The sequence below is a fragment of the Schistocerca nitens genome, chromosome 1, assembly GCF_023898315.1.
Source record: "Schistocerca nitens isolate TAMUIC-IGC-003100 chromosome 1, iqSchNite1.1, whole genome shotgun sequence".
Taxonomy (NCBI): domain Eukaryota; kingdom Metazoa; phylum Arthropoda; class Insecta; order Orthoptera; family Acrididae; genus Schistocerca; species Schistocerca nitens.
The window spans coordinates 486,462,133-486,584,028 of NC_064614.1; the positions used below are offsets into that span (position 1 = coordinate 486,462,133).

General features: G+C 38.8%; 1 protein-coding gene and 1 pseudogene across 1 annotated transcript; one reads left to right on the forward strand and one right to left on the reverse strand.

Annotated features, from left to right (window-relative positions):
* Nucleotides 1-15,406: 15,406 nt before the first annotated feature.
* Nucleotides 15,407-86,672, reverse strand: LOC126252398 (RAB6-interacting golgin). Its single transcript, XM_049953292.1, has 6 exons — nt 86,411-86,672; nt 86,071-86,243; nt 73,218-73,525; nt 39,976-40,116; nt 21,035-21,257; nt 15,407-17,519 (listed from the first exon to the last, which is right to left on the reverse strand). Exons 1-6 carry the CDS (start codon nt 86,481-86,483, stop codon nt 17,238-17,240), a joined length of 1,200 nt encoding a protein of 399 aa, XP_049809249.1. The 5' UTR covers nt 86,484-86,672; the 3' UTR covers nt 15,407-17,237.
* A 21,690-nt stretch (nt 86,673-108,362) lies between these two features.
* Nucleotides 108,363-109,826, forward strand: LOC126255967 (uncharacterized; annotated as a pseudogene).
* Nucleotides 109,827-121,896: the final 12,070 nt, after the last annotated feature.

Here is a 121,896-nt window from a genome sequence, read left to right on the forward strand (position 1 = left end):
AAGAGTTCATTAAATACTCTCAACATTTCTCAAGCTAAAAGCTTCACACCACTAGCCAAAAAGGTTTTAAGTATGTTTCTCAAGTCAATATCTTCAAAACACTAGCCAGAAAGGTTTTAAGTATGTTTCTGTTTCTGTAAGCAACTTATGAATCAAAGATGCTTCTCTTTAAATACATTGTATGAACTCACTGGAAAGTTCTGCAGATGAAATTAAATGAAGGTCTGCTTTCATTGCAGATTTTTATAAAGCATTCACAATGACCCTGTAGGATTTGAACTCAACGCTCGACAACATGTGTTAGCGCATTGTCAATGCATGTGCGAACAGTATGGAAGGCGAACTACTCGCTGTTGAGAGGAACGTCGTTACACGTATTGCCAAATGCATTGAGCTTGACGAACATCATTTTGAGCATTTATTGCATTAATGTGGTATTTACAGGTAATCACGCTGTAACAGCATGTTGCACGTCGTGGTTGACGTTTCACATGTAGCTGAAGACTTCCTGTTTCCTTAAATAACGTATCTATCCGGCGAACAGTCTGGACACTTGGATGATTTCATCCAGGATACCGAGCAGCACACATAGCACACGCCAGTTGGGCATTTTGATCACAATAGCCATACATCAACTTGGTATCGACCTTTTCCGCATTTGGTAAGCACTCCATTTTAACACCGGTAATGTATCATGAAGCAAATACCGTCCGCACTGGCGGAATGTTACGTGATACCACGTACTTACATGTTTGTGACTATTACAGTGCCATCTATCACAAAGTGAAAAAAGTGGTCCAACTAAAACATTCATAATTCTTTACGTATTACATGAATATGTAATAAAAAATGGTGGTTCCTATTTTAAAAAAACGCAGTTGCTATCCATTTGACCTATGGCAGCGTCATCTAGCGGCCAACCATAGCGCCATCTGGTTTCCCCTTCAAGCTAGATGAGTTTCGTTCTTTGTAGTTTTTTCGTTTGACGCTTATTTCATGAGATATTTGGCCCGGCCACTATCAATGGACCACCCTGTATACATTCACATTACATTCTGTATAACTACATGTCCAAATGGATTCCACTAATTCCAAAATAGTATGACCACTACTTCAGGATTATAATAGCCTATGTATCTGTTTATGACAACTAATTATCCTAAAAAATAGCCTATATATCTGTTTATGACAACTAATTATCCTAACTCCACCACAATATGCTGTTTTTTTTTTTTTTTTTTTTTTTTTTGTCCCCTCATGCATCTTCTTCAAGTTAGACTTATACAGTCTAATACTATACCTTTACACTTTTTAATATAAAATAAGGAAAAACAGAGAGAAAAGAAAACTGTAATATTAGCCTCTGTTTTATTTCAAAACTGTTGCCACTTATCTAGGCTTATCTAAATGGTTCCATTGTATGTTCAACTACTGTAATACGATTACCATTGGGCATACGCTGGTAGCATTTTAGTTTGAGATGGTTGTAAACTGATAATAGCTGGACTTTTATTATGATCTAATATTGTACCATTAACTTGTGTTTTTTTTTTGTTTTTTGTTTTTTTTGTTTGTTTTTTTTTTTTTAACATCCCTTTAATTGTAGTATCTTCCTTTTTATTTAAAGTTGTTGCCACCAGTAGAGGCTCACCTAAATGATTCTGTTGTATCTTACTATTTTATGTTTCACTGTTGTAATAGGACTACATTTGGTGATATTTATGTATCATTTTACTTTGTGATCATTGTAAACTTATTCTTCCACAGCTTATGTTTTATTTCTGATCTACATGGGTTTTATGTTTACACTGTGCTACATGAGTTAACAATTGTAAACATGTCTTCTGTTTTGATTATTGACTAATGACTATCTCCGTAACACTGTTCACGACGCTACCTAATGACGCACATTTCATGCCATGTAGATTTTACCTACTGTCAATAAATCAGTTTCTCCTCACTAAAATTAGCATAAGTGTATCTTTGTCAAGTTGTTCACAATGTTCTGACATGTAGTTCATCACAATGTATAATTCTTTGTAAAGCTACTCTTTGATTCCACATCTATGGTCAATGATAGCACCACCTACTGGCCTCTGTTTACTTCTTAGACAACTTAATCGCCACAGCCAGCTTGGCACTGGTTCTCTTCGAATAGACAATGGCATTGTGAAATACATCTATATGAGATAGGATCTGTATTACCGGTCTATTCAGTCTATGTGTTCACTTTCATCAGCTTTTTACTAAACTTTGATTTAAATGTAAGTAGAGTATGAATTGAAAATTCTGTATTTGGGTTACTAACATGCATACTTATGTTACTATATACATACATGTTATTGTTATGATTCTTGTGCATTTTATTCCACAGCTTAGTCTGTTGATGAAATTTTGAAGCGTGTAACACTTAATAAAGAATTGTGTGATCAAGACCTTTCTATACTTCAAAGTTGTGCCAAATCTGAATGGTTGCCTGCTCTACCATGGATGTATTTCTTCATTAAGTAATTCAGAATGTAACAGTTGTTTGTAATTCTTTTATACTTTACATTTGTAGTTTCATGAAAACTTGTAATATGGCGAATGTGCTTCTTCTAACGTAGATGAATCCACAGAGTAATCAGAAATCACAGATTTCATTGTCCAAACCAAATGAGTAGTAGCAGAATTATCTTTGGTACTTAACATCCATATAGTTGGCACATGCATTGAATTTGAAGCTTGTGTCTGATCTGGGAACTCTTATTTTAACTGTTGTGATCCAAATAAAATTTCAGAGTTATGTTTCGTTGAAAGTGGGTGGTCAGAAACTGCCTGTAAACCTTTTATCTCAAAATTAACAAAGCAAGGACACACACTGCAAAACACACACTAAGGAAGGAAAGGACAGACCAATAAGAAATTATCTGAACGGGACAGAAATCAGTACATGTGATATAAATGAAAAGAGAAACAAATAAGTGCAGTTGCAAAAAAATTGGATAATATTCCAGGGAATGAGCTTGACAAATCGAGCAAGTCAATAACATGTTAGTCCACTTCTGCCTTTGTGCAAGTAGTTATTTGGTTTGGCGTTGACTGATTGAGTTCCTGGATGTCCTCCTGAGGGATATCATGCCAAATATTGTCCAACTTGTGCATTAGAACATCAAACTCCCATAATGCTCTAAATGTTCTCAATTGGGAAGAGATCTGGTGACATTGCTGGCCAAGGCAGAGTTTGGCAAGAACAAAGACAAGCAGTAGAAACTCTCGCTGTGTGCAGGTGGGTATTATCTTGTTGAGTTGTCTGCCCAGTGCGGCTTGCCGTGAAGGGCAACAAAACAGGGTGTAGAAAATCGCAACGTATCTCTGTGCTGTAAGTGTGCCATAGATGACAACTGAAGGGGTCCTGCTAGGAAATGAAATGGCACTCCACACCTTCACTCCTGGGTGGCCGTATAAGCAGGTAACCGTCAGGTTGGTATCCCACCACCCTCCGGGCAATCTCCAGACATGTCTTCACTGGTTGTCGGGGCTCAATTTGCAGCGAGACTCATCACTGAAGACAATGCTATTCCAGTTAATGAGATTCATGCCCAGATATGCCCGACACCACTGCAAATGGGCTTGTTGGTGTACAAAGGCCAATGATGAGCGGTGCAAGGGGGAGCGTGACTGCAGCTCCTTTCCTGTGAGCCACCTATTAATTGTCCTTGTGATCTCTGAAACATCAGTTGCATGTTGGATCGATGACAAAGATGAATTTGGGGCTCTCGAGTGCCTCTGAAAATTGCTTGTTCCTCACACTGGCGTCTCACTAGGTTGACCACTTGCTTCTCGATGCTGTGTTCAGCCACGGTTCACTCATTCTTGCCAACATCGTTGAACAATGGCATTGCTCCTATTCAAATGCTGAGCAATTTGCCGACTACTCCAATCTGCTTCTTTGAAACCAACCACATTGCTCCTCTCAAATGCTGATATCTGTGTATATTGCTCATGTGCCTGTCTGTGAAGCATAGTTCTGTCCAATTGAGTACACAGAATGAAATACGCAAAGGCATTACGTACTGGTATCAATTTGTCCCCTGTTTGCCTTCCTTGCCAGCTGCACAGTGAAACTGTGCTTCAGACTCACAAATGCAACCATTTACTGCCAAAGTTCACAATTTTGTATTTTCCATCAATACCTGTATGAATATCAAGTTGTGAGCAATTTTCATAATTCCTCCATGCTGCATTTCCTCCCTCCCCCCCCCCCTCGCCCCTCCCTCTTATAGTTCACTTTTCCACCCATGCAGAGACTTTACATTTCGAATTATCTGTTTTTTCAAGTCAATCACTAAAGAATTTCAATTTTCCCATCTCAAAAAAAATGTTTTTTCAAAGTTAAACAGAGTATCACAGCAGCAGTTTTTTTACTGCAATAAAATTAGTATCTGGCACAAAAATAGAAGCCATTGTAATAGAGAAATATTTCCACTAATACCAGTTGCACAAAATATAAAAAACACTAAAATATCATAAAGGGATAATCACTTTAAATATCAGAAGTCTTCGGGTTAGATTTTATCTACTTTCAACACTGGAGCATTCCAAAATGTTGAACATAAATACTGAAACTTGAAACCAAAAGTAAATGACTTATTTAGTTGGTGAATGATGCAGCCAGCCACAAATGTGAAAAGGTTGAAAAATGTGACAAAAATTTGAAAAGAGACGACATTAAAAGAAGAGAACTAAATGTGGGAAAGGTGACTGACTCCTCACACTCTATTGGTGTCACCAATTATTATTATTTTCGATTATTCTCATTTAAAGAGAGTGTTTGAATTTGAATTCCTTTATGATGATTGTTTATGTTTTTTCTGAGCCCAAATTTTCTTCATGTGTTCACTGTGTTGTTTCTTTCGCTCCGCTGTCCATTTGCATCCTGGTCTCTTCTGTGTTGTGGTGTCAAATTTATGTTTTTTGATGATGTTCCTGAATTCAGTTCTATTTTCTGCATCGTTTACTGTTATGTGTGCTTGTCTGAGGTCCTCTTCAACTTCTTTTATCCATTTTGTTTTTCCCCTGCCTGAGTTGATGACTTTAAGAATGCGGTTTGAAATTCTGTTTTCATTCATTCTGTGGATATGTCCGTAGAACTGCATTCTTCTTTTCCTTATTGTATCCGTAATCATGTCTGTGTATTTATATAATTCTGATGTTGGTCTCTTCTTCCAGATTCCTTGCTCGTGTATCGGGCCAAAAATTTTCCTGAGAATTTTCCTTTCTTGTTTCTCTATTTCTTTGTTTTTAGTTTGCCCATCTATTTGTGTTGTTTCAGATGCATACAGTGCCTCTGGAAGTACGACAGTGTTGTAGTGCCTCAATTTTGCGTTAATGGATATGGACTTTTTGTTATAATAGTTCCACGTGAGTTTATATGCCTTCTGTAGTTTTTTTATTCTTTCCTCATTGGCCTTTAGGTTGATCCCTGATGGCTGGATGATTTCTCCCAGGTACTTAAAATGTGGTACTTGTACGATTTTCCCATGGGTTGTCACAATAGGCAATTTTGTCTTGTGGCACTCTTTCTATGTACTGGGTTTTCTCATACAAAATTTGCAGGCCAGTTCTTTGTGCAATTTCGCGTAATTTTCTATGGCATTAGTGGGTTCTTTTCTATTATTTGTGAGGATTGCAAGGTCATCTGCAAAAGCTAAACACTTCACATTGAATCTATTATCTTTTCTAATGCCAATTTGGATTCCTTTGACTTCTTTTTCCCATGTCCTGATAATTTTTTGAAGAATGATATTAAAGAGTAATGGTGAATGTCCGTCACCCTGTCGCACTCCAGTTTGGATTTCAAATGGCTCAGATATATCCCCCATAAATTTGACCTTGGAGACTGTGTCAGTTAATGTCTGCCGAATGACTGCTCTTGTCTTTCTGTCAATGCTGAATTCTTCCAGCGTATTGTAGAGCGCTACTCTGTCTATTGAGTCGTAGGCCTTTTTAAAATGTACAAAAGTGACCACTGTGTTTCGGGTGTTTCTCATCTGGAGAATCATTTTCAGATTCCAGATCTGTTCTATGCATGATCGTCCCTTGCGAAAACCAGCCTGGTATTCTCCTATTTGTGGGTAGGCTTGTTCTAATCTATTCATGAGAACTTTTGATAGGATTTTATATGTGACCGGCACAAGTGAGATACTCCTGTAATTATTTGGTTCAGTTTTGTCCCCTTTTTTGTGGAGTGGATGGATGAGTGCGCATTTCCATTCAGAAGGGATCTGTTCTGTTTCCCAAATGTTTAATATGATTTTGTGGATTTTTCCTATTAATCTTTCATCATTTAAATTCCATAGTTCTGCAATAATTCCATCTTCTCCTGGGGCTCTATTGTTTTTCAGTGTCTTGATAATTTCCGCTATTTCGTTGATGGTTGGTGGTTTAGCATCGGGATTTGGTGTAGACGTCTGGTAGTGAATATCCTCTTTAGGTCTTTCGCAGTTGAGAAGTTTGTTGAAATAATCTGTGAGGATTTGGCAGTTATTCTTCGTGTTAGTTTCTAGTGAACCATCCGGTTTCTTGAAGCAAAGATTGGGTGGCTGGTATCCTGCAATATGTTCTTTAAACGTCTTATAAAAATTCCTGGTGTTGTTCTTCTTAAAGTCTTGTTCTATCTCATCCAGTCGCTGTTTGTCATAATTTCTTTTTTCCCTCCGAATTGTTTTCAATGTTTGTTTTCGGATTACTAGAAATTGTTGCCATTTTTCTGATGTTTTGTGACTATTGAAGTTTTTCCAGGCATTGGTCATTTCTTCTGTTGCTTGGTCACATATTATATTCCACCACCTGTGTTTTCTCCTTCTTGGGGGTTGACCCAATTTCATCGCAGATTTGAGGACATCCACGAGTTCTGTCCAGTTTGTGGTGTTTGACTAATTTCCTGTAAGATGTTTTCCTTGTTGAGTTTTATGTATTCGGGGTCTGGTCTCAGCACTTTGTTTAGTTTTGGCTTTTTTCTATTGGGTTGTAATCTGGTCTTTATCTGTAGAAGATGGTGGTCTGATTCAAAAAATCCTCTTCTCGTTTTCACATTCAGAATTTCTGCTGTGTTACTCTTGGAGATGGCCACATGGTCTATCTGGAATTCACCCAACATTGTGTTGGGCGACTTCCAAGTATACAGTTTCTTATTGGGTTTTAATAATAATAATAATTATTATTATTATTACTATTATTATTATTATTATTATTTGATTACTTTCTCAGACTTTTTAGAAGTCTGGTTAAGAATGGAGTGACGCGGACCTTTATCAAGCGTCACTTCCTTTTTGCTGTACGGTACATGTTATATTGCATTTAGGAACTTTCGGGTAATTGAACATGTATCAATAATTACGGATTTCTGTAATTGTATATATATGTTTGGATGTAGCTGTATTGCATTGATGTATTGGTGGATATTGTGTGGTATGACTCCTGTAGTTGATAGTATAATTGGTATGATGTCAACTTTATCCTGATGCCACATGTCTTTGACTTCCTCAGCCAGTTGGATGTATTTTTCAATTTTTTCTCCTGTTTTCTTTTGTATATTTGTTGTATTGGGTATGGATATTTCGATTAATTGTGTTAATTTCTTCTTTTTATTGGTGAGTATGATGTCAGGTTTGTTATGTGGCGTTGTTTTATCTGTTATAATGGTTCTGTTCCAGTATAATTTGTATTCATCATTCTCCAGTACATTTTGTGGTGCATACTTGTATGTAGGAACGTGTTGTTTTATAAGTTTATGTTGTAAGGCAAGCTGTTGATGTATTATTTTTGCGACATTGTCATGTCTTCTGGGGTATTCTGTATTTGCTAGTATTGTACATCCGCTTGTGATGTGATCTACTGTTTCTATTTGTTGTTTACAAAGTCTGCATTTATCTGTTGTGGTATTAGGATCTTTAATAATATGCTTGCTGTAATACCTGGTGTTTATTGTTTGATCCTGTATTGCAATCATGAATCCTTCTGTCTCACTGTATATATTGCCTTTTCTTAGCCATGTGTTGGATGCGTCTTGATCGATGTGTGGCTGTGTTAGATGATACGGGTGCTTGCCATGAAGTGTTTTCTTTTTCCAATTTACTTTCTTCGTATCTGTTGATGTTATGTGGTCTAAAGGGTTGTAGAGGTGGTTATGAAATTGTAGTGGTGTAGCCGATGTATTTATATGAGTGATTGCTTTGTGTATTTTGCTAGTTTCTGCTCGTTCTATAAAGAATTTTCTTAAATTGTCTACCTGTCCATAATGTAGGTTTTTTATATCGATAAATCCCCTTCCTCCTTCCTTTCTGCTTAATGTGAATCTTTCTGTTGCTGAATGTATGTGATGTATTCTATATTTGTGGCATTGTGAGCGTGTAAGTGTATTGAGTGCTTCTAGGTCTGTGTTACTCCATTTCACTACTCCAAATGAGTAGGTCAATATTGGTATGGCATAAGTATTTATAGCTTTTGTCTTGTTTCTTGCTGTCAATTCTGTTTTCAGTATTTTTGTTAGTCTTTGTCTATATTTTTCTTTTAGTTCTTCTTTAATATTTGTATTATCTATTCCTATTTTTTGTCTGTATCCTAGATATTTATAGGCATCTGTTTTTTCCATCGCTTCTATGCAGTCGCTGTGGTTATCCAACATGTAATCTTCTTGTTTAGTGTGTTTTCCCTTGACTATGCTATTTTTCTTACATTTGTCTGTTCCAAAAGCCATACTTATATCATTGCTGAATACTTCTGTTATCTTTAGTAATTGGTTGAGTTGTTGATTTGTTGCTGCCAGTAGTTTTAGATCATCCATGTATAGCAAATGTGTGATTTTGTGTGGGTATGTTCCAGTAATATTGTATCCATAATTTGTATTATTTAGCATGTTGGATAGTGGGTTCAGAGCAAGGCAGAACCAGAAAGGACTTAATGAGTCTCCTTGGTATATTCCACGCTTAATCTGTATTGGCTGTGATGTGATATTATTTGAATTTATTTGGATATTAAGTGTGGTTTTCCAATTTTTCATTACTATGTTTAGGAACTGTATCAATTTAGGATCTATTTTGTATATTTCCAATATTTGTAGTAACCATGAGTGGGGTACACTATCAAAAGCTTTTTGGTAATCAATGTATGCGTAGTGTAGCGACCTTTGTTTAGTTTTAGCTTGATATGTCACCTCTGCATCTATTATCAGTTGCTCTTTACATCCTCGTGCTCCTTTGCAACAGCCTTTTTGTTCTTCATTTATAATTTTGTTCTGTGTTGTATGCGTCATTAATTTCTGTTTAATGATTGAAGTTAATATTTTGTATATTGTTGGTAGGCATGTTATGGGGCGATATTTAGCTGGGTTCGCTGTGTCTGCTTGATCTTTAGGTTTCAGATAAGTTATTCCATGTGTAAGTGTATCAGGGAATGTGTATGGGTCTGCAATGTAACTGTTAAATAATTTAGTTAGATGTGAATGTGTTGAGGTGAACTTCTTTAACCAGAAATTTGCTATTTTATCATTTCCAGGGGCTTTCCAATTGTGAGTAGAATTAATTGCTTGGGTGACTTCATGTTGCAAAATTTTCACTTCAGGCATTTGTGGTATCATCTTGTATGTGTCTGTTTCTGTTTGTATCCACCGTGCATGCCTGTTATGTTGTACCGGGTTTGACCATATGTTGCTCCAGAAGTGTTCCATGTCTGTTATGTTTGGTGGATTGTTTATTTTAATGTGTGTGTTATCTATTGTCTGGTAAAATTTCTTTTGGTTTGTGTTGAATGTTTGGTTTTGTTTCCTTCTATTTTCACTTTTTTTGTATCTTCTGAGTCGTTTGGCTAATGCTTGTAATTTCTGCTTCTTTTCGTCTAATTGCTCTGTCGCTTCTTGTTGTGAGATTTTACCTAACCTTTTTCGTTTTTTTTCCGAGATTTCATTTCTTATAAATTGTGTTAGCTGTCCGATGTCTTTTCTCAGTTTTTCTATTCTGATCTGTAGCCTGTGTTGCCATGCTGGTTTTGTGGGTTTCTTCTGTGTGTTGGTTGGTTCTGATCTCTGTCTAGTGTGTATATTTAATGTAGTGAGTGCTCCTATATAAACCAGTAGTTGTAACTCTTCCATAGTTGTGTTTTCATTTATTTTGTTGTGTATGATTGTGTTGATAGTTTTTATTGTTGTTTCGACTTGTGGGTTATTTGGTGGTCTATGCAAGAATGGTCTAATGTCTGTATTTGTGTCTTTGTATTCTATATATGTTAGCTGAAATTTTTCTTCTATATCTAGCATCTGTGTCACTTCGTGTTCTATTTGTGCTTGTTCTGGTGGCTGTCTTAAGATTTCGTTTTCCTCTGATTGTTTAATTGGTGCGTGTTGTTCTTTGTTTGTTTGCTCTGGGATGTTTGAGTCCATTACTGTATTTTCTTCTTCTTCTGATTGCACATTATTTTGTTCCAGTATTTGTTGTACTTCTTGTTTGATGTTTTCTAATTCTGACTGGGGTATCCTGTTATTTTTGATTATTACACGGATCTGATCAGCTAGTCGTTGTTCTGTTAAAAATTTTAATTCTGGGTATCTGGTAATAAATGTTGTGTATACTTGTGATCTGTATCCAGTTGTGTTGGTTCCTAGGTTTGTTGCTTGGTAATAACAGAACATGAGGTGTCGATTAACTTCATCTGACCATCTCATCCTCTGTCTTTGTTTTCCTTCTAGGGTGGTTGCAGGAAGCATATCCTGCAAAACACCTCTATTTGGATTTAAATCATTTTCCAGTTGGCTAGCAGTGTCGTTACCATTGTGGGCGGGCATAGGGTTCAAGCGTCGTCCCCGACCATGACGGCGCTTGTCCGAGGCTTCTTTAGTTCTGTCCTGAACCAACTAATCACACTAAAAGGGGGGTTAGCCCTATTAGTGGTTTGTTCTTTTCGTCGCCTTTTACGACTGGCAGAACATACCGGAGGCCTATTCTTTTCCCGGGCCTCCACGGGGAGTATTATTATTATTATTATTATTATTATTATTATTAAAATTATTATTATTATACTGGATGGCGTAACGGCCTGGTAGCCTTGGATGCTACTTTGGCAACTTGCAATTCACTGAGCCAATATTGATACTTTAAAAAAAGAATCATTGTCAGCCCTCGAAATATCAAAAAATCATATTGATATATCGATGGAAAAAATATTGGCATGCTGGCCTAAAAAATATTGGCTGCAGGTTGTAAATATATTACTGATTTGAGAGCTTTATATTAAGTTTTGACTTATTATTAGATATTCTGTATATCAACAAGATAACAGCCTGCCTATCCCACTCAGAGCAAGAATTGAAAGGAAAACAATGGGCTACCTAGCAGTTGCAGTGACAAAACTACATGGTGAAGCTTAACATTTCATTTTCCAGTAGTGCAAATTATGTCCGCATTTCGCCTCACTCATCTCTGTAATCTGCAAAGACCAATCTTGTGATTTAGATCTTGGTTAATCATTTTCAGCAGCTGTTTTTGAAGAGTACCGATGTGAAGATACAGCACACTAGTTGCGTGAAAATTTGTTTTTTTAACACAAGTGGTATGCTATATCTTCACATTCGAAATCTTGTTATTCCATCTCACCCCCCCTCCCCCCTCACCTATGCAATTGGACTTCTTTTGTGTCACCTAAACTCGCTTCAAACAGTCAAAGAGAAAGACTGGATGTGATGAAAGCTCAAAAAATAGTAAGACTCTTTCACACAGTGAAAGTAAAATTATGTTCTACTACAATTTCGAAAGAACAAATTCAAATATTTAACAATACAAAAAAATACAAAACAAAAATATCGGCATTTAATATTGCCATTTTTGGAAAAAATATTGATATTTAATCAAGAGCCTTACCAGATAGTCATCCACCCAAGTACCAATCAGGATCAGAATTGCTTAACTTAAATGACCAGGTAGGAACTGGCAAAACTGATATAGCAAGGCCTTTGGCATATCAGAAAATGCAACTTACAGAATCACAATTTCTTTTTATGATACCCTAGCATCCACACATACCTGAATGTGCATGACCAAGGACAGCATCTTTGCCATGCCACAGACCGCAATTCAGGCGATGGTGCCATATCTTCACAATGTTTAATTTTTACCGTATTGAAACCATATCCAAATTGAGATGTCCACACCACCCACAGCCCAAAGGTTCTATGTGGCCCAAAGCAAGTATCAAAGTGGCTCAAGAAATGAGCATCTCATATGTCATCAGGGGTGGGGGGTGGGGGGGAATCCATAAAATTTCTTTTACGTAAAGTTATGATAAACTGAATATTTTCAATACGAAATTCCACCACACAATTATCTCATTGGTTCATCGTTTTATTAAGTATATTATGTGTAGCCCAAAAGTAAACATCTTCCATTGTGGCCTAAGTAAGCTAAAAGGTTGAACATCCCTGACCTACATGATCATGTAATCATTGTTTCATTTTCCTAGCTTGTGAATTTGTACTATTTATTTCCAGTGCATCATCAAATCAAGCTTCCATCCAGGGCAATTCCCTGTAACAAAAATCATTTGGTTTCCTTTTTTTAACAATTACCCCTGAAGGTGACAGGCAAGTAATAGCGAGCAAACACAGAAATCTTTACTGGTTGGTGCTCAATGTTATTAAACAACAACTGGGAATTGCTATTGATATTTGTTAGTCTTTGTCAGCTTGGTTGCATCAAGACATTATAAAGGATGCTCATACCAATTTTTAAAAGTTTAACCTTCCCAGAAGGAAAGAAAGAAGCCAGCTGAAAGACTACAGTGAATGTCAGCTGTTTGATCTGAACTTAGATTTTTACAATTATGAATGTCCGAAGTATTTAACCCACCTATTTCCCCACTGTTTACAAGAGTACTTGAAATGTTCTCTTTCTATCTGTGTTATGGTTGGTTTTGCACCATTCAACTATATATATATAAAGATGATGTGACTTACCAAACGAAAGCGCTGGCAGGTCGATAGGCACACAAACACACACACAAAATTCTAGCTTTCGCAACCGACGGTTGCTTCGTCAGGAAAGAGGGAAGGAGAGGGAAAGACGAAAGGATGTGGGTTTTAAGGGAGAGGGTAAGGAGTCATTTCAATCCCGGGAGCAGAAAGACTTACCTTAGGGGGAAAAAAGGACGGGTATACACTCGCACACACGCACATATCCATCCACACATATACAGACACAAGCAGACATATTCAAAGACTTTTACGTAGGCAGAGATACGTTCTGTGGGGGCTTGGTAACCAGCTACAATGGGGCGGCCAGGATGATTGGGTTTGGTCTTTGAATGTGTCTGCTTGTGTCTGTATATGTGTGGATGGATATGTGCGTGTGTGCGAGTGTATACCCGTCCTTTTTTCCCCCTAAGGTAAGTCTTTCTGTTCCCGGGATTGGAATGACTCCTTACCCTCTCCCTTAAAACCCACATCCTTTTGTCTTTCCCTCTCCTTCCCTCTCTCCTGATGAAGCAACCATCGGTTGCGAAAGCTAGAATTTTGTGTGTGTGTTTGTGTTTGTTTGTGTGTCTATCGACCTGCCAGCGCTTTCGTTTGGTAAGTCACATCATCTTTGTTTTTAGATATATTTTTCCCATGTGGAATGTTTCCATCTATTATATATATACATATGTCTGCTTGTGTCTGTATATGTGTGTGTGTGCGAGTGTATACCTGTCCTTTTTTCCCCCTAAGGTAAGTCTTTCCGCTCCCGGGATTGGAATGACTCCTTACCCTCTCCCTTAAAACCAACATCCTTTCGTCTTTCCCTCTCCTTCCCTCTTTCCTGACGAAGCAACTGCTGGTTGCGAAAGCTAGAATTTTGTGTGTATGTTTGTGTGTCTATCGACCTGCCAGCGCTTTCGTTTGGCAAGTCACATCATCTTTGTTTTTAGATATATTTTTCCCACGAGTAATGATAGATGTTTTAAAGTATTTGCATCAAATGTCTATCGGTGGACAGATAACATCATGGGACACAAGTTTTGTTAGAGAAAAAAGTCCACTGACACTTTCCAGTGACCCTAGGCATCTTTTATGATTGCTTACGCCACTGAGAAGTGAAAGGGTGTAGGCAGTTTATGTTGTACACATGCTAGGTATGTTGCCTGTAACCAGTCATCTGCTCCGTGAGAAAGCATAAAAACTAAACATATATAGTGATGCACGAAACAGCAAAACAGCTTCAGTCAGTTCAAAAACATTTATTTTACAAATCAGATCTTCATTTCTCACATATCAATTGCACACTGTCAAACATAAATTACTGAGACATTCATCTGAATGAATACCAGTCATTCATTTCAATACTGTAAAAGCACATGTTCATATCTCAAGGTAGAAGTCAAGCTGACAATATACAGTTGCAAAGCAATTAAGTGTGGAAGTGCTAAGAGATATGTTAATAATGCTGATACTGTGATAGTACATGTAGTCCACAAAATTCAACACAGACATTATTATGCACTTTTTCTCTTAAAAAGTGCAAAACATAATGATTGTCAAACAAACTGACAACAAATGTTTTGTGCTGAATGTAATAAACACTACTCTAAATAAAAAGTGTGCACAAGAAAGTAGCTTGGAATGAAAAACCATCTGGGGAAAATGCAATGCATGATTAAAATGCTGCATAAAATGGCATTCAAATTGAAAAACAATGCTTATGAGTGTCAAAACAATAATAAGCTAACTAACAGGCTGATCTTGGTACAAATATGTACAAAAATATTATCATTGCCAATGTTTTTACATTTCAAATCATTGTATCCAAAAACCAAAGCTAAAATCTATACATCTAACAATACTCTTTTTCAAGTTCACTGCTTCAAAAATCACAGTATATTCAATTAATATTATAAACTGTATTAATTATTTGTGGTTCTACGTTTGTAGCAATGCTGCAAAGAACAGTTTCAGAAACAGTGTTATGTTTACACTAGGGTTTCTTCTTCTCCACACTATAATCTGTGCCTTACATTCAGAAATTTCATATTTTATGGAATTATATTATGCAGCTGTATATATAATTACCAGAGGGCATATAGGTCACAATATAATAGAACATTTTATTAGATATTTTTCCATACAAAAAAAAAATTAACTTCCACGTGTATAATTTGTATAAACCATAACAACTTCAGTTATAAAAATATCTGGAAATACAAACAAAGAATTAAATATTATGTATAGAAAACAGTACAAGAAAATGTAGAAGGTCTCATGTTGCACTAGCTATGTACATTATTTAACCAGAAATTCCAAGTTTTATACGTAGAAATACATTTCCAAAGATGCAGTAGCAAATTGCTTCACAAAATTAACTGTTTTTACCTCACTGCACAATGTGTGTGTGTGTGTGTGTGTGTGTGTGTGTGTGTGTGTGTGTGTGTGTGTGTGTGTGTATTATATAAATCTCAAGTATCATCAGCAAGGAAAGATTATTACTGCCAACCTTTAACTCTGTGGTGCATGTTGTTATTGCAGTAGATGGCTGTTAATGGACACATCTCTGGAGTTTTTAATCAGTCATGAGCCTGCAAATGCATGCAAGGCACAAAATCAGTAGGGAGAGCCCACTGCAGTGGACTGTGTGCATTTGCAGCCTGAAGAATGATTAAAAACATCAAAGAAGTGACCTTTAACAGCTGTTCACTACAGTGGATGCTCTATGCCACAGGGTTAACAAATTATGAGATTGCTAGAATTCGTGTCACCTATTGTAAATGATGCAGCGCATTAAACACTACTGAAAAATTGAAATATTCTAATTGCAAGGTCCACATTTTAAATGATGCTTTATGTGTGGCCAGATGTTACATACATCTTGTCAAAAATGTTAAATATCTGGAGCTATTAACCACACTCCTTTCGTGATGAAGGTTTGCACTAAAATTATAAGCATTCCACAAGAATCGGAAATGACTATATATATTTTAAAAGATTGATGTATCACAGAAGCACCAACACTATTCAAACAGAGTAAGCATTATATGCACAATTTAAATGTATGTTAACTGCAGTCAAACTTGTTTTTCGTAAACAGGTACAGTAACCTAATAACATTGTTCCAATTTCTGAATTTGAGAGCAAATAACTGAATTTAATAATCAGAAATAATACAGCCCTATTTTGCACACACAATTTGTCTGGAGGCATATAATATTGCTTCTAGACATTTTTTTATAGTTGTGTGAAACATTAAGAAAAGTGGAACGTATTACATATGAACGCCCAGAAAAGTCATCATTAGAGAAGAAATGTGCAGGGAGTTTAGACACAAACATGTGTAGCAAAGCCACTCCTACTCATCTGGAACCATGCCAACAAAAATACTCTTACTGGTTATCTAATGTAACAAGAGATTATTTTGTTTCATTATTAAATATTTCTGACATTACTAATGACAAGTATAAAAAGTACAAAAGTATCACAGCATGACCTGGCTACAAAATTTTTAATCATGAAACAACAGATATTGAGGCTCATAATAACTATTTTTAAAATGTCACAGCTACATGCCATAAAGTACAACACTATGAGTACATAAACTGCATAAATGTGAATTGCACTACATTCAACCATCTAGATAAAAACATTTCTACTTGAAAGGGTGACTCAAAGTTTCACAAGTGGGAGTTTTGTTTTACTATATGGCACTATTTCTTTATGAGCCCCAATATTCATCCACCATCAAGCACAGACAGGCTATAAAATGTACAACCATACAAGATATGTAAAAGCACTCACTAAAGAATTCACTCCAATCAGCACCATACCAGAATAAAGCACCACAAGTTAATCTACTAAACATGCTACTAACAGAGTACTAATTTTGAGAGGCACGTATTTTTACAAAATAAGTACATAACTGGAATAAAATATATACTTATAAAATATTATTGTCAAATTATTGTTAGTTCTTTCTGTTTAAATCCTGAGTTCTTCAGAAAATCATTAAAAAATCCTTTCATATATATTTATAAAATATTAATTAGCGAGGCCATAAAATACATCACTCCTTTGGTGCCACTAGCTGCACATCGGCTGTAATATTTATCAAATTTTCAACTGTAATAAAGCAGTAATGGCTCAATACAAAGATATTTCTAATATATGGGGTAACTATAAGGAACGGTAACCGAATTACAGCTGCTGCATATGGAATATTAGTCAGCATATGCTGTTTCGGTACTCTCACCTATGTATCATCCTGAAGGTTCACTAAATGATCATCACTATTAACTATTCGAGACTCCCTATCATTAGTCTCTGTTCCATCCTTACATACCAAAATATCATTTTGATCTGAACATTTGTCAGACATTATGCATGGCTGCTCGCATGCAGATATTTCTAATACTTCACCTGGAACTCCCACTTTTTCCTCAGCAGCAGCTGTGTTTTCGTCAGTTTGTTTATGTTTCAGAGTGTTACACATTGAATATGAGACTTCGTCCAAGGCACGCAAAGGAGATAGTATCTAAATAAAAAATGAAAATAAAATTGAAAGAAAGGAAACAAAAATTGAAAAATAAATAAATAGCTATCTTTTAATTGTTGATATTAGAATATAGACATAGAAGGCATTGTGTATGTGTCAAGATACCAACTGCAATTAGTAAGTGACTAGAATATAACTTTCCTATTAAAATATAGCAATTACATATCACAATATGTCACATGCATTAGGCTGCAATGTCAGTATTTACATTTTACGATTCCACTAACTTTTGACCTTAACAGTAAAAGCATGGATGGGACGTTTACACTGAAAAGACAACTTCCACTTGCATGACACACCAAAGGGCGAAACACAATGAAAAAAAAAAAGAGGATCGTACAATGTTTTAATGTTTCCTAGTTGTAGATAATTGTTTCAAAGGGCATAATAGTTGCACCCAGTCGTTAACAAGTCTTATATTGTTTATAGGCATTTTAATTCTACAATATTATTAAAAGCACATAAGTCCACGCAAAAGCAAAAACAAAAACTAAAAATCACTTAAAACTGTGACAGATCAATATATTTTTGATATATGTTGAATTGCAATTTCAATATTTTGCCTGCCTAGGTAGTTTACAAAGGAGGTACTCTAGTCTCATAATTATCATGGTTAAGTGTGTCAGCAATGTAGCTACAATATAGTTCCAACTTGTGTGACTTCAGTTATACATATTTTGTTTAATAAATATATGTTACAGAGATTATACATCAGTAGGAACCATACATCAATGATGAAACATAGATGTATTGTCACCGAGTTCCCATTACAAGATATAACTTTTCCCATAGAACTATGTGCATCATTTTCTGCAAACTAAAATATACATACATGCAGCCTGTATTGCATTTGCATGTGTCTAGTAGCATTCAAAGTACAGGTATTCTTTCGAGTCTTATAGAAAACTTTAGTGACAGAAAAAGTCATTCACACTTCATACAAAAGCTAGAAAGATGTACATATTTACACCATATTAAGACATTGGTGATTTAGTGTTGCGTGTTATATACAGTTTTGTCCCACCAAATTTATCATCATCAAACTGCCACATGAATTACTATAAAGATCCGTGCAAGTCCTCATAACCTCACTAAGAAATACAAGTAGAGATTCTCAAGTCTTCTACACCCTGGGTAAATGTATGTGTGTCTTCTAACTTAACAATATTTACTACTGGTGAACAAGTTTCACAGAATAAGATTGCATACAGAGAAATTAAAAGCACTCAGGTACATGCAGTTCCCAAATTAAAAAAAATTAAGATCAGCACAAAGAAATAAAATACCTGTAACCAGCAATTTACAAGGCATTTTGAAATATTTTTTTATGGAACTATTCAAAAACTTACTTACATTCACAGATGCTGAAGAAAGACAATAGCTACACATACAAGACTGCTTTCTACAAACACAATATTTCAAAAGTACATGAAACATTTCAAATAGCGTACTGCCATATTTACAATGTTTTCATTTAGTATTGCAGAGCAATACTGACACAAAAATATACATGTTAAAAACATGGTGGGACAAAACAAAACATAGGTGAAATAGCTAACATTTACAAATTACCAGTAACACATTAAGTTTAGTTTCTGCAAGAAAATTTTTAAATGCAAGAACTGTACTTCAGTATCTTTAAAAATATGCTGCTGTAAAATCACATGTGCACAAATAAGACTAAAAATATTTACAGTCTGTAAGTGTGTGTGTGTGTGTGTGTGTGTGTGTGTGTGTGTGTGTGTGTGTGTTTTATTGGACATTCCATACAGCTTAGTCACTAGACTGTGGGCAAACAGCACTGAAAGCAACAATCCTCAAATTAACGCAGTTTCTGTAATCAAACAAATGCACAGAACCAAGTAATGAATGAATTTAAGATTGGATCATTTAGAAATAACAATGATTTGTGAAATTTCACATTTAAAATTCATTTGTTGTTACAGATACTGTTAAAGCACCATCACAAATGCATTGAAATATCTTTTTAACTAGCTTGTTTAAAACCAGAAAACATTTCTAGCAATGATAATTTCTTAAGTGCAGAATAGATAAAACATAGGGGCTAAAATTTCTAAAACATACTATTTTCAGAAAGAAATTAATGTAATACAGTGGTCCAGCATGTAAACAGAAAATTCAGTTTAGTACTAAAGAAAACACAGCATCCAGGCAAAAATTATATTTCACGAAATTTTAAAATCCAGCTCAATTACGGGTTCCAGTATACTGAGTGGGTACCTATAATTTTTATGAAGATTAGTGTCCAAAATTAAAGCTTTTGAAAAGTAATTAAGATTATTGTTGTAACTCCGTCTACAGGCCGCAAGCGACCCATCGGGACCATCCGACCGCCGTATCATCCTCAGGTGAGGATGCGGATAGGAGGGGCATGGGGTCAGCACACCGCTCTCCCGGTCGTTAAGACGGTTTTCTTTGACCGGAGCCGCTACTATTCGGTCGAGTAGCTCCTCAATTGGCATCACGAGGCTGAGTGCACCCCGAAAAATGGCAACAGCACGTGGCGGCGGGACGGTGACCCATCCAAGCGCCGGCCACGCCCGACAGCGCTTAACTTCGGTGATCGCACGGGAACCGGTGTATCCACTGTGGCAAGGCCGTTGCCTAATTAAGATTATAATGGAAAAAATTTTTGTCAGCAAGGACGTCTGTCATTGAGGATGTCTGCCATTACAAATGTTTTTTAGTGGCCAGAACTTAGTTCAACGTGACCAGCTGAAAATAATAATGTACACAACTGACAAAAGACCACAAGCTACGGCACACGCTACTTTTCTGAATGATGAATTTAAGAGCTGAGCACACAAACAAATAAAATCATTTTACCATGTTCAAAGACTGTGTAAACTGATTTGCACGACATAAAGAAGAAGAAAAAGTATGTACCATTAATGTCAAAATAACTTCATGAACATAACATCCCATGTGTGTATCTTTTGCTGTAACACAAACTGACTGCACACATCAAAACTGAAGCCACATCTGAGCCCTTGACATTCTATTTTAAAGTCAACTGTTTCATTATTCTATGCTACAGCAGCAGACAAAACAGCATCTTCACTTCATGTCCTTACAGTTGCGAAACACATGCAGTAAGGCACGAGCAACAAATACTTTACTGAACCACAGTATGCATCATCCATACACAGAACTAATTTCACAATGTTTAACAATGAGTTAAGTTCTTTCACATTCGTATAAATGTAGAAAGCTCTATTTAATCACTTTATATTATGAGATAGCAATGATTTTGAATAATCATTCCTTACATAATATATATCACTATCAATACGAATTACTTTTATAGAGTTCAGATTGCAAAACAGTGCTGATTGCTCACAATCCAGAGTTTCAGTAGTCCATTAACAGCAGCTACAGGATGAAAATATGTGGTAATTTCTTTGTACAGGAGTGGTAGGACACCACACAAAGCTCATAATTTCCTTTTATATGTGCACAGGACGTGTACTCACCACTTTGTTGTCAGCTGCAGTGCGCCTCTCTTCCTCACTTAATTCGACTGATGTTGACAACTCTAGCTTGTCCATTAGTTCTGACAATTTTCGGGCTTTTCGCATTTCATTCTGCTCTATTATAGTACATAAATGTTCAGTCAGAAGTTCTTTGCGTTCTAGCTTACTGAAGAGATGCATTTTAGCATCTAGAAACTCCTTTTCAGCTCTATTGTAACGTTTTCTGCATAAAACAAAATATGTAACAAGTAACTTTTTGTGTGTTATCTGTGAGCACTAAGGTACATTTGCTTAGAAACTACTACCAACAAGTACAAAATATAAGTAGCTGGAACAGAAAGAAATTTATCATGTTAAATTAAACGATAATATAAACAGTGGCAGGACCTACATCAAAGCTGCAGACGTAAATTCATACATTTAAGTAGAGCGAGTAAAATTTCACAGTATCCTACGAGAAATAATAATATAAGCTGGTGTGTGAAAGGAAAAATTCGAAGCGACTCAAGGGAGAAGATTCTGACAGAGCCAAAAATATTAATACACAAGAGCAGAAAATCCTACAAATCACACTTTCATATGACTTACCAAAGCACAGACATGCATCATGACAACATACACTTATGCAACAAAACAAATTTCAATGAATATCAGAAAGAGAATAGCCCTTTCTATGTAAGAAAGAAAAACCTTCTGAAAATGTACTGTTATTTCTAATTATCAGTCAGCTACGTATGTATTGATTAATAAAAAGATGGTAGTGTATTTTCCACTTCAGCTGTGTTTATTGTGTTTATTTTAGCCTTTTAGGCCATTTTAAGTGATTTTTCTCAGTAATACAGAATACACTACATTACCTCCTGAAATAGAAACATGATGATATGAAGAAACTTATTCAAAAGATATATTTTTTAAAAAAAGAAATTTCTGCCTCTTGAATGTTAATCGTTCATTTATTTTGCAACTACGATTTCAGATTTTTCGCCATTCTCAAGTGCATGTTGAAATGGTAAGATATGTCTGATCTGTACATGACATGTCACTGTCAAAGAAATTGAGCTCTGATCTTATACACCAGTTGTATTACAGGATACAAGTACATATCCAAGATACATACCATGGCTGACATATATTCCAGTGAGGTCACAGGAATATATTAGCTGTTAACTGTATGTTAAGGTTTCTCATTGTGCACAATGTCAGCCATACTATGTATCTTTGATATTGACTCGTATCCTGTAATACAACTGGTCTACATAAGACCAAAAATATACTTTTTTGACAATGACAGGTCATAGTGAGGTCAAACATATTTTACCATTTCAACATGCACTTGAGAATGGCTACAAAGCCAAAAATCATGATCGTAAAATAAATGAACTGTTGTTGTTGTGGTCTTCAGTCCTGAGACTGGTTTGATGCAGCTCTCCATGCTACTCTATCCTGTGCAAGCTTCTTCATCACCCAGTACCTACTGCAACATACATCCTTCTGAATCTGCTTAGTGTATTCATCTCTTGGTCTCCCTCTACGATTTTTACCCTCCACACTGCCCTCCAATACTAAATTGGTGATCCCTTGATGCCTCAGAACATGTCCTACCAACCGATCCCTTCTTCTAGTCAAGTTGTGCCACAAACTTCTCTTCTCCCCAATCCTATTCAATACCTCCTCATTAGTTATGTGATCTACCCATCTAATCTTCAGCGTTCTGTAGCACCACATTTCAAAAGCTTCTATTCTCTTCTTGTCCAAACTATTTATTGTCCATGTTTCACTTCCATACATGGCTACACTCCATACAAATACTTTCAGAAATGACTTCCTGACACTTAAATCTATATTCGATGTTAACAAATTTCTCTTCTTCAGAAACGCTTTCCTTGCCATGGCCAGTCTACATTTTATATCCTCTCTACTTCGGCCATCATCAGTTATTTTGCTCCCCAAATAGCAAAACTCCTTTACTTTAAGTGTCTCATTTCCTAATCTAATTCCCTCAGCATCACCCGACTTAATTAGACTACATTCCATTATCCTCGTTTTGCTTTTGTTGATGTTCATCTTATATCCTCCTTTCAAGACACTATCCATTCCGTTCAACTGCTCCTCCAAGTCCTTTGCTGTCTCTGACATAATTACAATGTCATCGGCAAACCTCAAAGTTTTTATTACTGCTCCATGGATTTTAATACCTACTCTGAATTTTTCTTTTGTTCCCTTCACTGCTTGCTCAATATAAAGATTGAAAAACATCGGGGAAAGGCTACAACCCTGTCTCACTCCCTTCCCAGCCACTGCTTGCCTTTCATGCCCCTCGACTCTTATAACTGTCATCTGGTTTCTGTACTATTAACAGTCAAATGGAGGAAATTTCTTTTAAGAAACTCCATATACAAGGGTTGGCTGAAAAGTAATGCCTCCACCTTCATAGATGTGTAGGAAACAGGAGTGGGCTGGAGTAGAGATGGATGGTAACTTCAACTGTCTTGCATATGCAGATGACATAGTACTACTAAGTGAATCAGAGCACGAGTTGAAAGAAATGTACCAGAAAAATGGACAATTATGCACAGAAAATGGACAATTATGCACAGAAGGTAGGGCTCAAAGTTAATCAAGACAAAACAGAGTTCATGCAGTTCAGATGTAAATCTAATAATCATGGGAGCCTGAAATGCTGTAGCCGGGGCAGAAATGGAAGGCAGAATTGGGGGACAATATGGACTCGGTAAGAAGAATCAGAGAAGAGAAAGACTAATAGAGTTCTGAAATAAATTTCAGATCATAATACAAGTACACTATTCAACAATCACAAGAGGAGGAGATATATTTGAAAGAGGCCTAGAGACACAAGAAGATTATAGTTACATAACATAATCATCAGACAGAGATTCTGGAATAAGATAACAGATTGCTCTACGTACTCAGGAGCACATATTGACTCGAATCACTATTTAATAATGATGAAGCACAAACAGATGTTTAAAAGAATTTGTTACAAGAGTCAATGAGCAAGGAAGTGGGTTATTGAAGTACTAAGGAATGATGAAGTACATTTGAAATTTTCTAAGGCTGTACATGCTGCAATAATAAATACTACAATAGGTAATTCAGCTGAAGAGGAATGGACACCTCCAAAATACGTATTCACAGAATTTGGACTGACAAATATAGGTAACTGCAAAGATACCTTGGGTAACAGAAGCAATACTGGAACTGGTCAACAAAAGAAGGAAGTATACAAAGCTTCAGGAAAAGACAGGAGTACAGCAAGACTTAGGAATAGAAAAAAAATAGGAAGTGCACGGAAGCAAGGATAAAATAGCAGCAGGAAAAATGTGAATAAATTGAAAAAGACATGTTCTTCAGAAGGGCTGATTCAGTGTACAGAAACGTCAAAGCAGCATTCAGTGAAACTTAAAGCAAGGACACTAACATTACGAGTGCACATGGAATTCCATTGTTAAATGCAAAGGAAAGAGCAGACAGGTGGAGAGAGTACATTGCAGGCCTCTACAGGGGAGAGGAATTGTCTGATGGTGTGACAGAAGTGTAATTGGGTTTTGATATGGAAGGGGATCCAGCATTAAGAGTCCAAGTTTAGCGGAGCTTTGGAAGACTTGCAATCAAATAAGACACAACACTTAGATAATATTCCTGTGGAGTTTCTAAAATGATTCGGTGGTGGTGGTGGAGGGGTGGGGGGTGGGGGGGTAGAATGGCAACAAGACAACTATTCAAGATGGTTTCTAAAATATATGCATCCAGACATACTGTCAGACTTTTAGAAAAACATCCTGAAAACAGCAAGGGCACATAAGAGCGAGAACTACCGCACAATCAGCTTATCACCTCATGCAGCCATGCAGCAGACAAAAATGGTATACAGAAGAATGGAAGAGAAACTAAGGATCTGTCAGACGACAATCACTTCGGCTTTACGAAACATAAAGGCACTAGGGAGGCAGCTCTCTTGTTACGCTTGATAATGGAAGCATGACTTAAGAAAAATCGAGACACGGTCATAGGATTTGATGACCTTGAAAATATTTTAAGAAGTAAAGTAGTGCAATATGTTTGAAATTCTCAGAAAAATAGGTGGAAGCTTGGAAACATAGGCGTTTATGAATGAGAACCAAAAGGGGAATGTAAGACTGAAACACAAAGAATGAAGTGCTTTGATTGCAATGGGTTTAAGGCAGGCACGTAGCCCTTCGACCCTACAGTTCAATCTATACATTGAAGATGCAATGACAGGAAAAAAAATCAAGAGTGGAATAAAAATTCAGGGTGAAGAGTTGTCAATGATAAGGTTCACTGATGATATTGCTATCCTCAGTGAAAGTGAAGAAGAATTACAGGATATGTTTAACAGAGTGAACATTACAATTAGTACAGAATATGGACTAACAAGAAAAAGTCTCCAATGGTGGGACTGACCTTTTTAAACTATCTGTACGGTGATGTAGGTTAAGGTCCCAGGTATCACACCCTGCAGCCATTTGCCCTGGTGGAAACTCATTTTCGAATAACCAATGAAAGAAAATGTAATTTAGTGTGATGCTCTACAGTTTCAAAAATTGTTTGTTCTATAGATCGGTTGTGAGGCATAATGGTTAACAAAGTCCTCACATGCCAAATGTTGTGAGTTCGAATCCTGTCATGTGCTTTTAAATTTTTCATCTTTAAATCTTTATCGAAATGACTTTTATAGTTATTTTTATTCAATTCACTGGTTTCACTGTAATTTTTTTTATTTCTATTCCTTTGTCACATCATTTTAATCATGGTATTAACTTTCTAAATTGCTCTCATGTTTTCTTCCTATCTTTCTTTTTCCAGTTGGAATCTTTGATTATGCGAATATGTATAAAAATGACTCTCAGTTAGTAATAAAACAATGTAGCAACTTTCACACATTTGCACTATAAAGCTGCATGGAGGGGTATCTATAGTGCCTGTGATGGCAATGCAGATGAATTGATGGGTACTCTGCAGTAATGTTATGCTATAGCATTTCCAATCAGGTTTACATCTACGTAACAATGCAAAAATCTAGTATGAAATTATTATCTTTAAAAATACAAATTTCTTGACAAAAATTTTTAAAAAATAAAAAATTACATACAGTTGCTTCCATAGAACAGCTAACACCATCATACCTTGGCTAAAGACAGAGCAGAGAACCCGAAAACATTCTGGTCCTATGTAAAATCACAAAGTGAGTATAAGGCTCCCATCGTCACTCATCGATCAGTCTGGTTTGGCAGTACAAGATAGCAAAAGGAAGGCCCAAGTTTTGTAATCTAGGTTTCAGAAATCGTTCATGCAGGAGAATCATACAAGTGTACCGTCGTTTGACCATCGCACAGAGTCCCCTATGGATGACATAGTAATAACCATCCCTGGCATAGAGAAACGACTGAAAGAGTTGAAAACAAATAAGTTGCCATGTACGGATGGAATCCCAATTCTGTTTTACAAAGAGTACTCTACATCACTGGCCTCCAATTTGCATTTATCACAAACCTCTCAACCAGTGCAAAGTGCCAAGCAACTTGAAAAAATTGCAGGTGATTCCTGTATATAAGAAGGGTAAAAGAATGGACCCACAAAATTACAGACCAATATCCTTTACATCAGTTTGATGCATAATTCTAGAGTATATTCTGAGTCTGCGAACTATGGATGAAGGGCAACAGGAAATATCCATATTTCTAGATTTCTGAAAAGCATTCAAAACAGTACTTCACTGTAGAATGTTAATGAAGATACATGCATACGGAACAGTCTCCCAGATATATGACTGGCTTGACTTCTTAAGTAATAGAACCCAGGATGTAGTCCTCAACAGCTAGTGTTCATTGGAGACAGGGGTAACATCAGGAGGGCCCCAGGGAAGTGTGATACGACTCTTGCCATTATATATAACATAAATGGCCTGGCAGACAGTGGACAGCAATCTGTGGTTTTTCACTGATGATGCTGTGGTGTACAGGAAGGTGTTGAAGATAAGTGACTGTAGATTGATACAAAATGACCTAGGCAAAATTTCTAGTTGGATGTGATGAATGGCAGTAGGCTCTTAGTGTAAAAAAATGTAAGTTAATGTGAATGAGTGGGGAAAACAAACCCCATCATGTTCAGATACAGCATTACTAGTGTTCTGCTTGACACAGTAACATCATTAAAATATCTGGGCGTAACGTTGCAAAGCGATATGAAATGGAACAAGCAAGTGAGGATTGTGGTTGGGAAGGCGAATGGTCAACTTTGGTTTACTGGCAGAATTTTACAAAAGTGTAGTTCATCAGTGAAGTAGGCCACAGTCAGGATGCTTCTGAGATCCGTTCTTGACTTCTGCCCGAGTGTTTGGGATTTGCACCAGGACAGATTGAAGGAAGACATCACAGCAATTCAGAGGCGAGCTGGTAGATTTGTTACTGGTAGGTTTGATCAACATGCAACTGTTATGGATATGCTGTGGGAGCTCAAGTGGGAATCCCTGGAGGGAAGAAGACATCAATTTCGAACGACACTACTGAGAAAATTTAGAGAACCGGCATATGAAGCTGACTACAGAATGATCTTACTGCCGTCAACAAACATTTCACATATGGACCACAAAGATAAGATATGAGAAATTAGGGCTCGTACAGAGGCATTTAGGCAGTTGTTTTTCCCTCACTCTGTCTGCGAGTGGAATAAGAAAGGAAACAACGAGTTGTTGTACAGGGTACCCTCCACCACGCACCGTCCATATGACGACTTGTGGAGTATGTGTGTAGATGTAGATACAGCAGGTCTACAAACAATAAGTTGTTTTATGACTACCTGAGACTATATAAAAATATCTCGATAAGATTATTCACATTGTTGAGAAACTGTACAATCAGCAATTTATAATCAACTCAAGGAATAGTCCAAAGCCATGTGGGCAGTTATCAATGACAGACTGACAAGTTACATGAGTAAATACAATCGCTTTAACAAAGTCCAGTTTAGATTCAGAAACAGAAGAAGTACAATATAGACCACTGCAGAATTCACAAAAGTGATGCTTGAAACTCTTGATAGGGATGACTGAATTACAGGCTTTTTCTTAGACTTTTTCATGACTTCTGGTACTGCTGACCATAAAATACTGTTGAGGAAGCTAGAAGCACTGGCTTAAGAGGTAGAGTGAATGACTGCTTTCAGTCTTACATGGGAAACAGGGTGCAAAAGGTGGAGATTGTTCACACAACTGCTGCTGATAATTTTTTAGTAAAACAATTGTCACACAAGAAATATATAAACATAGGTGTTCCTCAGGGTAGTGTATTACATCCAATTCTGGTCTTAACATATATCAATGACTTTCCAGAAAGTGTAAGACATGGGGAAGTAGTTCTCTTTGCTGATGACAGCAACATCATGGTCGCTTATGAAACATCGGAACCTCTATTAAAGCAAACACATGCAACTATCAAGGATGTTTACAATTGGGCAGAATGTAATAAATTAACGTTGAACATAATGAAAATGGACAGTATGCATATCAGCATAAAGAGAAGAAGCAACTCTGTCACTTTAAACATAGATGATAAATCTATAGATTGTATAGCAAATATGAACTTTTTAGGGATGAACACTGATTGTCAGCTAACATGGAGTGAACATACAAAGATACTGGCAAAAAGAATGTCACCAGCATGCTATGCCCTTATGGTGTTTCACTAGTTTGTAAAAGCCAATGTCTTCTGGTGATACACACTTAATTCTTGGCTGCGGATTCTTTGCTTGGGATCGAAGGCACAAAAGATAGACACAGTTTTTAAACTGCAGGAAAGTGCCAAAGAAAAATAACTGATAGCAGTAGTTAGGTCCAATGTAAAGAGCTATTTAAAAAACTGGGTATCCTTACAGCACCTGGTGAGTATATATACCAAGCTGTGGTGCAAATCAGCGAAACTATTACTAAATAATGCACTAATAGTTCTTCACATAATATTGGAACAAGAGCCAGTTTAGATACATTTAGCCCGGGAAAAACAAACAAAAAACTCAAAATGAATTTTAAATCAGGGGATAAAATTGTACAATAATTTGCCAAAAGAACTGAAAAAGATTACTAAAACACATTTGTTTGAAAAGGTAGCTGAAATATTCTTCACTAGTAATGCATATTACACTTTAAAGATTGCTTAGTGGACTTGAGAGTAGTGGATAGTAATATAAGAGGATAACTACAGCACTTTGTCACTTTTCAGAAAATGATTATGGTTGAGTATTAGACTTGGGCCTACTGACTGGCATTTCATTATCTTGACAAATTCTATATCATTGTGAGATGATCCTCAGATGAATAAAGGCCAATAAATAAATACAAAGATAAATAAAAACAGCTGGTAAGAAAAGCAAATGTCACTCAATAACATACATTGAGTATGATGATAGTATTATCACTGACACTAGAGAAATATCTAATAAAGCACTTCATACAGCCCAAACCAAACTCACATTGACATAGATTTGATGGCGTACCCAATTACTTAAACAGACAAATCTTCTAACATCCCCATCAGACTTAATAAACTACTCCTTGATGTTGGGGAAATTCCTTGAAATTTTCAGGACAGCATAGGCAGTTCTTTTCTTTATAAAAGGTGACAAGAGTGAAGTTAATAACTGCAGACCTATCTAGATCCTGTCAAGCGTATCCAAGGTTCTTCAGGAAGCAGTAAACGACAATGTTACCAAGTTTCTTGAAAGCAACCGTTTATTCAGCTCTCATCAGCTATGCCTTTGACAAGGGAGATCAATACATGTGGGCCTATATTCATTTCTCTATTAAGTTGATAGTGCACTCAATGACAGAAAGCACAGTATTCCTCAATGCCATACAGTCCTCTGATTTTGTCAACTGTATATTACTTACAGGGGAACTGATAAAATGTGGAATTAAGGGAGCATGAAATGACTGGTTTAGGTAATTTCTCTCAGATGGAGCACAAAGAATTATAATCACCTTAAAAGTGTAGCAGGATACAGTCAAAAGAGCAGGTCATGAGATAATGCATTCCTCACTATTCCACACTTGGTCCACTTTGGTTCATTACACGTATCAGTGATGTGTCCCAAAACATTCAGAATGGTCTACCAGTAATGTTTACTGATGACATCAATACATGGTATTCAGATCACTGAGCTCAAAGTTGGTAAATTGGTTAAAAACAAACTGTTACTGAGTAAAAACATATCTGTGTGTATAAATTTTCACCCATCACATATAGTTTCATCAAGGATATATGTCAGATCCGAAAAATGTGCTTATAAGCCAAGATGTAACCACTAAATTCCTTTGGGTGTGGATAGATGGCACTTTACACTCGGACATAATAAAATAGACTAAGCAGTTTTGCTATACATAAAAGGTCCTAAATAGTTGGGATTGAAACTCGAAAATGTACATACTCTGCATCTGCACATTCAGTGCTCATGTATCGCATTCCATTTTGGGTTGTCTCACAATGAGAGAGAGATATTTACTATGCAGAAGAGAACAGTCAAATTAATGAGACAGTGCCTCTCTCACTTGCCACTAACATCTATTTCTAGAGCCCAATATCCTGCCAGCACCCTCTATTTATATTCACGAGTTCGTGTATTATTCATGAAAATTCACACATCTTTACAAAAAAAAGAGACACATTAAACACCATCATACCTGTCATTCCAACTACATAATCACTCAACGGCTATGTAAAGAACACAGCATTGTTTGGTACATGGAAGTTGTTCCGTACAACAAGGTACCCAAACGCTTAAAGCTGGATACAGTATTATTCAGATCAAAAGTAAAAATGTTACTTCACAAGAATGACTGTCTAAAATAAGTGAGCTGAATATTTTATTAAGTACAAGGTCTGTTAAAAAAATTCCAGAACACTTGTAATTTCACACCAACGGTGAGTTGGAGTGACATGTGGTTGGCAACCCTCCACACACACTTGTCTAATGTGGAACTATTGGAAGTTTCACTGTTGTATGTCTGTTAGTTATTATTCAGTGCTGTATTGAGTAGAATGTTATGTCACACAGATTGCGAATTTTGAGATGGCAGAGTTAGAGGAGCGATGTGTCTCCATTAAATTTTGTGTGAAACTCAAGAAAACCATTACAGACACACACCACCAAATGATGCAGGAAGCCTACGATGATGAGTGCTTCAGCCGTACTCGGTGTTATGAATGATTCACTTGGTTTAAAAATAGCCAGATGGAAGTTACAGACGACACTTTTTCAGAACACCCTTTGACATCTACTGACGATGCTCGCATCAGGAATATCAACGAAATTCATGCCACAGGGCAAACTGTTAATTGATGGTACTATCGAGATATGTTGCAATGCCTACAAGAAAATGTGAGAAGGAAATGGCCTGAAATATAGAAAGACAATTAATTCATGGCTCTAGTATCACAATAATGCACCCACACATTCATCCCTGTTGGACAAAACATGAAATCACTGTGCTGCCTCATCCTTTGTACTCTCCAGACCTGACTCCAGCGGACTTTTTTTTTTTTATTATTATTTCTGTGGTGTCACCGCCAGACACCACACTTGCTAGGTGGTAGCCTTTAAATCGGCCGCGGTCCATTAGTATACGTCGGACCCGCGTGTCGCCACTGTCAGTGATAGCAGACCGAGCGCCGCCACACGGCAGGTCTAGAGAGACGTCCTGGCACTCGTCCCAGTTGTACAGCCGACTTTGCTAGCGAAGCTACACTGACCAATACGTTCTCATTTGCCGAGACGATAGTTAGCATAGCCTTCAGCTAAGTCATTGGCTACGACCTAGCAAGGCGCCATTACCAGTGTATAGTAAAATGGAGATTATATCTGTACAAGAGCGATGTACACCGATTATGGATTAAAGTTAAGTATTACAAGATTTTCGTACTTTATTGCAATTCTCAAGACATTGTCCTGTTCCAGACCTCACGCCGGTCTGCGTGTATTTAGACGCGTGCATTTCGGCCTCCTGCAGCGACACGGTGTTGGCTCTTGAGCCAACACTACAAATTGGCGACGAGTCTTAAAAGAGGATTTAGCGTTCGTATTGCCCTAATTTACTTGTGTCATGGCTTCGCCACAATCTCCAGATGTACTGTCTGAATTTTATCGCTTGCAGAATCAGCAGACGCAGGCCTTATTGGATGCCCTTGGACAGCTCATCCAGGGTCAACGTGCAATGCAAAACGATGCGGCAGCCGCCGCTTCACCGCTCATGCAGCCACAACACGCAGTTGCACCACCTTTTCGTCCGTTTGATGCGGCAATGGAAAGCTGGACGGAGTGGTCACGCCAATTTGGATTCCATCTCGCCGCCTACAGAATTCAAGGTAACGAGCGGCAGCCTTTTTTGTTGGCATGTGTAGGTGTGTCCACCTACCGTGTGATAGTGAAATTGTTTCCCCGACGCGACGTCGCAACTCTGTCCTACGAAGAAATTTTGTCTGCATTAGATGCATATTTCAAAGAATCAGTCAATGTCGTTGCAAAAAGGTATACGTTCTTTCGTACAAAACGTACGGCCGGTCAAACTAATAGGGAGTGGGTTGCAACTTTGCAAGGCCTTACTAGGGATTGTGCTTTTGCGTATGAATGTGGACTCCCTTATTCAGATACTATGGTACGTGATGCAATTGCACAGAACGTTTCTGATGTTCATATACGGGAGCAGATTTTGAAACTAGTCAATCCCTCCCTTCAACAAGTGATAGACATTTTGGATAGGCAAGACACACTTGACTTTGCTCAGGAATCATTTGCAACTTCGCCAGCAGTGTGTCACATTAACCGGCCCGCCGGGCGCGCTGCACGGAACAGTAAACAGCCCTCGCGTTCGTCCGTGCAGCTGTCGCCAAGCTCTCCACTACGTTTGCCGCGCTAAAGTCATGCCCGCGGTGTGCTACTACACATTCGCGTGAGAATTGCCCGTCACGCCAAGCTATTTGCTTTTTCTGTAATAAAAAAGGACATGTTCAGAGTGTTTGCCAGAAAAAGCTCAGTACGGACACTAACAACCATTCCAGGCCCTTTGCTTCGCGCCGGAATCGGAATCGAACCGAGTACACTCAGGCTCGTGAACTTTCGCCCATGGAAATTCATGTAGTTCATGCCACTCCGCCCAGTGCCCCTCTCTCTAACAGTGACTGTGTTCGTCCCACAAAAAGTGTGCGTCGACGTCGCCAGAAATCACGTCAATTAGTAAGTGATTCTGTACCAGTGTCTGTTCACATTGCACGAGACAGTTGCTCTTGTCGTCAGCAGGACAATAAACTTTTTGTAGATATGGACATTCATGGCAACGTGATACCTTTCCAGCTCGATACCAGAGCTGCAGTTTCATTGATCAATAAAGACACGTACAAACAACTGGGCACACCTCCATTGCGTGCCGCAAATGTTAAGTTAACTACATATTCAGGTCAGAATATCCCTGTATTAGGACAGTGCAGCCTTCTTGCAACATACAAGGGACAAACGAAACTTGTGTCATTTTACGTACTTCGTTCTTCTGCTGCAGTGAACTTGTTTGGTTTAGATTTATTTCAGTTGTTTAACTTGTCTATAGTCAATCATGTCCTATCAGTGAACAAGACTGTGCCTTCAGACAGTGTTTCTCGTCTATGTGACGAATTTGCAGACATTTTTGCACCGGGCCTCGGTTGCGCTAAGAACTATGAAGCACATTTGGAACTGAAAGTCAACGCGCAACCGAAATTTTTCAGAGCGCGCAATGTTCCCCACGCATTGCGTGATGAGGTCACACGAACGTTACACGATTTGGAATCACAAGGTGTGATTGAACGTGTGCAGGCTTCTCTCTGGGCATCACCCTCAGTAATTTTGCCAAAACCTTCCAGGAAATTGAGACTTTGTGTGGACTTCAAGGCAACGGTGAATCCACAACTGGTGATTGCAACTTTTCCTTTACCCCGCCCGGAAGATCTTTTTGACAAACTGTGCCCGGGTAAATATTTTTCGAAGTTGGACCTAGCAGATGCGTACTTGCAAATACCAGTGGACGACGAATCCCAGCGCGTTTTGGTGGTTAACACGCATCTTGGTTTGTATCGATTCAAGAGACTGCCATTCGGGTGTGCATCCGCCCCTGCATTGTTTCAGCAATATCTGCAAACTGTTTGTGCGTCGGTCCCTACTGCAGCAAACTATCTGGACGATATTGTGATCTCCGGACACACAGAAGAAGAACATTTAGCCAATCTCAGAACATTATTTCAGGTCTTGCGACAAAATGGTCTTCGCTTGCGGAAGGACAAATGTGTGTTTTTTGCTCGTGACTTACCATATTTGGGACATGTAATCAATGCACAAGGCATACATCCCAGTCCAGAGCACCTCCGTGCCATACAGGACTTGCCTTCGCCGCAGAATTTGAAGCAGCTACAGAGTGTGTTGGGAAAAATTAATTACTACCATAGATATGTTCCCCATGCCTCTTCCATTTCAGCTCCGCTTCATCGCTTACGCCGTAAAGGTGTTCCGTTCGTCTGGACGACGGAATGCGAACGCGCCTTTCGCCAGTTGAAATCGGCGTTGCTTTCTAATACTTGCCTTACACCTTTCGATCCCCAGAAACCCCTTTTGTTGATGGTAGATGCCTCAGATTTCGGGATCGGTGCTGTGCTTGCACACAAAGATGGATCGCATGATCGCCCTATTGCCTTTGCGTCCAAATTGCTTTCGTCTGCGCAAAGAAATTATTCACAGATCGAGAAAGAAGCTTTGGCTCTTGTATTTGGTGTTACTTAGTTTCATGATTTCTTGTATGGTCGTCACTTTACCATCATCACAGGCCACAAACCTTTGACATCGCTATTTCATCCGAACAAGCCTGTACCTCCACGTACAGCGCAGAAATTCATTCGCTGGTCAATTTTCCTCTCGCAGTACCGCTATGATATCTTGTATCGGTCCACTGCTAAGCACGGCAACGCTGATGCGTTGTCCTGTTTGCCTGTTGCTGAGGATAGAGCATTTGATTCCTCCGAACTTGCTTGCATGTTCATTGATTCGGAAACCGATGACGTGGTCGAATCGTTTCAGATTGATTTTCGTCATGTAGCTACAGCCACAGCTGCTGACCCTGTCCTTGCTACCGTTTTGTGTTTTGTTGCTACACAATGGCCCTTGTCAAAGTCACAGATCAAGGATCCGTTGATTCGCCGATTTTTTGCTCACAAGGAGAGACTTTTTGTTCGACGTGGTGTTTTGCTGTTGCGTTCTGATAATGATCAGTCCAGGGTCGTGGTCCCACGTTCGTTACAGTCCTCTGTATTACGGCTTCTCCACCAAGGACATTGGGGTATAGTGCGAACGAAACAACTTGCTCGTCAGCACTGTACTTGGTTCGGAATCGATGCTGCGATTACGAATATGTGCTCTTCTTGCATGGCGTGTGCCGAACAACAATCTGCACCACCGCGGAAATTCTTTGCATGGCCGAAAGCCACTTCCCCTTGGCAACGCTTGCACATCGATTTTGCTGGTCCATTCTGGAATGCTCGATGGTTGGTTGTGGTCGATTCTTTCAGTAATTTTCCTTTTGTTGTCCGGATGTCTTCCACGACGTCATCTGCCACCATCCAAGCGTTAACTGCTATCTTTTGCATTGAAGGTCTTCCACAGACTATTGTTTCCGACAATGGCCCACCATTCATGTCCACAGAATTTCAGTCGTTCTGCAAGGCCAATGGTATGCAACATCTGACGTCCGCGCCGTTTTCGCCTCAGTCAAACGGTGCCGCTGAACGATTGGTCAGGACTTTCAAGTCACAGATGTTGAAGTTGAAAGAGTCGCATTCTCGGGAGGACGCGTTACTGCTCTTTTTGTCTTCGTATTGCTCTCAGCCCCGAGATGGTCGCTCGCCGGCTGAGTTGCTCCACGGTCGTCCTCATCGAACCTTGATGTCTTTGCTGCATCCGCCGCATCAGGTTCCTGTGCAGCGGCAGCCACCTGCTTTTGCTCCAGGCGACGTTGTATATTATCGCAACTATCGAGGTTCACGGCGTTGGCTCGCAGGGCGCATTCTTCGCTGGCTCGGCTGCGCTATGTATCTGGTTTTGGGGGCCTCTGGTGAGGTGCGTCGGCATCTCAATCAGCTGCGCCTCTGTCGTCGCACGGGTTCTGCCGCTCCCCGCCTGCTTTCAGCGACGGTGCCGTCCGGTCAGCGCCCTGGGGACCCATCTACTGGCTCGCCTCATCCCCAGGTGTTACCGACGCTGCCTTCCATTTTGCCCCATGGCGACGCGCCGCCGCCTGTTCTCCCACCGGCGACGCCCGCGGTGGACGCGTCGCTGCAGCCGCCGGGCGCCTCCTTGGGTCATGCGCCGCCGATCGCTTCCCGTGACCAGCTGTCCTCCGACATGGGACTCTTGCCCGCTCCGGACCAGATGTCGTCTTCGCCCGTCGGGTAACCCGACGCGATGGAGGTCGACCCTTCGGCCCCTCCTGTCTCTCTACAGGCGCATACACCGCATGTTGGCGTGCACCCTGGACTAGGTTTTCACGCGTTTCCTAGCTCCCCTCGGACCGAATGGACGGGTGCGGGTGGCACAGCCTCGCCTGTTGTTAGGCTCCCCACCTCGTCGCATACGTCAACATGGGGTCCTCCCCACGGCGGGCGGAAGCCTTATAACACAACCGTACGCCGATTTGCGGGGGAGGAATGTGGTGTCACCGCCAGACACCACACTTGCTAGGTGGTAGCCTTTAAATCGGCCGCAGTCCATTAGTATACGTCGGACCCGCGTGTCGCCACTGTCAGTGATAGCAGACCGAGCGCCGCCACACGGCAGGTCTAGAGAGACGTCCTGGCACTCGTCCCAGTTGTACAGCCGACTTTGCTAGCGAAGCTACACTGACCAGTACGCTCTCATTTGCCGAGACGATAGTTAGCATAGCCTTCAGCTAAGTCATTGGCTACGACCTAGCAAGGCGCCATTACCAGTGTATAGTAAAATGGAGATTATATCTGTACAAGAGCAATGTACACCGATTATGGATTAAAGTTAAGTATTACAAGATTTTCGTACTTTATTGCAATTCTCAAGACATTGTCCTGTTCCAGACCTCACGCCGGTCTGCGTGTATTTAGACGCGTGCATTTCGGCCTCCTGCAGCGACACGGTGTTGGCTCTTGAGCCAACACTACAATTTCCAAAGTTGAAAACCCCATTGAAAGGCTGAAGGTTTGCAACGATAGATGAGATAAAAGAAAATTTGCAGATAGTCTTTTGTGCGATTCAGCAAGACTGCTTCCAGAAGTGGAAATGGTGCTGGGAGCAGTGTAATTGTGGAGGAGAGTATTTCGAAGGAGACCATGAACAATAAGCAAAAAGTAAGCATAAAAAAATTTTGTCGACAAAGTTCCAGAATTTTTTGAACAGACCTCGTACCAGAGGTTTATAGTTGATTCAGTTCATTTTATAGATGTAACTATTATTTTTCTACCATGAGTATAAACTAAACAAATTAAATGTTCTCTTAGAATGTGTTTTGTTGTTACAAGTTTAAAATAACCACATTAAATGTTTCCTGAAATACAATAAGCTTTTAGCTCGTTACACAGATGTCACTCTTGCTTTCTCTTATTACAAGTTGTAATTATGAGTTGTCTCATATTCATGTGTAACAACATACAACAGAATTTCTGGGCTCAATAAAAATCAGATCATATGAGGTTCTGAAGAAAAGCATTTACGATATGGGCAATGACAGATTAAAAGACATTCACCAAAAACTGTATACACAATTACAGCAGCATAAAGATTTGCAAATTTGTAGAAACAGTTCATATTTGGAAGATAGCAGAAACAGCAAGGACATAAAAACCTATTAAAAAGTGATAATAGGTTGGAAAGGTCAAACCTTTTCCCTTTTTTTATACTTCACATATTTAAAAACAGAAATTCCATTCACAACCTTAATTTCATTCATCGTAATCAATGTTTTTGAAAAACCTACAACAGTGTCATTCATGTTCAAGATATGAAACACTGCATTACTTCTGTAATTTTTCATCCACAGAACACTGTGTTTTGAAAATTTAGTCTCACTGTCAAGAGCAAATACTTAACAAGCATTACATGTAATTTTTGCAAGCATGTAGTCATTTTTTTGAGGTTACGTAGCAATCAGAAAACCAGACAAAACAAATCATGGAAGCTTTTTACAGAATAAAGTTAGAAATAGTATTCTTGTCTGTCTATTTACAGGTTCTGTGCCTCCTCTATTACAAGGGTACCACACACATACAAATCATGACACTGTTTGTTTTTTAAATCAAAAGATGTTACAGAACTATTATGACAGTACAGTTTCTCAGAGAGCTTGGATGCAGTCAGAGATGTTACATTTCCTGTGGATTACATTAGTTACATAATGTTGCTCACTTACACATTTATTTTATCTATACTGACTATTACCAACTTTTAAATTACTGATTATGCCTTATATTCTGTTTTGTTGAAAATTTTGGGTAGAGAGTCTGAAGGAATGAACATATTTATGGTATTGACCATAGTTGTTACATATTGGAGAAACAGATGAAAAAATTAAATGATTCACTGTCTAGATTACCATTGATAATCTTTCCCTCTTTGCTCCCTGTGATACTTTTTCGCCCAAGCTGACTGGTTAGTGCAGCTGACAGACATGCAGAGGACCCAAGTTCGATTCCCTGTACTGCCAAGGAATTTTCCTTGTTGGGAGAATTGGTACAGGGTGCACTGATCCTTGTGAGGCCAAACAAGGAGCAACTCAACTAATTAGTAGTGGTTTCAAGGTCAAGAAACCTGACAACAACAGGGAGAGTGGTGAGCTTCCCTCCATACCACATCCAATGACGTCATTGGCAATTGCATGACACAGCAGTTGGTCAGGCCCAATTGGCCATCTAGGGCCAGAATGCAGAACTTTACCTTTACCTTTTTCATGATGTACAAAAATTTCCAGTTCTCCATTAAATCCACTGCATGTGATTTCTGACATTTTTGATTGGGTGGCCAGCATTTTTGGTGTGTGCCACTATTGATGATTTTGTGAACTGGTTATATGTGTGTAACAGTTGAAATGTTCAGTGTGTCAAGTATAAAAGTTCCTCCAAGTCTGTGTCCTATGTAGTAGCTTGATCAAGTTTTAGATGTGATTTGGTATATTCCTGAGTTGATAATTTACCTTTTCTATTGTTTCACTAATTTCTGTTAATTTTTTTTATCTATCATTGAGCTAGAGAAGTCATAAACCACTACAGTTTCCTTAAGGGTGTCTAATTCTTACCCCGTGTCATTTTTGTTCAATGGAACTTTCCTCCTCCTCCTCCTGCCTACCCCCCCCCCCCCCCCCCCCCCAGTGGACCTGGAAATTGTGCCCGTTGTTGTGATTTTCTATGCTTGAATCTAGATCTAGGAAATCATACTGTCATAATATCTCTATAATATATTTTGAGTTCAGAAACAAACAATGTGAGATGTAAAAAAAATCCCAAGATTTATTTTTTCCAGTTTTCCAACTGCAGTATGATCTCAAAAAGATGATTACAATGTAAGAGAATTGGAAAAACACACATATAAACATCATACATAATACTTATGTAAATATCTGCACTTGACAATAAGAATAAATGTTCGAAACAAATTGTGCTACACTTGGAAAAAATATGTAACTTGAAAGGTGTTTCATTATTTAAATCATTTTATAATCAATGCCAACTAAAGCCTTCTCCATGCAGTACAGTTTTCCATGATGCACCTACATGTTTTTTAACGTAGACTGTCCACTTTCCATCAGACTGCCACCCACGTTTTTTTCTATTGTATTATTTATAAATATAAATTAACATTAATGAAACAATTTTACCCACTGTGCTTCCATGAATTCAAGGCTCACTTCTTCAATTTGGTTCCTGAGAATAGCAACATCATTGCTCAGCAACATATCCAGCTTCTGAAGTTCATCTTGGATCTGCTGTAATCTCCGTGCTTCTTCATGAGTTTGCTTCTTCCTTTATTTTTTAATAAGAGGAAAAGAGAAGTACAGTTATTCTTCTGTCATCAATTACAAAGAAATCATGTGAGATTTGAAAAATAAGAAGTATGAAAAATTTGCAATAGTTGAAGAACTGAGCAAAGTATGAAAATGGAATTTTTCGTGGTGAAACGGATGCTTTTTGAAGGTACAAAACAGAGTTGACAAAGCCATAACAGCTTTCCTGTCAAGTCCTGTCCCCGTTACAAAGAAGGAGCACCAAATATTAATTTAATAATTATACATAAACACAATGTCAAACATTTGTAAATAGATAATTTACAGCAGAGGCACATTAAAGAGTTCTGTTACCTATTCTAAATTCTTACCTCACAATTTTATAAATTATTATGTATCTACTGAAATCATAAGATACTCTTTTGCCTGACTACAAATACACTACCCTCCCCAAAAATCTTCAGTCTGCACTTGCAGTCAGTTGTGCTAACAAGGGAATGACCCAATAAGACATGTAAAAACCTACCCTGAAATTTTTTATACAGGAAGAAGACAATAAAAGAAATGCACTGTCAAAATTTTAGAAAATAGCCGAAAATTGCCAAATTCGTAGCGCGCCAGACAATGGTACAAATGCACACCCCCAAATGGTGCTGTAGCAACTGTGCGTGTGCAACGAGGTGCACACACACAGCCGAGGTCGGCAGTACATTTGTAAACAGGAACCACGACACAATCGTAATTTGTAAAGGACATTTCAGGTTACCATTCGTTGATAGTTTCTCTGACACTACAGTAGACAGTTACTATTCTCTCGAATTAGCCCCTCAAGTAACATCTATTACAAATTTATCAGTTGTTTTTTGCCGTATTGCCAATACAGATAAAGCTGAATTAATATTTATTGTGCTTTTGTACGGCTTGCCTGCTAATAGTACCTTTTTTTTCTTCCAGTTTCACAATAATGCAGAATCCAATTAATGTTTTCAATTTAGCAATGAGGACGTACGTATGTGTCATTTGTTAGTTGATTTCCTTGACATTCATTCAAATGATATATCGACATTTCATTTGAAATTGTGGATTCGTTAGCAAAACTGGAAATAACTGTGACGATTCCATGAATTGTGGTATGGACGACGTCAGTTCTGTCAATGATAGTACTGAAGAAAAATACCTTCCAAGCCTAAAAAAACACGTACTGCAACAGCTTTCGGCGACAAAGAAAAGGCACGCATTGGTTAAACGATGGAGGGAAGTTACACAGTGTGCAAAAACGTTTTCGTTTCGTAAAATCTGAGCATGAACTGTACAAATGGAAGAATGAATTACATGAAGAAAGAAATATGTGCCAAACGGAAACCCGAAACAATCTGAATGAAAAACTGTTCAAAAGATTTAGAATTGCTGGTAAGAGGCTATGCACCATTACCGATGGAGATCTAAGAGACTGGGCCTCCGAATTGCATCTGACATGAACATTGTTAATTTCCAGGCTTCGTGGACCTGTATAAGCAGGTTCAAGAATGGTACAGAATAGGAAGTAGCAAAATTACCAAGTTTACATCACGTAAATGTGTAGAGCAGCTGCCAGTGATAGACAATGCTATACAGAAATTCATAGCTGATGTAAAGACCAAACTAGCTACTATCTCCGCAACTGCCGTTTACAACAGTGATCAGTAAGGTTTCGTGAAAGAACTGTGTGCACATCCTACTTTATCATTTCTGGGTGGGAAAAAAAAAGAGTTGGTTGCCCAATCAATGAATGCAATGACAGATTCATATATGATAATGCCAGTGATAAGTATGAGTGGTTTACTGTTTCCGCAGTTGTGTATCTGTCTTCAAGAACCGCAAGGCAAATTAGGACCAAAAATAAAAAATGGATAGTTTAGTTGCAAAAATCTTGTAATTGACGTATGAAAACCTGGAAAAATGGGAAAGAATATTTTTCAACATTTCATTTGAAATGTACTCCTACCAGCTGCAGAAAGTAATTCATTTCTTTTGTTGGATTCATGGTCTGGACATAATGATGCCCGTTTCCGCTGAGGGCAATGCAAAATCTGTAGATCTAATCTGGATTCCACCTGGAACTACTAGTACAATTCATCCTCTCGATAATGAATTTTTTTTCGACACTGGAAAGCATTTTTCAGGAAATTATCAGCCAACATAATTTCCGATAGCTCTCTCTTATTTCAGGTTCATCAGAGGAACAGTATTCTTAAGCTCTAATCATTTGTGCATTACCAGTTTTCTTCGGCACACTTTACAAATTTGATCAAGTATTCCTGGTACGCAGAACAACGCACGGGACCATTTCCGACTCCATCCCAGTTCTGTCTAAATGAAATGTCGTGTGGCTAGGGCCTCCCATCGGGTAGACCGGTCACCTGGTGCAAGTCTTTTTAGTTGACGCCACTTCAGAAACTTGCGTGTCGATGGGGATGAGATGATGATAATGATTATGTTGATGACGATGATGATGATGATGATGACGATGATGATGATGATAACACAACACCCACTCCCTGAGCAGAGAAAATCTCCAACCCAGTCGGGAATTGAACCCGGGCCCCTTTGCATGGCATTCCGTTGCGCCAACTACTCGGCTATCAATAAAACTAGTGGTTACTGCGAAGTGCCTGACTGCATCAATTTTTCCTTTGTCCGGTGTGCCTGGTGCAAGAAAAATGTTTGTTTTTGTCATTCAATAGACACTTCACATTTTAGTGACAACTACAGGGAATAAACAAAGAACTGCTTCACTGATAGTCAAATGTACAGCATTCAAACATCATTATAAGGAATGGCCCACAGGAACTGTTATAAAATGTAGTACTGCAAGACACATTTCATTTCAATAAATTACAAGTCCTCATTGATGGAAGTCATCTGTGGCATCAAACACTGCCATGATTTTATTTTTTCTGCTAGCCACAATTACATGTGCAAGAATTGAACTGTTGATATGAAGTTATCCAAAAAGTGTTTGTGTAGTTTAAGCCAGGTTTTTACTGGAGCAAACAAGCTAACAAGCACAAGTAAAAGAGAATTTTGTCTGATTTACCCAGTCGGCATCTTGCATGTCTTTCAACTGGATGCCACTGCACCTACTTGTGTGTCCCTAACCTTCTCCCATTTCCTAATCAGAAAATGGAGACCTGCAGTTTAATGTGGAATCTGAAACACATGTCTTTTGTTGGCCACTCCAACATCTGTGAGAAGTGTATGCTCGGTTAAAAATCATAGTGAAAAAGTTGTGGTTTGAACGGGATTTGATCCCACGCTCTCTGGATCATGAAGTGCATGCTTTTTGCCACTTGACAATTTTTGTTTTAGGGAAAAAAAAAGAATATGACCATTAGACCTTACATGCATAGTGGAAACGCTAGCTGTGTCATCTCTTGAAATTATGCTCAACATCGGTAATTAGTGTTCTGTTTATAAATTTCCCCTCAATTGTAATGAGAAGCTAGGGAAAAAAAGCAACCAACATACAAGGAAAATTTTGGACCACTGCTAAAGAGAGATGGAGATGCAATTCCACGTAAAGTGCACAATGTCCACACATGTCACACTTCCATATAAATTGAGGCACTTAAATTCTTCCTTCACTACACTATTTTGCATACTCCGCCAAGAACAGTGCGCTCGCCAAGCAAAATAATCCTCACTGAATAGCGAAGTTTCACATTGTGGCTCTAACAAGATAAGAGTTGTATCCTGTATGACGAATATTAGCTCCAAAAACTAAAAACTAACAACACAGCATTCATAGGCAATGTTCGCTACCTCATGTTCTCTTCCATTCCCTCTGGTATAAACAATTCTATCCACACACAAACAAATGCTAGTGAATTTTCTGCAAATACTCATTCGCCATGTCTTTGCTTCCATTTTCTCCATTGTAAACCAGGCTTTAGGTGCTTAAAATTTGTGTCTGTGAACTCCGGATAATTCCACTATGTGGGTGAGTGATTCGCCAAGTTGCATGCTAGGCAGGCAGGGCTGTATAAGGGGCTGTTACAAACTGTTCTTCATACGGCAAAAATGTGTAAGTTCAACATTTTTTACAAAATAGCTGCAGTGCCTCTTAGCAGCTAAAATTTTTGCAGTGGATTTCTTTCATTGTCTTCTTCCTGTGTAACAATTTCAGGGTGGGTTTCGACATGTCTTAATGGACCATTCTGTTGTAAGGCCTCTGCATCATTAAGTCATTTATCTCATTTTATTAATGAAATGTATGGAACTCAGTCTGTCAACCGAATTGTTTGAATTAACATCTGTGTGTCCTTCAGTATCTTTGTGAGCTTCTTTTGTTGATATGAACAAGAACTAACTTTTATTAGTCTGCATTTTATAGATGTGCTATTGACCTATGTTGCAATAAACGTGTTTATAATGATTTAAGTAAAGAACTGTACTTACATAAGTACATTTTTATGAACTGTGAGTAATGGAAGGATGAGGTCTATGATGTATTGTCACTGAACTGTCACTGATGTATGGATTAGTCTGGTTTTTGTGATGTATGAATAGAAGAGTTAAGAAGCTGGTACCCACTGACGAAGCCAAGTAAATTTTAATAAATGTATGAACAATGGAACAGTGATGCTGTGTCCATTATTGTTTAACACCATTCAGTACCTAAAAACATATTCAGTTTTGAGGGAGGAACTTGTGGTCCTATCGAGAAGAGGAGACTAGAACCATGTTAGTACCAAAACAACTGGATGAATTCTTGCTTAGTTTCCATTATCTTCATGAATCTTCCATTTCATTACTTGTCCTACAGCAAGGTGTCAGTTGACAAAGTCACTCAGATTTGTGAATGAACTCAATAAAAACTGTGTGACAGGTCTGCCTCACATTTGTGCCTTATTTTTCAATATATTTGGAGTTAAATTCAATTAGTGCCTATTGTTTATCTGCAGTTTTCCCACTGTCCCTTTTCTTTAATTGCATCATCAACATTCATAACAAAGCACCTGTAGTAGGTGACCGTCTGGGGACAAAAGACTAGCAGCCGAGTACAATTTCCTCGCTGACGGGCAAACGGTCATAGATCATACATTACCCGTTTCTATCCAGCTTTGTATTTAGTTGAGCAAATTAAGTAATGGGAAATGTCACAAAACTTCCATATGCTACCGGAGATTATTCTGATCTTGAGGAACATTAGTAGAAATGTTGATTCTGCTAGATGGTAGTGCATGGAAACAAGTGCTCAATGCTGAAAGGCTACAAAGAAATAAGATGAGTTATCCATCATCTAACTGAATCAGCATCACTACCAATGTTTCTCCATCACAGACATCAATATAATCTCTGCTATCATATGTTAATTCTGTTACATCACCATGACATAATTCAGTTAACTACACTCAAAATGACAACATGTATTATTAGAATGACCAGTAACTCCTGATGATGATGATGATGATGATGATGATGACAGAGGAAGTCTTTGGAAGCTCGGTACATAAAGCAATCTGATATGGCAAGAAACAGTTATCTAACTGAATGAAGTGCCATAAATAGTGACTTTAAATATTAACTTAGTGGCAATGGCACTAACACACCAAAATTGCATTTCTTTGAATGCATCTCTCGCCCTCCTCCTATTGAGTCTCACAAAAGCATACCAATAATAGCACTACCACTTGCACTTTTCTTGGATTGGTCACCAGTTCAAACTGAGTATTTCAAATCCATCTATGTGAAGGTTAATAAAATGACTTAAATCAAAAATTATAGATTAAATACAAATTGTATACCAAAATCTAAACAGACACCAAAGACTAACTTATGTAATGAGCTTGTATTATCAAACCGTAACAGTAAATTTACTGGATAACATATTTCACAAAATAGTTCATTAACTTGACAGATAAAAAAAGTAGAAACACATCAGACAGTTTCGATATGTTAAAAAGATTTTATTTCCTAAATGCTAAAAGTCTTTCAATGCAAGGAAAAAAATGATTTCTTTCCTTTCCACAAAGAATAAATTCAAATGTGGAGTAGGCCTTTCCTGGGACTCGTCACACAGTGTTATGACATCTAATACAAGTAATCCATTTCTATATTAATAGAAGCAGCATGACATGCATCAACTTCAATTCCACTAATAACTTCGAATTAGAGAGTCCATCATTTCAAGTGACATCATGGCTAGACTACTTTATTGTTTTAACTACCACACCACTGAATATTTGAAAAATTTGCTTTGCATCTACAAAACTTCAGTCTCATTCACTTCCACATGCAAAACTTGTTTCCCATCACCACATAATTTTACTCTTGAGGGTAACCTCAAATCTACTGAATATATTCAAATAAATACCTACATTTTCACTTCCACCGTTCTTTATTGTGCATAGATCATTATGTCCTTTCCTGATGAATAATTCCTAATATGAAAAATGTAGAAGCCAATTAGTATCCATGAATATACATTACATTCCAAATTTACAGATGGCAGCTAACATTTTATAATTCATCTAAGCATATATCATGTACCCACTTTATCTTGGCCAGTTTTACAGAGGAGTGTTGGGAGAGAAGAAGAAAGCCCCATTCCACACAGAATGCTGGAGAAAGAGGGGGGGGGGGGGGGGGGGAGCAATGTTGGGTTAACAGTCCTTACTTTTCACAATGAGTGTTTTTGAAATCAGAAGTCACAGGAAGCTACTGAATGCTTAATGTTTTGTGTAATCTAAAAAAAAAAACTGGCTTATACTGGGACATGTTATCATGATATTTCAATGACACCTACTGCTGCAATCATATATAGCCAAAATAAAACAGTATCAACAACAAAAATAACAATGCAATTGTACACAGTATTGGTTGTTAACGGAAGTTGATATCAACTGGGCACAAATTAATAAAGGGCAAGAGTCCTCAAATGTCTAGCAATGTCTACAGATAAGTAAAAGTGAAACAAGGAGTAAAGAGTAAAGTAAAACAATGGGGATGGAACGAAATAGGAGAGATGAAGATTGGGGTGGGGGTGGGGGTGGGGGGGAAGAGAGAAAGAGAGAGCGAGAGAGAGAGAGAGAGAGAGAGAGAGAGAGAGAGAGAGAGAGAGATACGTGACCACAGTATGAACTACCTTGATTTGGCCTGCTCTGTGTATGAATTTGATAACCTACAAATACTGATTTTCCTACTCTTACATTCAGTTTTACTATCTTATTGCCCACCATGATTGCCCTAATTTGCTATGGAAAGTAATATTGAATCCAAATACAAATTGTGAACGACCCAGTCACAGAATATTACCCAACACTCATGGTACATCCAACAATCAAAGGTACATTCATTGCTTGCCTAAATTAATGAGTCACTTCAAGTTGAAAGAAAGTCATTTACAGGGTACGGAGCAAAAAGCTGTCCATAAGTTCATTAAGGTATGCCATATGCAGCTGAAGTTCCTCATTGGTGATTAGATCCAGTAGAGCTATCAAGTGGTGGGGACGTCAACTGCTACATTTCACCTGCATTTCTAAATAGTTCCAGACATTTTCTACTGGATTAAGATCAGGCAATTTAGTGGGCTACTCAAAGTGCAATATGATGTCTGAGTACTCGTCAAACCAGGAACATATGCATACAGCCCTGTGAACACAGCTGTTGTCCTTCCAGAAAATGAGTGAGTCCACAGTGCACTGATCGTAAGGTTGCAGAAGGGCAACACTTGGCTATCAAGACTGGTGAAATGAAACTCCTTGTTCACATTCACAGTAACTTGAAAAGAGGGCACAAGTCATGGTATGAAAGATATCTCCAAAACACCACAGAACCAGCTCCAGAATGATCTCCATACCCATACACTGTGGGTAAAAGGCTGTAGTACATTTGAAAACTTGCATCATTTAAAAAGAGACCAAATCACGACTTGACACATCAACACTACACTCTTCCAGTCAACTGTGTGCACTTCCATTTGCAAAGTTCACTTGGAAACTGGTTGAGATGGATATGCATTCACTGACAAACATTTCCTGTCAATTTTAAATACAGTTATAATTGACAAGACACTTGTCTCCAGTTCTTGTCGTTTACTATCATTTTGAGACAACATTTCTTGTGTTTTGTTACACTGGTGTGAGTGATATGCCACCCACTGCACACATCAGACAGTAGAAATTAGAAACAGAGTGAGTATCGGTATAATGCTGCAGGTGACACACTTCACAAATCAAGGTGTCAATGTTACATCAGTGCTAACGGGCTTCATTCACTCTCAGTGTAGTTACGTGTGTATGACAAGTATGAGAACTGTGGCACTGGGTTTCCCCATATTCTTTGACATGTTCTCTCTTACTGAAGCATGCAGGAGTGTAAGCCTAGTCGTAAATTACTGTTAGTACAGAAGATGAGTACATGATCTTGCTGCTGAAAAATAGCACTGACAAGGCAAAATGACCTTGTCAGGATCAGTTGGCCTTTAACAAAGCTATGTTGTGTGAAACTGTGGAGGACGTCAGATGAAAATTAACTGATGCAAAGCACACAATTAGAAATGTGTTCCATTAGACAAGAAGTGATATCTGGAATAAGTTTCATGCTATAGTCCGTACTTCAGATGAAAAACATACAGATTTCATTCAATGCAAACAAATTAGTTATATTCTCATTTATTCCACCTCTACCATGAGAAAACGTATTTTATTTTATTTATTTTATTCACACATCAAGTTCCATAGGACCATATTGAGGAGCAAATATCCAGGGTCATGGAACGTGTCGGTACATGAAATTACAACATGAAAGTAATCTACATCTACATCTACATCTACATTTATACTCCGCAAGCCACCCAACGGTGTGTGGCGGAGGGCACTTTATGTGCCACTGTCATTACCTCCCTTTCCTGTTCCAGTCGCGTATGGTTCACGGGAAGAACGACCATCTGAAAGCCTCCGTGCGCGCTCTAATCTCCCTAATTTTACATTCGTGATCTCCTCGGGAGGTGTAACTAGGGGGAAGCAATATATTCGATACCTCCTCCAGAAACGCACCCTCTCGAAACCTGGCGAGCAAGCTACACCGCGATGCAGAGCGCCTCTCTTGCAGAGTCTGCCACTTGAGTGTATTAAACATCTCTGTAACGCTATCACGGTTACCAAATAACCCTGTGACGAAACGCGCCGCTCTTCTTTGGATCTTCTCTATCTCCTCCGTCAACCCGATCTGGTACGGATCCCACACTGATAAGCAATACTCAAGTATAGGTCGAACGAGTGTTTTGTAAGCCACCTCCTTTGTTGATGGACTACATTTTCTAAGCACTCTCCCAATGAATCTCAACCTGGTACCCGCCTTACCAACAATTAATTTTATATGATCATTCCACTTCAAATCGTTCCGCACGCATACTCCAAGATATTTTACAGAAGTAACTGCTACCAGTGTTTGTTCCACTATCATATAATCATACAATAAAGGATCCTTCTTTCTATGTATTCGCAATACATTACATTTGTCTATGTTAAGGGACAGTTGCCACTCCCTGCACCAAGTGCCTATCCGCTGCAGATCTTCCTGCATTTCGCTACAATTTTCTAACGCTGCAACTTCTCTGTATACTACAGCATCATCCGCGAAAAGCCGCATGGAACTTCCGACACTCTCTACTAGGTCATTTATATATATTGTGAAAAGCAATTGTCCCATAACACTCCCCTGTGGCACGCCAGAGGTTACTTTAACGTCTGTAGACGTCTCTCCATTGATAACAACATGCTGTGTTCTGTTTGCTAAAAACTCTTCAATCCAGCCACACAGCTGGTCTGATATTCCGTAGGCTCTTACTTTGTTTATCAGGCGACAGTGCGGAACTGTATCGAACGCCTTCCGGAAGTCAAGAAAAATAGCATCTACTTGGGAGCCGGTATCTAATAAGAGATAACAGATAAAAATACGAGGGCGGTTCAGAAAGTAACCTCCGATTGGTCACAGTGCGGGTTGTGGGGGGAGTAGCGACGCCATCTGTACGTTCACGCACTCAACAGGTCAGTCGGCATCAAGCCGTGGTCGAGTGAACGTCGTACCTGCGCTAGTTTAGTTTTTGTGGCAGTTTGAAATGTGTGCTGCAATAGAAAACCCCGCCAAATGTGAAGTGCGTGCTGTCATAAGGTTTTTTACAGCCAAAGGATATTCAACAGCAGCTATTCATCGTGAGCTTTGTGCCGTGTACGGACCAAGAGTTATGAGTGAAGGAGTTGTCCGTGAATGGGTACGTTTATTTAAAAGTGGACGAGAAAACGTTCATGATGAAGAGAGGAGTGGTAGACCATCATTGGTGACTGACGAACTCGTTCAGACAGTTGATGCAAAAGTTCGTGAAAATCGACGTTTCTCAATGTCGGAGTTGTCTACTGGTTTTCCACAGATTTCTAAGACTCTCTTGTACGAGATAGTGACAGCAAGATTGGGTTACCGTAAGTTCTGTGCACGATGGGTGCCCAAAATTCTTACCGACCACCACAAAACTCAAAGAATGGCCTCTGCATTAGACTTTCTGTCACGTTATGAGGACGAAGGAGAACCATTGTTAAACAGAATCGTGACCGGTGACGAAACCTGGATTAAGTACGTGAACCCTGAGACAAAAGAACAATCAAAGATGTGGGCACATTCAAATTCGCCTACCAAACCAAGAACAGCCTCGCAAGATTTTTCTGCCAGAAAACTGATGGCAACGGTGTTTTGGGATGCCAAAGGGGTGTTGTTGGTTGAATTCATGGAACGTGGTACGACCATTAATCAAGACGTGTACTGTGAAACAATAAAAAAGTTACGACGGGCTATACAGAACAAACGCTGTGGTATGCTGACTTCCGGTATCGTTTTTTTGCACGATAACGCCCGTCCTCACTCTGCTCGCAGAACAACGGCCCTTCTTGAGTCCTTCAAGTGGGACGTTATCAACCATCCACCTTACAGCCCAGACCTGGCGCCAAGTGATTATCACCTCTTCATGCATTTGAAGAAATGGCTCGGGTCACAGCGGTTGGATGACGACGAAGAGCTCAAAGATGCGGTCACAGGCTGGCTCCAGGCACAAGCGGGTGATTTTTATGCAGAAGGAATTTCAAAGCTTGTGAAGAGATACGATAAGTGCCTCAATCGCTATGGAGACTATGTAGAAAAATAGTGCAAAGATGTAGTTGTAAGATGTATATATTAAAATATTTTTATTTAACTTGGTGTATTTTTTTAAATCAACCGGAGGTTACTTTCTGAACGGCCCTCGTAAATGTTTATGAACCCAAAAAAGTCAGTCCATAAGTTTAAGTAAACACAATCAACAATACAATAAGAATCAGCTTAATTTTTCAAGGAACTCCTCGACAGAATAGAAGGAGTGACCCACGAGGAAACTCCAGTTTCAATTTGAGAGCGCGTGGATTACTACTAAGATTTTTTAATTAGAGTGGTAGCTTATTGAAAATGGATGCAGCAGTATACCGCAAACCTTTCTGCACACGGGTTAAGAAAGTCCAATCCAAATGCAGGTCTGATTTCTGCTAAGTATTAACTGAGTGAAAGCTGCTTATTCTTGGGAATAAGCTAATGTTGTTAACAATAAATGATAGTAAGGAATATATATATATTGAGAGGCCAATGTCAAAATACCCAGACTCATGAACAGAGGTCAACAAGAGGTTCATGAAATTACACCACTTATTACCCGAACCGCCAGTTTATGAGCCAAAAATATCCTTTTAGAATGGGACGAGTTACCCCAAAATATAATACCATATGACATATGTGCTACATCACACGAAAACTGAGCACAGAGCAATGTCACTGTTATATCCATATGACAAAAAACACCCACTATTTCTGTATACATGTGGTCATGGCAACTTGCATTTATGCACCAACTGTGAGTTGTGCAACTTACCATTCATTTCTGTAATATACTTCAACAATTAATCATCATTTAGAAATTGCATTTCATCCTCAGGTCACATTTTCTGGTGCTGTCGATATAGACTCAGTAATGCCTTGAAACTGTATACATGTAAACCTAATTATTAAGAAATTCTCTGAATAGGTATTAAATATTAAAGTAAATTTACAGCATTTTTCAAAAAAGTTATACATATATAAAAGTATGTATAAACAGACCAGTATTCACTGCTGACCTGCTGACTGATTAGTAATTATATTGGTATGCCCACGGTTGCTTTTGTCATCCAGGCAGGTCAGACATTTTGAAACATTTCAACTCGCACTTGAGAAAGGCTATATAGCCAAAATCATGACTGTGTGAAATAAATGAACAGTAAATTACAGTTTAATGGCAGAAATTTCTTTCAACATAGTTTCACATGTAGCAGGAATGCCATGAGACTGCAGTTGTACTTGTCAACTTGTACCCAACAACCGACTCAGGTGACAAATGTTCAGAAATGACATCACAGGAGTCACTGGTAAGTTAAGAGCAAGTATACGCAGCAAGTATACGGATCTCATTTCTGATCTCTATCAGACAGTCCATGTTGATACACCAACAAATCAGGCAACTTCATTCATGATGCAGTCACAGATGCATCCAAACACAACTGCTCCTTTCAGAAATTCTGTAACATATCTATGTCTACCCAGTTTATTGCACTGATTCCATAAAACCAACATACACATACACACCACTTGCACCATGACTTACGTTCACGGTGAGTGTGCCTGGTACCGGCTGTACATCCAAGGCAATCGGTGCGGTTTGTTAACGGCTGTGTAATATTTTGCTCGGTGAGCTTCTGATGACACATAGACAAGTCTTAAGACAATCAGTTTTTTCCATGTTGGGTGCCACAGCCATAAATTTATTGAAAGACAATTCCATTTTCCACCACGGCTATTATACAATCACTGTCATTTATACTATGATCAGCTGATTTCAGCTGCTTTCCATCTTCAAGTGTGTTCTCCTATACTCATAAATCTACATTGTCACCCTTTGTGTGGGTATATAATTGTACATCTGTCATTTTAATACATAACTGTTGTTGTTGTAAACACGACTGAGAACAATGTTCGATATTCATTAAAGCTTGAAAATAACATTACTGCTGTAGTGGCAGAGATATGTAAGTATAAAAACACTTACTAAATCACAAAGAACATTGATCTACCCAGATTAATTTGACACAGTCTAATGAGTGAAGTTACTTTCCTATTAATCAAATTTTCTGCCAACCCTAAGGATCTATGACATTATCATTTACAGTTTCTCTAGAAAGCTGCTGCATCTCCAATGGACAATCCTTTAAAAGTAACAAGTATTGCTTCCTAGCACAAACATATGGAACAAGTAACAGAAAATTAAGAAGCTGGAGAATAGCAGCAAGTTAAATGGCATAAGAATATCCTTTGCACCAAAGACAATTCTTTAGCCAACTGAGAAAGAGTGAAGTGTGTGAGTTTATCTGGGTAATGTCCTAAAGGGATAAGAAAGAAAATGAGCTTTAGGGAGGGTAGGTGGACGTGGTAGGGAGGGATGGAGAGACCTCACATTCTTCAGCACACATTATCATATTTGCATACCTCAAGAACTGTGGGAATATGTATGCCAGATAACAACTATAAGACTAAAAATCTGCATAGGCAAGATTTTATACTGAAACTACAGTATTAACAATGATATGATTAAAGACAACTATAGCCTGTGTGTGTGAAGTGTTAACTTGCAATTCATTTGTAAAGAAGATATGACTAAAGAAACTGTACCCTGTGTGTGGGAAGTGTTAACCTGCAATTCGTATGTAAACAAGAAGCTTAACAGTTAAGCTTTCAGACTTGCATTTTTCTTCAGTACAAATAGATACATGATGTACACAGAGAATCACAAAAGATAGGTATAACTAACCCTATACCAGTATGTTAGAGGGACAAGTCATTAGGCAAACCTGCAGGCTGGGGAAATGGTGGTCCCCATCACTCTCCAAAGAGGGCTTCAACATGATCAAGTCTTATGCAACTGAAATATGGAGTATAGACGCATTAAGGAGTGGCAGTATTCCAAGCTGTAACATCTGATGCATCAGCTGCATTTCAGCTTTCTCTTAGTACACTGGAGTAGACTAAAAGGCGTATCAAAGGGTATCTCACAATATCACACAAGATGTTTATCGACTACACTGTTCAATTGTGTTTACCACAACAGCATCTAAAAGGTACACAGCCATCATTTGGACACCAATAATTGTAGTATAGTGTGGTGTACTCTTTTCATCAAAACATACTCGCAAATGAAAACACGTAAGACCAGTTACAGAGGTGAGCAGAAATATTGTGGAAATGTTATTTTATTTTCATTAGGAGAACCATGGCAAGGGATGACACACGTGTTCAATATGGGATATTGATCGCAATAAATTTCGCAAGAGGAAGTACCTGTATGGACGCAACTATAAAAATTCCTATCACCAGCCTAATTTGCAGAAGCACAGAGCTCAGAGAATGTGTATTTCTTGACAATATTTGTGATTTTTACTCAAACAAATGTCATGTCATTCATTCACTCATTGGACAGACTTGTATATCAACATTTCTTGTTGGACAAGCAGAATTCTCTCTCTGATCAACACACATAACATGAACAGTTAGTTCATAGTCTGATAAAAACAGTTAAGGTTGAGCAAGCAGGACCTGACAGCAGCTCATGGACGTTGTATATGCTGATGGGCAAAATACAGATTATATACATAAAAAGTATTTCATTTCCTTACAGCAATAATCAAGCAAGGAGGAGACAAAAGTCTTTCATAGCCGCATTCAAGGCCGCAGCTGAGCAACTAAGAGGTAAGAAAGAGCAATCACATCAAACCCGACCAGAATCTACATCTACATCTATACTCTGCAAACAACTGTGATGTGCACTGCAGAGGGCAAGTCCCATTGTACCAGTTATTAGGGTTTCTTCCTGTTCCATTCATGTATGGTCTGTGGGAAGAAAGATCATTTGAAAGCCTCTGTGAATGTAATTATTCTAATCTTATACTCATGTTCCCTAAGTGAGCGATATTTAGGGTATTGTAGTATATTTCTAGTGACATCATTTAAAGCCAGTTCTTAAGACTTTGTTAATACATTTTCTAGAGATAGTTACTGTCTATCTGCAAGAGTCTTCCAGTTACGTTTCTTTAGTATCTCTGTGGCACTCTCTCACAGATTAACAAACCTTAGACCATTTGTGCTGTTCTTCTCTGTATACATTCAATATCCCTGTTAGTCCTATTTGGTATGGGACCCACACACTTGAGCAATATTTTAGAACCAGTCAAACAAGCGATTTGTAAGCAATCTCCTCTGTAGACTGATTGCACTTCCCCCATATTCTACCAATAAACCGCAGTCTACTACCTGCTTTACCCACAACTGAGCCTATGTGACCATTCCATTTCATATCCCTACAAAGTGTTACACCCAAGTATTTTTATGAGTTGGCCGATTCCAATGATGACTCATTGATATTATAGTCATAGGTTGTTATGTTTTTTCATTTTGTGAAATGCACAATTTTATATTTCTCAACATTTAAAGCAAGTTGTCAATCTTTGCACCACTTTGACATCTTATCGAGATCTGACTGAATGTTTATGCAGCTTCTTTCAGAAAATATTTATGCAGTTTCTTTCAGACAGTACATCATTACAGATAACTGCATCGTCTGCAAAAAGCCTGTTGTTGCTATTAATATTGTCAGCAAGATCAGTAATATACAACACGAACAGCAATGTCCCCCACACACTTCCCTGGGGTACACCCCAAGTTACATCTACATCTGATGATGACTCTCCATACAAAATAACATGCTGCGTTCTTCCTAACAAAAAGTCTGCAATTCACAAAAATTTCACTTGATACTCCATATGATTGTATTTTGACATAAAGCATAGGTGTGGTACTGAGTCAAACAGTTTTTGGAAATTAAGAAATACTGCACTTGCCAGATTACCTCAACCCAACACTTTCAGTATGTCATGTGAGAAGAAAGTTTCACATGATTAGTCTTTTCAGAATCAATGCTGGTTGGCATTGAGGAGGTAATTCTGTTTTCAAAGTACCTCATTACAATTGAGCTCAGATTCTACAACAAATTGATGTCAAGGATATTCATCGGTAGTTTTTTAGATAACTTCTAATACCCTACTTGTAGACGGGTGTGACCTGTACTTTTTTGCAAGAGCTGGGTACGGTTTTTTGTTCGAGGGATCTATGATAGATTATAGTTGGAAGAGGGGCTGACTCAGCTGCAAATGCAGTATAGAATTTGACAGGGATTCCATTGGGCCCTGGAGCTTTGTTCAGTTTTAATGATTTCAGCTGTTTCTCAACACAACTGACACTAATAGTTATTTCATTCATCTTTTCAGTGGTATAGGGATTAAATTGGGGCAGTTTTCCTGGGTTTTCCCTTGTAAAGGAACATTTAAAAATGGAGTTAAGCATTTCAGCTTTTGCTTTGCTACCCTCAACTTCAGTTCCAGTCTCATTCATTAGGGTCTGGACACTAATTCTGGTTCCACTAACAGCCTTTACATATGAGCAAAATTTCTTTGGGTTTTGTGAAAGATCATTTGGCAATACTCTGCTACGGTAACCACTGAAGGCATCGTGCACTACTCTCTTAACAGCCAAATGCATTTCATTCAGTATCTCTCTACCTATAGTCCTATGCTTTGTTTTACACCTTATCCAGTAACCTCTGTTTCTTCAGAAGTTACTTTACAAGTGACTGTACACCATGGAGGTTCCCTCCCACTATGAACTTTTCTACTGGGCATATATCTACCCAGTGCATGGTCAACTATTCTTTCAAATGTGGACCACAGTTCCTTTACACACTCCTGCACTGAAAGTTTCAAGTTGTTCTTAGAGATATGACACTACTGACTTTTTTATCTAGTATCTTTCTGCTTGTTGTAGTTGTCCTTTGTACTTTGGCAATCATTGCTGCCACAACTGCTTCATTGTTACTGATACTAGTTTCAATGTAGATATCCTCAAAGAAGTCAGGTTGCCATTAGATCCAATATATATCCATCGTGAATGGGGTTCCTAGATATCTGTTCTAGGCAGTGCTCAGAGAATGATATTTTGTAATGTTTCACAGAATGTCTTTCACATCCACCACTAACAAAACTGTAATTTCTCAACTGACTGATGATTAAAGTCTCCACTGATGATTACAGTACGATTGGGGGAACTTAACGTACAAGTGAACTGACGTTTTCTCTAAAGTTTTTGGTTACATCGGGAGATGAGTCTGGTGGACAATAGAAGGGTCCAATTATCATTTTATGCCCACTCCTGATATTGAGTCTTGCCCAAAAAATCTCACAGGCAGCTTTAATTTCTATATTGGTGTATCTGAGTTTCTTGTCTACTCTGTCAAATACACCACCTGCATTTCCCATTTGCCTGTTCTTTTGATATACACGTAAATTTTCCTCAAAAATCTCACTACTATCAATTTCAGGTTTCAATTCTACATTTGGCTGTAGCAAGACTCATCCGCAAATCACTGTAGTTTGGTACTCAGCTTACCTGTGAGTCAAATGGCAGTGAAGTGGCCACAACTGCCTAAGACCTCTGAGGTTTCTCGTAATAGAAATTGATGCAATGCCATGCATGCCACCTTCATACCCCACATGAGACAACATCAAACCACTGGTATAGGCTGGTCCACAGTCATTATAGTCCCACACTGAGCAAACAAAGTAGATGAAGCTTTATGGTCTGCTAAAAATCATATGGAAATGACTGTGGTCGCCCTTGTATGTTGTGGTCACACTGTCAAGTACCCTGCTCATTCATCACTGCAAACATCCCAAGACACCTGTATGGAACATGATAGCATGATACACCAATTCCAAAGGAACACTCACACTGTTCCGTAAGAACTCAACTGCCTCTATGATGGCAACAAGGTTAATGAAACTTGATTTCATGTTTCCATTTTGAAGGATCTTCACTGACAGCACATAAAAAAAAACCAAAGTCACTGCCTGACCTGAGTGTGCCTCATGACTTGGGAATCTCACACATTCTCCAAGATTGGATTCATTCAGGTAATTCTTTACAGGCTTCGCAATTTACACAAAATGTTAACATCTAATCCACTGCATATGACAAATTCACTGATATCCTCTATAGAACACAATGCAACCTCAATGTTGGCATAATGGACAGCATTTAGCATCTACAAACAGAATTCTCTCTCTGACCAACACATATAACATCAATAGTTAATTCTTTATGATTAAAGGAAACCACTCACTGAAAAGCAGAAGCACAGTGTTGCTGACAGGCACATACAAAAGGAAAACTTGCTAGCTATGAGCTAGATTAAAAAAAAAACACACACACACACACACACACACACACACACACACACACACACACACAAACCATGCCTCTTCATCGTGCCAGATTCACAGTACAGACAGTGCCAATCTGTCAGTCCAGTCAGCACGAAGCAGGGGCACAGAGTGTGTGTGTGTGTGTGTGTGTGTGTGTGTGTGTGTGTGTGTGTGTGCGTGCGTGTGTCTTTTATTCTAGTCCGTCCAAGGATAATTCTGAAAGCTAACAAGTTTTCTTTCTTTTGCGTACACCTATCAACAACTCAATGCTTCCGCTTTTCGGTGATTGGTCACCTTTAATTCTAAAGTATTTACATTTACCAAGAACTTTCCTGAAACACAGATCATTAATTAAAAGTTTGATAAAAACTTTCTAAGTCCCAAAACACAAGAGCTGGCAGCAATTCTGCAGAGGTACTTCAAAATTTACAAACCCTTTAGGAATCTTTGTTAGGTGCCAACCTATGATAATCAGGTTAATTGATAATCAGGTTAATTTCTCACAGAAGACAAAGCCCAAAACAGCCTATAATTTACAATAGTAGTCCCAATTTTCTGAAGGAACAGAGAAACAGATGGCTTCAGTGAAAACAGAACAGGCTCTATTAATTATTTCATAAAATGAAGTATAAGAAGAAGAAGAAGAAGAAGAAGAAGAAGATGATGATGATGATAAGAAGAAGGACAAAGAAGAAGAATTTTTAGGACAGGATTAAAATACGACTTCTTCCTGCTGTCTTTTAATGGTCTGCTCTGGTTGACAGGATACGGCCATAGAATTGAACGAAGAGAGAGAAATTTTAAGAACAGAACGCGTGTAACAAGTATTATTATCATGGATGAAATGATTTTAAGGACTGCCGTAGAAAACTCATCATTTAAACCACTGCTTCACAGAACATTTTCTGGAGAATAATTATCAGACATTACATCACAGCCACAGCAAGTTGTACATTCTTCTCAGAAGTCTGCTTCATGCAGCCATTACATGAAACTTAGCTTCCAATTAAATGCCGAAGGCCCTATCTGGTAAGAAAAATTATGCGAGTTTAAGCAAGTCGGGATATAGTGTTGTCTTTCCTGTGCATAAAAGGAAGACAATGAAAACCTATCTTCACTGTATAATCCTTCCCTGCTGTCATTACAACAGGACGAGGCATTATTGTCTACTTAGAATAACAGGATATTGACCAGCAGATCAAATTTCCTAAAAAACATCAAGGATGAATTCTTTAGAAGATTGTGACATGACATGGCATACTGTGATCTGGTTCTGGGACTGGGTTCTTCATACTCCAGCATGAATTCTCAATTTCACACAACCACATTGTGTTTAAATACTTTCTCAAGGCTGTAGTAAAAATTCGGTCTTCTCCAGACATATCACTAAAAGTCTAAAAGCTGGTTTTTGATTGTCTGAATTAGTAACATGAGAAAAGCACTCAGCCACTGACTAGGCCATGCTTTTAGATGCAATCAAGATGATAATGGGTGGTTATAACGAAACTGAAGGTGTTGCGAGTGCTGCAGTGCAAGGTGTATATGCAGCAGGATGCTGAGACAGTATAGGTATGCTCATTAATTTGTGTGCTCGTGGAGTGTGCTGAAAAAAATAATAGTTCCACTTTCTACCACCAGGTGAAAATATAGAACTGTAAGCAGTGAGAAATGTTCCCTGTTCTCGATGTCAGTATGCAGTTTGTAACTTGATTTCTTCTGTGAAGTGATTACTGGGTAAAGGGTTAAGAAGTTTGAAGTTTTCCAAACAAAACATAATAGCTATTTAGAAGAAAGACCATGCTCCTCTGGTAAAGTTGTTTTATCAGAATGACACCGACAGCAGCACTGCATTGCAGGTACATCGCCAGCAGAAACAACTATCAAGAGGCCCCATGTCAGTAAATGGGCTAAAGAATATGAGATGTGAAATTTGAAGAAACAGGTGAATTGGGTAGTGCTGCAGGGGGGGGGGGGGAGGGGGAGGGAGGGGAGGGGGGAGGGAGGGAGGGAGCATGCAGCACATGCCTCACATTCTGCAGCCAGTGCTTGAGCTGAGTCCCAGGAACTCTCTCCCCCATTGTCAACAAGTCAAAAGATTTTGCAGCACAGTTTACACTGGCAATCCTATAAGATTCAGAATGTGCACCAATGAGGCTCCAAGATAGGCTACAATGCTGTGACTTTGCCCTTCATTTTTTGGCATGCATGAAAATGGAAGACATGTACCCACAGAATATTCTTAGGAAGGACAAGGCACATTATACTCTGCAAGCTGCCGTGAATGGACAGATAAGTTGTATATGGAGTTCTACTGTGCCACATGTTGTGCAGGTACATCCACTGCAGTCAGCTTATCGGATTGTGTGATGTGGTTTCACAAGCTCCTTTATTCCCAGTCCATTCTTCTTTTGATGACACATCATGAGCCTGTTAGGTGTACAATTACATCTGCACATTATAAGGACTTTCTTGCGAAATACCTGATTCTGGCTTGGCAAGAATACAACTGTGTCCACTATCTTCATGCAAGATGGGGCAATACTATATGTCACTTGCCAGGTGAAAGATTTGCTTCAAGAAACCTTTGGTAACAATCGCATCATCTCTAAGCAATTTCAAGAAGTGTGGCCTTCCAAACCCCTTACCTAAATCCATGTGGCTTCTGGTAGTGGATATATTTGAAAGATCATGTCTATCAGGCACGTATCTGGACTTTTCCTGATCTGAAGGGTAGCATATAATAGCATATCACTCTGATTACACTGGATATGCTGCAAGCAACTGTCGACTGTGCCGTGTTACAGATGCAGCATATGCTGCTGGATCGGGCAACCACACTGAAAACATGTCGTAACTTGTGACTATATCGTAAATGTGCCAGAAACACCATTATCATGTGTCTGATTGTTCCTCCCCTTCCCCTACATCCACACCACATTTTGGATGCTTACAGCACCATATTTTCAACTGGTGCACAAAGTGGAACTATAATTTCTTTTCAGTGTATGCCATTACTGCACCAATTAATGAACAAACCTACCATGTTTCAACATCCTGTGTTGCATGCAGCCTGCACTGCAGTACTCGGAACACTCTCATTTTAATTATAACTAGCGGTATATTAGCTAAAGGTGGTTCCTCACTTTGGGACAGAATTTTATTTTGAAATGAAGATGAAATGAGATGCAATGATACAATTGCAAATTGTTCAGATATGCTTCACCTGCAATGTAATAAATATGTAGTGTCAATGGAAAATTTGGGCCAGAAAGGGACATAAACCAACAGATTTCTTAATTATCATGACCAATCACCTTAACCTTTAGGCTATCTCTGCCTGCATCCATGTCTAACTTACCTTTCTTGATTTCACTCCCACTAATCCACCTATTTCATTTTAGTGCATTTAATTCATTTTTTTACAATGGGGTGACAAAAGTCCACATATACAGATGGCGGCAGTATCACATACACGAGGTATAGAAGCACAGCGAATTTGTGGAGCTGTCATTTGTACTCAGGTGATTCATGCGAATAGGTTCTAATGCAATTATGGTCGCACAACAGGATTTAAGACTCTGAATATGAAATGGTAGTTGGAGCTGAGGCATGCCATTTCAGAAATCATTAAGAAATTCAGTATTCCGAGATTCAGTGTCAAGAGCGTGCTGAGAGTACCAAATTTCAGGCATTACCTCACATAATGGACAATGCAGTGTCTAACAGCCTTCACTTAACAACCAAGAGCGCATCTGAGCAGAGTTGTCAGTGATAACGGGCAAGCAACACTTTGTGAAGTAACAGTAGAAATTGATTTGGGACATACAACGAACATATCAGTTAGGGCAGTGTGGCGAAATATGACATTAATGGGCTATGGCAGCAGATGACCAATGCGAGTGCCTTCGTTACAGTATGATGTCATCTGAAGTGCCTCTTCTGGGCTTGTATCATACTGGTTGGACCCTAGATGACAGAAAAACTGTGGCCTGGTTCGAATAGTCCCAATTTCAGTTGGTAAGAGCTGATGGTAGGGTTGAGTATGACACAGACCCCACAAAGCCATGGACCCAAGCTGTTGACAAGGCACTGTGAAAGCTGGTGGTAGCTGCATAATGCTGTGGACTGCTTTACATGGAATGGACTGGACCCTCTGGTCCAACTGAACCAATCATTGACTGAAATGGTTATGTTCAGCTACTTGGAGACCACCTGCAGCCATTAACAGACTTCATGTTCCCAAACAACAATGGAATTTTTATGGATGACAATGCATTATGCCACCAGGTCACAATCGTTCGCAGTTGGCTTGAAGAACACCCTGTACAATTTGAGCGAATGACTTGGCTATCCAGATCACCCAACATGAATCCCATTAAACGTTTATGGGACTTAACTGAGAGGTCAGTTTGTGCACAAAACTTGTACCGCAACACTTTCGCAATTAAGCACGGGTGTAGAGGTAGCACGGCCAAATATTTCTCAGGGGGCTTCCAAAGAATTGTTGGGTCCATGTCATATCAAATTGCTGCGTTACACCAGGCAAAAGGTGGTCTGACAAGATATTAGGAGGTATCCCATGACTTTTGTCACCTCAGTGTACACATACCTTGAGGCATGGTAAGTAACAGCCCATCAATGACTCTGTTCCCCCATTGGTGCAGTTCCCACCTGAGGTAAAACTTGTAATAGTAGTATTAGAGAATCAAAGGCAGAAACATCAGTAACAATGAAATTTTGAGTTGGGCTTGGAGGCATACTCACCTAATGGTTAAGGTGACGGCTCACGATAAGCAGGAAATGCACGTTTGTGTCCCAGTCTGGCACAAATTTTCAGCTGTCATTGCAAATTCATATCACTGCAGCATTAGCATATCTGAACAGGTTTCACATATACATAACCCCTGAGACTGAGTAAGCCATAGACCTCCCCAGTGATGCTATTCTCATAAACCCCACGCAAAAACCTCGGAAATCATATAGGGAAGTATCACTGACAACAAAAGATTGTGCAAGGCCTGCAGGTGTGCACAGATAACCTAATAATTAAGGTAAGTGCTAGTGAGAAGCAGAAAATTTGGTTTCAAGACCCAGTCCAGCATAAATTTTCAATTGTGACTACAGATTCAAAACTGTATTTACAAATGGTCAAACTATCTTCCGGAGGACCGCATTGCTCCAGGACCAAATGCACGAATCAAATTGGTAAAGCTGGTATTCATCATCATCTTGTCATTGCCTGTAGGTTTAAAAGGTATATATGTACTACCTGACACCAAGGTGTTTCTTCAAGGAAAGAAACCTAAGTAACTGAACACAGATTGAACAGGACCAGATACATGTATTCATTCAAATGTCACGTTCCACAAACCTTCTCAGGAATGTAGATTGACTCTATGGTGATAGATCTGACTGCTTTAAACAATACAATGTAAATGCAAGCTTTACAACATAATGAAACCTCAAAGAAGAAACAGCCTATAACCATTACAGGAAGGAAGTGGGATGAGCCAGACACTAAAAAATAGGTTAAAACCTTTGTCCAATTAAACTGGGCAGGCATCCTGACACCACACAAAATGTCAATTATTGTCATGCAGTCATTTCATCACCACCTAAAAGTCCCTCAGTAGGACAAAGGTTTCCCTCCCTTTAGCATACAACACATAGGACATTAAAACATGATGCACTGTAACTGTTATGCCACAAACACTGCATATTGGTCGGTCTTCTTGCCTCAAGAGATTTGTATGCATTACTGGGCTGTAGCTGACAAGAAGGCAAATTAGGACCACTTTGTCCCTTCGTGGAGTTCCAAAGGAAGTGGACCATGGCAGAATAAGAAAAAACTGTCTGGGGAGGGCAACCGCAACTCAGACACACTGAATAACAACAGCACTCAATAACCATCCTTATCATAAAACTTATAACAATTAAAAAGTCAAGAATGATGAGCTGTTTCCAAAACCTGCTTAGCTCTATGAATGTGCTTTATTCCGAACTACCAGTTTCATGGCAGTATTGACTCATCCCCAGGTCTGTAATGCTCATATTGTCATAATGTAGGTGGACAATTATGGGGAGCCCCAGCTTCTGGGAAGTTATCCACGTTAAGAGTCAAACCACATTGCTCAGTTGTCATAATAAAATTGGATACACCCAAAAGATGCTTGTAAGAATGTACAAAGCACAGCAGCTGAATGAGCCAGTCCAGATAACATCTCGTAGGACAACAGCTTTATAAAGCCAATGTAAGTAAAACTTAAAATCCCATGAGATGTGAGTACTTCTACCATACCGCTAACAGGCAGATCTGTTGTAAGCAGCCCATGGAGGCTGGCAATACATAATTTTACACTCACTTGTTTTATACAGCTGTTGCCAAAAGGATCTTATAATGTAACCTACAGGGTGTTTGTTATCTGTCCTGGCTCATTCAGCAGTCATACTTCGTACATTTTGACAAGCTTCCTTTGTGTGTACCAAATTTTATTATGATAGCTCACCAATGTGGTTTCACTCTTAATGTGGATGTTGTTGTTGTGGTGGTCTTCAGTCCTGAGACTGGTTTGATGCAGCTCTCCATGCTAATCTATACTGTGCAAGCTCCTTCATCTCCCAGTACCTACTGCAACCTACATCCTTCTGAATCTGCTTAGTGTATTCATCTCTTGGTCTCCCTCTACGATTTTTACCCTCCACACAGCCCTCCAATGCTAAATTTGTGATCCCTTGATGCCTCAGGACATGTCCTACCAACCGATCCCTTCTTCTAGTCAAGTTTTGCCACAAACTTCTCTTCTCCCCAATCCTATTCAATACCTCCTCATTAGTTACGTGATCTGCCCACCTAATCTACAACATTCTTCTGTAGCACCACATTTCGAAAGCTTCCATTCTCTTCCTGTCCAAACTATTTATTGTCCATATTTCACTTCCATACATGGCTACACTCCACACAAATACTTTCAGAAACGACTTCCTGACACTTAAATCTATACTCGATGTTAACAAATTTCTCTTCTTCAGAAACGCTTTCCTTGCCATTGCCAGTCTACATCTTATATCCTCTCTACTTCGACCATCATCAGTTATTTTGCTCCCCAAATAGCAAAACTCCTTTACTACTTTAAGTGTCTCATTTCCTAATCTAATTCCCTCAGCATCACCCGACTTAATTCGACTACATTCCATTATCCTCGTTTTGCTTTTGTTGATGTTCATCTTATATCCTCCTTTCAAGACACTGTCCATTCCATTCAACTGCTCCTCCAAGTCCTTTGCTGTCTCTGACAGAATTACAATGTCATCGGCGAACCTCAAAGTTTTTATTTCTTCTCCCTGGATTTTAATACCTACTCCAAATTTTTCTTTTGTTTCCTTTACTGCTTGCTCAATATACAGATTGAATAACATCAGGGAGAAGCTACAACCCTGTCTCACTCCCTTCCCAACCACTGCTTCCCTTTCATGCACCTCGACTCTTATAACTGCCATCTGGTTTCTGGACAAAATGTAAATAGCCTTTCGCTCCCTGTATTTTACCCCTGCCACCTTTAGAATTTGAAAGAGAGTATTCCAGTCACATTGTCAAAAGCTTTCTCTAAGTCTACAAATGCTAGAAACGTAGGTTTGCCTTTCCTTAATCTTTCTTCTAAGGTAAGTCGTAAGGTCAGTATTGCCTCACGTGTTCCAACATTTCTACGGAATCCAAACTGATCTTCCCCGAGGTCGGCTTCTACCAGTTTTTCCATTCGTCTGTAAATAATTCGCATTAGTATTTTGCAGCTGTGACTTATTAAACTGATAGTTCGGTAATTTTCACATCTGTCAACACCTGCTTTCTTTGGGATTGGAATTATTATATTCTTCTTGAAGTCTGAGGATATTTCGCCTGTCTCGTACATCTTGCTCACCAGATGGTAGAGTTTTGTCAGGACTGGCTCTCCCAACGCCGTCAGTAGTTCTAATGGAATGTTGTCTACTGCCAGGGCCTTGTTTCGACTCAGGTCTTTCAGTGCTCTGTCAAACTCTTCACGCAGTATCATATCTCCCATTTCATCTTCATCTACATCCTCTTCCATTTCCATAACATTATCCTCAAGTACATCGCCCTTGTATAGACCTTCTATATACTCCTTCCACCTTTCTGCTTTCCCCTCTTTGCTTAGAACTGGGTTTCCATCTGAGCTGTTGATATTCATGCAAGTGGCTCTCTTTTCTCCAAAGGTCTCTTTAATTTTCCTGTAGGCAGTATCTATCTTACCCCTAGTGAGATAAGCCTCTACATCCTTACATTTGTCCTCTAGCCATGCCTGCTTAGCCATTTTGCACTTCCTGTCGATCTCATTTTTGAGACGTTTGTGTTCCTTTTTGCCTGATTCATTTACTGCATTTTTCAATTTTCTCCTTTCATCAATTAAATTCAATATTTCTTCTGTTACCCAAGGATTTCTACTAGCCCTCATCTTTTTACCTACTTGATCCGCTGCTGCCTTCACTACTTCATCCCTCAAAGCTACCCATTCTTCTTATACTGTATTTCTTTCCCCCATTCCTGTCCATTGTTCCCTTATGCTGTCCCTGAAACTCTGTACAACCTCTGGTTTAGTCAGTTTATCCAGGTCCCATCTCCTTAAATTCCCACCTTTTTGCAATTTCTTCAGTTTTAATCTACAGTTCATAACCAATAGATTGTGGTCAGAGTCCACATCCGCTCCTGGAAATGTCCTACAATTTAAAACCTGGTTCCGAAATCTCTGTCTTACCATTATATAATCTATCTGATACCTTATAGTATCTCCAGGATTTTTCCATGTATACAACCTTCTTTTATGATTCTTGAACCAAGTGTTAGCTATGATTAAGTTATTCTCTGTGCAAAAATTCTATCAGGCGGCTTCCTCTTTCATTTGTTAGCCCAAATCCATATTCATCTATTATGTTTCCTTCTCTCCCTTTTCCTACTGTCGAATTCCAGTCACCCATGACTATTAAATTTTCGGCTCCCTTCACTACCTGGATAATTTCTTTTATCTCATCATACATTTCTTCAATTTCTTCGTCATCTGCAGAGCTAGTTGGCATATAAACTTGTACTACTGTAGTAGGCATGGGCTTCGTGTCTATCTTGGCCACTATAATATGTTCACTATGCTGTCTGTAGTAGCTTACCCGCACTCCTATTTTTTTATTCATTATTAAACCTACTCCTGCATTACCCCTATTTGATTTTGTATTTATAACTCTGTATTCACCTGACCAGAAGTCTTGTTCCTCCTGCCACCGAACTTCACTAATTCCCACTATATCTAACTTTAACCTATCCATTTCCCTTTCAAATTTTCTAACCTACCTGCCCGATTAAGGGATCTGACATTCCACGCTCCGATCCGTATAATGCCAGTTTTCTTTCTCCTGATAACGACGTCGTCTTGAGTAGTCCCCGCCCGGAGATCCGAATGGGGGACTATTTTACCTCCGGAATATTTTACCCAAGAGGACGCCATCATCATTTAACCATACAGTAAAGCTGCATGCCCTCAGGAAAAATTACGGCTGTAGTTTCTCCTTGCTTTCAGCCTTTCGCAGTACCACAACAGCAAGGCCGTTTTGGTTAGTGTTACAAGGCCAGATCAGTCAATCATCCACACTGTTTCCCCTGCAACTACTGAAAAGGCTGCTGCCCCTCTTCAGGAACCACACGTTTGTCTGACCTCTCAACAGATACCCCTCCGTTGTGGTTGCACCTACGGTACGGCTATCTGTATCGTTGAGGCACGCAAGCCTCCCCACCAAAGGCAAGGCCCATGGTTCATGGGGAAGGTTAATGTGGATAACGTCTCAAAATCCGGGATTCTGTAATTATGCATCGTATTGATGTGAAAACAGTAGCTGTGAATAAAGTAACTTCATACAGCTATATAGGATTTGAAAACATTTTTTATTGTTATAATTTTTATGATAATTTGAATAGTTATGAAGTGTTCAATGTTGTTACTGTTATTCAAATGGCAGAATAGTTGGTTTGACTGACCACAACTTCTTCTTAACTCACTTCCAGCCACTGCTTTTTCCACTCAGCCAACACTCGAGATTCATAAGCAGTTGATTTTGTCACTCCCGTCTCATCAAGCTGTGATATGTGCAGAACGCTGCTGTTTTTCTGGATCATAATGTGGCTTGACAATGTAGGGCATGCAGTCAATACAACCACATAGTGGAACAAGTTTCATACATTGGTATTAAACTATTCCATTAAGTTTCAGGATTGCAGGCAGATTACAGCAACTTCTTGCCATGATATTTCACCTGGCAAGCATTCAGCTATTTTGACGTGAGTGTTTTGCACAGGAGATTGTAGTTCGCATCATTATCTTTATACCAAAAATTGGTGCAGAGACACATCACAAAGGCAGGCACTACGAGCAACCCCTGTTGAGTTTTGTACCTTCTTTGAATATTGTTCGATCTACAGTGTGCAGGCTCATGTGTAATGGTGATACTACATGCACGTTCTGTCAGAATGCACATTCATGGAGTTAAAATTCAAATATCAAAATTAATAAAATTAACTGTCACTAGACACATCATTAGTCATAAAATGTTTTCTTTCTGAAGAAACTGAAGAAATCACCTTATCCATGCACTGTACACATTGTCTGGCCAACGTAGGCTTTGTCACACTGGCAAAGTATTCTGTAGATTACAGCCCTTCGCAATCCCAGATTGTTCTTTGCCACACAGAGAAGAGCATACGTCTTTGTAAGTATGTGGAAGATTACTTTCCTTAAGATTCTGCCCAATTCTGACGAAATATTGCTGACGTATGGGAGGAATGTCCTGGACTTGAACTGCTCCTTCTCTTGATGTTGTGGGTGGTCACATTTCTTCTTTTTTACAGCTGTGCTGATTTGATGTGGAGAGTACCCATTGTCTTTAAACATACATTGTAAGCACTGCAGCTCCTTTCAAGGCTGTCTACATCATATTCAGCTTGTGCCTGGTTCGCCAACATTTGAATGATACCCATAGTTTGTGACGGGTGGGGGCAGGTAGACACCAGCAAATACAGGTCTGTATGCATGGGCTTATGCTAAACAGAATGCCCCAATGATCCATTCACTTTCCGACTGACCACGATGCCCAGAAATGGCAGACAGCTGCCCTCTCCACTTTCATCATGAATTCGATATTCTTGTGGATTGAATTCAGATGCCACAAAAAGTGTGACAGTTGTTCTTCAACCATGGGGCCACACTACAAAAGTATCATCCACATATCGACAGAAGGCTTTTGGTTTAAGTTCTGCTGAATCAAGTGCTTTCTCTCCTCACAGTCTTCCATAAAATAGTTTGCTACCAGAGTGGAGAGAGAACTACCCACAGCAATGTCATCAATTTGCTCAAAATGTTAACTGTTGAATAAAAAGTAGGTTGAGGAAAGGGAAGTGACTTCAGATTATCAATGAAGTCACCAGAGTTGTGATTTTGACATGAGTAGTTCAACACAAAAAGTCTAAGTAAAGACACAAGATGTTTAGCTAAACCTATGTTGCAATGCCGATACTGCTGACCTCCTTTGTCTATCTTTGGAAGACCATATATCCACAGTAGAACAGAAAAAAATTAAGACCTCACAGCTCTGTTCCATCATAGGGCATGAAAGATGCACTGAACATGATCACCACACTCACCTTTTGTAGCCGAGTAGATAAGACACAGCCGAGCACTGTATCTCTACAGGACATTCCACTGGTTATTTTGCCATGGAAATCTTGGGCTCAACGATATCCTTCTGGGATTCAGTTATTAAAGAATTGGTGGAAATACATTTAGTGGAAGATCTTATTAATCAAGACAGCAGCTTGCAACTGGATAAGACGCAGAAACCAGCGATTTCCTTCACTTCTTTAGAAAGAAAACATTTTATGACTAATGATGAGTCTAGCGACAGTTAATTTTATCAACATCATCAGGCTGCAATCCCAAAACTTCATGGAATATTCTTTATGCCGGGAAAATTTCAAGAATCACATGGTATTAAACTATTTGCAGTCAACAAGCTGTCAAGTGTGATTGGTAAGACATACTAAATACACTGTTATACACAGTTAAGTTAAATGTCACAAGTGTTTCATATGCATATCTTGATTATCTGTATTCATAGTTGTCGGTAGCAGCATGTTCTTGGTGATAACAGCATTAAATTCATGTATGTATATGTCAGTAGCATTATGTTATAAAAAAATATTTTCTTGTATCCACAGAACTAGGGAGCATAATGACATTAATAGGTATTAGCATCTTTAGCTAATATTCTGAGAAAAAAAATAAAAATCTGTCTGTGCATTATATGACACAAAATGCAGAAATGAAGAACACCAATTGTCCATCATTGTCCACATAAATGTACATAGCTATATTACAGTTTTTTACACTATAGTGCAGTATTTTAGATTAATTTAATACTTATTACTGATATTTACACAAACACGAATTTAATACTGTCAGCTCCAAGAATGTCTGCTAAACAACAACGAAAAGAGGGGTTCCGACTTTTCAAATGATAAAACAATTAACAAATATATCAAAAGTAGGGTGAGGAACCGCTCTACCATTGTTACTTGTGAATGAATTCTTTATTGCACAGGATCTGGCAAGGAATATTATACTTTATTATTATTGCTGTTCTAGGAAGGCTTCAAATATCTGCAAAAGTGCACAGTGTACAAAAAATAAAACTGTGCCCTCCCAGTCTGAGCTTCAAAAACACTTTCAATCAAAAAACGAAATGATAAACAGCTCTGATGCTTCTTCTCAAGATGTCAGGATATATTATGTTGTTATTTTTGGGAAAAAAACACGTTGATTTGACAACTGTTCCAACAATTTCTTGTGAAGGACACTTGAGAAACCTCTCCTCTAACAGATACCATTACATCACAGTGCATAAACATTAGAAATTTTCCTAACTCATAGGCCAGTAGTGTACAAACCCTTGATACTATGAGTACTCTAGCTGCAAAATTGAGTATGTTGTTTCAGTTAGAAAACTACTGAAATTTTAGCTAACTGCAGAACAAAAAGGATTGATGACATAACTTAAAGTCCTATATTTCTAAGCATCATTTATACACTGAAGAACCAAAGAAACTGCCTAATATTGTATAGGGCCCCCACAAGCATGCAAAAGTGTCGCAACACGAACTGGCATGGACTCAACTAATGTCTGAAGTAGTGCTGGAGGGAACTGACACCATGAATCCTGCAGGGCTGTCCATAAATCTGTAACAGTATGAGGGGGTGGAGGTCTCTTCTGAACAGCACATTGCAAGGTATCCCAAATATGCTCAATAATTTTCATGTCTGGGGAGTTTGCTGGCCAGCGGAAATGTTTAAATTCAGAAGTGTGTTCCTGGAGTCACTCTGTAGCAATTCTGGACATGTGGGTGTTGCATTGTCCTGCTGGAATTGCCCAAATCTGTCTGAATGCACAACCAACACAAATGGATGCAGGTGATCAGACAGGATGCTTACATACGTGTCACCTGTTCAGAGGCGTATCTAGATGTATCAGGGGTCCCATATCACTTCAACTGCACACACCCCACACCATTACAGAGCCTCCAACAGCTTCAACAGTCCCCAGCTGAAATGCAGTGTCCATGAATTCATGAAGTTGTCTCCATACCTGTAGACTTCCACCCGCTCGATACAATTTGAATCAAGACTCGTCCAACCAGACAACATGTTTCCAGTCATCAACAGTCCTATGTCAATGTTGATGGACCCAGGCAAGGCGTAAAGTTTTGCATCATGCAAACCATCAAGGGTACATGAGTGGGCATCCAGTACCGAACCACATCTCGATGATGTTTCATTGAATGGTTCACACGCTGACACTTGTTGATGGCCCAGCAGTGAAATCTGCGGAAGGGTTGCACTTCTGTCATGCTGAATGAATCTCTTCAGTTGTTGTAGGTCCCGTTCTTGTGGGATCTTTTCTGGCAATGTTGAAGATTTGATGTTTTACTGGATTCCTGATAATCAAGGTACACTCATGAAATGGTTGTACAGGAAAATCCTCACTACATCGCTACCTCGGAGATACTGTGTCCCGTTGCTCATGCGCAGACTATAACGCCATGTTCAAACTCACTTAAATATTGATAACCTGCATTACAGCAGCAGTGTAACTTATCTAACACCTGCACCAGAGACTTGTCTTATATAGGCTTTGCCGATCGCAGTGCCGTATCCTGCCTCTTTACATATCTTTTTTATTTGAATATGCATGTCTACACTAGGTTCTTTGGTTCTTCAGTGTATTTTTACTGTACGATGCACTATAGATTGGACACACCAAATTTTATTATTAGATCATGAAAACTTTCAAAAAATTTTGTCCACATTTTCCGCCTAACATAACAAACAATTTCACGATTTTTAAACATCTGCTCATAAAAGACCCGCCAATGGATAATTACTTCTTATCTTTTCAAATCTAATCTAATTTCTTTCATTATGCATTTGAAAACTAGAGTCCATATCCAAATAAAATGATTAAATGTTATTTTGTTAAAACATGAATCATTGAAATTTTCACAAACTGACTATTTTCTGCCATTTCACACTTCCTTTACATGATCAACAGCAATCTTTTCTTTTCATATTGTTATTCAATCTTGGTGATTTTACTCAATGTGTAACATAGATATACAAACCTGTCAGCTAATGCTTTGGCCAGTAATTCTTTACGCCGTCGGTTCTGTTCCTCCATCATCTTATGACGCATTTCAAATTCATCCAATATAGAAGATTTACTGGCCTGCTCTGGGGAAATAACTTCATAGCTTTTATCTTCCTTAATCTTCAAATAAACTGGTCCATGGCTCGGGCTAGCTTGTGCGCTTGAAACACTACTAGTATCTGATGAAGATTCTGTCCCATTTGAAACTCCACATCCTGAATCAGCTGAACTTACTTCAGAAAGTAATGGCAAGTTCTCTGATGTGCTTTTCACATCAACATCCTGCAACAAAAAAAATGATTAATACACATTAAAATAATTTACATTTAATGTTTACTGTTAAAACTAAATGATCACATTTGAATATGCTAGCTAAAAAAATGTCACTATCTCGACAGTGTCTCTTTGGAGTTGTTTGAAGACATCTGTCACAGTGCGGTCATTGCTGATGATCTGCAATCTCAACCATAAAGCATCATCGTGGCGTGCCATACTTTCCTTGAGCCAGTGGAAAAATAATCTGCATATACTCTAAAATTGTTCTTCATGCTTTTGCCTTTATGAACAAAAGGTTCTCAAAAGATGAATAGCCACACAGCCATTTGGCACTTCCTACCTGCAGACCAACACTTGTTCCACTAAGGGGCAGAATGCCGCTTAAGCTGGTTTCAGGATGTTGGGAGAGATGCTTCAAACACATGGTGGATCACACTTACTGTATGATCCATTGATTTCTCAGAGTTCAAAATTGGTCAGCAGGCAGTACATAAACCATTTTGTTTTGTTTTCCTGTCATCTCAGTGGACCCTTTTTCCAGCCACCTCTACCTGTTGGTTGAATAAAATGGGCAAGTGGCCACTACATTATCTTTTTCTTTTTTTCAAATAGCTCTTTTGCAGTGCACATTAAATCAATACTTCAATTCTTGCAGCATGCCTTCTTCTTCCTCTTTGTCCACATTCATTTCATATGTTCAGATTTCTGCTTCCAGAGTTGTTTGATGTTATGAGGCTGTTTTCTTTTCCTTCCTTCTTTGTCCCTTACAGCCACTTTCTGAATTCTGTTCCCGAATAAATTCCTGTTATGTGTGCCCATTATGTTGATGTTTGCTTCTTTGAGACCATTTAGTATCTGTATAAATCCTGCTGGGTGTTTTTCCAGCTTCATAAGTTCATGAAAAATTTGCTTCATCAGTCTTGTCATCATGCATTCTAACCAAATGTTCAAAGAATGACATTCTTCTTTTGTGGATTGCCTGTATTATGTTCTCTACAGTTTCACAGATTTCTTTGTTATGTCATGGACTGCTGTATTCTGTTACAATTGCCCTTGGGCCAAGTATGCTTCTAACCAGCCATCTTCCTATTTTCATAATTTTGTTTATGCCACCTTTCTGCACTAGTTTTAGTGTTTCGGTGCCATAAATAGCTTCACGTCTCACTACTGTATTATAATGTTTAATCCTGATATCCTAAATAAAGCCTTTTTACTGCAGATGTTTCTGGTGTTCTGGAATATGATGTTCATCTTATTTGTTCCATCTCCAGACTGACTACATCATTGTTGTTCATGCTACACCACTCGTGCTGACTCTCACGATTTTGTTTGGATTTATGAGTAAATTTTGTGGGCAATTTTTAACACTCATTATAAATTCTGTTTCTGTGAAAGAAACTTGTGAACCAATTTTTCCTGCTTGTACAATCAGGTTTTCTATCTGGATTTTGACATTTTCTGATGTGTCTGATAACAAGACAATGGCCTCTGCAAATGTGAGGCAATTCAGTCACACTCTATTCACCTTTTCTAGGATGCAGTTGCAAAGCATAGGTGAAAGTCCATCCCCTTACCAGCCTCCTATAATTTATCTTGAAGTTTTTGTAGAATTCTCCACAGAACCTGACTTTGGATGACATACTTTTTAATATATCTTGTTAATGTTTGTAGTTTTTGGATCTAGATCGATTATTTCTTAATACTGATGTATGATTTTCTGTCAATGGAATCATACATTTTCTTGTAATCTACAAATATAACTCTTGTATCTTTGTTTCTCAATTTGCAGAATAGTTTTTGTTTTTTTTTTAATTCTGGATCAGTTCACTGCACAATTTACTTTTCTGAAATCCATCTTGAGATTCTCCTAGTTGTGGGTTTAGTCACGGTTCTGTATGACTGAGTAGTGCTTTAAATAAAATTTTGAGTCACTTGCAAAAGTGATATGCCTCTATAATTATTTTGGGCCATTTTTATGTCCTTTCTTATGCAATCCTGCAGATTTTATCTACAGTATTCTATTTTTCAGTTCAAGAATGAATTCTTCTTTGAGGGCTTTCCTAAATCTGCCTTTCTTTCATCCTCACTGGCTGCCTTATCGATTTTCAATGAGTATATAATTTCTTTACTTTCTTCTAAATCCAGAGCTGTCAAATCATCATTCGAGTACAGTTTTTAGTAACAATAAATTTTTATTCAGGTTCATGACAATAATGTTTGTTAATAGCTTCCCATCTTCACTGAATGAGTGTAGCTCATTCATGATGAATAACATTCTCCCACTTTTACAAGTTCTAGTAGCTCATTTCTTTGTAGGAGGTTGTTTCTGTTTTTCTGATTTTTATTTGAATTCCAATTTTCCCATGCCTTCTGTCTTTCTTGCAAAACCTTGTCGCATTAATCATTCCACCATATCTATTTTTTTTTTTTTTATTTAGTGGATGGTATTGTTTTGATAACTGCTTTGATGATGCCATTTTTATATCTGTCCTACATCTGAAAGACCCCGCTCTGAAGACCTGCTTTTAATTTTCTGAACTCCAGCTTATAAGTATCATATTTCAGAAGCTTCGTTTGTCTCTTAAGTTTTGAACATACTTCAGGCTTAATCTTAATTTTAACAACAGAAATGTAGTGATCTGATTCGATATTTGAGGACTCTATATAGTGATGTGGGCTGGGTATATTTCCAGTGGGTGGGAACTTTGCCGGGAATATTTCTTTGGGCCAGGAAGATTCCCAGAAATTGGGAATTTATGAAAATTTTTAGATTTTGAATGTTTCAACAGTTATTAACAGTTACAGAACCTTAAAACTAGGGTAACTAAGTAAATCCTTATATTTTAATCCAAGATTTATCATTCCATGCATTAATTTCCGGGCAAATTCCAGGCAAAACATCATTTACCACAACTCTGGGGGAAAAAATAATTTAAAATATTCACAAGGCCTACTATTTTTATGCAAGCTGAAACCACACATTTCTCTGAATGAAACCTAAACTTATAAAATATTCTTAATTCCTCGGCATTATGAAACACTCGAACAACTCAATCCCTTATGCAGGTGGATGCAGACCCTCTAAGCACAATGAGTGCATTTCAATCTTCTTCAAAGAATTTGTTAGAAAGGTTATGTAATGAGATTGGTGAAAACCTCATCGTTGAGCACTTTTATGGTTGTAAGTTTACGATGCAGATCGTTATCCAAGATGGAATGTGTGTTTTGTGTTTTCCAGTAGCTGCTTGGATATTTGTTACAAGGGTGGGGGGGAGGGGGGAAGGGGGGAGGGGGGGATGAGAGAGGTAAATGTCACTCATATATGTACACTCCACCTTAGGCCCTACCCCCACTGACCCATTGAGAATTCCTTTCAGTTTTACGCAAGGTGACGAGAGTTTTTTAATGGTACATTTCTAAATTTACATGTGCTAGTACAGTTATACTCCTCCTGCAATAATTGGCTGGAATTGCAACGATAGATAGATTTGCTTCCTCGAGTTGGTTGACACACACAGTCTTTGTATGATCATTACCTCTGGCATAGGAGCAAGTCATTTCCTCAAGTACACTGTGTGAGCTATGTCAATGGTACAGAAAGACAATGGACTGAATAATGGAACAGGAAGATATCAAGAGGAGGGACAAGATTTTCTTCCTGCTGGCCAAAATCAAGAATGTCTACAGCAACTTCTAGTGGCTTAGCCCAAGATACTTTGGACTCATATCCCGAGACACCATTCATGTTGTAACATAGTGTTTCCTGATCATGTATGTTTATTCATCTCGTGGCTACTGTGGATACCACTGCTTGTTTCCAGTGAAGATAATGGGTGATCTTTCTCTAAATATAAATGGGTTGTAGTGGATGCCTAAGGGGGCTGGCTTAGTGGCAAATAATATTCTTAGGAAGATGGTATTTCCCAGCACTTGCTATACAATTAATTTCGGAGAGACCAAACCAAACCTTTCAGCAAGTGCAGTTAGCGTTAGCAGGAAACAGCCAATGGAAATGCCCAAATTCTGTTGCTGAGTGGGTGAAAGGACTAAATGTTAAATGAGATCATGGAGCTTCTTGAACCCATAAACTCAAGGAACCAGTTGGCAGCTCTTTTGGGGCTGCAGGAGGCAAGTTTTGAGCACTCTGGGTTAGAGGCGGTATTGCAGAGTGTATTTTGGAAGTCGACAGTCAGTGGCCCCTAGCGGTCAATAAAGCTATTCTTCTTATGCAGTTACATAAGAGTTCAGAAGTGCATCCCCATGCAAGGGCATGGGAACCGGCTTAACCACTGGCACTTTTCACAGTGGATGCTGCAGTTTAGTGGGCATACAAGACCTCTGTAGGAAGAGGCTACATAGCAGAGGGTGGAGTCATTAGCTAGCTGGAGGTGTTTAACAAACAAGGCAGACTTGGTGAGATGTACTGAAAAACAATCAGTTTTGTTTGTTCCAGGAGAAATTTGAGATGTGATGTTTTTGTGTATGCTGCTTCTTTTTGACCTTAGACTGTCATCCTATGGTTATGGATCAGGTTATTGGCAAGAATTGCTGGATACCAGCTGGACACAATGTAATAACAGCTGGAAGAATTGGCAACATACTGATCACATGTCTCATGGTCATAGATTGCTCTTCGTACTGCCATGTAGGCAAGCAGCTGGTCAGTCAAAACAGTCCTAAGGCCAAATCTGTGAGTGGCGTTTATTAATCTTAAGCTATCTTCATATTTTTAATATATGGTGATTAGTCCTGAATGTGAGGGGCTTTTTGTTTCACCTTTTAGTACTTGCTCTGGGTGGTTACTCAAACTTGGAAAAAAAGTTGCCTGAGAATTTCAAGTGTGAGGAGGAAGATGGTGTCATGAAGTTCCTAATAAATTACTGGTTAGTGGGAAAGGGAGGTGGGAGCAGCAAACCATGATAATGACTTTTCTTTCCTCTCAGCTGAGCTATATACCAGCCATAGGCAACAGTTTAACCACAGTTTTTAAAAACCAATAATTTATACGGAATAATATTCATATAAGTAACACTCTTAAAATATTTAGAATGTCAAAATTTGCGATTTACAGAATTCAATAAAATTCAATTTCAGAGATGGTTCAAAAACAGAATTCCCTGAGATTTTATGAAATTCCTGGAATTACCTGATTTTTCCAGGTAAAATGAAATTCCCTGAGAATTCCAGGTTTTCCAGAAGAATCGTCACCCTGTTGCTCCATCACTTCTTCCACAACCCCCCCCCCCTCTCCCCCCAATGCACAGTGTATGAAACGTAGGTAAACAAGCTGAAGAGATAATAATAAAAATATGTGGATCTTATCTTGATATAGTTAAGTATTACTGGTGCATCAAATATCAGAATTATGATGGGTATTATTTCCCGGTAACAACACATTCTTCTGACCTCGACTGCTCATCCATCTCACAGTCTCTGGAGTTCTCCATTACAAATATGCATAATTTCTCACACAACATCATGACCTAACTGAAATTTATACTGCTGTGCACCATATAATTAACACTGCATTATCGCCACAGGAGGATGCTTGACATTCTCTGACGCCTTCCCCAGGCAAAGATGTTTCAGAGATTCAAGTATCCCAGCAATCATTTCCATGCCATTCCGAGTATGGACATTTTCTTAAATGTCCCCAGTTTCCTCTTTATAACTAAAAATATATTCGTAAATTTTACAAATTATCATATCTTTCTTATTAATAGACTATAAGGACCACGAACCTACTACGGTGTCGTAGCAGGCGGAGAGGTGATACTCCGACGTGGCGCGTCCCAGGTGGCGGATAGGGGGGTCCTCACCGGTTTACCGGCGGACTTGAGCGAAATAAAATAGCTCTCGCGGACCAAACACTAAACAACCTCTACGGCTAACAACCGCAGTTGTAACTCGGAGCTTGCTCCATACAAGGTTGACTACCTTTGAAAGTCAAACATGGAAGGAAATCTTTCAAGGAAGAATCCACCGCTTGGCAATAACCAAGGAAGACTGCACTCGGATACGGTGGGCAGTCACCTGAAAGATAACTTGGATGAGTCGGAGCATCTGAAAATACCCAAAACGGACAGACGACCAAAACTCAAGACAAGACAAATAAACTACATTGCGACACACAATATAAATTCCCTCATACAACCAGGCAAACTCAAAATTCTGACGGATGAAATGGATCGCAAGGGGATTCTCATAACCGGACTTCAAGAAATGAGAAATACTGATCAGGAGCCGATAGAATCACAAGGATATAGGATTTATAAGGGAATACCAGGAAAAAGAGTCATGAAACAGTGTCCACAATTTGGAACAGGATTCGTGGTGAGTCTGAAAATAATAGAGTCCATAATAGAATTTAAAGCACAATCTCCCAGGCTCTCAACATTAACTCTAAAAGCTGCAAATAAAATGTACACAATAATAAATGCCCATGCCCCGACAAATGATAAAAATAATAAAAAAGAACACAGAGAAGAGGTAGAAAAATTTTGGGAGCTCTTAGATCAAACGACGAATAACATTAATAAAAATCACATCAAAATTTTAATTGGAGACTTCAATGCCCAGTTAGGAAGGGAAAAGAGATATAGAGACATAATAGGGAAATGGACAGCACAAAGAAGAACAAACAAAAATGGCATAAGACTAGTGGAATTTTGCAGAAACCATGACATGATCTCAAAGTCGACGTATTTTAAGAGAAGACCAAGTAAACTTAAAACTTGGAAACATCCAGACTGGAAAAAAGGAGAATGGCAACTGGACCATGTCTGCATGGATAAGAATTACCACAAGGAAATTTACAATGTGAAAGTACTGAGAGGGACAGATACCGGATCAGATCATTACATGATAAAAATTAAAATTTAATTAACCCCATTAGCAAAGAAAAAATCCCACCAGAAGAAGAAGAGAACCTATGACCCTCATAAACTGATACAAAATGAGGATTATGAAGCACAAACCAGGGATATAAAAATAACAGATGATCTGGAAGAAATAATTCCCAAATTGAAACAAATAGCTGAACAAGTTGCCCCTATAAATCCAAGGAAAAAACACCAGTGGTGGAACGATGAATGTGATGAAGCAGTGTTGGATCGACACCAAGCCTGGTTAAGGCATCAAAATGAAAAAACAGAAAAATCATCTTTGGAACTCACAAAACAAAGGAAGACAACACAAAAAATAATAAGGAGAGTTAAACGTCAGTACCAAAAAGATATACTTCTAATGATAGAAACAAATAGTGAAAAAACAAACTCAAGAGACTATTACAAAATATTTGGCAGACAATTACAAAGATATGATCCTCCAACATTAATGTTAAAAGATAAAGGTAATAGCCTAGCCCATAGCAATAGTAAAAATACAGAAATTCTAGCAGAAACATTTAACAAGTTACTAAATTGTGAAGATCCCCCAGAACTTCTTCAGATAAACACAGAAACCCCAATTAAAACACCAGCAGAAAATATAAATCCACCTACAATTAATGAGGTCTACAGAGCTTTGAAAGAACTCAAAAACTACAAAGCAAGTGGAGAAGTTCAAACGTTTGCTGAACTTTGGAAATATGCAGCAGAACCAGTAAAGACAGCATTACACAAATGCATAGTAAAAATCTGGAATGAAGAGAAATTACCAGAAAATTGGACTACTGCTATAATACATCCATTACATAAGAAAGGAGAAAAATCAAATCCAGACAACTATAGAGGAATTTCCCTTTTGGACTGCACGTATAAGATCATGTCAAGAATACTATACAACCGCTGTAAAGATCAACTAGAACTGGAACTGGGAGAATATCAAGGAGGATTTAGATCCTGGAGAAGCTGCCCAGAACAGATAATCACCCTGAAGTTAGTTATGGATGTCTACAAAAGAAGGCAAAAACAACTAGTCATAACCTTTGTAGATTTCAAAAAGGCGTATGATTGCATCCATAGATCTTCAATGATGAAAATATTAAGGAATTTTGGACTTCATCCTAAATTAATAAAAATGATACAGTTAACCTTAACAAACACCAAATCCAAAGTAAAATTTAGAGGAGAAATATCTGAACCATTTACGATTAAAACAGGGTTGAGACAGGGAGATTGTTTATCACCATTGCTATTCAATTGTGCTCTTGAATATGTAATGAGAGAATGGTACAAGGAAAATCCTATGAATATTAAAATTGGAACTAAGAAAGATAAAATAAACCTAAATTGCTTGGGATTTGCTGATGACCTAGCATTACTAGCTAATAATATTCAGGAAGCCACGAAACAAATAACAAGCTTACAAAATATAGCACAAAAATTAGGACTCCAAATATCATTTGAAAAGACTGAAATAATGGTAACGGATCCACTTGTAATAGATCACATCACAGTGAATAATAGGGAAATTAAAATAGTGAAACAATTTAAATACCTGGGTGAAATTATAACACATAAATTGGACGAGAAACCTGCATGGCGAGCAAGAACTAATAAAATGATAAAAGCTCAAAAACTAACGTGGTCTACGTACAATAAAAAATGTCTCTCAATTAAAACAAAATTAAAACATTACAAGACTGTGGTTCAACCAGAGGTTACATACGGAAGTGAAACTCTTTTTAAAGTCACCCAGAAAAACAGAATTGACAAAATTTTAAAAGTAGAGAGAAGAATTGCTAGAACATGCATAAATAAGAAATATCAAAAAGCTGGGCAATGGCGGATAGTTCCAAATGAAGTGGTATACAGAGAACTGGAGCCCATCACTGATACTATACGAAAGAAAAGGATCTCTTTTTGTGGTCACATTCTGAGGACACCAGAAACCAGATTATCAAGGAAAATTATTGAGAAACTCTGGAAGTTGAAACAACAAGGAGGATGGCTTAAGGAAATAAGAGAGGATATGGAAGAACTGGAAATAACCCTGGATGATTTGCAGAACAAAACGCCAAATTTAAAGAAGTTGAGGGACACAGAAATAAGATTTAAACCAAAAATTGACAAACGACATACAATGAAAAGGGTATTTACAGATGAGGAACGACGAAAAGCATCGGAACGAATGAAGAGATACTGGGCCACTCGGAAGGGGAAAATACCAAAGAAGAGGACCAGAAATGATTGACTGAAGTGGTCCAATGAGGCCGTAAAAGCAGAAGAAGAAGAAGAAGACTATAAGGAGGACTACCCTGCTTTGCTCTCTTGGCAAAATGGATGATATTACTACCCAGCAGCCGACCATAAACTGATGGGATTGGTAGATCCCATACAGCTCGCCTAAGTATCTATGAAAGTTAATGTTGGTCAACAAACAGCTCTGCTTCATCTGTACAAAACTGACTTACAGCTGGCATCCCACATGTCATAATAATTACTGTTTCATATCAACAGCAATACACCCTGCCAGCATGAGGATTTTTTGTTACAGACATTCTCGCAACGCAACCAGTTGATCCACGATCCCCTCTTACCGTGACACGTGTTATCTTATGTATGTATCTGTCTCTTTTACTTGAACAAATCAAGGCTCCACGCCTGCTTGCACATTTGCCCAGCAGCTGCATATGTAAGATGCACAAAACTTTATTCTTAAGCTATCATTTTCTGTGTCACAACGATGTAATTACCAGTACATGAATATTTATCATAGCTGCTATGATGATAAGAAACACAACAATAACAGAAATGATAATGATAGCAGTGATAGCAAGCTTAAAACAAAGAAGAAAAGTGACAGGTTAATTTAAAGGGATAGCTGAAACTGTTAAGTCTGTGATATCTTACGGATGGTATGGGAAGAAAAAGACTACACATGCACACAGTTCTCAATGCAATCTCCAAGTACTATCAACTAGGCTATTCTAAGAAAGCTACAAAACAAATTTGTGACTACACATATAACAGACTTCCCTAATATAACATATTAGGAAACGAGACACTTGAGCTGCCGGAGACTGTAGTCATGTCCGTTAGTTGGATGTGTGTGTGTGTGTGTGTGTGTGTGTGTGTGTGTGTGTGTGTCTCATCTGTTTTTCGATAAAGGCCTTATTGGCTGAAAGTTTATTTATGACACTCTTTTTGTTGTGCCTATCTGTGACTTTGTATTAAATGATTGATGAAGGGACCATTGGGCCCTTGAGTACCAAAAATTCTATCCGAAATTAACATTTAGTGTCCACTGTGAAAGGATGAATAACTCAACAAACAGAGGATAACTTAGAGAAGAAATACTTCTAACACTTGCACAATGTTAGACAGAAATCACAAAAGTGGGGTAACAGTCAACTACTCATTAAGTTAAAGATTTATTGATATCCACAAAACAGATTTTCACTATCAGTTACTTCATATGTGCTCAATGCCACTTTGGCCAGGAGTACAAGATGTTGAGCAAAGTTTACATGAGGGTAAGCTATTCCAAAAATGGTCAATAAAGTACCCAATCAAGCATGCAATGGTATAATCATATTGTCATGGCCAGTCTAGCTTGTACAGCTGATTTCTTAGGAGCAGGTCTGATGATAATGATATGTTTAAAAAACATCTGTTTGATGTTACTCGTGACTGCAGTAATGTATACACACTCACAGCTCACAAAAATTCTATTTACCACATAGCTAAATATTAGCTTCATTTAGGTCACGTAGCTGTATGCAGTGTTTAAAGAAAGTGGAAATACGGAAGCGTCCGATCCCGTCCGTCTGCTTTGACCCATAACGTCACAAGTATGGCGGAAACGACCATAAACGACGATTCCAATATGGCGCATATAAAGTCGTTACATACACATTATGAAGACGAAAATACATTGAAAATCAAACACACACACACACACACACACGTTCCACAAAAAGCCTAATGACACTAAAGTGCGGGAAATAGGGGGTTTTTGGGTGGAGACAAACTAAATATAAACAAATTTAGACACCCACCCCCATACAAAACGACGAAAAAAACCGACATCACAAAACTCCCCAAATACCACTAAACACAGTATCATCTGGAATCGGACACTTCCCTTGACCTATATAGCTCAAAAACATCTCCCAATACCAATACCAACATTCACAGCCACACATTGGGATCGAACATTTCCCTAGACCTGTTACCCTTACATCTCCACATACAGCCGTCCATGGTCCGAGACACCGGAACTTTAAGTAAGCCTTATTTCTTCACGACATACTGAACACTTCACGACTTCATCCAAAAATCCGAATAGTGTAAGAAATTTTATTAGAGACAACGCACTGTCTCCCGTCATAGCCGAAACCGAAAACTGTTGACCCTGTCAATCATATTCATACCTACCAAAAGCATAAAAAAGGCAATTTACCAAAATTCACACACTACGCCACACTTGCAAACTAAACTAAAAACATCACCTAACACACCACCAGAGAGCACCACCGATCGCATCAAAACGACACCTACAAACACGCCACTCTTACAAACTAAATTCTGCGCCGTCGTGACGTCAAACACCACAACAGCCTTACGTCACGGGTCAAAGCCAACGGGTGGGATCGGACGCTTCGGTCGACCCAAGAAAGTTTGCCACCAATCAATATCATCTTGAAGATTTGTTGTTTAATGACACACAATATGTCTGGTTATTTTCCCACTGCACATAGGTCAGAAACCTAAATGAGTGTGTATGTGCCACATACTGTGAATAGTGTATAGTGAATAGTGTTTTATTTCTCTTGTAACATACAATTTCTAATCATATGATTAGTGTACAGGAGACACGTCAAAAAAATGGATAACACAACTTAGGCCTACTTGGTACAAAGAATTTTAACATTAATATAAACTTTTATTTTTCTTTCCTCCCTTTTGTGAAGGACAGCTACATTTACACACAAGACTATATGTAAATTTATTCTGCTCAAATGTTCAGTTCATCTTTCATGAACTTCTCAACAGTGTAGTAGCAGCGTTTGACAACTATATCATAAGGTTTTGTTTTCAGTGTCTCTAGGTTCATACTCAGAACATTCTTTCCTTTTAGCTTGTAATGAATTTTTATTGCCATATACTGAGAAGACTGCGCATATAGGTTTAAGGGATGAGAGGGAAGCATAAAACTGTCTTTGTTTCTCGTGTTATGCGTGTGATTGAAACTGTTTTTCTCGAATAACTCTAAATTACTGTCATGTGGTTTTTCAAGAACCATACTGAAAACATCATTTGTCGCAAAAAAATTGTTGACGTGCAGCATGTCACTTTATAGTTAGCACTAAATTTTGTAAACTGACTGTGAGATGATAGGTAGAACAACTTAATGCCCAATTCATTACTACTATGTGAAACAAATTCAGAAGGACAAAACCACTATTGCGAAAACCCTCCTAAAATTTGGGGAAAAAGCAAACTTGCTGCCATGACAATACAAAAATTTACACCGGTCTATTACAAGACAGTTAACTGTATATCATTTGTTCTAGCCACCAACTGCGATAATGCCTAAATCACAGATCCGTTTCTCACTTCAGGAAAAAAAATCGGTTGTTATGCTTATTTATCCAAATTCCTTACTTTGGTTTTGTACAGCAGGGCCTTATCTGGAATATCGCCAGATCTAGGTAAATTAGAAGTGCTTCGCGGCTTCTGCAACATTCTTAGTCGCGTAACATTTTTCCTTCCTGTGCCATTAATTTTATCTTGCTGTTTCAATACATGGCTACTACTTGGATGGGCTGCTTTCCGAGCTGCAAAAATGGAATTACAATGAAAATGTTAGCTGGCGATTTAAAAATCCCTCCATAACCTAAATGGAGCACAAGGCAATAAGTTTCTCACAAAACAGCGTAACGCTATTAGCATTTTCTATTGTATTCTATCATTGTCCCTTTAACTGGGTTTTTTTTTCCTGTACCTTCCACAGTTTCTTCTGTCTGTGCAAATTTCCGAAGATCTTCTTCACTAAACCCTGCCCATCTTTCAGCCATGTCAGTTTAACATCATTGATGTTATAACATCAACAAAGATACGTCACCTTCTATCTCTGGTAAGTATTTTTTCTATCATTTTTCAGAAACCAGTACCCACAGACAAATAATTCATACTTTCTTGCCCCTACATATGGCTTGTTTTGATTGTATATCTTCTGTTTCAAGAAAGTGGTCTTCGCCTTTCTGTTAACGAACAGGCTTGAGAGATTACTTACACCAACCTTGTCCACCATATTCTGGAGTATTGCTGTGCAGTGTAGGATATGCATCAGGTGGGACTGATGGATGACATCAGAAAAGTTCAGACAGGACACCACAAATTCTACACAGTTGCACAGCCTTCAATGTTGCGTCAATTGAAATCATATGGGTATGAATGTCATAGTGCGGATCATGACTGTGACACGATTTAAATACAAGGAAGGGGAAAAACAAATGTTGGCTCTGAAAATAGATTTCGCACACAGACAAATCAAGGGCCACTAATACATTTATAAAAGAAGTGACATTTGGAGACGAATATGTTTTCTCCAATGGCAAATCAACCAACAGCTGGCACCTAAATACCATCTACAGTCATGCTACCCTTCCAAGATTGTAGAATCTTATTGCATACGTTAACACAGGTATTTCGAATAACTAATTTTCACTTTAACAGCTGTCATATCGTACTCGAGAGTTATTTCTTGCATATAATTCACAATTTATTCAATGCTTGGCCCCAGAAATCACGAAGTTTATACGACTCGCTTTTTTGTTTACATATATTAAGTCTGTTTGTTTCTTTACCCAAAAATCTTTCAAGATTGCGAGATACGTCATTGGTTTGCACACATACACACACATACACGCACGCACACACACACACACACACACACACACACACACACACACACTGCTGCATAAAATCAAAAAATGGGTTGCTGTTCTTGTAATTCCAGAATCTGCGAAAGTGTATGTACTGACGATTGTTTTCAGTTTTATTACCAGTGCCGTACATGAGAAAAAGGTGTGAACTTTGAAACTACTGGCAGATTAAAACTGGATGTCGGACCGAGACTCGAACTCAGGATTTCACCTTCTCACGGGAAAGTGCTCTACCGACTGAACTACCCCGGCATGAATAATGACCCCTCTTCACAGCTTTACTTAGATCAGTACCTGATCTCCTATCTTCCAAACTTCACAGAAGCTCTCCAGCGAAATCTGCAAGACTAGCACTCCCGAAAGGGAGGATAGTGCAGAGGCATTGCTTAGATACAACCTGGGAAATGTTTACAGAACTTTTTTCAAGAGGCACCTATATTTTTTTTTACAACAATTGGGTTTATGAATTACAAATATTTAAAAGGTTGGCTAATATATTACTTAATTTCTTGATTTCTCATGTATGTAAAGTGTATATTAATTATGTATAATATTTATGTGTTATTTATGATTGTTCAAAGTAGAAAAATACTTAAAGACTTATTATAGGTTAAGTGAACATTTTAGAGACTTTGACACATTAAGCCACAATATTCGAAAGCGGCAACAGTCGATCAAGAAAAGCCAGTACATGCATTGACGTTGGTCACGTTTCTGCCCAACGTGAGAAGGCCGATAAAATAATAATGTCGTGTGACTAGGGCCTCCCGTCAGGTAGACCGTTCGCAGGGTGCAAGTCTTTCGATTTGACGCCACTTAGACGACTTGCGCGTCGATGGGGATGAAATGATGATGATTAGGACAACACAACACCCAGTCCGTGAGCGAAGAAAATCTCCGACCCAGCCGGGAATCGAACCCAGGCCCTTAGCATTGACATTCTGTCGCGCTGACCACTCAGCTACCGGCGGCGGACAAAATGCTGATGACCAGTGGAGTTTGCACATACAGCAGTCAGCACTTCGACAGATCAGTGACCGAGCAGACATATAATGCTTCCAAGGAGAACAACGACCAGCGCTGTTCGCTCATCAGTGGTCAATGCTCCAGGAACTGTCAGCGTACTGAACTCATATGTGTGACGTATCTGGCGCTGTGGAGGAGGGCAACAGACCAATGCCCGATCACGCCAGCATATAGGTAAAACAATGGAAAGCTGGCACATGTGTCGACATTGGTTACGTTTCTGCCCAACGTGAGAAGCATAGATCAACTACCGAAGAGTCAGACGATGCCATAGAAACTTCGTGACATTGGAAAAAACGCTGAATAAATACCTCCGACAAATGAGCGTGAAGTGGTCCTTTGAGGAGGTCCTTCGAGAGGAGAAAGAAGACACGAAGAAACGTTGCCTAGATGGACGGACCAATGCTAAGAGAGCAGAGGTCATACTTCGCTGCAACTACTTAGCCGCTACGCTGCTCGGCAGAAGATGTTGATAACCGCGCCAGTAATCAACGCAGAAGATGCCTTCCCAAATGTTAGCAGATAGAAGTTCGTGTAGTACTTACCCAGGTGGCTGGTGAGGATGAAGGGACTACGGCCTCACCGAATGGGTCACCTGTGAACCTAGACGTTGATGAAGTCCCCCAGAAGATACCGAACCTGAGGGTCGCTGATTCGATTCCAGGACGGTGCACTCCGCGCCAAACGGTAGCCGCTTGTTAATAACGCAACGAGCGAATTCACAAAGAGAAGACCGCGCCACTGCTGCAGTGGGTCACGGTCAAGGTACTGAGGGCAGAATACGAAGCCTGGCGCGCCGCAGAAACATGAGCTGTCGCCGCATCAGCGGTCACTGGAATCTGCACACTACAACTCCACCGCTCCTTAGCCGCAAGGAATTGAGCGAGTTAAAACACTTTGTATTACTCTGTTTGTTCAAAGAGTCTTATATCTCAATAAACAACTGTTAGTGGAACCACCAATGTTTCACTCACTGTTTGTTCAAAGAGTCTTATATCTCAATAAACAACTCTTAGTGGAACCACCAATTTTTCACTCACACCTTACCCTCTGAGCCAAGGAAAGAGCCCACCCACCGCCCACAAAGTATCGTTTTCCCTCCCGCCATCCCTGACAAAAAATGACCTTTGCTCCCCTCTGTCACTGTCGCTCAGTATCTAATGTCACTAAACCTGATCCGCTGCATTTGGTGTCAGGTAACCTTGGTTCTACTTTGAAGTGTACATGGTAACGAATTTGTGGTACAAAAAATTCGTGACGCTATCGCCAGCGACGGGCCGCGACGAACCCGCAGACAGCAGATGACAACCTGCAGCCAGCAGACAGTATTTCGGTAGTTTGGTGAGTGCAAATTAGTTCCAGATGTTTTTCCTTTTCAAGGAACGCTCTTGCAATGTAAAAAACAAACAATGTAAAGCTCTCATTCTTCAAAGAAATTTGACACCAGAACATTTCTTTTTGGATGTTGTTAGAATTTTTTGTTATTTTGATCGGAATTGTAATCAAATTTCTAATGTTACTTGTTATATAGGTCACTCTATGTTTCTGTGGTCATAGGAAGTATATTTGTGCAGATAACCATTTGTTAACCAGGAAAGCATTACAATGAAGACAGTAAGACACAAGGAGTTTCCACTCATAAGGCTATTCAGAGCCTACTTAATCAGGTAGCCCACTTGAAATCTGACAATAATGAGTTGTTGAGTGGATTATCTGAGTATAGGTCGACATCTAGTGCAACCCCCCACCCCCTCCCTACACTAGATTCCTCAGCAGCCACCCATGTGACTCCCTTCTCTGGCAAGCCAAGTGAGGATATATGAGCATTTTTTGTTGATTTGTTAGCAGCCACTAAACCTGGTTCTTGGTCAGATGAAAAGATGTTGCAAATGACAAAATAACGGTTAATTGGGGAAGCTAAGGCGCACATGATATATCACGAGGAGGTATGAAATGCATTATCTTTTGAATAATTGAAACAAGGTTTGTTCGAAAGGTTTTAAATGTAGAACAGTTGTAGTTTTTATAGGGAGCAATTGAACGCCATGTCCTGAAGGCACAACAAAACAAAAGAAAGCTTTGTGGATAGAATACGAAAAGTTAATAGTAACATTTACCAATTGTCAGCCAGTGATGAAGCAACAACTATATTCTGCACGAAGCAGAGAATACGGCCTTAGATACTTTTTTGTGAGGATTGCCCTCCGAAACATGGCGCTGTGTAAGGGCAGAATTTCCGAAGAATTTGATTGATGCAGTGAAATTGCTACATACTTAGAGAAAAGAAAAAGAATGTATTTTCCACAGGGATTCATTGTTTCACATGCAATCGGCAGGGACACATAGCGAAAAACTGTCGCCAACCACTGTGTACAAATTGTCAAAGGGTGGGCCATACATATCGTGAGTGTAGCAATACAGAAAAATTTGCAAACAGAGGTCCATTAAACAGGAACAGAAACCCCAGAACCGCTGTCAGGAATTCCCATTAAAATTCTATGCTATTAGAGCGCATGCAAAGGCGGAGTGCTGGTTACCACACACTATTATCAGTCGACACTGGGGCTCACGTGTCAGTCCTATGTAAACAGGGCACTGAAGTCACGAGATATGACCCTCAAAGATATAAGTGGTATAGGCGGAGGTGACATATGTTCAGTAAGCTATACATCACTGACCTCTCACATTGAGGGTATAAGATTCCAGGAGAGGAGGTTGAGGAAGTCGTATCAAGGGTGAGTGACGAAGGGTTAGATTTCCTGAATAATCCATCACACAATAATCAACCTGTGGCAGCAAACAGTGGAGCTTAGTGGAACCTCAAGATCCCTCTCCCCAAAAAGAGGAATCAACTAAACTGCGAGCATTGTCCTTGAAGATAGGTTTGCGCCATGAAATACCATATGGTACAGTGGTGAGGTGTAAACAATAGGCATTGCAGGCATTTTAACGCGTCTGAAACAGCTCATTATCTCACTTCTTTCAATGACGAGCGTAGAGAAGCGCTGGCTACCATTAACACTAGCAAAAGCTATAGCAGTTAAACCATCCTTGCCGATTTTAGGACCGAGTGTTGCTAATTCATGACATGAAGCAAGGGTTTTCTTAGGTAAAGCATTCCGACTGAGCACAGTTTCGTCAGCATTCTAAATGTTTCCGAAGGTATCACCTTCTTTCCTCGATACGACCCTGAATTGGCTTTTCGTACAAGATGGAACCTTGTGATCATTTCTGTGGAGACCACTTGTAAGCAGAATCATTTAGATCCGCGTTCATGGCGAGCTTCATAGTTTTACGACCAGTCGATCCATCAGTAGACTCGAGCTTAAATATAAAATTTGTAATGCTTGTGTACTTCTATTTTTTTTTTACATCCTTAATTGCCGGCTTACCAACCTTGTGCTTATTAGACAGCTTTTTTGCAGCTTCAGCTTCCTCTAAGGCAGGGCAGGCCACGGCGTGCCAAACTTCATGCATGTCACTCGTCTTTGCTCGGTTTTTCTCGGGCGACATTTCATTTATTCAGATGCAACCTTTTCCGATCGTCATAATTCTGAGTTCGGCAGAATCTTGGTGGCAGCGCTCTGTACCCTTTGCTATTTGTTCATGATATGAAGGACTTTAGCAGGTCAAGTGGCTGTTTGCACAAAAGGGGACAGTCTACTTATTATCGTCACAATCCTTTAAAATGCATGGAAATGACTGAAGAAAGGGATGAGAATTCTCAAATCGCATAAGCGACAGGTATTGCACATTTGCTACGAAACGACATTACAATACAATGCAGAAAGAATTTAGAGATTTAGTTGACAATAAAAGAGCAAAAATTTACAATGATCGACAGATGCGATTGATTGTTCTGTACATCAAGAAGCAGTTTCTGTGAATTTTGCAGGCTTCGAGCACATGGAGAAACTAGTGGTACGAATAGTAAACTTTCTGAAGGTTCATGTGTCATTCCACTGACAATTGCAACAGTCTTCAGTGGAACTGAACAAACAGTATGAAGACTTCAAACACTCCTGCAAAATACATTGGTTAAGTCATGGCGCACGCCTGGAATGATTTATCGATCTAAAACTCACTATTGTTGAATTTAGGAAGCAAAATGTAGTGGAGGAACGAAAATTATAAAGTTCAGAATGGAGTCCAGACGTTGTCTTTTGAGTGGACTTGACTCCCCACTGCCCACAGTAAGACATTCCAATGTAACTTCTTTTTAATTTGATATGAATGCATTTAAAAAGGAAATCCTGTTGCAGAAGGGAGTCATTCTTACAGTCCAGTTCCCTAAGCTCATATGGCATTAAAGAAAACGCAAGTTTTGAAGAATTCGTTGTAGCTTGAATGAATTACAAGGATAGTTTTATAAACTTTTTGAGGACACTATGAATTTTGCTGCCATTTCCGAGACCATTTGCCGTTTCGGTTGGAAGCATTCCTGTGTATGTGCAGATGTAACTGGCTGACATGCATGGTACTTCTAGTTTTAATAGGAAATCTTTTTACACTGTACAGTTTTACATGGCGTCTCTATTGCTTCCCAAAGGCAGAGTTTTCAAGTCTCCATAATGAGGTTGCAAAAGTGCGAATATGTGGCAACTTGAGTGTCATACACTGTGAAAATATCTGCATCTGTTATCGCATAATGAATATTTAAGTTTTTTAGTTGAATACTTCATACAACGATAACTGTGCCGTTACTCTTACTGTATGAAATGGTTTTGAAAAACAGAATTAATGAATCTTTTCTCTTTTATGTTTGTTAAAATCCACAGCTAATTTTTCGCAAGGTGCTATCACCAACAATAGCATACATATACCAACGTGAAGACATCAGTCCTACTCACGATGGATTAAAGATCCTTTTTTAATATTACGCGATAATACATCTAAACAATGCTGAGTTTCTTTTTCTGTGGGGCTGGATGCTCCAAGATAGCTGCCTATGTGCAATGGCAGTGTAAGCATTCATTGATATCGTTATTAATAAAAAACTGTACCTCTGGTCTAATATGAATTGAAAAATACTATAATACTCCGTTTTCACTTTATTATGATTATTCTTTTTATACTTTTAGGACTATATGACTGTTGGAAGAACTTATATAATTTTTGTCATTAATGGCGGTGCTACAATAATTAGCCTACACAAAATGGCCAGGGCAACTCATTCTTCCTCTATAAAAGAATGCAGATAACAATGTTTATAATTCTGATAGCGCAGATAATGCTTCTCCATTCTTAAGTCTCTGGACTTTTTTTCTAGTATTTTTTCTACTGGAGGCAATGCTATACTGTACATTGCCAAACGTTTGTACTAGATAAAAATTATGTTTTCAGTGTGCCAACAATTATTAATTAATGCTGAAAATTTCTTTTGTTTGTGATGCATATTGTTGAGAAATGTCATATTTCACAAAGTCGTGTGCAGTGTCAATGTACTGCCATATAAACACTGCGCTTTTGCAAGTTCCCCCTCTTCCCCGTCCTCACACTCAAGCAGTGTAGCATGGGGCCAGTGGAAATGTGCTGCAAGGCACAGCACATTGGAAGTCGTCCTGAGACATGGTCCGCAAGCTGAAATTGTGGCTGCCCCTGCTCTAACATGTTATTAATGTCGCGTTTACCTCTCGTAGAAGGGCATTTTATATAGAATGTTTACTTTACTCAGCAAAATCGACACAACCGATTGTAGCAGATGGCAAACGGTTACTACAGTGTCAGCAACTCGTCATTCATTGGTGGGGTGAGGTGTCGGGGGGGGGGGGGGGAGGAGCGGCAAGATCTTAGTGGACGAACGGCGACATGCGCGAGCGAGTGACAGTTCGATTAAGCGATCGATCAGTTAAATGACGTTCGGCTAACCGATGCTCTAACATAGCTCACAATGCAGCCAGTTTCACTGAAGTTGTGACGACTCCCTTTCTTAATATGAAGATTGAATTTATTTAAATATTATGTAAGATTGCCTCCAATCGCAAATGCAAAAATTTAAGTTATTTCTTATAATTTGGCTCAGGTGATTCCCAGCATTAACAGACCTCAATAAAAATATCCTGTTGAAATTGTGTTACCAGCATAAAAATCATAACTGGAGCCCTAGATTTAACATCTGACAGTATCACAATTGTTGCTCTATTATGTGTGCTGCTAACTAAGCAATAAGATATTACATACCATGCCAAAGATGTGTATCCCTACATATTCTTACCCAAAAAAGATACTTACGAATGAAAACCATAAAACAAGTTATCGTAGAGGAGAGCACAATTATTGTACAAATTTGTGATTTTATTTGCATGTTGAGAACGATTTCAAGGGATTATGTGTGTCTTCAAGGAGGGACAGTGACTGCAGTAGTTCTGCAATAGGATGTACCTACTTGGGTGTTCCTTGCATCTCCAATATACTTTGGCGAAACATGAAGTCATCAGAGGACACATATATTTTTGACAATAGTTGTGATGTTTACACAGACAAAAGTTAATGAAATGTTGAGATTCATTCACTCTTTGGGTAGACTTCTCCAGTTTGGCCAATAATTCCATGGAAAAGTGTCTCAGCTGCAAAAGGTTTGATGTATAGGCTAATGTTATGTAAAGTGTCTTTCATGTTATGTTACAACAGAGGTAGCCAAATAAGTATGAGAAGAATAAAAAATATGTAAGTGCAGCAACCACGTTGTCTTATAACTACTCACAAGAAGTGTTGGACTTGAGCATCTGCTGGTGTGAAAAGTATGCTGCTAACCCAAACCTTTCAAAATAATTGTGATCTTGCTGACTGGTTGTCTGAAAACATGGAGATCAAGGTTGTTCAAACTTTGTAGGAAGTACAATAATATCTTACACCTCTTGCAAATATAATCAAGTCATCCTTTCTGACAGGCACATTTCCACAATGTTTAAAAATGGTTAAAATGGTCCCTATTCGTATGAAAAAAGACAAACCAAATATAGAAAATTATGGAATGGTTGTCTTACTACCAGGACTGAGTAAAATAATAGAAAAGTAATGTGTAATAGGTTAATGAAATTTTCACACAAAAACAGAATTCTCACTGTTACTCAGCCCAGGTTCAGAAGAATAGACAACTAATGTCATCTATGATTTATACAAAATGTCATAGGAAGTGTGAAGAAAAAAACTCCACTGACGTTTTTTAGATTACAGTAAAACATTTGGGATTCTGGATCACAACATACAGTTGCAGTAACTCCAGAGGCACTGTATTAAAATTGTTCATGTCTTACTTGTGAAACACGAAACAGAAAATACAAATAAAGCGTAAAATAAAGGGAAATGCTAAGACATGTTTGTTCAATACAAAAAGTCTTAAAAAAAGGATGTCCTCAAGGATTCATTCTTGGACCAATTCACTTTATCCTATATATAAATTATCTAGAGCTCAATAGCGTGTCACAAATACATGGCAAAAACACTCTTATTACAGGGAACACACCAAATCAATTACAAGCAGCTTCAGATGGATGGTTTGACAATAAAAGCTACAGATAAACACCAAAAAAACAACATTCCTAGATTTCTGTTTAAAATATTATACAGGCAGTACCAATGTGACGATAAAGTCCAACAAAATTATATCTTCCTTCGAAACAAAGTTTTCAGGGCATGTGGCTTCAAAATTACTTCAAAAGGAATATGCACATTAACAGAATACTTTGCCCAATTCCACAGCATCTACTAGAGCGAATTATATTCTGGGATAAAACACAACCTAGTCTTTTTTTAACTTATAATTTGATGATAGTCTCATGTTATCCAGTTGGTATTGTATATTTTTATGGATAATATACAGATTACCTATTGCCTGTTAAAAAAAGGTATGCAATATTTTGAGAGGCAGCTGAGTGGACCAAAACAAGACAGAAATGTCCATTAAATACTGGCAATAACATGCATGTCTTAGGAGCTTTGGGCACTTGTTCACATTCACTGCTGTGAAACACATCTCTACTACTGTAGGTTCGTTGCTATTACAAACGACCTACAGAATGCATTAAACAAATGAGAACATATTCCTCTATTATTGATCACAGATACAACATGCAGTAAGCATCTGTTAGTGTTGTTACTGTAAATCACACTCACAGTTCTAGGTAAGTACAGCGCCTTCATTACTTCTACTGGAACCAGTCTGTGTTTTGGTAAGTTAGTGAAATGTTTTGCATTGTAGTTTTATCTTTGGACTTAGTTGCATAATAGAATCCTATTACTTCACATAGGAAATGGAAGACATGATCTTCTGCTATGGACTAGCAAACAGAAACAACTGCCAAGTCCATGTCCTGTATGCTGTAACATATCCAGAAAGCAAGGTTTGATCTGCGCCCAACATTTCACTACATTTTACAAGTTTGTCGAAAAAGAAATTGCTTCCATTACAAATAATATATGCACTGGGCGTACCTACCACTGTGAATATGGTTTGAGTAACAACACTAACAGGTTTTCTGCACATGTACTGCATGGTCAAGAAAAGAGGAATGTAACATCATTTGTGTAAAGGCAGCACCAAACATGTGGCATTTGGCGAATACTGTATTACTGCTCGCTTACAGCCAGGTAGTGTATTAGGATCGCTTGCTGCTTGCCAACCTTATTCGAGTAGTGCTAGTCATATTTGCTGCTTGTCGGTCTTTCGACCCACATCAAAGGAATCAAACATTCGTGAACCAGTGGGTTGGGTCTCCATCCAGACTGTCATGCAACTGTGATTTGAAGGTGCTTGACAGCAGACAGGTATGTCTCTATGAGCATTTGTAAACAGATACACAGTTAAAATTGGGTATATGTAAGGAATAATAAATTCTGTAATTAGTAAGTTGTGTTATTTTTTCATTAAAAATGTACCATGTCGGCATGTAAACAGCTATGACTGTTAAAGTTTTGCGTTGTGAACAGTTTTATTTAATAACTTCACTGAAATTTAAATAACTCTATCTTAGAGGACATGGATTGTTTCGTGTTCTTTACCATAATGGAAATTTACTATCGTTGTTAAGTGTTATTCTGTAGACTTCTAACAAACAAGTGTGTTTTTTATCTACAAAAAACTTGTGTTATTTCTAAATAACCAAACAGGTTATGTGCCCAGTTGTGCTACTGTTCAATTATTTAAAGGAACTGAAGAAACACTATTTATATGTTTCATACGTAAATGAAGCATAAATTGGGAAATTCGTGTATTCGGCTTTCATATGTCAGTGTAACTTTTCAAATGAAATTCGTCTATTGATTCGACAAGGGTAATAAGCATTGGTTTACCAGAAGGGCAATCAAATTGGAATACGTTGAAATATGAAGCAAATGTTTGTCTATATGGTATTCCTGGAGCTCTTAACATTATTGAAGGTATGTTAGTTAAACCCAAAGAACCTGCAGAAGGTGCTACTGCTCACATAAGGGTGACATATAAGAACACACTAAATAATTGTCTTAAGGCTGACAACAATGCTTTAACTGTATTGACTACGAATATGACAGAGGAAGAAATTGAGAAAGTAATGCATCTTAAAACCCCACGAGAAGTGTGAGCATAATTGCATAAATTATTTTATGATGTTTCTGAAGCTAAAGTTTATACATTTGTTTACGATTTTTGGCATATGTGAAACATTCTAATGATGATACAGCAGCTCAAATATCAAAACTGAAAAATGTGTGGAATGATTTGAAGGAAGAAATGGTCAAAGATGCAGAAAATAATCCAGAATTGCCTGATTTATTTTTGATCCATAAAATTTTAGGCTCACTACCAGATGAGTATTTTTCATTTAAATCAAGTTGGATGCTTATGTCAAAAACTGATAGGGCTATTGATAACTTGACAACTCAACTTTGTGCATGTGAGAAAGCTTTGTCAAATAAAGGAGGAGATTCTACATCTCAAGAGGCTCTTATAAGTAAATCATTGAAATTGTCTTCTAAACACCACTGTAAGAAGCCAAATCATGTGGTCAAGAAATGCCTTACAAACGTGATGTCAGAAGCCACTGAAACTTCAAATATGAACATAGTTCTTTTAGCTGAAATGTCTGTTGTTATGTCATCTGAGAGTGATACTGGTAGCTTGTATGTAGATAATGATGCACCAAGTCATATTATCAATATTGACAATTTTTTCAAGACATTGGAAGCATTTTCTACGACACATACACTTATATCAGCAGATGGTGATATTGTTGAAGTTGTTAGCAAGGGCACAATAGAAATGGAAGCAGTAACGAATGGAAAGTGGCACAAAATCACTTTGAGTGATGTATGGCATGTTCCAAAATTAAAAAGAATCTGCTTTCAGTCTTAGCAGAATAAGACAAAAATCTAGAAAGTACATTTTTATTCACAGCAGAAAGGTTTTATTGTACAATTGGTGAAATCACACTACTAGTTGGCTATCATGATCTGCATGGAAGACTGTTCAAGTTAATGATGAGAAGCATTCCTGCTAAAGTAAATGAAAACTGGTGAGAAAATTTACTACAGTTGTACCATGAAAGAGTTGGACATAAAATAAACGACATGTCAAGATGTTTCTCTCCAAGATCTTAGGCATAAATGTGGGACTAGACTCTGTGCACTGTGAAGGCTGTCTTTATGGAAAGCACATTGGGTTGCATTTGGCACCTGGAAGAGAGCTTCTGAACCAGGAGAGCTGATTCACATGATGTCTGGCACGCTTTTGAAACGTCCTACTCTGAGTAACGCTATGTGGTATTAATTAAAGATAATTATAGTAAATTTCAAGCTGTTTACTTCTTCAAGGAAGACTCAGAAGTTCCTAATAAACTAAGACAGTTTATAAATGAAACAAAGACTGCTAGGTGTACAATTAAAAACTTTCTAAGTGATAATGAAGGAGAGTCAACAACAAACATATAAGGTAGATTTTACAGAGGGAGATCATAATACAACGCTTTCATATGCCAAACCTTCACAGCAAAACAGATGCAATGAAAGAGAAAATCGTACGCTTGTTGAAACAGCCAGGGCTATAATGCATGCTCATGAAACATTCCACAGTTGTTTTGGTCTGAAATGATATATTCTGCAGCATACATCCTGAATCGAATGGGACCTTCCAGTATTTTAGGGATGTTTTCATATTAAATATGGTATCAAAAGAAGATTGGCGTAGAGCACCTACGCATAATAGAGTCAAAATTTTATGTTCATGTTCCAAAATAGTTAACTCTGGAAATGGATTGAAAACCAGTAAAGGGGATTCTGACTGGCTATGACCGTGGTGTGAAGAAAATGGTCCGTTAATGAGATCACAGTGTGTCATTTTTGAAGAGAACATTATGCAAAAGGAAGAACTGGTAGTCCCTTGGATCTTGAGCTCCCTCACTGGAAGTCTCAAGCCATCAAACGAAATTTTTTCCAAGAGAAAATGAGTTCGATAATTATGATGATTTACAGGATGAAACAGAAGAAAAATTAGAACAAAATTAGTTTGATGATTATGATGATTTACAGGATGAAACTGAAGAGAGATTAGAACAGTCCAATGATGAATTAGGCCACAACTGCGTGAACGTTTAACGCTAAAACGTTCAGAAAGACTATGTAATGCAGTTAATGATCTCTGAGGAGCCAGAATCTTATTGTGACATCACAAATTCGACTCAACGAGAGGACTGGAAAGCAGCAATGGATCAAGAAATGGCTGTACATCAAGAAAATGGAACTTGGACATTGGAAAATTTATGTCCTGAATAGAGGACAGTGCTATGTAAGGGGATCTGTAAACTGAAAACGAATGCTGATGGGTCGGTTCACAGAGTCAAAGAAAGGATTTTCTTACAAGAAAAGGATTGATTATTGAGAGCTGGTTTCTCAGGATGGGACAGGGTAAGGTTACGATCGTGGATGGGGCCACAATCAGTTACTCTCGGTTGCACAACAAATATGTAAACTTTATTTAAATAAATTAAAATTTTAAAACAATCTCTTAAAAAACACAATTGACTGTATGATGGCTGAAGGTCTTATCACCAAAAATTCCACAATTTTAGGGCTGAAGGCCACCAACAATAACCTCAAACAACAAACGGCTGAAAGCTTGAATTAGAAGTCAGAAAAACAATTCTAAATAGCACATAATAATATAAATACTTCGTTTTAAATCAAGCTGTAAGATGGCTGAAGGCCTTATTATAAAATAAGTGAAATTATCACTCAGCTGAAGGCCACAAACAATTTCAAATAATAAATGGCTGTAGGCCTGAATTAGAAGTCAGGAAAACAATTCTAAATAGCACACATCTCAACAAATACGTTGCTTTTAAAACAAGTTTGCTTAAGAAACTTACTGTAACATGGCTCAAAGCCTTATCACAAAAGAAGTGATATTGTTGCTCAGCTGAAGGCCACACACAACTTCAAATAACAAATGGCTGAAGACCTGAATTAGGAGTCAGAAGAACAATTCCAAATGGCACACATTTCAACAAATACTTTGCTTTTAAAACAAGTTTGCTGTAAAAAAACTTATTGTAACACGGCTGAAGGCCTTATCGCCAAAGAGGTGAAATTATTGCTCAGCTGAAGGCCACATCAACAATAATTAGAAAATTACAAATATCCTTAAAACAAACATCACAATCTAAGGAATCAGGACAAGCAGTTCTCAGCAAGTGTTGCAAGGGTCGGCCTGGGAAGGTAAATCAAACATGAGGTAAGGTGAGAGAGGCAGCCAAGAGTTGTACTCACTTAACAGGATGGCAATTCAAACTAGGGGCAGCTTAAGCGCCGACCGACCGACTAACCACTCCGCCTAACGTCCGATCACTGGTACAGCGATCGAGTATTTTTAGGCAAGGCCGAAGAGACAAACAGCACTACGTCTTCAGAAAACACCTAAGGACGAAGGAAACACTAGAACCAAGGCAGACCTGCCAAAAAAATGCACAGTACAATACTAGAGGCTGTCAAACTACACGCCATGCCAGGCAGCATCAACACAATGAGGAAAGGTACACTGCCTGAAAAGTATGCTAACCTCCAGGGCAGGTAACTGGGACGTTAGCGGCCATAAGGCAGAAAAATACCACTGGTTGCACTTCACTAATAAGAATAATACAAAATTCAATTATGAGTAACAAATAGAGAAGACAGCTGCAATGTTTCACCGCCTTGAAACACTTCACTCATTTCAGCCAGTCTCAACGTCCCTGGGAGCAACAACTCGCCGACAAAGGCGAAATCTAAGAATAGTTGAGGTTGCATTTGCAGTTAACCCTTCACTCAACTTAAACGTCCAGGGTTCGGTGTGCAAAGAAGTCGTCGCTCTCGCATCTACGCCTCCTCGATCCGGAAGTGGCTCCAGCTTGCCCTCATGCAGCATGGACCTGCTCGCTGCTGCGCCCTAACCGAACTGATCTCCATTCACAACCCTCTCCACGAAATCCTGTATGCAGACAGCATTAAATTTACTGCTCATTCAAAACAACAAGATACACACAGATCTGGGAAAACAATTCCACCGACAATTCACAGTACTAAAACCAGTCACTGTGAAACAAAACGGACGCAGAGAAGCCATAAGTGGTCGGAAGACCAAATGCTGGTCGTCCGCTGCGACGACCGACTGAACGACCAACCAACGGTCGTCCCCACTAAAGTCAGGCACGGGAAAGATCCCAGTATAAAGGTCGATTCACACTTAACGGAACGTCTCCGTCACGTCAAAACATTCTTCCCTGTGTTTCTAATGGCTGTGTTCACACTCGACGTCAGCGTCCCGGAACGTCTCCGTCACACATTCTTTCGGAGAATGTTTCCCGTCATGACGGTGAGTTGACGTGATGTAAATCTCTGGTTTTCGAAGGACTGCCTCCATGTTTTTACTCGGCCCCTGTTTATATATTTTGGAAAGAGTGAGGTTAGGTACATGTGGTTCGAAAACTTTGCTTGTACCTAACATGTAAGAATCAATTTTTTATAGTTCCGAGTTTCTCTTTGTTATTTATTCTAATTACAAGTAAGTTCCGGTGTTTTCTATTGTATTTATTATTTTGTTTAGATAATGGAGTTCGACGAGTATTTGATTGAATTAGTTCATTCTCATTCAGAGCTATATAATATGACTGATAGGAGATATAATGATTCCGTTTGGAAAGAAACACTGTGGAAGGAAATTGGAGAAGAGGTGGGGCGTCCAGGTAAATGAAACGCAATTTAATTTTACTTTCTACTAAGGATTGTTAAGTGGTATGTAGTTAGTATGTGCGAAAGTTTTCGCTACAATGATGAATATTTGAGTGGAGTACCACGGTAAAAACATTATATACTGTACAAGGTGTTTTTTAAAACTTACAAACTCCAGCAACGTAAATACACTGGTGTTGACCGAATTTATGATGTATTGACGTGCACCTAGCATTTCAGGATCTTTAAATTATGTACTGCACGTGGATGCTGTATACACGTAACAGAGAATAGATCCAGTCAGTTTTATTGGGCTGTATATTTCCAGTATTTATCTGAGGGAGTAGCACAAAGTAATTTAGCAGACACTTTTGTGCTGTGCAGTGTATAAAGCCTCAAAGTAAAATATATCGTATCTAATGTAACACTGTTGCTATAATTTCGAAATATTGCACTAATTTAATATTTACGTAAATAACACACCATATAGAAAATCTGGCAATGCACTTGGGCCACTCGTATTCTTTAAATTACAAAAGTGTTATTGCTCTATACATTTGATCAGAATGAAACAACACTTCTTTTATGTAAAACAGACACATTGTGACTGGGTAATTACCAAAAAAACCTTTTAATGGGATGACAGAATATACAATTACTTACTACATTGATTCATGTGAAAAGTAAATAAATGGACAGTCATTCTTGTACCTAGTACATAAAGAATCTCTTACCTTATTCTCATACATATTTGGAGCTAGAAAAAGATCACAGGATACAAATATGTTTGTTAGCAGTTTTGTAAATTACTAGATAAGGCTTACAAAGTTTCTTCAGCTTTGTGTAGGCTGTAATTGAACATTTTGTAGAGAGTGTTTACTCATGAAAATTTTTGAACAAAAGTATGTTTTTATAGAAACCTGGATGATTTTCAAGAAATGGTGTCTATTGCCTATGTGCTGATTAACAGCATAGCAAATCAAAAGTACCTCATATTATTGGAAAGCTGTTGTAAAAATAAATGAAAGCAAACCGTGTTTGTGTCCCCGTTAAAAGTTTGGGAAGTCCCTAATTATTTTTTGAAAAAGCGTTAGACTACTCCATGCACTCTATTAACAGCTGTATATGTTGTCTTATTTCAGGCCCTGAATGCAAGCGACAATTGGTGTCACTGAGAGACCAATTTAGAAAATGTGTTATTAAAAAAACAGAGTGGACAAGCTGCCATACCCAAGAAGCCATGGAAGTATGAGGAGATTATGGCGTTCTTGCACCCATACATGCTGGAATGGGAAACAGTTTCTAACATACCTGTTGATATTGTTCAGAGGATAAATCAAACAGTGAGGTGTCATCACCTATTCCGGACATTGAAAATAACAGTGATTTGAGGACAGAGACAAGCAGGCCTGTCATGCAAAAGCGTAGTCAAAGTGACAATAAGAGGAGAACTACAGACTCTGCATCTGCTTCTCTGATGAATTATATTCTAGCGACACAGCCAAAAGAAGATCACATTGACAGTTTTCTTTCAGGGATATGTGCCAGTATAAAAAGATTGTCCCCATTGCGGCAAATACAAGCTAAAGACGAAATTTACAGAATAGTGTCTGATCTAGAAAGTGATAAAGTGCGTGAAAATATTGATAGTGATACATTGTGAACAGTGCTGTTTGTTACACAGTTTGGAAGCACTTCTATGTATAAGTTGATTAAATAAAAAGTCTCTTGACAGTGTAGTTCTGTCTTAACAACCAAATAATGTAAACAATCACCTGTTACACACAAACTATTTTTTATTGTGTTTGTGACTTATTTAAGCTGATGACTAGAATTTTAGAGAACCAAGCAGCCAAGTCAGAGGTGACTTAACATGAAATTAATAAGAAATTTTCTTTCAGGGTTTTGGTTAGGCTAGGCTTTCTTATTTTTTGATGGCGTGTGTGTGGGTGGGGGGAGGGGGGGAGGAAGGAGGTGAGAGATGAATGTATACTTATTAATTATGTTTTGTGTGTGTGTGTGTGTGTGTGTGTGTGTGTGTGTGTGTGTAGGGGGGGAAGGAAGGAGGTGAGAGATGAATATGTACTTATTAATTATGTTAAGCCCTTACAGTGACAACCAATATTTTACTATGATATGAATTATTGTTCTGAATGAGAGCTATTGTTACATATGAAGGAACAGAAGCTTATCTGGTTATACTATTTAGATTTAAAATTTCAATAGTGTTGTAGACAGCCAAAATCTGGTGTATCCTATTAGACATGTTTCCTATAGAGAACAGCATCATAGTAAGTGAATGAATAGCTCACTGATAATTTATATGAAACTTTTTCGGTAATATTTGTATCAGGAATAAGAACGTGATTTTTTTCTTCATCTAAGTGAACCAAGTATCCAGGTAATCTCTTTATTAACAAGTTTTTTCCTAAAACCTCAAAAGTCTTCATTTATGAGTTATAAATCACAAGGTTATCTGCTTTTCATTTTGCCAACTAGGATGCATTTTGCAGACTCAGAGTATGTTACACCAACTCTTTCCCATCTTGGATTAGTTCAGCTATTATGAATTAGTGACAGATGAAATTACAAATCATACCCAACTGTAGATTAGAGAGATTAGATTAGTACTTGTTACATAGATCATGAATATGACACTTCATAATGATGTGGAACATGTCAGGTTAATAAAAGGTGTCTATACAAGATATTACATTACATAAAATATTACGTGACACTTAAATTATTTTTTTTTGTGGGTGTGGGGAAATTACTCACTCACTATATCCAAAAATTCATCTAATGAGTAGGAGTTGCCATTCAGAAATTCTTTTAATTTCCTTTTAAATGCTATATGGTTATGTCAGACTTTTGATGCTATTAGGTAAGTGACCAAAGACTTTTGTGGCAGCATAATTTACCCCTTTCTGAGCCAAAGTGAGATTTAACCTTGAGTAGTGAAGATCATCCTTTCTCCTAGTGTTGTAGCCCTACACACTGCAATTGCTTTTGAATTCGTTCGGATTGTTAATAACAAATTTCATAAGTGAATATATATATATATATATATATATATATATATATATATATATATATATATATATATATATATATTGTGAGGCTACAGTGAAGATCGTGGTGATATTGGACACCTAAATCTTGAATTTTTCTTCGCAATCCTCGTCTGTGTCTTGCTTAAAAGGTAAAAAAATTATTGGTTAGACATTCTAAAATATTTGAAGAAGGATGATTCCTCCTCTTCCAGCTCCTTGTAAAGGGTATGAAACTCTCCTTCGCATTCTCGGCCTTTTAACATATTCCTGACCCACACTCTTTTTGGTCACTGTTCTTCCTCTTCATCAAGGGCAATTGCAATCATTGCAAGTTGCTTCAGATTAAATTTTGGCATTTTATGAAGATCCGAAACTATGCCGATAATAAACCAATAGACTACAAAAGCGCCTCTGGCCCATGTATTATGAACCATCACACGACGTTGTGTCGACGTTGACGTGCCGTCTAATGTGAATGCTCAGAAATTTCTCTGACCGTCGACGGTCCAAAACGTGACGGTGACGGTCCGTTAACTGTGAATCCTCCTTAAATCGTCAACTGACAACTCCTTGCCATGAGGTCACTTCGACACACACACAGACAAGTGAAAGTTGCACTACTCGAATATTACGGTCCATTCAACTAAAACTCGCTGAATCCGGTCCTTGACGTGGTCGTGCACTCTCGCGACCACATCCTTCTGTCGGACAGTGGATGTGTGTAGCCAATGGTTGGGCGAGTACTGGCTGTCCGGACCTCACTGCTGCTCCCTCCCAACTCAACTCGCTCGACACACGACGACCCGGAAATACTAGAGGCTACTCCAAAGATGGTACCACAGTACGCGTTATCGATAAGCGCCGCTACTGCCACTCACGGACAGACAAGGCGAGCAAACGTAGTGGCGCCAGTGAACACTCTAAGAATACGAGATGCCACTATCGCTATTACAAGATGCCAACCTATGAACGACATCAACGTGAGCCGCACACGGCTCAATTATGAACAAACTTTTAGCCCTGTGGCAAAGATGTCGACTATTCGAAATTTACTCAGCATTGCAGCCAAAGAGAATATGAATGTTGCACAGATATATGTGACTACTGCCTTTCTTTATAGTGACCTGAAGGAAATGATGTTTATGATACAACCTGAAGGTTATGGTGATAGAAAAGTATGTTGATTAATGAAAAGCTTATATAGCCTAAAACAGGCTCCCTGCTGCTGAAATGAGAGATTCAGTAGCCTTGTGTCGGGATTAAGATTTAAGAGAAGTGAAGGTGATCCTTGCCTCTTTATGAGACAGAAAGGTTCTTATGTTTTATCATGCTCTATGTTGATGATGGATGGATTGTGCCACGCAATGACAGTGAACTTAAAGAATTTGTTGAAGATCTTGAAAGAGAATTCGAAATAAAATCAAAGCCAGTATCATATTTTTAGGCTTGGAAATTGATATAAAAGAAGGTGGGTCCAATCAAGTCAGACTCACTACACCAAGAACGTTTTGGAGTGCTTTGGCATGATTGATTGTAGAGCTGTAACAACTGCAATTATCAAGGATAACGACATAGAAGAGAACCATATCAACATTGAATATTCTTATAGACAAGCAGTTGAATCCTTGATACACCTGATGTGTGGGACAGGACCAGACTTAGTACATGCTGTAGGAATACTATCTAGCTGTCTTGAAAATCCAACACAGTTTGATGTAATAGGGGTAAAAAGAATTTTTCGCTATTTGAGAGGCACATGTGACTATGGACTTATTTACCAAAGCAGTAAATACAAAGGCATTCTTGAATGTTATAGTGATGCTGATCATGTAGGTGATATAGGGACTGGATGATCCACCTCAGGTACTGTCTGCCATACTTTGGTGCACCTCTCAATTGGATGAGTCAGCGACAAATTTCAGTTGCAATCTCTACAACAGAAGCTGAAGTTGTAGTAGCTAATGAAGCAGCACAAGAAATGGTCTGGATGAAGAGACTTGTAACTGAACTTTGCCAGCTGAAGGATGGAAACCTTGCCTACAAGTGGACAATAAAGCTTTTGTTCAACTCAGACAGAATCCTGAATTTCACTGACAGACAATGCATATTCGTCACAGACACTTCTTTCTTCGAGAATTAGTTACAGCTGGTGAAATTACGATTTCAAGAGTAGATGCAGAAAATCAGCTCGTGGATTTATTAACAAAACCATTATTTGCTGCTCGACTAAAAAAGTTGTACAAAAACATGAGAGTGTGTAAGTTATTAAATAAGGGAGTGTATTAAAGTTTTGCATTGTGAACAGTTTTATTTAATAACTTCACTGACATTTAAATATCCCTGTATTACCAGGCACATATTGTTTTGTGCTATTTAGCTGCATTGGAAATTTATTATCATTGTTAAACATTATTCTGTAGATTTCTAATAAACCACTAAACCAGAGTGTTATTTGTCTACAAAAACCTGGTGTCATTCCTAAATAACCAAACAATGAGTAACTAGTATTTTGTAATATTATGTAAGTACTGTAAATTAGTTCTCGTATTTATTTTTTGCATGTATCAGACAGTTATTCATTATTATTTGCCTGGTGTAGTGCACAATCAGCAATTGTAAACACATGTAATGAACAATGTGTTTACATCACTGTGAGTGATTCAAGTTTTGTATTTATCAATAATAAGTTTAGTAATGTGAATTGGCAATTCATTAAAAATATTGTTTATCATATTCCATTTTTTCTGTTATAGCTATGGAATAGTCTAACAAAATTGTTTTAAAATTTCTAGGACATTATAAAAACAAACCTGTAATCTGGAATACTTCGTCGCCATGTCATTCAGATAGGGATATAGTTCACAATGTGTGGAAGAGAATTGAGATAAACATGGAAATGAAATTTTCTGTGCAAGAGCTTACGAAAAAAAAGTTTAGAACATGCTTGCAAAAAATAAAAGATCATGTGAAAAGTGGAACCAGAATAGATGACCTTTACACACCAACACAGTTTGCCTACAAAACCATGGCAGGTTGAGAGGTAATTATATTTTTGACAGTATAGTTGACCAATACTCCAGTACATGTAAATTAGCATTTTCTTTTTTTGTAGTGTTTCGACCTGTTAAGTGATCAGCACTCACATTTTTGGTTGTGGGCAGTGAACTTCATTACGTTCACTTCATTGAACTATTATATAGGAAGAGTTTCCTTTCACTGAGTGTACTTCAACATATGTATATTCTCAACTGTTGTTCCCCCACTAGTTGTGCATTACTGACTAGGATGTGAGCTTATGCAAAGTATGTCATTCTGATGAATGAGCTGCTTAATGATGTATCTAATTGTCATAGTGCATAGCATACTATTGTGATTCACATACCTTGTATGCCAAAATGCTTAGTAGACATTACTTCATTTGTTGTAAGTTAACATGCTCTTCCAGAAATTTTGTTTGATACTGGATCAATGCCTAACTCTGTTCTAAACTCATTATTTTGTATTCTGTGCTTATTTCGAAACTAATTAAACCATTATTAATATTCAGGCACCAGTGCAGTGGAGAAAATTCTAACAATGTCGTGATTCTTTTCCATGCTGTCTGTCCCCAGAGTAATACATTGTGCTTCACTGACATGCTTCTGATATTGTAATATTTTAGGACATGGAATTTGTAGATGCTACTAATGATGATGAGACAGTAGCTGGTGTCATACCACAGCCTGGAGAGCAGTCTGGTATTGAAAATGGAGGTATGTTTACTAAACAAATGCTTGCAATAAATTACTGCTAGTGACTGCAGTGGTCAACTGATATTGTTTTAAACTGCTTTTGTTACAACATTGGTATTATTGTCACGTAACTCATGTTTATAAAATATTCAGCCAAAAAGAAGAGAAAAGTTAATGAGGCAGAGGACATCAAGTTGAAAATGAACGAGGCATTTTCTTTGCTTCAAGCAGTAACACCCCAAAAGTAGCGGAATGTGTGTAAAATTTTTGGTGAATTTGTGACAACTGAACTACAGCCGATGGATGAGGAGATGTGGGAAGTTGCCATACAGTATATAAATAATGTTCTTTTTGATACACAGAGGATGAAGTCTGTAAAGAGAGGTGGGCACAGCAGTGACATTGGACATGTACAGTATTACAATCATGATTACTCTGGAAATGTGACTGAATATATAACAACTGATGAAGATGATATTGTTAAATAACATAGTTTTGTGTCCACAATCAAATGTTTCTCTTGCATATCTCTGTTCCGCTTTGATGATTGCAATGGAAATCTCCACTTCTTCGCTGGTGCGCAAATCCTATCAACCGAAATTGCGGCTACAGTCTCAGCAAGGCTTGGGACCCGGCATTGAATGTAAATAAGAAGACTCTCAGCAAGAAGTACGAACTGGCGACGAGGCGGATGTAGCAAGCACATCGACGCTACGACAGATTCCGACGCCCATGTCTTCACGACCGCCGGCGCGTGGGCGCGGGCGCGGACGGCGAAGAGAGTATCCCGCGGGGGGAGGGGATTTAATCGGCCGCCCGCCCTCAGGAGCTCACTTCGTCAGCGCACCTGACGATGACGACATGTCTGATCGCCGAAATATTGTGCCTGTTGGACACTATGAACTGGCAGTATACCCGTGGACTGTTCGAGCAACATTTGGAATGAACATATCAGTAGCAATGTTTATTCGAGCTTTAGACAAATCGTGGGGAAAGGAATTGATCCAAATCTAGTAATGTATGTAGGTGATTTACTTTAAATTTCTGAGTCTTGGGAAGATAACTGAAAGTGATTAATATGAAATTTAAATCAATTAGAAAAAACAATAAAACTTTCGAAGATACATTTCTCAACACGAGCTGTATGATAGAGACTAATGGAATACAACCTGATTCAGAAAGAATACAAGATTTATAGAGGTGTCCACAGCCGAAGAATAGAGGAGGTTTATGAAGAACAGGCCACAAAGGATCAGACATTATTAAACCTAAAGCAAAGTTGGCATGAGAAACTCTCAGTAACATTAAGCAAGCTCTACTAGAAGCTAATCACCATCATCATGACTTAAGCACTTAAACTGGCAACATATGCATCAGAATAAGGTCTGAGTCATGAACTGTTTCCAGAAGAATGGGATCCAGACAAAGATGAACACTAAACTTTTGCTTGTCACCATATTAGTAACCAGCGATTGAAAAAGAACATCTGTCTATTGTCTGGAGTTTACAAAAATGTAAGATTCTAATGTGGGGTTCTAAAATAATAATGAATACAGACTGCGAACCATTAGCATTTTAATGGAAAGTAGCTTACTAGTTAATAGGTGAATGAGATGGGTATTACTTTTACAGGAACATAAATTAGAATTTTATTACATTAGAGATTCACTGAATATGACTCCTGATCGATTTGTATGACAAATGAAAGTAGAACTGAAGGTCCTGAAGCCACATTTAGAGTTAATTTTATGTTATAATGTTACAGTAACTATGAGGAAAGATTCCTAGCTCGAAGAATAAAGGAGCACTCAAGATCTAATGAATAGTTTGGAATTAAGGAATATCGTCTCAAAAGGATTAAAACAAAGGTTTTTGTTAACTGATGAAAATTTAGTTTGGAGAGTATATGTGAAACACAGCATTTTGCATGCTGGTTTCATCAATGATTAGACTGTTTTATCATTCTGAGGCTGCAAGAAGGAAAATCTGTATAAAAATGTTGTTGGTATTATAAAAACAGTGACTGGCAGCACGGCACCCTGACTATTTTGGATGTCTCTCTTTATTGACTTGTTAACGGTTTTTAATGAACTGTTACAGATTCTGTGGTGTGTATCGATGTACAGTGCAGTGGACTTGCGGCAGAGCAACAGGAAACACATCGGTCAAGGAGGTCTGTGACCAGTAAACAGGACTGCGGCCTGGGTGGTGCAAGATTCTCAGAAGTGATTATTCCCAAGAATCTACAGGGGACGGCAAGCAATGTCCTTCCACAAGACTGCTTGCACCTAAAGCTCTGTCAAGGGCAGATGGCTCTGTACACTGGGCTTAGGGTGCCTTTAAATGTTTTCTGGCTTCTTTTGAAGATTAGCATCCGCAGCTTGTAGAAATGGGAGGCCACTGGAAAGAAACTCTAGCCTCATAATGGTCATCTCTCAATGTCATGAACCTAGTTTCGAAGCTACCGGTGGGAGAATATTCAGTTGGCGTAAAGATGTGCGTCGTCATATGGCAGAGTTGAAATGAATGTTTTTTGGCAACAGGGGGGAATTTCATGTGGTCATTGAAGGTTGGATAAAGACGTGCTATGTTTGGCGACATTGTCTATTGGAGGGAATCCTCATGCTAGGGCCCCAGTGGTTCGTAATTTTGCGAATGATAACTAGCGCCTTTTGGCGGCAAGGAATATTCAGGGCTTAAGTGAGCGCCACAAGAGAAGCACTTGCCAGACGGATGCGAAAGTGTCTGGTTGGACTTGCGGGTGGGATGCAAAAGTGCCCAGCTGGACTACGTGGTAAGATGTGAGAGTGTCCAGTTCGACATTCTGATAGGACATGAGGGAGTCCTTATCGATTTCACATATTAGCACGGTAGAGGCTACCATATCTTGGAGTCCCACAAAGGCACTGAGGACTCCCCCTTTGTAAAGGGGCCAGCACATCTGCATCACACAGCTTAGAGAAGCCGAGGCAGACTTATAGTGAGCATAATTGGCAGCACCGGTCAAGTAACTCAATTTGATTTCACACTTGTGGAATCCAGGACGACCGACTCTCTCATTTCCTTTTGCAGTGGTAATGAATGCGAGGACGTTTGAGTTTTAGTCACCAACTTCCAGTCACTCTTCCAATCGAGAGTTACGGAATTACAGTAGTTGTCAGTTATCATTGAAAATTAGGAGATAATAAATTCTCAAGAGTTTATGATGAATCGTATTATTAATTTTTTCGTTCTTTTATCTTTTCCTTTTATACAGACACTATGTGATCAAAAGTATCCAAACACCTGGCAGAAAATGTCTTGCCAGAAAATGTTCGTGGCGCCCTCCATCGGTAATGCTGGAATTCAATATGGTGTTGGCCCACACTTAGCCTTGATGACAGCTTTCACTCTCGCAGAGGTACATTCAATCAGGTGCTGGAAGGTTTCTTGGGAAATGGCAGCCCATTCTTCTTGGAGTGCTGCACTGAGGAGGGAATCGATGTCAGTTGGTGAGGCCTGGCACGAAGTCGGCATTCGAAAACATCCCAAAGGTGTTCTATAGGATTCAGGTCAGGACTCTGTGCAGGTCTGTCTATTACAGTGATAATATTTCGTTTAATCACTCCGCCACAGGCCGTGCATTATGAACAGTTGCTCGACCATGTTGAAAAATGCAACCGCCATCCCCAAATTGCTCTTCAACAGTGGGAAGCAAGAAGGTGCTTAAAACATCAATGTAGGCCTGTGCTGTGATAGTGCCACGCAAAAGAACAAAGGGTGCAAGCCCCCTCCATGAAAAACACGACCACACCATAACACCACCTACTCCGAATTTTACTGTTGGCACTACACACGCTAGCAGATGATGTTCACTGGGCATTCGTCATACCCACACCCTGCCATTGGATCGCCACATTGTGTACCGTGATTCGTCACTCCACTCAACGTTTTTCCACTGTTCAATCGTCCATTGTTTACGCTCCTTACACCAAGCGAGGAGTCGTTTGGCATTTATCGGTGTGATGAGTGGCTTATGAGCAGCTGCTCGACCACGAAATCCAAGTTTTCTCACCTCCCGCCTAACTGTCATAGTACTTGCAGTGGATCTTGATGCAGTTTGGAATTAGTGGGTGATGGTCTGGATGGTTGTCTGCCTATTACACATTACGACGGTCTTCAACTGTCAGCGGTCTCTGTCAGTCAACAGACGAGTTCGGCCTGTACGCTTTTGAGCTGTACGTGTCCCTTAACTTTTCCACTTTACTATCACATCGGGTACAGTTGACGTAGGTGTGTTTAGGAGTGTAGAAATGTCGCCTGCAGACGTATGACACAAGTGACACCCAACTACCTGACCACGTTCGAAGTCCATGAGGTCCGCGGAGCTCACCATTTTGCTCTCTCGCGATGTCTAATGGCTATTGAGGTCGCTGATTTGGAGTGCCTGGTACTGTCTCTCCGGCAGTAGATAATCTCTTTTCTTTCCAGTTAATATCCTTTACGGAAAGTGCATTTCTACAGAAAAGACGAAAATTTGTATATAGTCATCATTAACGTGCAAGATAAGTCATCAAATTCTTTAAGACTATGTCAAGTAATAACCAGGTTCATTAGTGAACATACAGATAAATCTGCTTTAGTTGAAAAGTAGCGATACAGACAAAATTTCGCTTCTGAAAAAAATATTTTTCATATTTTTGTTAAAAACTATTCACAATGGAGTCTGAGGAAATGGCCATTGTTAAAAATTCATTACAAAATGTAATATGCCAAGTTGTCGGAAGTCTGAGCTTGGCAACAGTTGAAGGTAACGCGCCAACTCGTGAACTGACCTGTGGCGTCCCACTATCAAAAAATGATGACACTGGTAATATAATTAATCATGATATCACTTTTATGACGCTCGATGAGAATTTCTCAGTTCTCACTGTGAAACATTTTTTTCAAATAGTGTAACAGCGCGCGACAGCGAAACTTCCTCTAATTATTTGCACACGACATCGCGAACGCAAGAAGAGGAAGCAGTTCGTAAAGTCAATGTAAATACTAGTGAGACACACAATTTGAGACAACTCGTGCAGCTAATAGCACAAAGGTTTACAAAACAACTCATAACTTAAGGGTGTGACACAGCCATTCGCAAAACATCATGAAAATACAGGACAACAGTTTACACAGCAAAATGCGGCATTTAACGATTTCAAGGACAGCATTAGTCAACAGTTCAGCGAGGTGAGCATAACTATACGCACTGAATTATATGACGAACTATCCGGCAAGTTGACTGAGCTAGGTAAACAACTAAAACAAGAAATAATTACCGACATGTTGCGCAATGTAAATACGTTAACGGAAAAAGTATCATTCGTAGACGATAAACAGGAACAACTTGCAGGTGAGTTACAAAACCTTAGTGAAGCATATTCTCAAATTCAGGAGACACAGTCCCCAAGTGGAACCGTCGGTAAAAATTGTGACGGATGCACTCAGCGAGCTGCAAGACGTATGCGAAAACTTACCTACAGAAATACAAAACTTAAGTCTAAGAGTAAACCAGTTAATTTTAGAGTCAAAATTTGCCAAAAAACAGACAAATAAGATATATGCAGATGTAAAGAAAATAACTGAAAAAGCTGAAACAGGGATGCTGGATAAGGGCAGCACCTTTGCTAAAAAGGTAGTGTCAGAGTGCAAAATTTATGTAGTTACGATAGAAGAAGCTCTAAAGGAGAAAGAAAGTCAACTCCTAGCTAAAACAGAGTCAGGTTTAAAAGAAACAGAGGAAAGGTTATGAGGAAATATTCCTAAAACTATTCACATTCCAAAACAACATTTGAGAGAAAACAAACACATGCTTTTAGAGAGGTTACAAAACTCACCGGTTACTCACAATACATGGCTAGCCAGTCGAAGAAAAATAGCGAAGGTTGCAGAATGTAACAACACTTGCCGGCAACTGTACCTGTCGAGCAAGCTCAATTGCTATGTGCTGCTCCCCAAGTGAACACAAACACTCCTGTCACTGACAGTGCGGCGTGTTTGTCAACATTACTTGCTGATGTGGATGACCTAGGCATCGACAATTTCCGGTATTTACCTCTTTATCGGAGCAATTCGATATGTTTTACCTCGTACGTGGACCGAATGCCAAAAAATTGGATTTGTTGTTGGATACACACAGGGTGACGTCCTGCTGGGGGTACGGGCATGGCGGAACATTGCCACTACTACGAACAGTTTGAGAGAGCCTTTTTTGGATAAATATTAGTCTGAGGCTGTACAAGAGAGTCTCAGATGTGAGGTATTCAACCCAGATCCCTTCTACAACAAACATGGAAGCTTAAGGGGCTATTTTGAAAAATATTTGAATAAAATCAGATACTGGGCGAACCCGGTATCTCTAGTAGACATAACGAAAATTTTAATGAGCCCTCTTCCTGCACACATTAGAGGAAAACTCATTACTGTTCCGGAACACGACACCGAATACTTTCAATCTGTACTGGACTCAATAGATTTCAGATAGGAGGAGAGGCCAGTACAACCCAAGCCTGTTAATACACGGATAGTCCCACAGAGATTTACGGACCAACAAATAAACAACGGATTGGTAGTCCAACACGGATGGCAGCCTTATCCCACACAGACCTATTGTAATGGTAACAGTAATCGTAATGGCAATGGACAAAGTTATAAATTCAAGACCGCATATAAAAGAACTGGCCAAAAATTTAGCAAAAACAACTACAACGGGCAAGTAGCGTATGGCCAGCCCATACAGTATGGGCAATCGCAAGCTACCGGCAATAATCAGCCGATCAGTTGGCAAACACAAAACAATACCACACAGCCACCGCGCGGGATTAGCCGAACGGTCTCAGGCGCTGCAGTCATGGACTGTGCGGCTGGTCCCGGCGGAGGTTCGAGTCCTCCCTCGGGCATGGGTGTGTGTGTTTGTCCTTAGGATAATTTAGGTTAAGTAGTGTGTAAGCTTAGGGACTGATGACCTTAGCAGTTAAGTTCCATAAGATTTCACACACATTTGAACATTTTTTTTAACAGACATCCGAACAATCCACAGACAGCGGAATTCGACCAGCAAAGTAACGCTCTATGCCGAATAAGCCGCAAAGGCAAAGAGAATTTCAGTCGAGAGCCACACAGGATACTCATTGGCGTAATCAAACACCAACAGTCCACATAGTAGAAGTTACGCCTAATTCAGAGACCGATGCCACTGTGACGCCGGAAAACTTGAAACTGTCACAGTGGGCATCCTTTAGGTGGGGGCACGAGCTTGAGCGACACTTGCTTTATCAGATACGATCAAGGTAGGTATACCCTCTAAGTGCCGGCCGATGTGGCCGAGCGGTTCTAGTCGTTTCAGTCTGGAGCCACATGACCGCTATGGTCGCAGGTTCGAATCCTGCCTCGGGCATGGATGTGTGTGACGTCCTTAGGTTAGTTAGGTTTAAGTAGTTCTAAGTTCAAGGGACTGATGACCTCAGATGTTAAGTCCCATAGTGCTCAGAGCCATTTGAACCATTTGAACCCTCTAAGTTGTATATATGTATAATAATATTAGATTTAGGACGCTGGAAAATCACATTCCAGAATTTATGTTTTCAGTTGATAAGGAAAATTTTTGTTTGTGTTTTTTCTTATATGTCAAATCTGTAAACGATGAGTGGATGTAACAAGGAAGAATTTTACTTTTATATGTCTAGAGACGACGATGTTCTAAAGACAACGCTTCGGCTTGCTCGTGGACCAGTTGTAAACAAATACACTAACTTGTGAATCGCACGGTAGCGCTCCATGGAATACACAAGTCGCCGAAACGACTAGGCGCAAATTGTAACGTGGATAGCGCGTGTGGCGCGTTGCAACGCAGCGCGCATTTTTGTAACTTCAAGGTTCAAATCGAACTGCACAAATTGGGATGTGACGCGACAGGACCTGCGCCAGGGGCCCTATTCTGTATCTTTCCTCCATTGTGCCGAACGGTCTAGTACTCGAGTTAGAGTCCCATCATTATTCAGTATGCATTTCGGTAGCGATACAGTTCGGGTCTAGAGAACCGAAGCGCTGTTGCCGGTTCGCGTCGCGCAAGCCAATCAAAAGCAAGCAGCCGCACATCCGCGCATGCGCACTGCAGCGCGCACAGCGCCACGAACACAAAGCGGCTAGCAGACGACACAGGCGCGCTATTCTTCGCAGTATCGAACTTGCGTTTATGCAGTACGACGTGTTGCTAAAATACCAGCGGAAATGTCGGACGAAAATGAGGTTAGTAGGTTCACAGTTCAGTGACACTGAAAGAGAGTTTAGGATTGCTATTGTGATTGTCGTTTATGTGTATTTTATTTGAAACAAAAACAGCAACCCTGGGTATGGAGAGGCACTTATTATTGAACAGTTTTGGCCTGTATTTACAGCCTCTGCTAAAAGAATAAGAAGATAAACAGAATGTGGTTATAACTCGCTCTTAGAGATCCAAATGATTAAGTAGCCCATTTCCCTATATGATACGTCAAAGATTTCCGTCTTAAAAATAAAATTGAAAAAACGCGTTTTCGAGAGCTCCTGCAGTTTGTCGAAGTTTATAAGATGCATCTCATGAATGAAAATGTTTCGTATATGGTGCTACAGTCTAAAAATATTATGGACGGAGATCTTTCATCCGTGTCTACTGTTGTTGAGGATTTGATTGTAGATACAGACTTGTGACAAGCATGATTATGAAGATGAATGCTACTAGTTACATTCCCAGTACTTTAAGTTGTGCTCTTAGATTCCTGTCTAACCGCATACTCGGAAATCACTACATTTTCGGAAAAAATGGTGAATTATTTCTGATAAGAAAAAATATAAAAGTCACTGTCGGTTGTCTCACTCACAGCAGTTTCATCTGCAACAATTTCATATTTCGTGTTTTAAAGACACAGAAATCACGAAATCATTATTGAGGAAGTACGCTCTACATGTAAGTAATATTGCAGAAAAATCTTAACTTACGCGAATAACAATGTCTCAGAACGTGTTGCATATATGAAAAGGAAAAAAAATTTTTTTGCACCCGTCTGTGCGCGAACCCGTGTCCATACGTGTAGTAAACCCGTGTGCTAACCACCTTTTTTTATTGTTTTCATTTTTTCCGATTTTGTTCGTTGCATTTGTTCAGTGCGGATGTCCCATGACACCCATTCAAGTTCAGTATTGAGCCACTGACTCAGTTTTTTATTACAGAGGGCAGCTAACCCTCTGACCGAACACGCTGAGCTACCGTGCCGGCAACACAAAGTCACTAGTAACGTCAGCTCACACTCATGTAATATACATAAGCATAGCCGATGTCTTGCTATTTAATGATCTTTAAACTCTTATTTGCATTAAAATAACATATTTTGAGAGAATATTGACCGAAAACGTTTTCTGTTTGGATGTAATCATTGACAGTAACAACCGAACCTAACCATACTTGTAACGAAAGAAAATATCCTATTGTGAACTCACTTTCCTACTGGATGCGTCCTCCTGTGATTCTTTAGTAACACAATCACTAAATCCAAAGCTAAAACTGCTAAAAATGTTTAAAATAACAAATTATAGGTGTACATAAACTACAGCTCACCGATCAACAGGGCCACACCGAAATCCAAAACCTCTCGGTACAATTGTCGTAAAATCGGTGGGAGGACCGTTCGGTAACAGGTCTCAGAAGCTTACTGAATAGGATATTTCGATAAAGAACCGAAAATGACCTCACTACCGAAACGAACCAACTACACCGATACAGAATAGGGCCCCAGGTCGCATGGCGTTGGGTTGTGGCACAGTTCTTCGAGCCACCCGTGCCACCCGAGCACAGCAGGAGGGACCAGGCGGGGAGCTTGAAGGCAGTCCTCCCATATGCTCACTTCGGCATGGCGCATATGGGCAGTGGAAGTATTGCCCATCCAGATATTACAGCCTTACTGTATACTGAATTTTATTATCACTGAGTAGAGTTTCGTTTTTCGCCATTTAAGCGCTCCATCTCTTTTCGTTAGTACATAATAATTTTCAGTTAGATGTATCTGTAGAGGAAAGATACAGAATAGGGCCCCTGGTGCAGGTCCTGTCGCATCACATCCCAATTTGTGCAGTTCGATTTGAACCTTGAAGTTACAAAAATACGCGCTGCGTTGCAACGCGCCACACGCGCTATCCACGTTACAATTTGCGCCTAGCCGTTTCGGCGACTTGTGTATTCCATGGAGCGCTACCGTGCGATTCACAAGTTAGTGTATTTGTTTACAACTGGTCCACGAGCAAGCTGAAGCGTTGTCTTTAGAACATCGTCGTCTCTAGACACATAAAAGTAAAATTCTTCCTTGTTACATCCACTCATCGTTTACAGATTTGACATATAAGAAAAAACACAAACAAAAATTTTCCTTATCAACTGAAAACATAAATTCTGGAATGTGATTTTCCAGCATCCTAAATCTAATATTATTATACATATATACAACTTAGAGGGTTCAAATGGTTCAAATGGCTCTGAGCACTATGGGACTTAACATCTGAGGTCATCAGTCCCCTCGAACTTAGAACTACTTAAACCTAACTAACCTAAGGACGTCACACACATCCATGCCCGAGGCAGGATTCGAACCTGCGACCATAGCGGTCATGTGGCTCCAGACTGAAACGACTAGAACCGCTCGGCCACATCGGCCGGCACTTAGAGGGTATACCTACCTTGATCGTATCTGATAAAGTAAGTGTCGCTCAAGCTCGTGCCCCCACCTAAGGGATGCCCACTGTGACAGTTTCAAGTTTTCCGGCGTCACAGTGGCATTGGTCTCTGAATTAGGCGTAACCTCTACTATGTGGACTGTTGGTGTTTGATTACGCCAGTGAGTATCCTGTGTGGCTCTCGACTGAAATTCTCTTTGCCTTTGCTGCTTATTCGGCATAGAGCGTTACTTTGCTGGTCGAATTCCGCTGTCTGTGGATTGTTCGGATGTCTGTTAAAAAAAATGTTCAAATGTGTGTGAAATCTTATGGAACTTAACTGCTAAGGTCATCAGTCCCTAAGCTTACACACTACTTAACCTAAATTATCCTAAGGACAAACACACACACCCATGCCCGAGGGAGGACTCGAACCTCTGCCGGGACCAGCCGCACAGTCCATGACTGCAGCACCTGAGACCGTTCGGCTAATCCCGCGCGGTGGCTGTGTGGTATTGTTTTGTGTTTGCCAACTGTCTGAAAGTATCATATATGACATGTTAACAACAGTATTAATAATAACAAAATTATGTGCCTTAATAAACTACAAAATAATTTTACAACAAGTAATATATCTTTAAAATGAGTAACTTAATGGTAAGAAATAGTAGCTAAAGTAAAAAAAAATATTAAATATTTACCATGCTTGCTGGATAAAGTGGTATAAGTATATACTTAGAAGATAGAGGTAAGATACAATCAGTTGGTATAAATCTTCTAATTTTACAAATATATGGACACCTTCTCAGCAGCCTAATAGAGTACTAATAGGGAAAGAAAAGAAATGTCTGAGGAATGAGATGTGAAGCTAAATGTGTGAGGAAGTAGAATGTTTAATATATTGAGACTAACTCCAATGTTGTGGAGAAGAAAACTTGCCTGAGTTGTAAAAGGTTAAGAAATATAATTGAAAGTAAAGTTATCAAGAGTGTCTAATTTGTGTAGTAGAAGGAATAGATGTATAAAAGGCAAAGGCCTTATGAGATAAAAGTATAGGAAAGTATAATATTTCTAAATGCTCAGAATGTAATTCTACCTATATTGTTACTGAAACAAAAACTGTAAAACTATTTTGGAACGACAAGGCAACCAGAATCTATTGCTTCATCATGAATCTGCACATTTAAATACTTTTGCTTTTAATATATCTTGAAATAACAGTACTACAACTTTACTAGAGTGGCATTAAGAACCAAATACTGCCATGATAAAAGCAGGATTAGGTGAAGCAATGAGACAAGTATATAGTTGTGGATATTAAGCTTCAAGCATTTATCATACTGAGAATATGTTACTTCAATTACAACTGAGTCATGAATACTCTTGTTTTGTTAATCATGATGCAACAACAAGAAGTTCATAATGAGGAGCGCATTAGTACACAAGATAATGGATACTAACACCATAATGTATTAGTTATCAGAGAGATTTCCCAAAATTTTGATACAGTGAAATTTTATGTGAAATTGTCATATAAATTAACAAGAGTAACTTTATTTACTATAAGTCTATTCAGCAAAGTGGAGGGATATGTGGTGGTACATACTACTCCAGAAAAGTGATATAATCCCTATGTTTTATTAGTGATAAACAAAAGTGTCTACAGAAATTTTGTCAACAGGATGCAAATTCACGAAATTGTCAGTGTTGAGATTATTGATTCAGCAAGTGTGCAAATGTATGTGCTCCATGTACTAAATTTGATAAGAAGAGCACAAAAAGTTGTATCTCAAATGAACGATGCCCATTTACTATTTTTAAGACCATTACTTTGGTACATAAACAATATTTGTA

Bases quoted from the DNA above. Each gene is read 5' to 3' on its own strand.
- LOC126252398 (XM_049953292.1), bottom strand. From the start codon at position 86,483: ATGGCTGAAAGATGGGCAGGGTTTAGTGAAGAAGATCTTCGGAAATTT. The intron at 40,117-73,217 runs GTTTGTATATCT...TAAAAAATAAAG, and splicing joins GCCAAAGCATTAGCTGACAG to GAAGAAGCAAACTCATGAAG. The intron at 17,520-21,034 runs GTGAGTACACGT...TTTTTTATTTAG, and splicing joins CTGCAGCTGACAACAAAGTG to ATACTATCTCCTTTGCGTGC.